At 45.8% G+C, this 140,405-nt stretch overlaps 6 protein-coding genes and 1 long non-coding RNA gene across 7 annotated transcripts; all 7 read right to left on the bottom strand.

Annotated features, from left to right (window-relative positions):
* Positions 1 to 37,279: 37,279 nt before the first annotated feature.
* LOC138246596 (uncharacterized) lies at positions 37,280 to 40,688 on the bottom strand. Its single transcript, XM_069201292.1, has 2 exons — positions 38,157 to 40,688; positions 37,280 to 37,630 (listed from the first exon to the last, which is right to left on the bottom strand). The coding sequence occupies exons 1-2, from the start codon at positions 39,281 to 39,283 to the stop codon at positions 37,519 to 37,521; spliced, it is 1,239 nt and encodes a 412-aa protein (XP_069057393.1). The 5' UTR covers positions 39,284 to 40,688; the 3' UTR covers positions 37,280 to 37,518.
* Positions 40,689 to 43,041: 2,353 nt separating this feature from the next.
* On the bottom strand, positions 43,042 to 47,787 carry LOC138246597 (uncharacterized). The gene is made up of 2 exons (XR_011194323.1): positions 46,743 to 47,787; positions 43,042 to 44,700 (listed from the first exon to the last, which is right to left on the bottom strand). It is a non-coding gene; the product is annotated as an uncharacterized lncRNA (long non-coding RNA).
* A 2,310-nt stretch (positions 47,788 to 50,097) lies between these two features.
* On the bottom strand, positions 50,098 to 54,734 carry LOC138246598 (uncharacterized). The gene is made up of 2 exons (XM_069201293.1): positions 52,291 to 54,734; positions 50,098 to 51,764 (listed from the first exon to the last, which is right to left on the bottom strand). Exons 1-2 carry the CDS (start codon positions 53,415 to 53,417, stop codon positions 51,653 to 51,655), a joined length of 1,239 nt encoding a protein of 412 aa, XP_069057394.1. The 5' UTR covers positions 53,418 to 54,734; the 3' UTR covers positions 50,098 to 51,652.
* Positions 54,735 to 57,945: 3,211 nt separating this feature from the next.
* LOC138246599 (uncharacterized) lies at positions 57,946 to 62,669 on the bottom strand. Its single transcript, XM_069201296.1, has 2 exons — positions 60,139 to 62,669; positions 57,946 to 59,612 (listed from the first exon to the last, which is right to left on the bottom strand). Exons 1-2 carry the CDS (start codon positions 61,263 to 61,265, stop codon positions 59,501 to 59,503), a joined length of 1,239 nt encoding a protein of 412 aa, XP_069057397.1. The 5' UTR covers positions 61,266 to 62,669; the 3' UTR covers positions 57,946 to 59,500.
* A 2,354-nt stretch (positions 62,670 to 65,023) lies between these two features.
* Positions 65,024 to 69,748, bottom strand: LOC138246600 (uncharacterized). The gene is made up of 2 exons (XM_069201297.1): positions 67,218 to 69,748; positions 65,024 to 66,691 (listed from the first exon to the last, which is right to left on the bottom strand). The coding sequence occupies exons 1-2, from the start codon at positions 68,342 to 68,344 to the stop codon at positions 66,580 to 66,582; spliced, it is 1,239 nt and encodes a 412-aa protein (XP_069057398.1). The 5' UTR covers positions 68,345 to 69,748; the 3' UTR covers positions 65,024 to 66,579.
* A 2,354-nt stretch (positions 69,749 to 72,102) lies between these two features.
* LOC138246601 (uncharacterized) lies at positions 72,103 to 76,827 on the bottom strand. The gene is made up of 2 exons (XM_069201298.1): positions 74,297 to 76,827; positions 72,103 to 73,770 (listed from the first exon to the last, which is right to left on the bottom strand). Exons 1-2 carry the CDS (start codon positions 75,421 to 75,423, stop codon positions 73,659 to 73,661), a joined length of 1,239 nt encoding a protein of 412 aa, XP_069057399.1. The 5' UTR covers positions 75,424 to 76,827; the 3' UTR covers positions 72,103 to 73,658.
* A 2,354-nt stretch (positions 76,828 to 79,181) lies between these two features.
* On the bottom strand, positions 79,182 to 83,913 carry LOC138246602 (uncharacterized). Its single transcript, XM_069201299.1, has 2 exons — positions 81,375 to 83,913; positions 79,182 to 80,848 (listed from the first exon to the last, which is right to left on the bottom strand). The coding sequence occupies exons 1-2, from the start codon at positions 82,499 to 82,501 to the stop codon at positions 80,737 to 80,739; spliced, it is 1,239 nt and encodes a 412-aa protein (XP_069057400.1). The 5' UTR covers positions 82,502 to 83,913; the 3' UTR covers positions 79,182 to 80,736.
* Between the last annotated feature and the right edge of the window lie 56,492 nt (positions 83,914 to 140,405).

Below are 140,405 nucleotides of genomic sequence, written 5' to 3' on the forward strand. Positions count from 1 at the left end.
GGTCTCTAGTTTTCAGAAATGCACAGGTTTGGTAGGTTTCCCTAGGTTCCGGCTGAGCTAGAGGCCAAAATCTACAGGTAGGCACTTTGCAAAAAACACCTCTGTTTTCTTTCAAACATTTGGATGTGTCCACGTTGCGCTTTGGGGTGTTTCCTGTCATGGGCGCTAGGCCTACCCACACAAGTGAGGTATATTTTTTATCGGGAGACTTGGGGGAACGCTGGGTGGAAGGAAATTTGTGGCTCCTCTCAGATTCCAGAACTTTCTGTCAAGGAAATGTGAGGAACATGTGTTTTTTTAGCAAAATTTTGAGGTTTGCAAAGGATTCTGGGTAACAGAACCTGGTCCGAGCCACACAAGTCACCCCATCTTGGATTCCCCTAGGTCTCTAGTTTTCAGAAATGCACAGGTTTGGTAGGTTTCCCTAGGTGCCGGCTGAGCTAGAGGCCAAAATGTACAGGTAGGCACTTTGCAAAAAACACCTCTGTTTTCTTTAAAAAATTTGGATGTGTCCACGTTGCGCTTTGGGGTGTTTCCTGTCGCGGGCGCTAGGCCTACCCACACAAGTGAGGTATCATTTTTATCGGGAGACTTGGGGGAACGCTGGGTGGAAGGAAATTTGTGGCTCCTCTCAGATTCCAGAACTTTCTGCCACAGAAATGTGAGGAACATGTGTTTTTTTAGCCAAATTTTGAGGTTTGCAAAGGATTCTGGGTAACAGAACCTGGTCCGAGCCACACAAGTCACCCCATCTTGGATTCCCCTTGGTCTCTAGTTTTCAGAAATGCACAGGTTTGGTAAGTTTCCCCCCTAGGTGCCGGCTGAGCTAGAAGCCAAAATCTACAGGTAGGCACTTTGCAAAAAACACCTCTGTTTTCTTTCAAAAAATGGGATGTGTCCACGTTGCGTTTTGGGGCGTCTCCTGTTGCGGCCGCTAGGCCTACCCAGACAAGTGAGGTATCATTTTTATCGGGAGACTTGGGGGAACGCTGGGTGGAAGGAAATTTGTGGCTCCTCTCAGATTCCAGAACTTTCTGCCACAGAAATGTGAGGAACATGTGTTTTTTTAGCCAAATTCTGAGGTTTGCAAAGGATTCTGGGTAACAGAACCTGGTCCGAGCCACACAAGTCACCCCATCTTGGATTCCCCTAGGTCTCTAGTTTTCAGAAATGCACAGGTTTGGTAAGTTTCCCTAGGTGCCGGCTGAGCTAGAGGCCAAAATCTACAGGTAGGCACTTTGCAAAAAACATCTCTGTTTTCTTTAAAAAAATGGGATGTGTCCACGTTGCGTTTTGGGGCGTCCTCTGTTGCGGCCGCTAGGCCTACCCAGACAAGTGAGGTATCATTTTTATCGGGAGACTTGGGGGAACGCTGGGTGGAAGGAAATTTGTGGCTCCTCTCAGATTCCAGAACTTTCTGCCACAGAAATGTGAGGAACATGTGTTTATTTTAGCCAAATTTTGAGGTTTGCAAAGGATTCTGGGTAACAGAACCTGGTCCGAGCCACACAAGTCACCCCATCTTGGATTCCCCTAGGTCTCTAGTTTTCAGAAATGCACAGGTTTGGTAGGTTTCCCTAGGTTCCGGCTGAGCTAGAGGTCAAAATCTACAGGTAGGCACTTTGCAAAAAACACCTCTGTTTTCTTTCAAAAATTTGTATGTGTCCACGTTGCGCTTTGGGGCGTTTCCTGTCACGGGCGCAAGGCGTACCCACACAAGTGAGGTATCATTTTTATCGGGAGACTTGGGGGAACGCTGGGTGGAAGGAATTTTGTGGCTCCTCTCAGATTCCAGAACTTTCTGTCACAGAAATGTGAGGAACATGTGTTTTTTTAGCAAAATTTTGAGGTTTGCAAAGGATTCTGGGTAACAGAACCTGGTCCGAGCCACACAAGTCACCCCATCTTGGATTCCCCTAGGTCTCTAGTTTTCAGAAATGCACAGGTTTGGTAGGTTTCCCTAGGTGCCGGCTGAGCTAGAGGCAAAAATCTACAGGTAGGCACTTTGCAAAAAACACCTCTGTTTTCTTTCAAAAATTTGGATGTGTCCACGTTGCGCTTTGGGGCGTTTCCTGTCGCGGGCGCTAGGCCTACCCACACAAGTGAGGTATCATTGTTATCGGGAGACTTGGGGTAACGCTGGGTGGAAGGAAATTTGTGGCTCCTCTCAGATTCCAGAACTTTCTGTCAAGGAAATGTGAGGAACATGTGTTTTTTTAGCAAACTTTTGAGGTTTGCAAAGGATTCTGGGTAACAGAACCTCGTCCGAGCCACACAAGTCACCCCATCTTGGATTCCACTAGGTCTCTAGTTTTCAGAAATGCACAGGTTTGGTAAGTTTCCCTAGGTGGCGGCTGAGCTAGAAGCCAAAATCTACAGGTAGGCACTTTGCAAAAAACACCTCTGTTTTCTTTAAAAAATTTGGATGTGTCCACGTTGCGCTTTGGGGCGTTTCCTGTCGCGGGCGCTAGGCCTACCCACACAAGTGAGGTATCATTGTTATCGGGAGACTTGGGGGAACGCTGGGTGGAAGGAAATTTGTGGCTCCTCTCAGATTCCAGAACTTTCTGCCACAGAAATGTGAGGAACATGTGTTTTTTTAGCCACATTTTGAGGTTTGCAAAGGATTCTGGGTAACAGAACCTGGTCCGAGCCACACAAGTCACCCCATCTTGGATTCCCCTAGGTCTCTAGTTTTCAGAAATGCACAGGTTTGGTAAGTTTCCCTAGGTGCCGGCTGAGCTAGAGGCCAAAATCTACAGGTAGGCACTTTGCAAAAAACATCTCTGTTTTCTTTCAAAAAATGGGATGTGTCCACGTTGCGTTTTGGGGCGTCCTCTGTTGCGGCCGCTAGGCCTACCCAGACAAGTGAGGTATCATTTTTATCGGGAGACTTGGGGGAACGCTGGGTGGAAGGAAATTTGTGGCTCCTCTCAGATTCCAGAACTTTCTGCCACAGAAATGTGAGGAACATGTGTTTTTTTTAGCCAAATTTTGAGGTTTGCAAAGGATTCTGGGTAACAGAACCTGGTCCGAGCCACACAAGTCACCCCATCTTGGATTCCCCTAGGTCTCTAGTTTTCAGAAATGCACAGGTTTGGTAGGTTTCACTAGGTTCCGGCTGAGCTAGAGGTCAAAATCTACAGGTAGGCACTTTGCAAAAAACACCTCTGTTTTCTTTAAAAAATTTGGATGTTTCCACGTTGCGCTTTGGGGCGTTTCCTGTCGCGGGCGCTAGGCCTACCCACACAAGTGAGGTATCATTTTTATCGGGAGACTTGGGGGAACGCTGGGTGGAAGGAAATTTGTGGCTCCTCTCAGATTCCAGAACTTTCTGTCACAGAAATGTGAGGAACATGTGTTTTTTAGCAAAATTTTGATGTTTGCAAAGGATTCTGGGTAACAGAACCTGGTCCGAGCCACACAAGTCACCCCATCTTGGATTCCCCTAGGTCTCTAGTTTTCAGAAATGCACAGGTTTGGTAGGTTTCCCTAGGTTCCGGCTGAGCTAGAGGCCAAAATCTACAGGTAGGCACTTTGCAAAAAACACCTCTGTTTTCTTTCAAAAATTTGGATGTGTCCACGTTGCGCTTTGGGGCGTTTCCTGTCACGGGTGCTAGGCCTACCCACACAAGTGAGGTATCATTTTTATCGGGAGACTTGGGGGAACGCTGGGTGTAAGGAAATTTGTGGCTCCTCTCAGATTCCAGAACTTTCTGTCAAGGAAATGTGAGGAACATGTGTTTTTTTAGCAAAATTTTGAGGTTTGCAAAGGATTCTGGGTAACAGAACCTGGTCCGAGCCACACAAGTCACTCCATCTTGGATTCCCCTAGGTCTCTAGTTTTCAGAAATGCACAGGTTTGGTAAGTTTCCCTAGGTGCCGGCTGAGCTAGAAGCCAAAATCTACAGGTAGGCACTTTGCAAAAAACACCTCTGTTTTCTTTCAAAAAATGGGATGTGTCCACGTTGCGTTTCGGGGTGTTTCCTGTTGCGGCCGCTAGGCCTACCCAGACAAGTGAGGTATCATTTTTATCGGGAGACTTGGGGGAACGCTGGGTGGAAGGAAATTTGTGGCTCCTCTCAGATTCCAGAACTTTCTGCCACATAAATGTGAGGAACATGTGTTTTTTTAGCCAAATTCTGAGGTTTGCAAAGGATTCTGGGTAAAAGAACCTGGTCCGAGCCACACAAGTCACCCCATCTTGGATTCCCCTAGGTCTCTAGTTTTCAGAAATGCACAGGTTTGGTAGGTGTCCCCAGGTGCCGGCTGAGCTAGAGGCCAAAATCTACAGGTAGGCACTTTGCAAAAAACACCTCTGTTTTCTTTCAAACATTTGGATGTGTCCACGTTGCGCTTTGGGGCGTTTCCTGTCGCGGGCGCTAGGCCTACCCACACAAGTGAGGTATAATTTTTATCGGGAGACTTGGGGGAACGCTGGGTGGAAGGAAATTTGTGGCTCCTCTCAGATTCCAGAACTTTCTGCCACAGAAATGTGAGGAACATGTGTTTTTTTTAGCCAAATTTTGAGGTTTGCAAAGGATTCTGGGTAACAGAACCTGGTCCGAGCCACACAAGTCACCCCATCTTGGATTCCCCTAGGTCTCTAGTTTTCAGAAATGCACAGGTTTGGTAGGTTTCACTAGGTTCCGGCTGAGCTAGAGGTCAAAATCTACAGGTAGGCACTTTGCAAAAAACACCTCTGTTTTCTTTAAAAAATTTGGATGTTTCCACGTTGCGCTTTGGGGCGTTTCCTGTCGCGGGCGCTAGGCCTACCCACACAAGTGAGGTATCATTTTTATCGGGAGACTTGGGGGAACGCTGGGTGGAAGGAAATTTGTGGCTCCTCTCAGATTCCAGAACTTTCTGTCACAGAAATGTGAGGAACATGTGTTTTTTAGCAAAATTTTGATGTTTGCAAAGGATTCTGGGTAACAGAACCTGGTCCGAGCCACACAAGTCACCCCATCTTGGATTCCCCTAGGTCTCTAGTTTTCAGAAATGCACAGGTTTGGTAGGTTTCCCTAGGTTCCGGCTGAGCTAGAGGCCAAAATCTACAGGTAGGCACTTTGCAAAAAACACCTCTGTTTTCTTTCAAAAATTTGGATGTGTCCACGTTGCGCTTTGGGGCGTTTCCTGTCACGGGTGCTAGGCCTACCCACACAAGTGAGGTATCATTTTTATCGGGAGACTTGGGGGAACGCTGGGTGTAAGGAAATTTGTGGCTCCTCTCAGATTCCAGAACTTTCTGTCAAGGAAATGTGAGGAACATGTGTTTTTTTAGCAAAATTTTGAGGTTTGCAAAGGATTCTGGGTAACAGAACCTGGTCCGAGCCACACAAGTCACCCCATCTTGGATTCCCCTAGGTCTCTAGTTTTCAGAAATGCACAGGTTTGGTAAGTTTCCCTAGGTGCCGGCTGAGCTAGAAGCCAAAATCTACAGGTAGGCACTTTGCAAAAAACACCTCTGTTTTCTTTCAAAAAATGGGATGTGTCCACGTTGCGTTTTGGGGTGTGTCCTGTTGCGGCCGCTAGGCCCACCCAGACAAGTGAGGTATCATTTTTATCGGGAGACTTGGGGGAACGCTGGGTGGAAGGAAATTTGTGGCTCCTCTCAGATTCCAGAACTTTCTGCCACAGAAATGTGAGGAACATGTGTTTTTTTAGCCAAATTCTGAGGTTTGCAAAGGATTCTGGGTAACAGAACCTGGTCCGAGCCACACAAGTCACCCCATCTTGGATTCCCCTAGGTCTCTAGTTTTCAGAAATGCACAGGTTTGGTAGGTGTCCCCAGGTGCCGGCTGAGCTAGAGGCCAAAATCTACAGGTAGGCACTTTGCAAAAAACACCTCTGTTTTCTTTCAAACATTTGGATGTGTCCACGTTGCGCTTTGGGGCGTTTCCTGTCGCGGGCGCTAGGCCTACCCACACAAGTGAGGTATAATTTTTATCGGGAGACTTGGGGGAACGCTGGGTGGAAGGAAATTTGTGGCTCCTCTCAGATTCCAGAACTTTCTGCCACAGAAATGTGAGGAACATGTGTTTTTTTTAGCCAAATTTTGAGGTTTGCAAAGGATTCTGGGTAACAGAACCTGGTCCGAGCCACACAAGTCACCCCATCTTGGATTCCCCTAGGTCTCTAGTTTTCAGAAATGCACAGGTTTGGTAGGTTTCACTAGGTTCCGGCTGAGCTAGAGGTCAAAATCTACAGGTAGGCACTTTGCAAAAAACACCTCTGTTTTCTTTAAAAAATTTGGATGTTTCCACGTTGCGCTTTGGGGCGTTTCCTGTCGCGGGCGCTAGGCCTACCCACACAAGTGAGGTATCATTTTTATCGGGAGACTTGGGGGAACGCTGGGTGGAAGGAAATTTGTGGCTCCTCTCAGATTCCAGAACTTTCTGTCACAGAAATGTGAGGAACATGTGTTTTTTAGCAAAATTTTGAGGTTTGCAAAGGATTCTGGGTAACAGAACCTGGTCCGAGCCACACAAGTCACCCCATCTTGGATTCCCCTAGGTCTCTAGTTTTCAGAAATGCACAGGTTTGATAGGTGTCCCCAGGTGCCGGCTGAGCTAGAGGCCAAAATCTACAGGTAGGCACTTTGCAAAAAACACCTCTGTTTTCTTTCAAACATTTGGATGTGTCCACGTTGTGCTTTGGGGCGTTTCCTGTCGCGGGCGCTAGGCCTACCCACACAAGTGAGGTATAATTTTTATCGGGAGACTTGGGGGAACGCTGGGTGGAAGGAAATTTGTGGCTCCTCTCAGATTCCAGAACTTTCTGCCACAGAAATGTGAGGAACATGTGTTTTTTTTAGCCAAATTTTGAGGTTTGCAAAGGATTCTGGGTAACAGAACCTGGTCCGAGCCACACAAGTCACCCCATCTTGGATTCCCCTAGGTCTCTAGTTTTCAGAAATGCACAGGTTTGGTAGGTTTCACTAGGTTCCGGCTGAGCTAGAGGTCAAAATCTACAGGTAGGCACTTTGCAAAAAACACCTCTGTTTTCTTTAAAAAATTTGGATGTTTCCACGTTGCGCTTTGGGGCGTTTCCTGTCGCGGGCGCCAGGCCTACCCACACAAGTGAGGTATCATTTTTATCGGGAGACTTGGGGGAACGCTGGGTGGATGGAAATTTGTGGCTCCTCTCAGATTCCAGAACTTTCTGCCACAGAAATGTGAGGAACATGTGTTTTTTTGCCAAATTTTGAGGTTTGCAAAGGATTCTGGGTAACAGAACCTGGTCCGAGCCACACAAGTCACCCCATCTTGGATTCCCCTAGGTCTCTAGTTTTCAGAAATGCACAGGTTTGGTAGGTTTCCCTAGGTTCCGGCTGAGCTAGAGGCCAAAATCTACAGGTAGGCACTTTGCAAAAAACACCTCTGTTTTCTTTCAAACATTTGGATGTGTCCACGTTGCGCTTTGGGGTGTTTCCTGTCACGGGCGCTAGGCCTACCCACACAAGTGAGGTATCATTTTTATCGGGAGACTTGGGGGAACGCTGGGTGGAAGGAAATTTGTGGCTCCTCTCAGATTCCAGAACTTTCTGTCAAGGAAATGTGAGGAACATGTGTTTTTTTAGCAAAATTTTGAGGTTTGCAAAGGATTCTGGGTAACAGAACCTGGTCCGAGCCACACAAGTCACCCCATCTTGGATTCCCCTAGGTCTCTAGTTTTCAGAAATGCACAGGTTTGGTAGGTTTCCCTAGGTGCCGGCTGAGCTAGAGGCCAAAATGTACAGGTAGGCACTTTGCAAAAAACACCTCTGTTTTCTTTAAAAAATTTGGATGTGTCCACGTTGCGCTTTGGGGCGTTTCCTGTCGCGGGCGCTAGGCCTACCCACACAAGTGAAGTATCATTTTTATCGGGAGACTTGGGGGAACGCTGGGTGGAAGGAAATTTGTGGCTCCTCTCAGATTCCAGAACTTTCTGCCACAGAAATGTGAGGAACATGTGTTTTTTTAGCCAAATTTTGAGGTTTCCAAAGGATTCTGGGTAACAGAACCTGGTCCGAGCCACACAAGTCACCCCATCTTGGATTCCCCTAGGTCTCTAGTTTTCAGAAATGCACAGGTTTGGTAGGTTTCCCTAGGTTCCAGCTGAGCTAGAGGCCAAAATGTACAGGTAGGCACTTTGCAAAAAACACCTCTGTTTTCTTTAAAAAAATTTGATGTGTCCACGTTGCGCTTTGGGGCGATTCCTGTTGCGGGCGCCAGGCCTACCCACACAAGTGAGGTATCATTTTTATCGGGAGACTTGGGGGAACGCTGGGTGGAAGGAAATTTGTGGCTCCTCTCAGATTCCAGAACTTTCTGCCACAGAAATGTGAGGAACATGTGTTTTTTTAGCCAAATTTTGAGGTTTGCAAAGGATTCTGGGTAACAGAACCTGGTCCGAGCCACACAAGTCACCCCATCTCGGATTCCCCTAGGTCTCTAGTTTTCAGAAATGCACAGGTTTGGTAGGTTTCCCGAGGTTCCGGCTGAGCTAGAGGTCAAAATCTACAGGTAGGCACTTTGCAAAAAACACCTCTGTTTACTTTAAAAAATTTGGATGTTTCCACGTTGCGCTTTGGGGCGTTTCCTGTCGCGGGCGCTAGGCCTACCCACACAAGTGAGGTATCATTTTTATCGGGAGACTTGGGGGAACGCTGGGTGGAAGGAAATTTGTGGCTCCTCTCAGATTCCAGAACTTTCTGCCACAGAAATGTGAGGAACATGTGTTTTTTTGCCAAATTTTGAGGTTTGCAAAGGATTCTGGGTAACAGAACCTGGTCCGAGCCACACAAGTCACCCCATCTTGGATTCCCCTAGGTCTCTAGTTTTCAGAAATGCACAGGTTTGGTAGGTTTCCCTAGGTTCCGGCTGAGCTAGAGGCCAAAATCTACAGGTAGGCACTTTGCAAAAAACACCTCTGTTTTCTTTCAAACATTTGGATGTGTCCACGTTGCGCTTTGGGGTGTTTCCTGTCGCGGGCGCTAGGCCTACCCACACAAGTGAGGTATAATTTTTATCGGGAGACTTGGGGGAACGCTGGGTGGAAGGAAATTTGTGGCTCCTCTCAGATTCCAGAACTTTCTGCCACAGAAATGTGAGGAACATGTGTTTTTTTGCCAAATTTTGAGGTTTGCAAAGGATTCTGGGTAACAGAACCTGGTCCGAGCCACACAAGTCACCCCATCTTGGATTCCCCTAGGTCTCTAGTTTTCAGAAATGCACAGGTTTGGTAGGTTTCCCTAGGTTCCGGCTGAGCTAGAGGCCAAAATCTACAGGTAGGCACTTTGCAAAAAACACCTCTGTTTTCTTTCAAACATTTGGATGTGTCCACGTTGCGCTTTGGGGTGTTTCCTGTCGCGGGCGCTAGGCCTACCCACACAAGTGAGGTATAATTTTTATCGGGAGACTTGGGGGAACGCTGGGTGGAAGGAAATTTGTGGCTCCTCTCAGATTCCAGAACTTTCTGTCAAGGAAATGTGAGGAACATGTGTTTTTTTAGCAAAATTTTGAGGTTTGCAAAGGATTTTGGGTAACAGAACCTGGTCCGAGCCACACAAGTCACCCCATCTTGGATTCCCCTAGGTCTCTAGTTTTCAGAAATGCACAGGTTTGGTAGGTTTCCCTAGGTGCCGGCTGAGCTAGAGGCCAAAATGTACAGGTAGGCACTTTGCAAAAAACACCTCTGTTTTCTTTAAAAAATTTGGATGTGTCCACGTTGCGCTTTGGGGCGTTTCCTGTCGCGGGCGCTAGGCCTACCCACACAAGTGAAGTATCATTTTTATCGGGAGACTTGGGGGAACGCTGGGTGGAAGGAAATTTGTGGCTCCTCTCAGATTCCAGAACTTTCTGCCACAGAAATGTGAGGAACATGTGTTTTTTTAGCCAAATTTTGAGGTTTCCAAAGGATTCTGGGTAACAGAACCTGGTCCGAGCCACACAAGTCACCCCATCTTGGATTCCCCTAGGTCTCTAGTTTTCAGAAATGCACAGGTTTGGTAGGTTTCCCTAGGTTCCAGCTGAGCTAGAGGCCAAAATGTACAGGTAGGCACTTTGCAAAAAACACCTCTGTTTTCTTTAAAAAAATTTGATGTGTCCACGTTGCGCTTTGGGGCGATTCCTGTTGCGGGCGCCAGGCCTACCCACACAAGTGAGGTATCATTTTTATCGGGAGACTTGGGGGAACGCTGGGTGGAAGGAAATTTGTGGCTCCTCTCAGATTCCAGAACTTTCTGCCACAGAAATGTGAGGAACATGTGTTTTTTTAGCCAAATTTTGAGGTTTGCAAAGGATTCTGGGTAACAGAACCTGGTCCGAGCCACACAAGTCACCCCATCTTGGATTCCCCTAGGTCTCTAGTTTTCAGAAATGCACAGGTTTGGTAAGTTTCCCCCCTAGGTGCCGGCTGAGCTAGAAGCCAAAATCTACAGGTAGGCACTTTGCAAAAAACACCTCTGTTTTCTTTCAAAAAATGGGATGTGTCCACGTTGCGTTTTGGGGCGTCTCCTGTTGCGGCCGCTAGGCCTACCCAGACAAGTGAGGTATCATTTTTATCGGGAGACTTGGGGGAACGCTGGGTGGAAGGAAATTTGTGGCTCCTCGCAGATTCCAGAACTTTCTGCCACAGAAATGTGAGGAACATGTGTTTTTTTAGCCAAATTCTGAGGTTTGCAAAGGATTCTGGGTAACAGAACCTGGTCCGAGCCACACAAGTCACCCCATCTTGGATTCCCCTAGGTCTCTAGTTTTCAGAAATGCACAGGTTTGGTAGGTTTCCCTAGGTTCCGGCTGAGCTAGAGGCCAAAATCTACAGGTAGGCACTTTGCAAAAAACACCTCTGTTTTCTTTCAAACATTTGGATGTGTCCACGTTGCGCTTTGGGGTGTTTCCTGTCGCGGGCGCTAGGCCTACCCACACAAGTGAGGTATCATTTTTATCGGGAGACTTGGGGGAACGCTGGGTGGAAGGAAATTTGTGGCTCCTCTCAGATTCCAGAACTTTCTGTCAAGGAAATGTGAGGAACATGTGTTTTTTTAGCAAAATTTTGAGGTTTGCAAAGGATTCTGGGTAACAGAACCTGGTCCGAGCCACACAAGTCACCCCATCTTGGATTCCCCTAGGTCTCTAGTTTTCAGAAATGCACAGGTTTGGTAGGTTTCCCTAGGTGCCGGCTGAGCTAGAGGCCAAAATGTACAGGTAGGCACTTTGCAAAAAACACCTCTGTTTTCTTTAAAAAATTTGGATGTGTCCACGTTGCGCTTTGGGGCGTTTCCTGTCGCGGGCGCTAGGCCTACCCACACAAGTGAGGTATCATTTTTATCGGGAGACTTGGGGGAACGCTGGGTGGAAGGAAATTTGTGGCTCCTCTCAGATTCCAGAACTTTCTGCCACAGAAATGTGAGGAACATGTGTTTTTTTAGCCAAATTTTGAGGTTTGCAAAGGATTCTGGGTAACAGAACCTGGTCCGAGCCACACAAGTCACCCCATCTTGGATTCCCCTAGGTCTCTAGTTTTCAGAAATGCACAGGTTTGGTAAGTTTCCCCCCTAGGTGCCGGCTGAGCTAGAAGCCAAAATCTACAGGTAGGCACTTTGCAAAAAACACCTCTGTTTTCTTTCAAAAAATGGGATGTGTCCACGTTGCGTTTTGGGGCGTCTCCTGTTGCGGCCGCTAGGCCTACCCAGACAAGTGAGGTATCATTTTTATCGGGAGACTTGGGGGAACGCTGGGTGGAAGGAAATTTGTGGCTCCTCGCAGATTCCAGAACTTTCTGCCACAGAAATGTGAGGAACATGTGTTTTTTTAGCCAAATTCTGAGGTTTGCAAAGGATTCTGGGTAACAGAACCTGGTCCGAGCCACACAAGTCACCCCATCTTGGATTCCCCTAGGTCTCTAGTTTTCAGAAATGCACAGGTTTGGTAGGTTTCCCGAGGTTCCGGCTGAGCTAGAGGTCAAAATCTACAGGTAGGCACTTTGCAAAAAACACCTCTGTTTTCTTTCAAAAATTTGTATGTGTCCACGTTGCGCTTTGGGGCGTTTCCTGTCACGGGCGCAAGGCGTACCCACACAAGTGAGGTATCATTTTTATCGGGAGACTTGGGGGAACGCTGGGTGGAAGGAAATTTGTGGCTCCTCTCAGATTCCAGAACTTTCTGTCACAGAAATGTGAGGAACATGTGTTTTTTTAGCAAAATTTTGAGGTTTGCAAAGGATTCTGGGTAACAGAACCTGGTCCGAGCCACACAAGTCACCCCATCTTGGATTCCCCTAGGTCTCTAGTTTTCAGAAATGCACAGGTTTGGTAAGTTTCCCTAGGTGGCGGCTGAGCTAGAAGCCAAAATCTACAGGTAGGCACTTTGCAAAAAACACCTCTGTTTTCTTTAAAAAATTTGGATGTGTCCACGTTGCGCTTTGGGGCGTTTCCTGTCGCGGGCGCTAGGCCTACCCACACAAGTGAGGTATCATTGTTATCGGGAGACTTGGGGTAACGCTGGGTGGAAGGAAATTTGTGGCTCCTCTCAGATTCCAGAACTTTCTGTCACAGAAATGTGAGGAACATGTGTTTTTTTAGCAAAATTTTGAGGTTTGCAAAGGATTCTGGGTAACAGAACCTGGTCCGAGCCACACAAGTCACCCCATCTTGGATTCCCCTAGGTCTCTAGTTTTCAGAAATGCACAGGTTTGGTAGGTTTCCCTAGGTTCCGGCTGAGCTAGAGGCCAAAATCTACAGGTAGGCACTTTGCAAAAAACACCTCTGTTTTCTTTCAAAAATTTGGATGTGTCCACGTTGCGCTTTGGGGCGTTTCCTGTCACGGGCGCTAGGCCTACCCACACAAGTGAGGTATCATTTTTATCGGGAGACTTGGGGGAACGCTGGGTGGAAGGAAATTTGTGGCTCCTCTCAGATTCCAGAACTTTCTGCCACAGAAATGTGAGGAACATGTGTTTTTTTGCCAAATTTTGAGGTTTGCCAAGGATTCTGGGTAACAGAACCTGGTCCGAGCCACACAAGTCACCCCATCTTGGATTCCCCTAGGTCTCTAGTTTTCAGAAATGCACAGGTTTGGTAGGTTTCCCTAGGTTCCGGCTGAGCTAGAGGCCAAAATCTACAGGTAGGCACTTTGCAAAAAACACCTCTGTTTTCTTTCAAACATTTGGATGTGTCCACGTTGCGCTTTGGGGTGTTTCCTGTCGCGGGCGCTAGGCCTACCCACACAAGTGAGGTATAATTTTTATCGGGAGACTTGGGGGAACGCTGGGTGGAAGGAAATTTGTGGCTCCTCTCAGATTCCAGAACTTTCTGTCAAGGAAATGTGAGGAACATGTGTTTTTTTAGCAAAATTTTGAGGTTTGCAAAGGATTCTGGGTAACAGAACCTGGTCCGAGCCACACAAGTCACCCCATCTTGGATTCCCCTAGGTCTCTAGTTTTCAGAAATGCACAGGTTTGGTAGGTTTCCCTAGGTTCCGGCTGAGCTAGAGGCCAAAATCTACAGGTAGGCACTTTGCAAAAAACACCTCTGTTTTCTTTAAAAAATTTGGATGTGTCCACGTTGCGCTTTGGGGCGTTTCCTGTCGCGGGCGCTAGGCCTACCCACACAAGTGAGGTATCATTGTTATCGGGAGACTTGGGGTAACGCTGGGTGGAAGGAAATTTGTGGCTCCTCTCAGATTCCAGAACTTTCTGTCACAGAAATGTGAGGAACATGTGTTTTTTTAGCAAAATTTTGAGGTTTGCAAAGGATTCTGGGTAACAGAACCTGGTCCGAGCCACACAAGTCACCCCATCTTGGATTCCCCTAGGTCTCTAGTTTTCAGAAATGCACAGGTTTGGTAGGTTTCCCTAGGTTCCGGCTGAGCTAGAGGCCAAAATCTACAGGTAGGCACTTTGCAAAAAACACCTCTGTTTTCTTTCAAAAATTTGGATGTGTCCACGTTGCGCTTTGGGGCGTTTCCTGTCACGGGCGCTAGGCCTACCCACACAAGTGAGGTATCATTTTTATCGGGAGACTTGGGGGAACGCTGGGTGGAAGGAAATTTGTGGCTCCTCTCAGATTCCAGAACTTTCTGCCACAGAAATGTGAGGAACATGTGTTTTTTTGCCAAATTTTGAGGTTTGCCAAGGATTCTGGGTAACAGAACCTGGTCCGAGCCACACAAGTCACCCCATCTTGGATTCCCCTAGGTCTCTAGTTTTCAGAAATGCACAGGTTTGGTAGGTTTCCCTAGGTTCCGGCTGAGCTAGAGGCCAAAATCTACAGGTAGGCACTTTGCAAAAAACACCTCTGTTTTCTTTAAAAAATTTGGATGTGTCCACGTTGCGCTTTGGGGCGTTTCCTGTCGCGGGCGCTAGGCCTACCCACACAAGTGAGGTATCATTGTTATCGGGAGACTTGGGGTAACGCTGGGTGGAAGGAAATTTGTGGCTCCTCTCAGATTCCAGAACTTTCTGTCACAGAAATGTGAGGAACATGTGTTTTTTTAGCCAAATTTTGAGGTTTGCAAAGGATTCTGGGTAACAGAACCTGGTCCGAGCCACACAAGTCACCCCATCTTGGATTCCCCTAGGTCTCTAGTTTTCAGAAATGCACAGGTTTGGTAGGTTTCCCTAGGTTCCGGCTGAGCTAGAGGCCAAAATGTACAGGTAGGCACTTTGCAAAAAACACCTCTGTTTTCTTTCAAAAATTTGGATGTGTCCACGTTGCGCTTTGGGGCGTTTCCTGTCACGGGCGCTAGGCCTACCCACACAAGTGAGGTATCATTTTTATCGGGAGACTTGGGGGAACGCTGGGTGGAAGGAAATTTGTGGCTCCTCTCAGATTCCAGAACTTTCTGCCACAGAAATGTGAGGAACATGTGTTTTTTTAGCCAAATTTTGAGGTTTGCAAAGGATTCTGGGTAACAGAACCTGGTCCGAGCCACACAAGTCACCCCATCTTGGATTCCCCTAGGTCTCTAGTTTTCAGAAATGCACAGGTTTGGTAAGTTTCCCCCCTAGGTGCCGGCTGAGCTAGAAGCCAAAATCTACAGGTAGGCACTTTGCAAAAAACACCTCTGTTTTCTTTCAAAAAATGGGATGTGTCCACGTTGCGTTTTGGGGCGTCTCCTGTTGCGGCCGCTAGGCCTACCCAGACAAGTGAGGTATCATTTTTATCGGGAGACTTGGGGGAACGCTGGGTGGAAGGAAATTTGTGGCTCCTCTCAGATTCCAGAACTTTCTGCCACAGAAATGTGAGGAACATGTGTTTTTTTAGCCAAATTCTGAGGTTTGCAAAGGATTCTGGGTAACAGAACCTGGTCCGAGCCACACAAGTCACCCCATCTTGGATTCCCCTAGGTCTCTAGTTTTCAGAAATGCACAGGTTTGGTAGGTTTCCCTAGGTTCCGGCTGAGCTAGAGGTCAAAATCTACAGGTAGGCACTTTGCAAAAAACACCTCTGTTTTCTTTCAAAAATTTGGATGTGTCCACGTTGCGCTTTGGGGCGTTTCCTGTCGCGGGCTCTAGGCCTACCCACACAAGTGAGGTATCATTGTTATCGGGAGACTTGGGGTAACGCTGGGTGGAAGGAAATTTGTGGCTCCTCTCAGATTCCAGAACTTTCTGTCACAGAAATGTGAGGAACATGTGTTTTTTTAGCAAAATTTTGAGGTTTGCAAAGGATTCTGGGTAACAGAACCTGGTCCGAGCCACACAAGTCACCCCATCTTGGATTCCCCTAGGTCTCTAGTTTTCAGAAATGCACAGGTTTGGTAGGTTTCCCTAGGTTCCGGCTGAGCTAGAGGCCAAAATCTACAGGTAGGCACTTTGCAAAAAACACCTCTGTTTTCTTTAAAAAATTTGGATGTGTCCACGTTGCGCTTTGGGGCGTTTCCTGTCACGGGCGCTAGGCCTACCCACACAAGTGAGGTATCATTTTTATCGGGAGACTTGGGGGAACGCTGGGTGGAAGGAAATTTGTGGCTCCTCTCAGATTCCAGAACTTTCTGCCACAGAAATGTGAGGAACATGTGTTTTTTTGCCAAATTTTGAGGTTTGCAAAGGATTCTGGGTAACAGAACCTGGTCCGAGCCACACAAGTCACCCCATCTTGGATTCCCCTAGGTCTCTAGTTTTCAGAAATGCACAGGTTTGGTAGGTTTCCCTAGGTTCCGGCTGAGCTAGAGGCCAAAATCTACAGGTAGGCACTTTGCAAAAAACACCTCTGTTTTCTTTCAAACATTTGGATGTGTCCACGTTGCGCTTTGGGGTGTTTCCTGTCGCGGGCGCTAGGCCTACCCACACAAGTGAGGTATAATTTTTATCGGGAGACTTGGGGGAACGCTGGGTGGAAGGAAATTTGTGGCTCCTCTCAGATTCCAGAACTTTCTGTCAAGGAAATGTGAGGAACATGTGTTTTTTTAGCAAAATTTTGAGGTTTGCAAAGGATTCTGGGTAACAGAACCTGGTCCGAGCCACACAAGTCACCCCATCTTGGATTCCCCTAGGTCTCTAGTTTTCAGAAATGCACAGGTTTGGTAGGTTTCCCTAGGTGCCGGCTGAGCTAGAGGCCAAAATGTACAGGTAGGCACTTTGCAAAAAACACCTCTGTTTTCTTTAAAAAATTTGGATGTGTCCACGTTGCGCTTTGGGGCGTTTCCTGTCGCGGGCGCTAGGCCTACCCACACAAGTGAGGTATCATTTTTATCGGGAGACTTGGGGGAACGCTGGGTGGAAGGAAATTTGTGGCTCCTCTCAGATTCCAGAACTTTCTGCCACAGAAATGTGAGGAACATGTGTTTTTTTAGCCAAATTTTGAGGTTTGCAAAGGATTCTGGGTAACAGAACCTGGTCCGAGCCACACAAGTCACCCCATCTTGGATTCCCCTAGGTCTCTAGTTTTCAGAAATGCACAGGTTTGGTAAGTTTCCCCCCTAGGTGCCGGCTGAGCTAGAAGCCAAAATCTACAGGTAGGCACTTTGCAAAAAACACCTCTGTTTTCTTTAAAAAAATGGGATGTGTCCACGTTGCGTTTTGGGGTGTCTCCTGTTGCGGCCGCTAGGCCTACCCAGACAAGTGAGGTATCATTTTTATCGGGAGACTTGGGGGAACGCTGGGTGGAAGGAAATTTGTGGCTCCTCTCAGATTCCAGAACTTTCTGCCACAGAAATGTGAGGAACATGTGTTTTTTTAGCCAAATTCTGAGGTTTGCAAAGGATTCTGGGTAACAGAACCTGGTCCGAGCCACACAAGTCACCCCATCTTGGATTCCCCTAGGTCTCTAGTTTTCAGAAATGCACAGGTTTGGTAGGTTTCCCTAGGTTCCGGCTGAGCTAGAAGTCAAAATCTACAGGTAGGCACTTTGCAAAAAACACCTCTGTTTTCTTTCAAAAATTTGTATGTGTCCACGTTGCGCTTTGGGGCGTTTCCTGTCACGGGCGCAAGGCGTACCCACACAAGTGAGGTATCATTTTTATCGGGAGACTTGGGGGAACGCTGGGTGGAAGGAAATTTGTGGCTCCTCTCAGATTCCAGAACTTTCTGTCACAGAAATGTGAGGAACATGTGTTTTTTTAGCAACATTTTGAGGTTTGCAAAGGATTCTGGGTAACAGAACCTGGTCCGAGCCACACAAGTCACCCCATCTTGGATTCCCCTAGGTCTCTAGTTTTCAGAAATGCACAGGTTTGGTAAGTTTCCCTAGGTGGCGGCTGAGCTAGAAGCCAAAATCTACAGGTAGGCACTTTGCAAAAAACACCTCTGTTTTCTTTAAAAAAATTGGATGTGTCCACGTTGCGCTTTGGGGCGTTTCCTGTCGCGGGCGCTAGACCTACCCACACAAGTGAGGTATCATTGTTATCGGGAGACTTGGGGTAACGCTGGGTGGAAGGAAATTTGTGGCTCCTCTCAGATTCCAGAACTTTCTGTCAAGGAAATGTGAGGAACATGTGTTTTTTTAGCAAAATTTTGAGGTTTGCAAAGGATTCTGGGTAACAGAACCTGGTCCGAGCCACACAAGTCACCCCATCTTGGATTCCCCTAGGTCTCTAGTTTTCAGAAATGCACAGGTTTGGTAAGTTTCCCTAGGTGGCGGCTGAGCTAGAAGCCAAAATCTACAGGTAGGCACTTTGCAAAAAACACCTCTGTTTTCTTTAAAAAATTTGGATGTGTCCACGTTGCGCTTTGGGGCGTTTCCTGTCGCGGGCGCTAGGCCTATCCACACAAGTGAGGTATCATTGTTATCGGGAGACTTGGGGGAACGCTGGGTGGAAGGAAATTTGTGGCTCCTCTCAGATTCCAGAACTTTCTGCCACAGAAATGTGAGGAACATGTGTTTTTTTAGCCAAATTTTGAGGTTTGCAAAGGATTCTGGGTAACAGAACCTGGTCCGAGCCACACAAGTCACCCCATCTTGGATTCCCCTAGGTCTCTAGTTTTCAGAAATGCACAGGTTTGGTAAGTTTCCCTAGGTGCCGGCTGAGCTAGAGGCCAAAATCTACAGGTAGGCACTTTGCAAAAAACATCTCTGTTTTCTTTCAAAAAATGGGATGTGTCCACGTTGCGTTTTGGGGCGTCTCCTGTTGCGGCCGCTAGGCCTACCCAGACAAGTGAGGTATCATTTTTATCGGGAGACTTGGGGGAACGCTGGGTGGAAGGAAATTTGTGGCTCCTCTCAGATTCCAGAACTTTCTGCCACAGAAATGTGAGGAACATGTGTTTTTTTAGCCAAATTCTGAGGTTTGCAAAGGATTCTGGGTAACAGAACCTGGTCCGAGCCACACAAGTCACCCCATCTTGTATTCCCCTAGGTCTCTAGTTTTCAGAAATGCACAGGTTTGGTAGGTTTCCCTAGGTGCCGGCTGAGCTAGAGGCCAAAATCTACAGGTAGGCACTTTGCAAAAAACACCTCTGTTTTCTTTCAAAAATTTGGATGTGTCCACGTTGCGGTTTGGGGCGTTTCCTGTCGCGGGCGCTAGGCCTACCCACACAAGTGAGGTATCATTTTTATCGGGAGACTTGGGGGAACGCTGGGTGGAGGGAAATTTGTGGCTCCTCTCAGATTCCTGAACTTTCTGCCACAGAAATGTGAGGAACATGTGTTTTTTTTAGCCAAATTTTGAGGTTTGCAAAGGATTCTGGGTAACAGAACCTGGTCCGAGCCACACAAGTCACCCCATCTTGGATTCCCCTAGGTCTCTAGTTTTCAGAAATGCACAGGTTTGGTAGGTTTCCCTAGGTGCCGGCTGAGCTAGAGGCCAAAATGTACAGGTAGGCACTTTGCAAAAAACACCTCTGTTTTCTTTAAAAAATTTGGATGTGTCCACGTTGCGCTTTGGGGCGTTTCCTGTCGCGGGCGCTAGGCCTACCCACACAAGTGAGGTATCATTTTTATCGGGAGACTTGGGGGAACGCTGGGTGGAAGGAAATTTGTGGCTCCTCTCAGATTCCAGAACTTTCTGCCACAGAAATGTGAGGAACATGTGTTTTTTTAGCCAAATTTTGAGGTTTGCAAAGGATTCTGGGTAACAGAACCTGGTCCGAGCCACACAAGTCACCCCATCTTGGATTCCCCTAGGTCTCTAGTTTTCAGAAATGCACAGGTTTGGTAAGTTTCCCCCCTAGGTGCCGGCTGAGCTAGAAGCCAAAATCTACAGGTAGGCACTTTGCAAAAAACACCTCTGTTTTCTTTCAAAAAATGGGATGTGTCCACGTTGCGTTTTGGGGCGTCTCCTGTTGCGGCCGCTAGGCCTACCCAGACAAGTGAGGTATCATTTTTATCGGGAGACTTGGGGGAACGCTGGGTGGAAGGAAATTTGTGGCTCCTCTCAGATTCCAGAACTTTCTGCCACAGAAATGTGAGGAACATGTGTTTTTTTAGCCAAATTCTGAGGTTTGCAAAGGATTCTGGGTAACAGAACCTGGTCCGAGCCACACAAGTCACCCCATCTTGGATTCCCCTAGGTCTCTAGTTTTCAGAAATGCACAGGTTTGGTAGGTTTCCCTAGGTTCCGGCTGAGCTAGAGGTCAAAATCTACAGGTAGGCACTTTGCAAAAAACACCTCTGTTTTCTTTCAAAAATTTGGATGTGTCCACGTTGCGCTTTGGGGCGTTTCCTGTCGCGGGCTCTAGGCCTACCCACACAAGTGAGGTATCATTGTTATCGGGAGACTTGGGGTAACGCTGGGTGGAAGGAAATTTGTGGCTCCTCTCAGATTCCAGAACTTTCTGTCACAGAAATGTGAGGAACATGTGTTTTTTTAGCAAAATTTTGAGGTTTGCAAAGGATTCTGGGTAACAGAACCTGGTCCGAGCCACACAAGTCACCCCATCTTGGATTCCCCTAGGTCTCTAGTTTTCAGAAATGCACAGGTTTGGTAGGTTTCCCTAGGTTCCGGCTGAGCTAGAGGCCAAAATCTACAGGTAGGCACTTTGCAAAAAACACCTCTGTTTTCTTTAAAAAATTTGGATGTGTCCACGTTGCGCTTTGGGGCGTTTCCTGTCACGGGCGCTAGGCCTACCCACACAAGTGAGGTATCATTTTTATCGGGAGACTTGGGGGAACGCTGGGTGGAAGGAAATTTGTGGCTCCTCTCAGATTCCAGAACTTTCTGCCACAGAAATGTGAGGAACATGTGTTTTTTTGCCAAATTTTGAGGTTTGCAAAGGATTCTGGGTAACAGAACCTGGTCCGAGCCACACAAGTCACCCCATCTTGGATTCCCCTAGGTCTCTAGTTTTCAGAAATGCACAGGTTTGGTAGGTTTCCCTAGGTTCCGGCTGAGCTAGAGGCCAAAATCTACAGGTAGGCACTTTGCAAAAAACACCTCTGTTTTCTTTCAAACATTTGGATGTGTCCACGTTGCGCTTTGGGGTGTTTCCTGTCGCGGGCGCTAGGCCTACCCACACAAGTGAGGTATAATTTTTATCGGGAGACTTGGGGGAACGCTGGGTGGAAGGAAATTTGTGGCTCCTCTCAGATTCCAGAACTTTCTGTCAAGGAAATGTGAGGAACATGTGTTTTTTTAGCAAAATTTTGAGGTTTGCAAAGGATTCTGGGTAACAGAACCTGGTCCGAGCCACACAAGTCACCCCATCTTGGATTCCCCTAGGTCTCTAGTTTTCAGAAATGCACAGGTTTGGTAGGTTTCCCTAGGTGCCGGCTGAGCTAGAGGCCAAAATGTACAGGTAGGCACTTTGCAAAAAACACCTCTGTTTTCTTAAAAAAATTTGGATGTGTCCACGTTGCGCTTTGGGGCGTTTCCTGTCGCGGGCGCTAGGCCTACCCACACAAGTGAGGTATCATTTTTATCGGGAGACTTGGGGGAACGCTGGGTGGAAGGAAATTTGTGGCTCCTCTCAGATTCCAGAACTTTCTGCCACAGAAATGTGAGGAACATGTGTTTTTTTAGCCAAATTTTGAGGTTTGCAAAGGATTCTGGGTAACAGAACCTGGTCCGAGCCACACAAGTCACCCCATCTTGGATTCCCCTAGGTCTCTAGTTTTCAGAAATGCACAGGTTTGGTAAGTTTCCCCCCTAGGTGCCGGCTGAGCTAGAAGCCAAAATCTACAGGTAGGCACTTTGCAAAAAACACCTCTGTTTTCTTTAAAAAAATGGGATGTGTCCACGTTGCGTTTTGGGGTGTCTCCTGTTGCGGCCGCTAGGCCTACCCAGACAAGTGAGGTATCATTTTTATCGGGAGACTTGGGGGAACGCTGGGTGGAAGGAAATTTGTGGCTCCTCTCAGATTCCAGAACTTTCTGCCACAGAAATGTGAGGAACATGTGTTTTTTTAGCCAAATTCTGAGGTTTGCAAAGGATTCTGGGTAACAGAACCTGGTCCGAGCCACACAAGTCACCCCATCTTGGATTCCCCTAGGTCTCTAGTTTTCAGAAATGCACAGGTTTGGTAGGTTTCCCTAGGTTCCGGCTGAGCTAGAAGTCAAAATCTACAGGTAGGCACTTTGCAAAAAACACCTCTGTTTTCTTTCAAAAATTTGTATGTGTCCACGTTGCGCTTTGGGGCGTTTCCTGTCACGGGCGCAAGGCGTACCCACACAAGTGAGGTATCATTTTTATCGGGAGACTTGGGGGAACGCTGGGTGGAAGGAAATTTGTGGCTCCTCTCAGATTCCAGAAATTTCTGTCACAGAAATGTGAGGAACATGTGTTTTTTTAGCAAAATTTTGAGGTTTGCAAAGGATTCTGGGTAACAGAACCTGGTCCGAGCCACACAAGTCACCCCATCTTGGATTCCCCTAGGTCTCTAGTTTTCAGAAATGCACAGGTTTGGTAAGTTTCCCTAGGTGGCGGCTGAGCTAGAAGCCAAAATCTACAGGTAGGCACTTTGCAAAAAACACCTCTGTTTTCTTTAAAAAAATTGGATGTGTCCACGTTGCGCTTTGGGGCGTTTCCTGTCGCGGGCGCTAGACCTACCCACACAAGTGAGGTATCATTGTTATCGGGAGACTTGGGGTAACGCTGGGTGGAAGGAAATTTGTGGCTCCTCTCAGATTCCAGAACTTTCTGTCAAGGAAATGTGAGGAACATGTGTTTTTTTAGCAAAATTTTGAGGTTTGCAAAGGATTCTGGGTAACAGAACCTGGTCCGAGCCACACAAGTCACCCCATCTTGGATTCCCCTAGGTCTCTAGTTTTCAGAAATGCACAGGTTTGGTAAGTTTCCCTAGGTGGCGGCTGAGCTAGAAGCCAAAATCTACAGGTAGGCACTTTGCAAAAAACACCTCTGTTTTCTTTAAAAAATTTGGATGTGTCCACGTTGCGCTTTGGGGCGTTTCCTGTCGCGGGCGCTAGGCCTACCCACACAAGTGAGGTATCATTGTTATCGGGAGACTTGGGGGAACGCTGGGTGGAAGGAAATTTGTGGCTCCTCTCAGATTCCAGAACTTTCTGCCACAGAAATGTGAGGAACATGTGTTTTTTTAGCCAAATTTTGAGGTTTGCAAAGGATTCTGGGTAACAGAACCTGGTCCGAGCCACACAAGTCACCCCATCTTGGATTCCCCTAGGTCTCTAGTTTTCAGAAATGCACAGGTTTGGTAAGTTTCCCTAGGTGCCGGCTGAGCTAGAGGCCAAAATCTACAGGTAGGCACTTTGCAAAAAACATCTCTGTTTTCTTTCAAAAAATGGGATGTGTCCACGTTGCGTTTTGGGGCGTCTCCTGTTGCGGCCGCTAGGCCTACCCAGACAAGTGAGGTATCATTTTTATCGGGAGACTTGGGGGAACGCTGGGTGGAAGGAAATTTGTGGCTCCTCTCAGATTCCAGAACTTTCTGCCACAGAAATGTGAGGAACATGTGTTTTTTTAGCCAAATTCTGAGGTTTGCAAAGGATTCTGGGTAACAGAACCTGGTCCGAGCCACACAAGTCACCCCATCTTGTATTCCCCTAGGTCTCTAGTTTAAAGAAATGCACAGGTTTGGTAGGTTTCCCTAGGTGCCGGCTGAGCTAGAGGCCAAAATCTACAGGTAGGCACTTTGCAAAAAACACCTCTGTTTTCTTTCAAAAATTTGGATGTGTCCACGTTGCGGTTTGGGGCGTTTCCTGTCGCGGGCGCTAGGCCTACCCACACAAGTGAGGTATCATTTTTATCGGGAGACTTGGGGGAACGCTGGGTGGAGGGAAATTTGTGGCTCCTCTCAGATTCCTGAACTTTCTGCCACAGAAATGTGAGGAACATGTGTTTTTTTTAGCCAAATTTTGAGGTTTGCAAAGGATTCTGGGTAACAGAACCTGGTCCGAGCCACACAAGTCACCCCATCTTGGATTCCCCTAGGTCTCTAGTTTTCAGAAATGCACAGGTTTGGTAGGTTTCCCTAGGTTCCGGCTGAGCTAGAGGTCAAAATCTACAGGTAGGCACTTTGCAAAAAACACCTCTGTTTTCTTTCAAAAATTTGGATGTTTCCACGTTGCGCTTTGGGGCGTTTCCTGTCGCGGGCGCTAGGCCTACCCACACAAGTGAGGTATCATTTTTATCGGGAGACTTGGGGGAACGCTGGGTGGAAGGAAATTTGTGGCTCCTCTCAGATTCCAGAACTTTCTGTCAAGGAAATGTGAGGAACATGTGTTTTTTTAGCAAAATTTTGAGGTTTGCAAAGGATTCTGGGTAACAGAACCTGGTCCGAGCCACACAAGTCACCCCATCTTGGATTCCCCTAGGTCTCTAGTTTTCAGAAATGCACAGGTTTGGTAAGTTTCCCTAGGTGCCGGCTGAGCTAGAAGCCAAAATCTACAGGTAGGCACTTTGCAAAAAACACCTCTGTTTTCTTTCAAAAAATGGGATGTGTCCACGTTGCGTTTTGGGGTGTTTCCTGTTGCGGCCGCTAGGCCTACCCAGACAAGTGAGGTATCATTTTTATCGGGAGACTTGGGGGAACGCTGGGTGGAAGGAAATTTGTGGCTCCTCTCAGATTCCAGAACTTTCTGCCACAGAAATGTGAGGAACATGTGTTTTTTTAGCCAAATTCTGAGGTTTGCAAAGGATTCTGGGTAACAGAACCTGGTCCGAGCCACACAAGTCACCCCATCTTGGATTCCCCTAGGTCTCTAGTTTTCAGAAATGCACAGGTTTGGTAGGTGTCCCCAGGTGCCGGCTGAGCTAGAGGCCAAAATCTACAGGTAGGCACTTTGCAAAAAACACCTCTGTTTTCTTTCAAACATTTGGATGTGTCCACGTTGCGCTTTGGGGCGTTTCCTGTCGCGGGCGCTAGGCCTACCCACACAAGTGAGGTATAATTTTTATCGGGAGACTTGGGGGAACGCTGGGTGGAAGGAAATTTGTGGCTCCTCTCAGATTCCAGAACTTTCTGCCACAGAAATGTGAGGAACATGTGTTTTTTTAGCCAAATTCTGAGGTTTGCAAAGGATTCTGGGTAACAGAACCTGGTCCGAGCCACACAAGTCACCCCATCTTGGATTCCCCTAGGTCTCTAGTTTTCAGAAATGCACAGGTTTGGTAAGTTTCCCTAGGTGGCGGCTGAGCTAGAAGCCAAAATCTACAGGTAGGCACTTTGCAAAAAACACCTCTGTTTTCTTTAAAAAATTTGGATGTGTCCACGTTGCGCTTTGGGGCGTTTCCTGTCGCGGGCGCTAGGCCTACCCACACAAGTGAGGTATCATTGTTATCGGGAGACTTGGGGGAACGCTGGGTGGAAGGAAATTTGTGGCTCCTCTCAGATTCCAGAACTTTCTGCCACAGAAATGTGAGGAACATGTGTTTTTTTAGCCAAATTTTGAGGTTTGCAAAGGATTCTGGGTAACAGAACCTGGTCCGAGCCACACAAGTCACCCCATCTTGGATTCCCCTAGGTCTCTAGTTTTCAGAAATGCACAGGTTTGGTAAGTTTCCCTAGGTGCCGGCTGAGCTAGAGGCCAAAATCTACAGGTAGGCACTTTGCAAAAAACATCTCTGTTTTCTTTCAAAAAATGGGATGTGTCCACGTTGCGTTTTGGGGCGTCTCCTGTTGCGGCCGCTAGGCCTACCCAGACAAGTGAGGTATCATTTTTATCGGGAGACTTGGGGGAACGCTGGGTGGAAGGAAATTTGTGGCTCCTCTCAGATTCCAGAACTTTCTGCCACAGAAATGTGAGGAACATGTGTTTTTTTAGCCAAATTCTGAGGTTTGCAAAGGATTCTGGGTAACAGAACGTGGTCCGAGCCACACAAGTCACCCCATCTTGTATTCCCCTAGGTCTCTAGTTTTCAGAAATGCACAGGTTTGGTAGGTTTCCCTAGGTGCCGGCTGAGCTAGAGGCCAAAATCTACAGGTAGACACTTTGCAAAAAACACCTCTGTTTTCTTTCAAAAATTTGGATGTGTCCACGTTGCGGTTTGGGGCGTTTCCTGTCGCGGGCGCTAGGCCTACCCACACAAGTGAGGTATCATTTTTATCGGGAGACTTGGGGGAACGCTGGGTGGAGGGAAATTTGTGGCTCCTCTCAGATTCCTGAACTTTCTGCCACAGAAATGTGAGGAACATGTGTTTTTTTTAGCCAAATTTTGAGGTTTGCAAAGGATTCTGGGTAACAGAACCTGGTCCGAGCCACACAAGTCACCCCATCTTGGATTCCCCTAGGTCTCTAGTTTTCATAAATGCACAGGTTTGGTAGGTTTCCCTAGGTTCCGGCTGAGCTAGAGGTCAAAATCTACAGGTAGGCACTTTGCAAAAAACACCTCTGTTTTCTTTCAAAAATTTGGATGTTACCACGTTGCGCTTTGGGGCGTTTCCTGTCGCGGGCGCTAGGCCTACCCACACAAGTGAGGTATCATTTTTATCGGGAGACTTGGGGGAACGCTGGGTGGAAGGAAATTTGTGGCTCCTCTCAGATTCCAGAACTTTCTGTCAAGGAAATGTGAGGAACATGTGTTTTTTTAGCAAAATTTTGAGGTTTGCAAAGGATTCTGGGTAACAGAACCTGGTCCGAGCCACACAAGTCACCCCATCTTGGATTCCCCTAGGTCTCTAGTTTTCAGAAATGCACAGGTTTGGTAAGTTTCCCTAGGTGCCGGCTGAGCTAGAAGCCAAAATCTACAGGTAGGCACTTTGCAAAAAACACCTCTGTTTTCTTTCAAAAAATGGGATGTGTCCACGTTGCGTTTCGGGGTGTTTCCTGTTGCGGCCGCTAGGCCTACCCAGACAAGTGAGGTATCATTTTTATCGGGAGACTTGGGGGAACGCTGGGTGGAAGGAAATTTGTGGCTCCACTCAGATTCCAGAACTTTCTGCCACAGAAATGTGAGGAACATGTGTTTTTTTAGCCAAATTCTGAGGTTTGCAAAGGATTCTGGGTAACAGAACCTGGTCCGAGCCACACAAGTCACCCCATCTTGTATTCCCCTAGGTCTCTAGTTTTCAGAAATGCACAGGTTTGGTAGGTGTCCCCAGGTGCCGGCTGAGCTAGAGGCCAAAATCTACAGGTAGGCACTTTGCAAAAAACACCTCTGTTTTCTTTCAAACATTTGGATGTGTCCACGTTGCGCTTTGGGGCGTTTCCTGTCGCGGGCGCTAGGCCTACCCACACAAGTGAGGTATCATTTTTATCGGGAGACTTGGGGGAACGCTGGGTGGAGGGAAATTTGTGGCTCCTCTCAGATTCCTGAACTTTCTGCCACAGAAATGTGAGGAACATGTGTTTTTTTTAGCCAAATTTTGAGGTTTGCAAAGGATTCTGGGTAACAGAACCTGGTCCGAGCCACACAAGTCACCCCATCTTGGATTCCCCTAGGTCTCTAGTTTTCATAAATGCACAGGTTTGGTAGGTTTCCCTAGGTTCCGGCTGAGCTAGAGGTCAAAATCTACAGGTAGGCACTTTGCAAAAAACACCTCTGTTTTCTTTCAAAAATTTGGATGTTACCACGTTGCGCTTTGGGGCGTTTCCTGTCGCGGGCGCTAGGCCTACCCACACAAGTGAGGTATCATTTTTATCGGGAGACTTGGGGGAACGCTGGGTGGAAGGAAATTTGTGGCTCCTCTCAGATTCCAGAACTTTCTGTCAAGGAAATGTGAGGAACATGTGTTTTTTTAGCAAAATTTTGAGGTTTGCAAAGGATTCTGGGTAACAGAACCTGGTCCGAGCCACACAAGTCACCCCATCTTGGATTCCCCTAGGTCTCTAGTTTTCAGAAATGCACAGGTTTGGTAAGTTTCCCTAGGTGCCGGCTGAGCTAGAAGCCAAAATCTACAGGTAGGCACTTTGCAAAAAACACCTCTGTTTTCTTTCAAAAAATGGGATGTGTCCACGTTGCGTTTCGGGGTGTTTCCTGTTGCGGCCGCTAGGCCTACCCAGACAAGTGAGGTATCATTTTTATCGGGAGACTTGGGGGAACGCTGGGTGGAAGGAAATTTGTGGCTCCACTCAGATTCCAGAACTTTCTGCCACAGAAATGTGAGGAACATGTGTTTTTTTAGCCAAATTCTGAGGTTTGCAAAGGATTCTGGGTAACAGAACCTGGTCCGAGCCACACAAGTCACCCCATCTTGTATTCCCCTAGGTCTCTAGTTTTCAGAAATGCACAGGTTTGGTAGGTGTCCCCAGGTGCCGGCTGAGCTAGAGGCCAAAATCTACAGGTAGGCACTTTGCAAAAAACACCTCTGTTTTCTTTCAAACATTTGGATGTGTCCACGTTGCGCTTTGGGGCGTTTCCTGTCGCGGGCGCTAGGCCTACCCACACAAGTGAGGTATAATTTTTATCGGGAGACTTGGGGGAACGCTGGGTGGAAGGAAATTTGTGGCTCCTCTCAGATTCCAGAACTTTCTGCCACAGAAATGTGAGGAACATGTGTTTTTTTAGCCAAATTCTGAGGTTTGCAAAGGATTCTGGGTAACAGAACCTGGTCCGAGCCACACAAGTCACCCCATCTTGGATTCCCCTAGGTCTCTAGTTTTCAGAAATGCACAGGTTTGGTAAGTTTCCCTAGGTGGCGGCTGAGCTAGAAGCCAAAATCTACAGGTAGGCACTTTACAAAAAACACCTCTGTTTTCTTTAAAAAATTTGGATGTGTCCACGTTGCGCTTTGGGGCGTTTCCTGTCGCGGGCGCTAGGCCTACCCACACAAGTGAGGTATCATTGTTATCGGGAGACTTGGGGGAACGCTGGGTGGAATTAAATTTGTGGCTCCTCTCAGATTCCAGAACTTTCTGTCACAGAAATGTGAGGAACATGTGTTTTTTAGCAAAATTTTGAGGTTTGCAAAGGATTCTGGGTAACAGAACCTGGTCCGAGCCACACAAGTCACCCCATCTTGGATTCCCCTAGGTCTCTAGTTTTCAGAAATGCACAGGTTTGGTAGGGTTTCCTAGGTTCCGGCTGAGCTAGAGGCCAAAATCTACAGGTAGGCACTTTGCAAAAAACACCTCTGTTTTCTTTCAAAAATTTGGATGTGTCCACGTTGCGCTTTGGGGCGTTTCCTGTCACGGGCGCTAGGCCTACCCACACAAGTGAGGTATCATTTTTATCGGGAGACTTGGGGGAACGCTGGGTGGAAGGAAATTTGTGGCTCCTCTCAGATTCCAGAACTTTCTGCCACAGAAATGTGAGGAACATGTGTTTTTTTGCCAAATTTTGAGGTTTGCAAAGGATTCTGGGTAACAGAACCTGGTCCGAGCCACACAAGTCACCCCATCTTGGATTCCCCTAGGTCTCTAGTTTTCAGAAATGCACAGGTTTGGTAGGTTTCCCTAGGTTCCGGCTGAGCTAGAGGCCAAAATCTACAGGTAGGCACTTTGCAAAAAACACCTCTGTTTTCTTTCAAACATTTGGATGTGTCCACGTTGCGCTTTGGGGTGTTTCCTGTCGCGGGCGCTAGGCCTACCCACACAAGTGAGGTATCATTTTTATCGGGAGACTTGGGGGAACGCTGGGTGGAAGGAAATTTGTGGCTCCTCTCAGATTCCAGAACTTTCTGTCAAGGAAATGTGAGGAACATGTGTTTTTTTAGCAAAATTTTGAGGTTTGCAAAGGATTCTGGGTAACAGAACCTGGTCCGAGCCACACAAGTCACCCCATCTTGGATTCCCCTAGGTCTCTAGTTTTCAGAAATGCACAGGTTTGGTAGGTTTCCCTAGGTGCCGGCTGAGCTAGAGGCCAAAATGTACAGGTAGGCACTTTGCAAAAAACACCTCTGTTTTCTTTAAAAAATTTGGATGTGTCCACGTTGCGCTTTGGGGCGTTTCCTGTCGCGGGCGCTAGGCCTACCCACACAAGTGAAGTATCATTTTTATCGGGAGACTTGGGGGAACGCTGGGTGGAAGGAAATTTGTGGCTCCTCTCAGATTCTAGAACTTTCTGCCACAGAAATGTGAGGAACATGTGTTTTTTTAGCCAAATTTTGAGGTTTGCAAAGGATTCTGGGTAACAGAACCTGGTCCGAGCCACACAAGTCACCCCATCTTGGATTCCCCTAGGTCTCTAGTTTTCAGAAATGCACAGGTTTGGTAAGTTTCCCTAGGTGCCGGCTGAGCTAGAAGCCAAAATCTACAGGTAGGCACTTTGCAAAAAACACCTCTGTTTTCTTTCAAAAAATGGGATGTGTCCACGTTGCGTTTTGGGGCGTCTCCTGTTGCGGCCGCTAGGCCTACCCAGACAAGTGAGGTATCATTTTTATCGGGAGACTTGGGGGAACGCTGGGTGGGAAGGAAATTTGTGGCTCCTCTCAGATTCCAGAACTTTCTGCCACAGAAATGTGAGGAACATGTGTTTTTTTAGCCAAATTCTGAGGTTCGCAAAGGATTCTGGGTGACAGAACCTGGTCCGAGCCACACAAGTCACCCCAACTTGGATTCCCCTAGGTCTCTAGTTTTCAGAAATGCACAGGTTTGGTAGGTTTCCCTAGGTGCCGGCTGAGCTAGAGGCCAAAATCTACAGGTAGGCACTTTGCAAAAAACACCTCTGTTTTCTTTCAAACATTTGGATGTGTCCACGTTGCGCTTTGGGGCGTTTCCTGTCGCGGGCGCTAGGCCTACCCACACAAGTGAGGTATAATTTTTATCTGGAGACTTGGGGGAACGCTGGGTGGAAGGAAATTTGTGGCTCCTCTCAGATTCCAGAACTTTCTGCCACAGAAATGTGAGGAACATGTGTTTTTTTTAGCCAAATTTTGAGGTTTGCAAAGGATTCTGGGTAACAGAACCTGGTCCGAGCCACACAAGTCACCCCATCTTGGATTCCCCTAGGTCTCTAGTTTTCAGAAATGCACAGGTTTGGTAGGTTTCCCTAGGTTCCGGCTGAGCTAGAGGTCAAAATCTACAGGTAGGCACTTTGCAAAAAACACCTCTGTTTTCTTTCAAAAATTTGGATGTTTCCACGTTGCGCTTTGGGGCGTTTCCTGTCGCGGGCGCTAGGCCTACCCACACAAGTGAGGTATCATTTTTATCGGGAGACTTGGGGGAACGCTGGGTGGAAGGAAATTTGTGGCTCCTCTCAGATTCCAGAACTTTCTGTCAAGGAAATGTGAGGAACATGTGTTTTTTTAGCAAAATTTTGAGGTTTGCAAAGGATTCTGGGTAACAGAACCTGGTCCGAGCCACACAAGTCACCCCATCTTGGATTCCCCTAGGTCTCTAGTTTTCAGAAATGCACAGGTTTGGTAAGTTTCCCTAGGTGCCGGCTGAGCTAGAAGCCAAAATCTACAGGTAGGCACTTTGCAAAAAACACCTCTGTTTTCTTTCAAAAAATGGGATGTGTCCACGTTGCGTTTTGGGGTGTTTCCTGTTGCGGCCGCTAGGCCTACACAGACAAGTGAGGTATCATTTTTATCGGGAGACTTGGGGGAACGCTGGGTGGAAGGAAATTTGTGGCTCCTCTCAGATTCCAGAACTTTCTGCCACAGAAATGTGAGGAACATGTGTTTTTTTAGCCAAATTCTGAGGTTTGCAAAGGATTCTGGGTAACAGAACCTGGTCCGAGCCACACAAGTCACCCCATCTTGGATTCCCCTAGGTCTCTAGTTTTCAGAAATGCACAGGTTTGGTAGGTTTCCCTAGGTTCCGGCTGAGCTAGAGGTCAAAATCTACAGGTAGGCACCTTGCAAAAAACACCTCAGTTTTCCTTCAAAAATTTGTATGTGTCCACGTTGCGCTTTGGGGCGTTTCCTGTCACGGGCGCTAGGCCTACCCACACAAGTGAGGTATCATTTTTATCGGGAGACTTGGGGGAACGCTGGGTGGAAGGAAATTTGTGGCTCCTCTCAGATTCCAGAACTTTCTGCCACAGAAATGTGAGGAACATGTGTTTTTTTTAGCCAAATTTTGAGGTTTGCAAAGGATTCTGGGTAACAGAACCTGGTCCGAGCCACACAAGTCACCCCATCTTGGATTCCCCTAGGTCTCTAGTTTTCAGAAATGCACAGGTTTGGTAAGTTTCCCCCCTAGGTGCCGGCTGAGCTAGAAGCCAAAATTTACAGGTAGGCACTTTGCAAAAAACACCTCTGTTTTCTTTCAAAAAATTTGGATGTGTCCACGTTGCGCTTTGGGGCGTTTCCTGTCGCGGGCGCTAGGCCTACCCACACAAGTGAGGTATCATTTTTATCGGGAGACTTGGGGGAACGCTGGGTGGAAGGAAATTTGTGGCTCCTCTCAGATTCCAGAACTTTCTGCCACAGAAATGTGAGGAACATGTGTTTTTTTAGCCAAATTTTGAGGTTTGCAAAGGATTCTGGGTAACAGAACCTGGTCCGAGCCACACAAGTCACCCCATCTTGGATTCCCCTAGGTCTCTAGTTTTCAGAAATGCACAGGTTTGGTAAGTTTCCCTAGGTGCCGGCTGAGCTAGAGGCCAAAATCTACAGGTAGGCACTTTGCAAAAAACACCTCTGTTTTCTTTCAAAAAATGGGATGTGTCCACGTTGCGTTTTGGGGCGTCTCCTGTTGCGGCCGCTAGGCCTACCCAGACAAGTGAGGTATCATTTTTATCGGGAGACTTGGGGGAACGCTGGGTGGAAGGAAATTTGTGGCTCCTCTCAGATTCCAGAACTTTCTGCCACAGAAATGTGAGGAACATGTGTTTTTTTAGCCAAATTCTGAGGTTTGCAAAGGATTCTGGGTAACAGAACCTGGTCCGAGCCACACAAGTCACCCCATCTTGTATTCCCCTAGGTCTCTAGTTTTCAGAAATGCACAGGTTTGGTAGGTTTCCCTAGGTGCCGGCTGAGCTAGAGGCCAAAATCTACAGGTAGGCACTTTGCAAAAAACACCTCTGTTTTCTTTCAAAAATTTGGATGTGTCCACGTTGCGGTTTGGGGCGTTTCCTGTCGCGGGCGCTAGGCCTACCCACACAAGTGAGGTATCATTTTTATCGGGAGACTTGGGGGAACGCTGGGTGGAGGGAAATTTGTGGCTCCTCTCAGATTCCAGAACTTTCTGCCACAGAAATGTGAAGAACATGTGTTTTTTTGCCAAATTTTTGAGGTTTGCAAAGGATTCTGGGTAACAGAACCTGGTCCGAGCCACACAAGTCACCCCATCTTGGATTCCCCTAGGTCTCTAGTTTTCAGAAATGCACAGGTTTGGTAGGTTTCCCTAGGTTCCGGCTGAGCTAGAGGCCAAAATCTACAGGTAGGCACTTTGCAAAAAACACCTCTGTTTTCTTTCAAACATTTGGATGTGTCCACGTTGCGCTTTGGGGTGTTTCCTGTCGCGGGCGCTAGGCCTACCCACACAAGTGAGGTATAATTTTTATCGGGAGACTTGGGGGAACGCTGGGTGGAAGGAAATTTGTGGCTCCTCTCAGATTCCAGAACTTTCTGTCAAGGAAATGTGAGGAACATGTGTTTTTTTAGCAAACTTTTGAGGTTTGCAAAGGATTCTGGGTAACAGAACCTGGTCCGAGCCACACAAGTCACCCCATCTTGGATTCCCCTAGGTCTCTAGTTTTCAGAAATGCACAGGTTTGGTAGGTTTCCCTAGGTGCCGGCTGAGCTAGAGGCCAAAATGTACAGGTAGGCACTTTGCAAAAAACACCTCTGTTTTCTTTAAAAAATTTGGATGTGTCCACGTTGCGCTTTGGGGCGTTTCCTGTCGCGGGCGCTAGGCCTACCCACACAAGTGAGGTATCATTTTTATCGGGAGACTTGGGGGAACGCTGGGTGGAAGGAAATTTGTGGCTCCTCTCAGATTCCAGAACTTTCTGCCACAGAAATGTGAGGAACATGTGTTTTTTTTAGCCAAATTTTGAGGTTTGCAAAGGATTCTGGGTAACAGAACCTGGTCCGAGCCACACAAGTCACCCCATCTTGGATTCCCCTAGGTCTCTAGTTTTCAGAAATGCACAGGTTTGGTAAGTTTCCCCCCTAGGTGCCGGCTGAGCTAGAAGCCAAAATTTACAGGTAGGCACTTTGCAAAAAACACCTCTGTTTTCTTTCAAAAAATTTGGATGTGTCCACGTTGCGCTTTGGGGCGTTTCCTGTCGCGGGCGCTAGGCCTACCCACACAAGTGAGGTATCATTTTTATCGGGAGACTTGGGGGAACGCTGGGTGGAAGGAAATTTGTGGCTCCTCTCAGATTCCAGAACTTTCTGCCACAGAAATGTGAGGAACATGTGTTTTTTTAGCCAAATTTTGAGGTTTGCAAAGGATTCTGGGTAACAGAACCTGGTCCGAGCCACACAAGTCACCCCATCTTGGATTCCCCTAGGTCTCTAGTTTTCAGAAATGCACAGGTTTGGTAAGTTTCCCCAGGTGCCGGCTGAGCTAGAGGCCAAAATCTACAGGTAGGCACTTTGCAAAAAACACCTCTGTTTTCTTTCAAAAAATGGGATGTGTCCACGTTGCGTTTTGGGGCGTCTCCTGTTGCGGCCGCTAGGCCTACCCAGACAAGTGAGGTATCATTTTTATCGGGAGACTTGGGGGAACGCTGGGTGGAAGGAAATTTGTTGCTCCTCTCAGATTCCAGAACTTTCTGCCACAGAAATGTGAGGAACATGTGTTTTTTTAGCCAAATTCTGAGGTTTGCAAAGGATTCTGGGTAACAGAACCTGGTCCGAGCCACACAAGTCACCCCATCTTGTATTCCCCTAGGTCTCTAGTTTTCAGAAATGCACAGGTTTGGTAGGTTTCCCTAGGTGCCGGCTGAGCTAGAGGCCAAAATCTACAGGTAGGCACTTTGCAAAAAACACCTCTGTTTTCTTTCAAAAATTTGGATGTGTCCACGTTGCGGTTTGGGGCGTTTCCTGTCGCGGGCGCTAGGCCTACCCACACAAGTGAGGTATCATTTTTATCGGGAGACTTGGGGGAACGCTGGGTGGAGGGAAATTTGTGGCTCCTCTCAGATTCCAGAACTTTCTGCCACAGAAATGTGAAGAACATGTGTTTTTTTGCCAAATTTTTGAGGTTTGCAAAGGATTCTGGGTAACAGAACCTGGTCCGAGCCACACAAGTCACCCCATCTTGGATTCCCCTAGGTCTCTAGTTTTCAGAAATGCACAGGTTTGGTAGGTTTCCCTAGGTTCCGGCTGAGCTAGAGGCCAAAATCTACAGGTAGGCACTTTGCAAAAAACACCTCTGTTTTCTTTCAAACATTTGGATGTGTCCACGTTGCGCTTTGGGGTGTTTCCTGTCGCGGGCGCTAGGCCTACCCACACAAGTGAGGTATAATTTTTATCGGGAGACTTGGGGGAACGCTGGGTGGAAGGAAATTTGTGGCTCCTCTCAGATTCCAGAACTTTCTGTCAAGGAAATGTGAGGAACATGTGTTTTTTTAGCAAACTTTTGAGGTTTGCAAAGGATTCTGGGTAACAGAACCTGGTCCGAGCCACACAAGTCACCCCATCTTGGATTCCCCTAGGTCTCTAGTTTTCAGAAATGCACAGGTTTGGTAGGTTTCCCTAGGTGCCGGCTGAGCTAGAGGCCAAAATGTACAGGTAGGCACTTTGCAAAAAACACCTCTGTTTTCTTTAAAAAATTTGGATGTGTCCACGTTGCGCTTTGGGGCGTTTCCTGTCGCGGGCGCTAGGCCTACCCACACAAGTGAGGTATCATTTTTATCGGGAGACTTGGGGGAACGCTGGGTGGAAGGAAATTTGTGGCTCCTCTCAGATTCCAGAACTTTCTGCCACAGAAATGTGAGGAACATGTGTTTTTTTAGCCAAATTTTGAGGTTTGCAAAGGATTCTGGGTAACAGAACCTGGTCCGAGCCACACAAGTCACCCCATCTTGGATTCCCCTAGGTCTCTAGTTTTCAGAAATGCACAGGTTTGGTAAGTTTCCCCCCTAGGTGCCGGCTGAGCTAGAAGCCAAAATCTACAGGTAGGCACTTTGCAAAAAACACCTCTGTTTTCTTTCAAAAAATGGGATGTGTCCACGTTGCGTTTTGGGGCGTCTCCTGTTGCGGCCGCTAGGCCTACCCAGACAAGTGAGGTATCATTTTTATCGGGAGACTTGGGGGAACGCTGGGTGGAAGGAAATTTGTGGCTCCTCTCAGATTCCAGAACTTTCTGTCAAGGAAATGTGAGGAACATGTGTTTTTTTAGCAAACTTTTGAGGTTTGCAAAGGATTCTGGGTAACAGAACCTGGTCCGAGCCACACAAGTCACCCCATCTTGGATTCCCCTAGGTCTCTAGTTTTCAGAAATGCACAGGTTTGGTAAGTTTCCCTAGGTGGCGGCTGAGCTAGAAGCCAAAATCTACAGGTAGGCACTTTGCAAAAAACACCTCTGTTTTCTTTAAAAAATTTGGATGTGTCCACGTTGCGCTTTGGGGCGTTTCCTGTCGCGGGCGCTAGGCCTACCCACACAAGTGAGGTATCATTGTTATCGGGAGACTTGGGGGAACGCTGGGTGGAAGGAAATTTGTGGCTCCTCTCAGATTCCAGAACTTTCTGCCACAGAAATGTGAGGAACATGTGTTTTTTTAGCCAAATTTTGAGGTTTGCAAAGGATTCTGGGTAACAGAACCTGGTCCGAGCCACACAAGTCACCCCATCTTGGATTCCCCTAGGTCTCTAGTTTTCAGAAATGCACAGGTTTGGTAAGTTTCCCCCCTAGGTGCCGGCTGAGCTAGAAGCCAAAATCTACAGGTAGGCACTTTGCAAAAAACACCTCTGTTTTCTTTCAAAAAATGGGATGTGTCCACGTTGCGTTTTGGGGCGTCTCCTGTTGCGGCCGCTAGGCCTACCCAGACAAGTGAGGTATCATTTTTATCGGGAGACTTGGGGGAACGCTGGGGAATGTCTTATATCATGTCAAAGCCCATAGGCAGCTGAGCTGAATACAAAATGCAATGTATAATATCATGTCAAAGCCAATAGGCAGCGGAGCTGAATACAAAATGTAATATATGATATCATGTCAAAGTCAATAGGCATGCAATGTCAAAGCCAATAGGCGGCTAGACTGGATACAGCATATCAAAGCCAATAGGCAGAATACAGAATGTAATGGCTAATGCAATGTCAAAGCCCATAGACGGCTAAACTGAATACAGAAAGCAATGGCTAATGCCATGTCAAAGCCAATAGGCACAATACAGAATGTAATGACTAATGCAATGTCAAAGCCCATAGGCGGCTAAACTGAACAAAACATACCATATGCTACTGGTGAACATTGAGCAACTAATATGCGCAGTGGTGAAACACAAAGTCATTGGTCAAAACAAAACTTTATCAAATGGCAGGACATTCCGCCCTTTGACCAATGAATTTTTGTTTCACATATCTCATATTTCAAACAAACATAAAAAAAACATCAGCACAAAAAAAAACATTATGATCAAAGCAATCCCTGTAAAGCAATAGAAGTGAATTAACACATTGATTTCATAACCTTTCACATCAGATACATCTATACAGAAAAGACTGGGCAATTTTTTTTTTTTTTTTTTTTTCTGAATGAGTCTCTAATTCAACAGTGTTAGCAATTTGATGTGGCATGAGTTCTGCTCATGTAAAGGTGCACGGTCCACCTGAAAGGTTTTCTGGAAGGTAAGCAAAAGTCAGAGTTCCATACGAGAGGGGAAAAAAAAAAAAACACAGCAAACAAGTTGAACTTGAACTGAAGGCGCAGTTTGCGCAAAATGGATCCATGGTGCTGGCACTTTACTCAGCCAGGTTCAGGTTGGGGATTCGGTCCCTTCCCCGACCCCACACGCACACACCGGAAGGGGGACCACACAGCGCACTCAGGGACAGTGGCGAAACGTGGTAGGATCTGCAAAAGAAACAAGTATGACTTTTCTTGCAAATAACATTTTTCATTTAAACTGCACCCTTCCTCTTTCTTTCCCTGTTTTATAATCAGCAGGACGTTTTTGGGGCCCTTTGTTATATTTTCTGCAGGTTCTGGAGGGTCACTTGGGGCGTCAGCCCACACATCAGCACTGAGGTTTTTATCTGCTGCGCCACAGCTCCCCTTTTCTTGCACTGTCAGAAGGGCTGGGGCAGACTCCTTCTTTACCAAACCTCCATTCACTGCATTTTCGCCAATTTGGGCCATTCTGTCTCCAATTTGTATGAATAAATCAGATTCTTTTCTAGGTATCAGCATAATTTCGATTTTTCCTTGGTAATTTGCAGCAATCACTCTCCCTAAAACCTGATCAATTTGCCATTTCTGTTCTGGTAACTTTCCTCTCCCCAACTGCTCTGTGACTGCTTGCATGACAGATTGCTTTTGTGCGTGCTGCACAGTTTTTATCAAATCTAGGGGAATGGGCATCTCTCTCATCTCTGCCCACCTGTAAGTGGCCTTTTCACATTTCTGGGGCACCCACATAGCCATCCCCACTAAGGCAGAATTCTGGGTGAACACTTCTCTCTCTGCATTTTTCTCATTAACATCTGCAAGGTAATTGAACCAGTTAGGTGCTAAAACATTATCAAAGAACCAAAAATCAGCATAAAAATGACACATCTCACGTAGCTCTTGCTTTAAAATCTGACACACATTATACAACGCTGTTTCTTCTACTGTGCCAGAAAGCAACATTTCAGTCAATGAATCATTAGTAAAACAAACATGCTTTTTATCTTCAGTAGACACGAATTCAAATGGTGCACACAATTTCATTGATAATTCTTTTACCTGTGGTACTCTAGCCCTGTCTTGCAAGTACCAGATCCATTGTATGATTCTAGCTAGGGGCACTATTTTCTTTCCTTGTTCTTGATTTACATGTACATCAGTATTTCCTTCTTGCACTGCGCAGAAACCTGAAGTCTGCATTATTTCATTTGCCAAATCACAAGCGCGCAGCTGCATATTATTTTTCACAGTGACCATATACAAAAGTGTTAGGATTTCTCTCAAATGAGGGCTATTATTTTTCCAAAAATCAAACAAGCTAATGAAACTCGGGGTGTCTTGCTCTAAAATCTTTCCTTTTACTTGTGCATTTTGCAACGGTAACTCGTAAATCACATTCTGGTCTCTCTCCTCCTTGTTATCAGTTAAGGAATGCATTTTGGCTGCCAAAAACCCTGGCTCACACGGAAACTCAGTGCAGCTCGGAGCTGTCTTAACCCCCTCATTACTGGAATGGGACAAGAAAGATTCTTCAAAAACAGCAGTTTTATAACTTTCAGTCGGGCTAATTTGCTCACGTAAATTCCTATTTTCATGTTCCAACTGCCTACATTTCTCCTGCATTTCTCTGTAAGCAGATAAAGGTATCCAGACCTTTCTGTCATCATTACTTCCAAAACACACTTTTTCTACATATATACAACGGGAATTATTTCTCAAAACCTTATCAGGCCTTTTAGCTACACATGCATTTTCTTCTGTAATTCCCCAAACAGAAAACAATTCACAGTTTTTCTTAGCACCATCAGGCAGTTCATCAACACATGTATTCTCAGACATGGTCTGCCGTGCTACTGTGATTCTCCAAACAGAAAACAATTTCTGTAATTCTCCAAACAACAAAAAACAATTACACTTTTAAAGTGTGCACTTAGAAATCTACTAACTCGTCAAACCCCTTTAATCACCTCTTAATGACCGACCCCACGACTCCAGGTACCAATTGTAGTGCTTTCCTCTTATTTAGTTTCTAAGCACTAACATAACACAACAGAAATGCACTTCTGAGGTCAAAGAAGACTTTTATTGTTATTTTATTCTTCCCCAACCACAATGTTTATGAATGAATGATGAATTAGTAGCTTTCAAGTCCGCGTTAATCAAACAAAATATATCAGTTTGCAATATACACAGCAGGTTATATTTATAAGATATTGAATGCAAAGCAAAACAAATACTTCACCGTGTAGGAACTATTTACAGCTACATCTTTCTAAGGTCTGCAAGCTGAGGACCCCTGTCAGCCGCGAGAAAGAGTGTCATCTACCCACACGGGATGCTGGCAGCTGGCGGCAAGCTCCAGCACGAGGTCCGGCAGATTCGAATCTGACTCTCTGCAGCCTGTTACATTCGTTACAAAGGTGTGCCCCCTCCTCTCAGACCTGGGAAACTGAGCAAGCCTTTTGGAGACTGGCCAGGTCTCCAAGACTACTCCTGTTCCCAAGCTCAAGGGAAGAGAAACGACGCCCATGTACTCTCTCTTATCAGGTCTAGTCTACTGTGAGAGCAAAACATCTTGGTTCTCTGGTGCAAAAACACAGCTTGGAAAAATACAGAACTCCACGTTAAAGGCAATGGGCAGCTAACCTAAATATCAAATGCAATGTCATGTTAAAGGCAATAGGCAGCTAACCTAAATATCAAATGCAATGTCTAGTGTCATGTCAAAGCCAATAGGCATCTAAGCTGAATACAAAATACAATGTCTTATATCATGTCAAAGCCCATAGGCAGCTGAGCTGAATACAAAATGCAATGTATAATATCATGTCAAAGCCAATAGGCAGCGGAGCTGAATACAAAATGTAATATATGATATCATGTCAAAGTCAATAGGCATGCAATGTCAAAGCCAATAGGCGGCTAGACTGGATACAGCATATCAAAGCCAATAGGCAGAATACAGAATGTAATGGCTAATGCAATGTCAAAGCCCATAGACGGCTAAACTGAATACAGAAAGCAATGGCTAATGCCATGTCAAAGCCAATAGGCACAATACAGAATGTAATGACTAATGCAATGTCAAAGCCCATAGGCGGCTAAACTGAACAAAACATACCATATGCTACTGGTGAACATTGAGCAACTAATATGCGCAGTGGTGAAACACAAAGTCATTGGTCAAAACAAAACTTTATCAAATGGCAGGACACCGAGCCACACAAGTCACCCCATCTTGTATTCCCCTAGGTCTCTAGTTTTCAGAAATGCACAGGTTTGGTAGGTTTCCCTAGGTGCCGGCTGAGCTAGAGGCCAAAATCTACAGGTAGGCACTTTGCAAAAAACACCTCTGTTTTCTTTCAAAAATTTGGATGTGTCCACGTTGCGGTTTGGGGCGTTTCCTGTCGCGGGCGCTAGGCCTACCCACACAAGTGAGGTATCATTTTTATCGGGAGACTTGGGGGAACGCTGGGTGGAGGGAAATTTGTGGCTCCTCTCAGATTCCTGAACTTTCTGCCACAGAAATGTGAGGAACATGTGTTTTTTTTAGCCAAATTTTGAGGTTTGCAAAGGATTCTGGGTAACAGAACCTGGTCCGAGCCACACAAGTCACCCCATCTTGGATTCCCCTAGGTCTCTAGTTTTCAGAAATGCACAGGTTTGGTAGGTTTCCCTAGGTTCCGGCTGAGCTAGAGGCCAAAATCTACAGGTAGGCACTTTGCAAAAAACACCTCTGTTTTCTTTCAAACATTTGGATGTGTCCACGTTGCGCTTTGGGGTGTTTCCTGTCGCGGGCGCTAGGCCTACCCACACAAGTGAGGTATAATTTTTATCGGGAGACTTGGGGGAACGCTGGGTGGAAGGAAATTTGTGGCTCCTCTCAGATTCCAGAACTTTCTGTCAAGGAAATGTGAGGAACATGTGTTTTTTTAGCAAACTTTTGAGGTTTGCAAAGGATTCTGGGTAACAGAACCTGGTCCGAGCCACACAAGTCACCCCATCTTGGATTCCCCTAGGTCTCTAGTTTTCAGAAATGCACAGGTTTGGTAGGTTTCCCTAGGTGCCGGCTGAGCTAGAGGCCAAAATGTACAGGTAGGCACTTTGCAAAAAACACCTCTGTTTTCTTTAAAAAATTTGGATGTGTCCACGTTGCGCTTTGGGGCGTTTCCTGTCGCGGGCGCTAGGCCTACCCACACAAGTGAGGTATCATTTTTATCGGGAGACTTGGGGGAACGCTGGGTGGAAGGAAATTTGTGGCTCCTCTCAGATTCCAGAACTTTCTGCCACAGAAATGTGAGGAACATGTGTTTTTTTAGCCAAATTTTGAGGTTTGCAAAGGATTCTGGGTAACAGAACCTGGTCCGAGCCACACAAGTCACCCCATCTTGGATTCCCCTAGGTCTCTAGTTTTCAGAAATGCACAGGTTTGGTAAGTTTCCCCCCTAGGTGCCGGCTGAGCTAGAAGCCAAAATCTACAGGTAGGCACTTTGCAAAAAACACCTCTGTTTTCTTTCAAAAAATGGGATGTGTCCACGTTGCGTTTTGGGGCGTCTCCTGTTGCGGCCGCTAGGCCTACCCAGACAAGTGAGGTATCATTTTTATCGGGAGACTTGGGGGAACGCTGGGTGGAAGGAAATTTGTGGCTCCTCTCAGATTCCAGAACTTTCTGTCAAGGAAATGTGAGGAACATGTGTTTTTTTAGCAAACTTTTGAGGTTTGCAAAGGATTCTGGGTAACAGAACCTGGTCCGAGCCACACAAGTCACCCCATCTTGGATTCCCCTAGGTCTCTAGTTTTCAGAAATGCACAGGTTTGGTAAGTTTCCCTAGGTGGCGGCTGAGCTAGAAGCCAAAATCTACAGGTAGGCACTTTGCAAAAAACACCTCTGTTTTCTTTAAAAAATTTGGATGTGTCCACGTTGCGCTTTGGGGCGTTTCCTGTCGCGGGCGCTAGGCCTACCCACACAAGTGAGGTATCATTGTTATCGGGAGACTTGGGGGAACGCTGGGTGGAAGGAAATTTGTGGCTCCTCTCAGATTCCAGAACTTTCTGCCACAGAAATGTGAGGAACATGTGTTTTTTTAGCCAAATTTTGAGGTTTGCAAAGGATTCTGGGTAACAGAACCTGGTCCGAGCCACACAAGTCACCCCATCTTGGATTCCCCTAGGTCTCTAGTTTTCAGAAATGCACAGGTTTGGTAAGTTTCCCCCCTAGGTGCCGGCTGAGCTAGAAGCCAAAATCTACAGGTAGGCACTTTGCAAAAAACACCTCTGTTTTCTTTCAAAAAATGGGATGTGTCCACGTTGCGTTTTGGGGCGTCTCCTGTTGCGGCCGCTAGGCCTACCCAGACAAGTGAGGTATCATTTTTATCGGGAGACTTGGGGGAACGCTGGGTGGAAGGAAATTTGTGGCTCCTCTCAGATTCCAGAACTTTCTGCCACAGAAATGTGAGGAACATGTGTTTTTTTAGCCAAATTCTGAGGTTTGCAAAGGATTCTGGGTAACAGAACCTGGTCCGAGTGTAGTGCTTTCCTCTTATTTAGTTTCTAAGCACTAACATAACACAACAGAAATGCACTTCTGAGGTCAAAGAAGACTTTTATTGTTATTTTATTCTTCCCCAACCACAATGTTTATGAATGAATGACGAATTAGTAGCTTTCAAGTCCGCGTTAATCAAACAAAATATATCAGTTTGCAATATACACAGCAGGTTATATTTATAAGATATTGAATGCAAAGCAAAACAAATACTTCACCGTGTAGGAACTATTTACAGCTACATCTTTCTAAGGTCTGCAAGCTGAGGACCCCTGTCAGCCGCGAGAAAGAGTGTCATCTACCCACACGGGATGCTGGCAGCTGGCGCCAAGCTCCAGCACGAGGTCCGGCAGATTCGAATCTGACTCTCTGCAGCCTGTTACATTCGTTACAAAGGTGTGCCCCCTCCTCTCAGACCTGGGAAACTGAGCAAGCCTTTTGGAGACTGGCCAGGTCTCCAAGACTACTCCTGTTCCCAAGCTCAAGGGAAGAGAAACGACGCCCATGTACTCTCTCTTATCAGGTCTAGTCTACTGTGAGAGCAAAACATCTTGGTTCTCTGGTGCAAAAACACAGCTTGGAAAAATACAGAACTCCACGTTAAAGGCAATGGGCAGCTAACCTAAATATCAAATGCAATGTCATGTTAAAGGCAATAGGCAGCTAACCTAAATATCAAATGCAATGTCTAGTGTCATGTCAAAGCCAATAGGCATCTAAGCTGAATACAAAATACAATGTCTTATATCATGTCAAAGCCCATAGGCAGCTGAGCTGAATACAAAATGCAATGTATAATATCATGTCAAAGCCAATAGGCAGCGGAGCTGAATACAAAATGTAATATATGATATCATGTCAAAGTCAATAGGCATGCAATGTCAAAGCCAATAGGCGGCTAGACTGGATACAGCATATCAAAGCCAATAGGCAGAATACAGAATGTAATGGCTAATGCAATGTCAAAGCCCATAGACGGCTAAACTGAATACAGAAAGCAATGGCTAATGCCATGTCAAAGCCAATAGGCACAATACAGAATGTAATGACTAATGCAATGTCAAAGCCCATAGGCGGCTAAACTGAACAAAACATACCATATGCTACTGGTGAACATTGAGCAACTAATATGCGCAGTGGTGAAACACAAAGTCATTGGTCAAAACAAAACTTTATCAAATGGCAGGACATTCCGCCCTTTGACCAATGAATTTTTGTTTCACATATCTCATATTTCAAACAAACATAAAAAAAACATCAGCACAAAAAAAAACATTATGATCAAAGCAATCCCTGTAAAGCAATAGAAGTGAATTAACACATTGATTTCATAACCTTTCACATCAGATACATCTATACAGAAAAGACTGGGCAATTTTTTTTTTTTTCTGAATGAGTCTCTAATTCAACAGTGTTAGCAATTTGATGTGGCATGAGTTCTGCTCATGTAAAGGTGCACGGTCCACCTGAAAGGTTTTCTGGAAGGTAAGCAAAAGTCAGAGTTCCATACGAGAGGGGAAAAAAAAAAAAACACAGCAAACAAGTTGAACTTGAACTGAAGGCGCAGTTTGCGCAAAATGGATCCATGGTGCTGGCACTTTACTCAGCCAGGTTCAGGTTGGGGATTCGGTCCCTTCCCCGACCCCACACGCACACACCGGAAGGGGGACCACACAGCGCACTCAGGGACAGTGGCGAAACGTGGTAGGATCTGCAAAAGAAACAAGTATGACTTTTCTTGCAAATAACATTTTTCATTTAAACTGCACCCTTCCTCTTTCTTTCCCTGTTTTATAATCAGCAGGACGTTTTTGGGGCCCTTTGTTATATTTTCTGCAGGTTCTGGAGGGTCACTTGGGGCGTCAGCCCACACATCAGCACTGAGGTTTTTATCTGCTGCGCCACAGCTCCCCTTTTCTTGCACTGTCAGAAGGGCTGGGGCAGACTCCTTCTTTACCAAACCTCCATTCACTGCATTTTCGCCAATTTGGGCCATTCTGTCTCCAATTTGTATGAATAAATCAGATTCTTTTCTAGGTATCAGCATAATTTCGATTTTTCCTTGGTAATTTGCAGCAATCACTCTCCCTAAAACCTGATCAATTTGCCATTTCTGTTCTGGTAACTTTCCTCTCCCCAACTGCTCTGTGACTGCTTGCATGACAGATTGCTTTTGTGCGTGCTGCACAGTTTTTATCAAATCTAGGGGAATGGGCATCTCTCTCATCTCTGCCCACCTGTAAGTGGCCTTTTCACATTTCTGGGGCACCCACATAGCCATCCCCACTAAGGCAGAATTCTGGGTGAACACTTCTCTCTCTGCATTTTTCTCATTAACATCTGCAAGGTAATTGAACCAGTTAGGTGCTAAAACATTATCAAAGAACCAAAAATCAGCATAAAAATGACACATCTCACGTAGCTCTTGCTTTAAAATCTGACACACATTATACAACGCTGTTTCTTCTACTGTGCCAGAAAGCAACATTTCAGTCAATGAATCATTAGTAAAACAAACATGCTTTTTATCTTCAGTAGACACGAATTCAAATGGTGCACACAATTTCATTGATAATTCTTTTACCTGTGGTACTCTAGCCCTGTCTTGCAAGTACCAGATCCATTGTATGATTCTAGCTAGGGGCACTATTTTCTTTCCTTGTTCTTGATTTACATGTACATCAGTATTTCCTTCTTGCACTGCGCAGAAACCTGAAGTCTGCATTATTTCATTTGCCAAATCACAAGCGCGCAGCTGCATATTATTTTTCACAGTGACCATATACAAAAGTGTTAGGATTTCTCTCAAATGAGGGCTATTATTTTTCCAAAAATCAAACAAGCTAATGAAACTCGGGGTGTCTTGCTCTAAAATCTTTCCTTTTACTTGTGCATTTTGCAACGGTAACTCGTAAATCACATTCTGGTCTCTCTCCTCCTTGTTATCAGTTAAGGAATGCATTTTGGCTGCCAAAAACCCTGGCTCACACGGAAACTCAGTGCAGCTCGGAGCTGTCTTAACCCCCTCATTACTGGAATGGGACAAGAAAGATTCTTCAAAAACAGCAGTTTTATAACTTTCAGTCGCGTAAATTCCTATTTTCATGTTCCAACTGCCTACATTTCTCCTGCATTTCTCTGTAAGCAGATAAAGGTATCCAGACCTTTCTGTCATCATTACTTCCAAAACACACTTTTTCTACATATATACAACGGGAATTATTTCTCAAAACCTTATCAGGCCTTTTAGCTACACATGCATTTTCTTCTGTAATTCCCCAAACAGAAAACAATTCACAGTTTTTCTTAGCACCATCAGGCAGTTCATCAACACATGTATTCTCAGACATGGTCTGCCGTGCTACTGTGATTCTCCAAACAGAAAACAATTTCTGTAATTCTCCAAACAACAAAAAACAATTACACTTTTAAAGTGTGCACTTAGAAATCTACTAACTCGTCAAACCCCTTTAATCACCTCTTAATGACCGACCCCACGACTCCAGGTACCAATTGTAGTGCTTTCCTCTTATTTAGTTTCTAAGCACTAACATAACACAACAGAAATGCACTTCTGAGGTCAAAGAAGACTTTTATTGTTATTTTATTCTTCCCCAACCACAATGTTTATGAATGAATGACGAATTAGTAGCTTTCAAGTCCGCGTTAATCAAACAAAATATATCAGTTTGCAATATACACAGCAGGTTATATTTATAAGATATTGAATGCAAAGCAAAACAAATACTTCACCGTGTAGGAACTATTTACAGCTACATCTTTCTAAGGTCTGCAAGCTGAGGACCCCTGTCAGCCGCGAGAAAGAGTGTCATCTACCCACACGGGATGCTGGCAGCTGGCGGCAAGCTCCAGCACGAGGTCCGGCAGATTCGAATCTGACTCTCTGCAGCCTGTTACATTCGTTACAAAGGTGTGCCCCCTCCTCTCAGACCTGGGAAACTGAGCAAGCCTTTTGGAGACTGGCCAGGTCTCCAAGACTACTCCTGTTCCCAAGCTCAAGGGAAGAGAAACGACGCCCATGTACTCTCTCTTATCAGGTCTAGTCTACTGTGAGAGCAAAACATCTTGGTTCTCTGGTGCAAAAACACAGCTTGGAAAAATACAGAACTCCACGTTAAAGGCAATGGGCAGCTAACCTAAATATCAAATGCAATGTCATGTTAAAGGCAATAGGCAGCTAACCTAAATATCAAATGCAATGTCTAGTGTCATGTCAAAGCCAATAGGCATCTAAGCTGAATACAAAATACAATGTCTTATATCATGTCAAAGCCCATAGGCAGCTGAGCTGAATACAAAATGCAATGTATAATATCATGTCAAAGCCAATAGGCAGCGGAGCTGAATACAAAATGTAATATATGATATCATGTCAAAGTCAATAGGCATGCAATGTCAAAGCCAATAGGCGGCTAGACTGGATACAGCATATCAAAGCCAATAGGCAGAATACAGAATGTAATGGCTAATGCAATGTCAAAGCCCATAGACGGCTAAACTGAATACAGAAAGCAATGGCTAATGCCATGTCAAAGCCAATAGGCACAATACAGAATGTAATGACTAATGCAATGTCAAAGCCCATAGGCGGCTAAACTGAACAAAACATACCATATGCTACTGGTGAACATTGAGCAACTAATATGCGCAGTGGTGAAACACAAAGTCATTGGTCAAAACAAAACTTTATCAAATGGCAGGACACCGAGCCACACAAGTCACCCCATCTTGTATTCCCCTAGGTCTCTAGTTTTCAGAAATGCACAGGTTTGGTAGGTTTCCCTAGGTGCCGGCTGAGCTAGAGGCCAAAATCTACAGGTAGGCACTTTGCAAAAAACACCTCTGTTTTCTTTCAAAAATTTGGATGTGTCCACGTTGCGGTTTGGGGCATTTCCTGTCGCGGGCGCTAGGCCTACCCACACAAGTGAGGTATCATTTTTATCGGGAGACTTGGGGGAACGCTGGGTGGAGGGAAATTTGTGGCTCCTCTCAGATTCCTGAACTTTCTGCCACAGAAATGTGAGGAACATGTGTTTTTTTTAGCCAAATTTTGAGGTTTGCAAAGGATTCTGGGTAACAGAACCTGGTCCGAGCCACACAAGTCACCCCATCTTGGATTCCCCTAGGTCTCTAGTTTTCAGAAATGCACAGGTTTGGTAGGTTTCCCTAGGTTCCGGCTGAGCTAGAGGCCAAAATCTACAGGTAGGCACTTTGCAAAAAACACCTCTGTTTTCTTTCAAACATTTGGATGTGTCCACGTTGCGCTTTGGGGTGTTTCCTGTCGCGGGCGCTAGGCCTACCCACACAAGTGAGGTATAATTTTTATCGGGAGACTTGGGGGAACGCTGGGTGGAAGGAAATTTGTGGCTCCTCTCAGATTCCAGAACTTTCTGTCAAGGAAATGTGAGGAACATGTGTTTTTTTAGCAAACTTTTGAGGTTTGCAAAGGATTCTGGGTAACAGAACCTGGTCCGAGCCACACAAGTCACCCCATCTTGGATTCCCCTAGGTCTCTAGTTTTCAGAAATGCACAGGTTTGGTAGGTTTCCCTTGGTGCCGGCTGAGCTAGAGGCCAAAATGTACAGGTAGGCACTTTGCAAAAAACACCTCTGTTTTCTTTAAAAAATTTGGATGTGTCCACGTTGCGCTTTGGGGCGTTTCCTGTCGCGGGCGCTAGGCCTACCCACACAAGTGAGGTATCATTTTTATCGGGAGACTTGGGGGAACGCTGGGTGGAAGGAAATTTGTGGCTCCTCTCAGATTCCAGAACTTTCTGCCACAGAAATGTGAGGAACATGTGTTTTTTTAGCCAAATTTTGAGGTTTGCAAAGGATTCTGGGTAACAGAACCTGGTCCGAGCCACACAAGTCACCCCATCTTGGATTCCCCTAGGTCTCTAGTTTTCAGAAATGCACAGGTTTGGTAAGTTTCCCCCCTAGGTGCCGGCTGAGCTAGAAGCCAAAATCTACAGGTAGGCACTTTGCAAAAAACACCTCTGTTTTCTTTCAAAAAATGGGATGTGTCCACGTTGCGTTTTGGGGTGTCTCCTGTTGCGGCCGCTAGGCCTACCCAGACAAGTGAGGTATCATTTTTATCGGGAGACTTGGGGGAACGCTGGGTGGAAGGAAATTTGTGGCTCCTCTCAGATTCCAGAACTTTCTGTCAAGGAAATGTGAGGAACATGTGTTTTTTTAGCAAACTTTTGAGGTTTGCAAAGGATTCTGGGTAACAGAACCTGGTCCGAGCCACACAAGTCACCCCATCTTGGATTCCCCTAGGTCTCTAGTTTTCAGAAATGCACAGGTTTGGTAAGTTTCCCTAGGTGGCGGCTGAGCTAGAAGCCAAAATCTACAGGTAGGCACTTTGCAAAAAACACCTCTGTTTTCTTTAAAAAATTTGGATGTGTCCACGTTGCGCTTTGGGGCGTTTCCTGTCGCGGGCGCTAGGCCTACCCACACAAGTGAGGTATCATTGTTATCGGGAGACTTGGGGGAACGCTGGGTGGAAGGAAATTTGTGGCTCCTCTCAGATTCCAGAACTTTCTGCCACAGAAATGTGAGGAACATGTGTTTTTTTAGCCAAATTTTGAGGTTTGCAAAGGATTCTGGGTAACAGAACCTGGTCCGAGCCACACAAGTCACCCCATCTTGGATTCCCCTAGGTCTCTAGTTTTCAGAAATGCACAGGTTTGGTAAGTTTCCCCCCTAGGTGCCGGCTGAGCTAGAAGCCAAAATCTACAGGTAGGCACTTTGCAAAAAACACCTCTGTTTTCTTTCAAAAAATGGGATGTGTCCACGTTGCGTTTTGGGGCGTCTCCTGTTGCGGCCGCTAGGCCTACCCAGACAAGTGAGGTATCATTTTTATCGGGAGACTTGGGGGAACGCTGGGTGGAAGGAAATTTGTGGCTCCTCTCAGATTCCAGAACTTTCTGCCACAGAAATGTGAGGAACATGTGTTTTTTTAGCCAAATTCTGAGGTTTGCAAAGGATTCTGGGTAACAGAACCTGGTCCGAGTGTAGTGCTTTCCTCTTATTTAGTTTCTAAGCACTAACATAACACAACAGAAATGCACTTCTGAGGTCAAAGAAGACTTTTATTGTTATTTTATTCTTCCCCAACCACAATGTTTATGAATGAATGACGAATTAGTAGCTTTCAAGTCCGCGTTAATCAAACAAAATATATCAGTTTGCAATATACACAGCAGGTTATATTTATAAGATATTGAATGCAAAGCAAAACAAATACTTCACCGTGTAGGAACTATTTACAGCTACATCTTTCTAAGGTCTGCAAGCTGAGGACCCCTGTCAGCCGCGAGAAAGAGTGTCATCTACCCACACGGGATGCTGGCAGCTGGCGCCAAGCTCCAGCACGAGGTCCGGCAGATTCGAATCTGACTCTCTGCAGCCTGTTACATTCGTTACAAAGGTGTGCCCCCTCCTCTCAGACCTGGGAAACTGAGCAAGCCTTTTGGAGACTGGCCAGGTCTCCAAGACTACTCCTGTTCCCAAGCTCAAGGGAAGAGAAACGACGCCCATGTACTCTCTCTTATCAGGTCTAGTCTACTGTGAGAGCAAAACATCTTGGTTCTCTGGTGCAAAAACACAGCTTGGAAAAATACAGAACTCCACGTTAAAGGCAATGGGCAGCTAACCTAAATATCAAATGCAATGTCATGTTAAAGGCAATAGGCAGCTAACCTAAATATCAAATGCAATGTCTAGTGTCATGTCAAAGCCAATAGGCATCTAAGCTGAATACAAAATACAATGTCTTATATCATGTCAAAGCCCATAGGCAGCTGAGCTGAATACAAAATGCAATGTATAATATCATGTCAAAGCCAATAGGCAGCGGAGCTGAATACAAAATGTAATATATGATATCATGTCAAAGTCAATAGGCATGCAATGTCAAAGCCAATAGGCGGCTAGACTGGATACAGCATATCAAAGCCAATAGGCAGAATACAGAATGTAATGGCTAATGCAATGTCAAAGCCCATAGACGGCTAAACTGAATACAGAAAGCAATGGCTAATGCCATGTCAAAGCCAATAGGCACAATACAGAATGTAATGACTAATGCAATGTCAAAGCCCATAGGCGGCTAAACTGAACAAAACATACCATATGCTACTGGTGAACATTGAGCAACTAATATGCGCAGTGGTGAAACACAAAGTCATTGGTCAAAACAAAACTTTATCAAATGGCAGGACATTCCGCCCTTTGACCAATGAATTTTTGTTTCACATATCTCATATTTCAAACAAACATAAAAAAAACATCAGCACAAAAAAAAACATTATGATCAAAGCAATCCCTGTAAAGCAATAGAAGTGAATTAACACATTGATTTCATAACCTTTCACATCAGATACATCTATACAGAAAAGACTGGGCAATTTTTTTTTTTTTTTTTTTTTCTGAATGAGTCTCTAATTCAACAGTGTTAGCAATTTGATGTGGCATGAGTTCTGCTCATGTAAAGGTGCACGGTCCACCTGAAAGGTTTTCTGGAAGGTAAGCAAAAGTCAGAGTTCCATACGAGAGGGGAAAAAAAAAAAAACACAGCAAACAAGTTGAACTTGAACTGAAGGCGCAGTTTGCGCAAAATGGATCCATGGTGCTGGCACTTTACTCAGCCAGGTTCAGGTTGGGGATTCGGTCCCTTCCCCGACCCCACACGCACACACCGGAAGGGGGACCACACAGCGCACTCAGGGACAGTGGCGAAACGTGGTAGGATCTGCAAAAGAAACAAGTATGACTTTTCTTGCAAATAACATTTTTCATTTAAACTGCACCCTTCCTCTTTCTTTCCCTGTTTTATAATCAGCAGGACGTTTTTGGGGCCCTTTGTTATATTTTCTGCAGGTTCTGGAGGGTCACTTGGGGCGTCAGCCCACACATCAGCACTGAGGTTTTTATCTGCTGCGCCACAGCTCCCCTTTTCTTGCACTGTCAGAAGGGCTGGGGCAGACTCCTTCTTTACCAAACCTCCATTCACTGCATTTTCGCCAATTTGGGCCATTCTGTCTCCAATTTGTATGAATAAATCAGATTCTTTTCTAGGTATCAGCATAATTTCGATTTTTCCTTGGTAATTTGCAGCAATCACTCTCCCTAAAACCTGATCAATTTGCCATTTCTGTTCTGGTAACTTTCCTCTCCCCAACTGCTCTGTGACTGCTTGCATGACAGATTGCTTTTGTGCGTGCTGCACAGTTTTTATCAAATCTAGGGGAATGGGCATCTCTCTCATCTCTGCCCACCTGTAAGTGGCCTTTTCACATTTCTGGGGCACCCACATAGCCATCCCCACTAAGGCAGAATTCTGGGTGAACACTTCTCTCTCTGCATTTTTCTCATTAACATCTGCAAGGTAATTGAACCAGTTAGGTGCTAAAACATTATCAAAGAACCAAAAATCAGCATAAAAATGACACATCTCACGTAGCTCTTGCTTTAAAATCTGACACACATTATACAACGCTGTTTCTTCTACTGTGCCAGAAAGCAACATTTCAGTCAATGAATCATTAGTAAAACAAACATGCTTTTTATCTTCAGTAGACACGAATTCAAATGGTGCACACAATTTCATTGATAATTCTTTTACCTGTGGTACTCTAGCCCTGTCTTGCAAGTACCAGATCCATTGTATGATTCTAGCTAGGGGCACTATTTTCTTTCCTTGTTCTTGATTTACATGTACATCAGTATTTCCTTCTTGCACTGCGCAGAAACCTGAAGTCTGCATTATTTCATTTGCCAAATCACAAGCGCGCAGCTGCATATTATTTTTCACAGTGACCATATACAAAAGTGTTAGGATTTCTCTCAAATGAGGGCTATTATTTTTCCAAAAATCAAACAAGCTAATGAAACTCGGGGTGTCTTGCTCTAAAATCTTTCCTTTTACTTGTGCATTTTGCAACGGTAACTCGTAAATCACATTCTGGTCTCTCTCCTCCTTGTTATCAGTTAAGGAATGCATTTTGGCTGCCAAAAACCCTGGCTCACACGGAAACTCAGTGCAGCTCGGAGCTGTCTTAACCCCCTCATTACTGGAATGGGACAAGAAAGATTCTTCAAAAACAGCAGTTTTATAACTTTCAGTCGGGCTAATTTGCTCACGTAAATTCCTATTTTCATGTTCCAACTGCCTACATTTCTCCTGCATTTCTCTGTAAGCAGATAAAGGTATCCAGACCTTTCTGTCATCATTACTTCCAAAACACACTTTTTCTACATATATACAACGGGAATTATTTCTCAAAACCTTATCAGGCCTTTTAGCTACACATGCATTTTCTTCTGTAATTCCCCAAACAGAAAACAATTCACAGTTTTTCTTAGCACCATCAGGCAGTTCATCAACACATGTATTCTCAGACATGGTCTGCCGTGCTACTGTGATTCTCCAAACAGAAAACAATTTCTGTAATTCTCCAAACAACAAAAAACAATTACACTTTTAAAGTGTGCACTTAGAAATCTACTAACTCGTCAAACCCCTTTAATCACCTCTTAATGACCGACCCCACGACTCCAGGTACCAATTGTAGTGCTTTCCTCTTATTTAGTTTCTAAGCACTAACATAACACAACAGAAATGCACTTCTGAGGTCAAAGAAGACTTTTATTGTTATTTTATTCTTCCCCAACCACAATGTTTATGAATGAATGACGAATTAGTAGCTTTCAAGTCCGCGTTAATCAAACAAAATATATCAGTTTGCAATATACACAGCAGGTTATATTTATAAGATATTGAATGCAAAGCAAAACAAATACTTCACCGTGTAGGAACTATTTACAGCTACATCTTTCTAAGGTCTGCAAGCTGAGGACCCCTGTCAGCCGCGAGAAAGAGTGTCATCTACCCACACGGGATGCTGGCAGCTGGCGGCAAGCTCCAGCACGAGGTCCGGCAGATTCGAATCTGACTCTCTGCAGCCTGTTACATTCGTTACAAAGGTGTGCCCCCTCCTCTCAGACCTGGGAAACTGAGCAAGCCTTTTGGAGACTGGCCAGGTCTCCAAGACTACTCCTGTTCCCAAGCTCAAGGGAAGAGAAACGACGCCCATGTACTCTCTCTTATCAGGTCTAGTCTACTGTGAGAGCAAAACATCTTGGTTCTCTGGTGCAAAAACACAGCTTGGAAAAATACAGAACTCCACGTTAAAGGCAATGGGCAGCTAACCTAAATATCAAATGCAATGTCATGTTAAAGGCAATAGGCAGCTAACCTAAATATCAAATGCAATGTCTAGTGTCATGTCAAAGCCAATAGGCATCTAAGCTGAATACAAAATACAATGTCTTATATCATGTCAAAGCCCATAGGCAGCTGAGCTGAATACAAAATGCAATGTATAATATCATGTCAAAGCCAATAGGCAGCGGAGCTGAATACAAAATGTAATATATGATATCATGTCAAAGTCAATAGGCATGCAATGTCAAAGCCAATAGGCGGCTAGACTGGATACAGCATATCAAAGCCAATAGGCAGAATACAGAATGTAATGGCTAATGCAATGTCAAAGCCCATAGACGGCTAAACTGAATACAGAAAGCAATGGCTAATGCCATGTCAAAGCCAATAGGCACAATACAGAATGTAATGACTAATGCAATGTCAAAGCCCATAGGCGGCTAAACTGAACAAAACATACCATATGCTACTGGTGAACATTGGGCAACTAATATGCGCAGTGGTGAAACACAAAGTCATTGGTCAAAACAAAACTTTATCAAATGGCAGGACACCGAGCCACACAAGTCACCCCATCTTGTATTCCCCTAGGTCTCTAGTTTTCAGAAATGCACAGGTTTGGTAGGTTTCCCTAGGTGCCGGCTGAGCTAGAGGCCAAAATCTACAGGTAGGCACTTTGCAAAAAACACCTCTGTTTTCTTTAAAAAATTTGGATGTGTCCACGTTGCGGTTTGGGGCGTTTCCTGTCGCGGGCGCTAGGCCTACCCACACAAGTGAGGTATCATTTTTATCGGGAGACTTGGGGGAACGCTGGGTGGAGGGAAATTTGTGGCTCCTCTCAGATTCCTGAACTTTCTGCCACAGAAATGTGAGGAACATGTGTTTTTTTTAGCCAAATTTTGAGGTTTGCAAAGGATTCTGGGTAACAGAACCTGGTCCGAGCCACACAAGTCACCCCATCTTGGATTCCCCTAGGTCTCTAGTTTTCAGAAATGCACAGGTTTGGTAGGTTTCCCTAGGTTCCGGCTGAGCTAGAGGCCAAAATCTACAGGTAGGCACTTTGCAAAAAACACCTCTGTTTTCTTTCAAACATTTGGATGTGTCCACGTTGCGCTTTGGGGTGTTTCCTGTCGCGGGCGCTAGGCCTACCCACACAAGTGAGGTATAATTTTTATCGGGAGACTTGGGGGAACGCTGGGTGGAAGGAAATTTGTGGCTCCTCTCAGATTCCAGAACTTTCTGTAAAGGAAATGTGAGGAACATGTGTTTTTTTAGCAAACTTTTGAGGTTTGCAAAGGATTCTGGGTAACAGAACCTGGTCCGAGCCACACAAGTCACCCCATCTTGGATTCCCCTAGGTCTCTAGTTTTCAGAAATGCACAGGTTTGGTAGGTTTCCCTAGGTGCCGGCTGAGCTAGAGGCCAAAATGTACAGGTAGGCACTTTGCAAAAAACACCTCTGTTTTCTTTAAAAAATTTGGATGTGTCCACGTTGCGCTTTGGGGCGTTTCCTGTCGCGGGCGCTAGGCCTACCCACACAAGTGAGGTATCATTTTTATCGGGAGACTTGGGGGAACGCTGGGTGGAAGGAAATTTGTGGCTCCTCTCAGATTCCAGAACTTTCTGCCACAGAAATGTGAGGAACATGTGTTTTTTTAGCCAAATTTTGAGGTTTGCAAAGGATTCTGGGTAACAGAACCTGGTCCGAGCCACACAAGTCACCCCATCTTGGATTCCCCTAGGTCTCTAGTTTTCAGAAATGCACAGGTTTGGTAAGTTTCCCCCCTAGGTGCCGGCTGAGCTAGAAGCCAAAATCTACAGGTAGGCACTTTGCAAAAAACACCTCTGTTTTCTTTCAAAAAATGGGATGTGTCCACGTTGCGTTTTGGGGCGTCTCCTGTTGCGGCCGCTAGGCCTACCCAGACAAGTGAGGTATCATTTTTATCGGGAGACTTGGGGGAACGCTGGGTGGAAGGAAATTTGTGGCTCCTCTCAGATTCCAGAACTTTCTGTCAAGGAAATGTGAGGAACATGTGTTTTTTTAGCAAACTTTTGAGGTTTGCAAAGGATTCTGGGTAACAGAACCTGGTCCGAGCCACACAAGTCACCCCATCTTGGATTCCCCTAGGTCTCTAGTTTTCAGAAATGCACAGGTTTGGTAAGTTTCCCTAGGTGGCGGCTGAGCTAGAAGCCAAAATCTACAGGTAGGCACTTTGCAAAAAACACCTCTGTTTTCTTTAAAAAATTTGGATGTGTCCACGTTGCGCTTTGGGGCGTTTCCTGTCGCGGGCGCTAGGCCTACCCACACAAGTGAGGTATCATTGTTATCGGGAGACTTGGGGGAACGCTGGGTGGAAGGAAATTTGTGGCTCCTCTCAGATTCCAGAACTTTCTGCCACAGAAATGTGAGGAACATGTGTTTTTTTAGCCAAATTTTGAGGTTTGCAAAGGATTCTGGGTAACAGAACCTGGTCCGAGCCACACAAGTCACCCCATCTTGGATTCCCCTAGGTCTCTAGTTTTCAGAAATGCACAGGTTTGGTAAGTTTCCCCCCTAGGTGCCGGCTGAGCTAGAAGCCAAAATCTACAGGTAGGCACTTTGCAAAAAACACCTCTGTTTTCTTTCAAAAAATGGGATGTGTCCACGTTGCGTTTTGGGGCGTCTCCTGTTGCGGCCGCTAGGCCTACCCAGACAAGTGAGGTATCATTTTTATCGGGAGACTTGGGGGAACGCTGGGTGGAAGGAAATTTGTGGCTCCTCTCAGATTCCAGAACTTTCTGCCACAGAAATGTGAGGAACATGTGTTTTTTTTAGCCAAATTTTGAGGTTTGCAAAGGATTCTGGGTAACAGAACCTGGTCCGAGCCACACAAGTCACCCCATCTTGGATTCCCCTAGGTCTCTAGTTTTCAGAAATGCACAGGTTTGGTAGGTTTCCCTAGGTTCCGGCTGAGCTAGAGGTCAAAATCTACAGGTAGGCACTTTGCAAAAAACACCTCTGTTTTCTTTCAAAAATTTGGATGTTTCCACGTTGCGCTTTGGGGCGTTTCCTGTCGCGGGCGCTAGGCCTACCCACACAAGTGAGGTATCATTTTTATCGGGAGACTTGGGGGAACGCTGGGTGGAAGGAAATTTGTGGCTCCTCTCAGATTCCAGAACTATCTGTCACAGAAATGTGAGGAACATGTGTTTTTTTAGCAAAATTTTGAGGTTTGCAAAGGATTCTGGGTAACAGAACCTGGTCCGAGCCACACAAGTCACCCCATCTTGGATTCCCCTAGGTCTCTAGTTTTCAGAAATGCACAGGTTTGGTAAGTTTCCCCCCTAGGTGCCGGCTGAGCTAGAAGCCAAAATGTTCAGGTAGGCACTTTGCAAAAAACACCTCTGTTTTCTTTCAAAAAATGGGATGTGTCCACGTTGCGTTTTGGGGCGTCTCCTGTTGCGGCCGCTAGGCCTACCCAGACAAGTGAGGTATCATTTTTATCGGGAGACTTGGGGGAACGCTGGGTGGAAGGAAATTTGTGGCTCCTCTCAGATTCCAGAACTTTCTGCCACAGAAATGTGAGGAACATGTGTTTTTTTAGCCAAATTCTGAGGTTTGCAAAGGATTCTGGGTAACAGAACCTGGTCCGAGTGTAGTGCTTTCCTCTTATTTAGTTTCTAAGCACTAACATAACACAACAGAAATGCACTTCTGAGGTCAAAGAAGACTTTTATTGTTATTTTATTCTTCCCCAACCACAATGTTTATGAATGAATGACGAATTAGTAGCTTTCAAGTCCGCGTTAATCAAACAAAATATATCAGTTTGCAATATACACAGCAGGTTATATTTATAAGATATTGAATGCAAAGCAAAACAAATACTTCACCGTGTAGGAACTATTTACAGCTACATCTTTCTAAGGTCTGCAAGCTGAGGACCCCTGTCAGCCGCGAGAAAGAGTGTCATCTACCCACACGGGATGCTGGCAGCTGGCGCCAAGCTCCAGCACGAGGTCCGGCAGATTCGAATCTGACTCTCTGCAGCCTGTTACATTCGTTACAAAGGTGTGCCCCCTCCTCTCAGACCTGGGAAACTGAGCAAGCCTTTTGGAGACTGGCCAGGTCTCCAAGACTACTCCTGTTCCCAAGCTCAAGGGAAGAGAAACGACGCCCATGTACTCTCTCTTATCAGGTCTAGTCTACTGTGAGAGCAAAACATCTTGGTTCTCTGGTGCAAAAACACAGCTTGGAAAAATACAGAACTCCACGTTAAAGGCAATGGGCAGCTAACCTAAATATCAAATGCAATGTCATGTTAAAGGCAATAGGCAGCTAACCTAAATATCAAATGCAATGTCTAGTGTCATGTCAAAGCCAATAGGCATCTAAGCTGAATACAAAATACAATGTCTTATATCATGTCAAAGCCCATAGGCAGCTGAGCTGAATACAAAATGCAATGTATAATATCATGTCAAAGCCAATAGGCAGCGGAGCTGAATACAAAATGTAATATATGATATCATGTCAAAGTCAATAGGCATGCAATGTCAAAGCCAATAGGCGGCTAGACTGGATACAGCATATCAAAGCCAATAGGCAGAATACAGAATGTAATGGCTAATGCAATGTCAAAGCCCATAGACGGCTAAACTGAATACAGAAAGCAATGGCTAATGCCATGTCAAAGCCAATAGGCACAATACAGAATGTAATGACTAATGCAATGTCAAAGCCCATAGGCGGCTAAACTGAACAAAACATACCATATGCTACTGGTGAACATTGAGCAACTAATATGCGCAGTGGTGAAACACAAAGTCATTGGTCAAAACAAAACTTTATCAAATGGCAGGACATTCCGCCCTTTGACCAATGAATTTTTGTTTCACATATCTCATATTTCAAACAAACATAAAAAAAACATCAGCACAAAAAAAAACATTATGATCAAAGCAATCCCTGTAAAGCAATAGAAGTGAATTAACACATTGATTTCATAACCTTTCACATCAGATACATCTATACAGAAAAGACTGGGCAATTTTTTTTTTTTTTTTTTTTTCTGAATGAGTCTCTAATTCAACAGTGTTAGCAATTTGATGTGGCATGAGTTCTGCTCATGTAAAGGTGCACGGTCCACCTGAAAGGTTTTCTGGAAGGTAAGCAAAAGTCAGAGTTCCATACGAGAGGGGAAAAAAAAAAAAACACAGCAAACAAGTTGAACTTGAACTGAAGGCGCAGTTTGCGCAAAATGGATCCATGGTGCTGGCACTTTACTCAGCCAGGTTCAGGTTGGGGATTCGGTCCCTTCCCCGACCCCACACGCACACACCGGAAGGGGGACCACACAGCGCACTCAGGGACAGTGGCGAAACGTGGTAGGATCTGCAAAAGAAACAAGTATGACTTTTCTTGCAAATAACATTTTTCATTTAAACTGCACCCTTCCTCTTTCTTTCCCTGTTTTATAATCAGCAGGACGTTTTTGGGGCCCTTTGTTATATTTTCTGCAGGTTCTGGAGGGTCACTTGGGGCGTCAGCCCACACATCAGCACTGAGGTTTTTATCTGCTGCGCCACAGCTCCCCTTTTCTTGCACTGTCAGAAGGGCTGGGGCAGACTCCTTCTTTACCAAACCTCCATTCACTGCATTTTCGCCAATTTGGGCCATTCTGTCTCCAATTTGTATGAATAAATCAGATTCTTTTCTAGGTATCAGCATAATTTCGATTTTTCCTTGGTAATTTGCAGCAATCACTCTCCCTAAAACCTGATCAATTTGCCATTTCTGTTCTGGTAACTTTCCTCTCCCCAACTGCTCTGTGACTGCTTGCATGACAGATTGCTTTTGTGCGTGCTGCACAGTTTTTATCAAATCTAGGGGAATGGGCATCTCTCTCATCTCTGCCCACCTGTAAGTGGCCTTTTCACATTTCTGGGGCACCCACATAGCCATCCCCACTAAGGCAGAATTCTGGGTGAACACTTCTCTCTCTGCATTTTTCTCATTAACATCTGCAAGGTAATTGAACCAGTTAGGTGCTAAAACATTATCAAAGAACCAAAAATCAGCATAAAAATGACACATCTCACGTAGCTCTTGCTTTAAAATCTGACACACATTATACAACGCTGTTTCTTCTACTGTGCCAGAAAGCAACATTTCAGTCAATGAATCATTAGTAAAACAAACATGCTTTTTATCTTCAGTAGACACGAATTCAAATGGTGCACACAATTTCATTGATAATTCTTTTACCTGTGGTACTCTAGCCCTGTCTTGCAAGTACCAGATCCATTGTATGATTCTAGCTAGGGGCACTATTTTCTTTCCTTGTTCTTGATTTACATGTACATCAGTATTTCCTTCTTGCACTGCGCAGAAACCTGAAGTCTGCATTATTTCATTTGCCAAATCACAAGCGCGCAGCTGCATATTATTTTTCACAGTGACCATATACAAAAGTGTTAGGATTTCTCTCAAATGAGGGCTATTATTTTTCCAAAAATCAAACAAGCTAATGAAACTCGGGGTGTCTTGCTCTAAAATCTTTCCTTTTACTTGTGCATTTTGCAACGGTAACTCGTAAATCACATTCTGGTCTCTCTCCTCCTTGTTATCAGTTAAGGAATGCATTTTGGCTGCCAAAAACCCTGGCTCACACGGAAACTCAGTGCAGCTCGGAGCTGTCTTAACCCCCTCATTACTGGAATGGGACAAGAAAGATTCTTCAAAAACAGCAGTTTTATAACTTTCAGTCGGGCTAATTTGCTCACGTAAATTCCTATTTTCATGTTCCAACTGCCTACATTTCTCCTGCATTTCTCTGTAAGCAGATAAAGGTATCCAGACCTTTCTGTCATCATTACTTCCAAAACACACTTTTTCTACATATATACAACGGGAATTATTTCTCAAAACCTTATCAGGCCTTTTAGCTACACATGCATTTTCTTCTGTAATTCCCCAAACAGAAAACAATTCACAGTTTTTCTTAGCACCATCAGGCAGTTCATCAACACATGTATTCTCAGACATGGTCTGCCGTGCTACTGTGATTCTCCAAACAGAAAACAATTTCTGTAATTCTCCAAACAACAAAAAACAATTACACTTTTAAAGTGTGCACTTAGAAATCTACTAACTCGTCAAACCCCTTTAATCACCTCTTAATGACCGACCCCACGACTCCAGGTACCAATTGTAGTGCTTTCCTCTTATTTAGTTTCTAAGCACTAACATAACACAACAGAAATGCACTTCTGAGGTCAAAGAAGACTTTTATTGTTATTTTATTCTTCCCCAACCACAATGTTTATGAATGAATGACGAATTAGTAGCTTTCAAGTCCGCGTTAATCAAACAAAATATATCAGTTTGCAATATACACAGCAGGTTATATTTATAAGATATTGAATGCAAAGCAAAACAAATACTTCACCGTGTAGGAACTATTTACAGCTACATCTTTCTAAGGTCTGCAAGCTGAGGACCCCTGTCAGCCGCGAGAAAGAGTGTCATCTACCCACACGGGATGCTGGCAGCTGGCGGCAAGCTCCAGCACGAGGTCCGGCAGATTCGAATCTGACTCTCTGCAGCCTGTTACATTCGTTACAAAGGTGTGCCCCCTCCTCTCAGACCTGGGAAACTGAGCAAGCCTTTTGGAGACTGGCCAGGTCTCCAAGACTACTCCTGTTCCCAAGCTCAAGGGAAGAGAAACGACGCCCATGTACTCTCTCTTATCAGGTCTAGTCTACTGTGAGAGCAAAACATCTTGGTTCTCTGGTGCAAAAACACAGCTTGGAAAAATACAGAACTCCACGTTAAAGGCAATGGGCAGCTAACCTAAATATCAAATGCAATGTCATGTTAAAGGCAATAGGCAGCTAACCTAAATATCAAATGCAATGTCTAGTGTCATGTCAAAGCCAATAGGCATCTAAGCTGAATACAAAATACAATGTCTTATATCATGTCAAAGCCCATAGGCAGCTGAGCTGAATACAAAATGCAATGTATAATATCATGTCAAAGCCAATAGGCAGCGGAGCTGAATACAAAATGTAATATATGATATCATGTCAAAGTCAATAGGCATGCAATGTCAAAGCCAATAGGCGGCTAGACTGGATACAGCATATCAAAGCCAATAGGCAGAATACAGAATGTAATGGCTAATGCAATGTCAAAGCCCATAGACGGCTAAACTGAATACAGAAAGCAATGGCTAATGCCATGTCAAAGCCAATAGGCACAATACAGAATGTAATGACTAATGCAATGTCAAAGCCCATAGGCGGCTAAACTGAACAAAACATACCATATGCTACTGGTGAACATTGAGCAACTAATATGCGCAGTGGTGAAACACAAAGTCATTGGTCAAAACAAAACTTTATCAAATGGCAGGACACCGAGCCACACAAGTCACCCCATCTTGTATTCCCCTAGGTCTCTAGTTTTCAGAAATGCACAGGTTTGGTAGGTTTCCCTAGGTGCCGGCTGAGCTAGAGGCCAAAATCTACAGGTAGGCACTTTGCAAAAAACACCTCTGTTTTCTTTCAAAAATTTGGATGTGTCCACGTTGCGGTTTGGGGCGTTTCCTGTCGCGGGCGCTAGGCCTACCCACACAAGTGAGGTATCATTTTTATCGGGAGACTTGGGGGAACGCTGGGTGGAGGGAAATTTGTGGCTCCTCTCAGATTCCTGAACTTTCTGCCACAGAAATGTGAGGAACATGTGTTTTTTTTAGCCAAATTTTGAGGTTTGCAAAGGATTCTGGGTAACAGAACCTGGTCCGAGCCACACAAGTCACCCCATCTTGGATTCCCCTAGGTCTCTAGTTTTCAGAAATGCACAGGTTTGGTAGGTTTCCCTAGGTTCCGGCTGAGCTAGAGGCCAAAATCTACAGGTAGGCACTTTGCAAAAAACACCTCTGTTTTCTTTCAAACATTTGGATGTGTCCACGTTGCGCTTTGGGGTGTTTCCTGTCGCGGGCGCTAGGCCTACCCACACAAGTGAGGTATAATTTTTATCGGGAGACTTGGGGGAACGCTGGGTGGAAGGAAATTTGTGGCTCCTCTCAGATTCCAGAACTTTCTGTAAAGGAAATGTGAGGAACATGTGTTTTTTTAGCAAACTTTTGAGGTTTGCAAAGGATTCTGGGTAACAGAACCTGGTCCGAGCCACACAAGTCACCCCATCTTGGATTCCCCTAGGTCTCTAGTTTTCAGAAATGCACAGGTTTGGTAGGTTTCCCTAGGTGCCGGCTGAGCTAGAGGCCAAAATGTACAGGTAGGCACTTTGCAAAAAACACCTCTGTTTTCTTTAAAAAATTTGGATGTGTCCACGTTGCGCTTTGGGGCGTTTCCTGTCGCGGGCGCTAGGCCTACCCACACAAGTGAGGTATCATTTTTATCGGGAGACTTGGGGGAACGCTGGGTGGAAGGAAATTTGTGGCTCCTCTCAGATTCCAGAACTTTCTGCCACAGAAATGTGAGGAACATGTGTTTTTTTAGCCAAATTTTGAGGTTTGCAAAGGATTCTGGGTAACAGAACCTGGTCCGAGCCACACAAGTCACCCCATCTTGGATTCCCCTAGGTCTCTAGTTTTCAGAAATGCACAGGTTTGGTAAGTTTCCCCCCTAGGTGCCGGCTGAGCTAGAAGCCAAAATCTACAGGTAGGCACTTTGCAAAAAACACCTCTGTTTTCTTTCAAAAAATGGGATGTGTCCACGTTGCGTTTTGGGGCGTCTCCTGTTGCGGCCGCTAGGCCTACCCAGACAAGTGAGGTATCATTTTTATCGGGAGACTTGGGGGAACGCTGGGTGGAAGGAAATTTGTGGCTCCTCTCAGATTCCAGAACTTTCTGTCAAGGAAATGTGAGGAACATGTGTTTTTTTAGCAAACTTTTGAGGTTTGCAAAGGATTCTGGGTAACAGAACCTGGTCCGAGCCACACAAGTCACCCCATCTTGGATTCCCCTAGGTCTCTAGTTTTCAGAAATGCACAGGTTTGGTAAGTTTCCCTAGGTGGCGGCTGAGCTAGAAGCCAAAATCTACAGGTAGGCACTTTGCAAAAAACACCTCTGTTTTCTTTAAAAAATTTGGATGTGTCCACGTTGCGCTTTGGGGCGTTTCCTGTCGCGGGCGCTAGGCCTACCCACACAAGTGAGGTATCATTGTTATCGGGAGACTTGGGGGAACGCTGGGTGGAAGGAAATTTGTGGCTCCTCTCAGATTCCAGAACTTTCTGCCACAGAAATGTGAGGAACATGTGTTTTTTTAGCCAAATTTTGAGGTTTGCAAAGGATTCTGGGTAACAGAACCTGGTCCGAGCCACACAAGTCACCCCATCTTGGATTCCCCTAGGTCTCTAGTTTTCAGAAATGCACAGGTTTGGTAAGTTTCCCCCCTAGGTGCCGGCTGAGCTAGAAGCCAAAATCTACAGGTAGGCACTTTGCAAAAAACACCTCTGTTTTCTTTCAAAAAATGGGATGTGTCCACGTTGCGTTTTGGGGCGTCTCCTGTTGCGGCCGCTAGGCCTACCCAGACAAGTGAGGTATCATTTTTATCGGGAGACTTGGGGGAACGCTGGGTGGAAGGAAATTTGTGGCTCCTCTCAGATTCCAGAACTTTCTGCCACAGAAATGTGAGGAACATGTGTTTTTTTAGCCAAATTCTGAGGTTTGCAAAGGATTCTGGGTAACAGAACCTGGTCCGAGTGTAGTGCTTTCCTCTTATTTAGTTTCTAAGCACTAACATAACACAACAGAAATGCACTTCTGAGGTCAAAGAAGACTTTTATTGTTATTTTATTCTTCCCCAACCACAATGTTTATGAATGAATGACGAATTAGTAGCTTTCAAGTCCGCGTTAATCAAACAAAATATATCAGTTTGCAATATACACAGCAGGTTATATTTATAAGATATTGAATGCAAAGCAAAACAAATACTTCACCGTGTAGGAACTATTTACAGCTACATCTTTCTAAGGTCTGCAAGCTGAGGACCCCTGTCAGCCGCGAGAAAGAGTGTCATCTACCCACACGGGATGCTGGCAGCTGGCGCCAAGCTCCAGCACGAGGTCCGGCAGATTCGAATCTGACTCTCTGCAGCCTGTTACATTCGTTACAAAGGTGTGCCCCCTCCTCTCAGACCTGGGAAACTGAGCAAGCCTTTTGGAGACTGGCCAGGTCTCCAAGACTACTCCTGTTCCCAAGCTCAAGGGAAGAGAAACGACGCCCATGTACTCTCTCTTATCAGGTCTAGTCTACTGTGAGAGCAAAACATCTTGGTTCTCTGGTGCAAAAACACAGCTTGGAAAAATACAGAACTCCACGTTAAAGGCAATGGGCAGCTAACCTAAATATCAAATGCAATGTCATGTTAAAGGCAATAGGCAGCTAACCTAAATATCAAATGCAATGTCTAGTGTCATGTCAAAGCCAATAGGCATCTAAGCTGAATACAAAATACAATGTCTTATATCATGTCAAAGCCCATAGGCAGCTGAGCTGAATACAAAATGCAATGTATAATATCATGTCAAAGCCAATAGGCAGCGGAGCTGAATACAAAATGTAATATATGATATCATGTCAAAGTCAATAGGCATGCAATGTCAAAGCCAATAGGCGGCTAGACTGGATACAGCATATCAAAGCCAATAGGCAGAATACAGAATGTAATGGCTAATGCAATGTCAAAGCCCATAGACGGCTAAACTGAATACAGAAAGCAATGGCTAATGCCATGTCAAAGCCAATAGGCACAATACAGAATGTAATGACTAATGCAATGTCAAAGCCCATAGGCGGCTAAACTGAACAAAACATACCATATGCTACTGGTGAACATTGAGCAACTAATATGCGCAGTGGTGAAACACAAAGTCATTGGTCAAAACAAAACTTTATCAAATGGCAGGACATTCCGCCCTTTGACCAATGAATTTTTGTTTCACATATCTCATATTTCAAACAAACATAAAAAAAACATCAGCACAAAAAAAAACATTATGATCAAAGCAATCCCTGTAAAGCAATAGAAGTGAATTAACACATTGATTTCATAACCTTTCACATCAGATACATCTATACAGAAAAGACTGGGCAATTTTTTTTTTTTTTTTTTTTTTCTGAATGAGTCTCTAATTCAACAGTGTTAGCAATTTGATGTGGCATGAGTTCTGCTCATGTAAAGGTGCACGGTCCACCTGAAAGGTTTTCTGGAAGGTAAGCAAAAGTCAGAGTTCCATACGAGAGGGGAAAAAAAAAAAAACACAGCAAACAAGTTGAACTTGAACTGAAGGCGCAGTTTGCGCAAAATGGATCCATGGTGCTGGCACTTTACTCAGCCAGGTTCAGGTTGGGGATTCGGTCCCTTCCCCGACCCCACACGCACACACCGGAAGGGGGACCACACAGCGCACTCAGGGACAGTGGCGAAACGTGGTAGGATCTGCAAAAGAAACAAGTATGACTTTTCTTGCAAATAACATTTTTCATTTAAACTGCACCCTTCCTCTTTCTTTCCCTGTTTTATAATCAGCAGGACGTTTTTGGGGCCCTTTGTTATATTTTCTGCAGGTTCTGGAGGGTCACTTGGGGCGTCAGCCCACACATCAGCACTGAGGTTTTTATCTGCTGCGCCACAGCTCCCCTTTTCTTGCACTGTCAGAAGGGCTGGGGCAGACTCCTTCTTTACCAAACCTCCATTCACTGCATTTTCGCCAATTTGGGCCATTCTGTCTCCAATTTGTATGAATAAATCAGATTCTTTTCTAGGTATCAGCATAATTTCGATTTTTCCTTGGTAATTTGCAGCAATCACTCTCCCTAAAACCTGATCAATTTGCCATTTCTGTTCTGGTAACTTTCCTCTCCCCAACTGCTCTGTGACTGCTTGCATGACAGATTGCTTTTGTGCGTGCTGCACAGTTTTTATCAAATCTAGGGGAATGGGCATCTCTCTCATCTCTGCCCACCTGTAAGTGGCCTTTTCACATTTCTGGGGCACCCACATAGCCATCCCCACTAAGGCAGAATTCTGGGTGAACACTTCTCTCTCTGCATTTTTCTCATTAACATCTGCAAGGTAATTGAACCAGTTAGGTGCTAAAACATTATCAAAGAACCAAAAATCAGCATAAAAATGACACATCTCACGTAGCTCTTGCTTTAAAATCTGACACACATTATACAACGCTGTTTCTTCTACTGTGCCAGAAAGCAACATTTCAGTCAATGAATCATTAGTAAAACAAACATGCTTTTTATCTTCAGTAGACACGAATTCAAATGGTGCACACAATTTCATTGATAATTCTTTTACCTGTGGTACTCTAGCCCTGTCTTGCAAGTACCAGATCCATTGTATGATTCTAGCTAGGGGCACTATTTTCTTTCCTTGTTCTTGATTTACATGTACATCAGTATTTCCTTCTTGCACTGCGCAGAAACCTGAAGTCTGCATTATTTCATTTGCCAAATCACAAGCGCGCAGCTGCATATTATTTTTCACAGTGACCATATACAAAAGTGTTAGGATTTCTCTCAAATGAGGGCTATTATTTTTCCAAAAATCAAACAAGCTAATGAAACTCGGGGTGTCTTGCTCTAAAATCTTTCCTTTTACTTGTGCATTTTGCAACGGTAACTCGTAAATCACATTCTGGTCTCTCTCCTCCTTGTTATCAGTTAAGGAATGCATTTTGGCTGCCAAAAACCCTGGCTCACACGGAAACTCAGTGCAGCTCGGAGCTGTCTTAACCCCCTCATTACTGGAATGGGACAAGAAAGATTCTTCAAAAACAGCAGTTTTATAACTTTCAGTCGGGCTAATTTGCTCACGTAAATTCCTATTTTCATGTTCCAACTGCCTACATTTCTCCTGCATTTCTCTGTAAGCAGATAAAGGTATCCAGACCTTTCTGTCATCATTACTTCCAAAACACACTTTTTCTACATATATACAACGGGAATTATTTCTCAAAACCTTATCAGGCCTTTTAGCTACACATGCATTTTCTTCTGTAATTCCCCAAACAGAAAACAATTCACAGTTTTTCTTAGCACCATCAGGCAGTTCATCAACACATGTATTCTCAGACATGGTCTGCCGTGCTACTGTGATTCTCCAAACAGAAAACAATTTCTGTAATTCTCCAAACAACAAAAAACAATTACACTTTTAAAGTGTGCACTTAGAAATCTACTAACTCGTCAAACCCCTTTAATCACCTCTTAATGACCGACCCCACGACTCCAGGTACCAATTGTAGTGCTTTCCTCTTATTTAGTTTCTAAGCACTAACATAACACAACAGAAATGCACTTCTGAGGTCAAAGAAGACTTTTATTGTTATTTTATTCTTCCCCAACCACAATGTTTATGAATGAATGACGAATTAGTAGCTTTCAAGTCCGCGTTAATCAAACAAAATATATCAGTTTGCAATATACACAGCAGGTTATATTTATAAGATATTGAATGCAAAGCAAAACAAATACTTCACCGTGTAGGAACTATTTACAGCTACATCTTTCTAAGGTCTGCAAGCTGAGGACCCCTGTCAGCCGCGAGAAAGAGTGTCATCTACCCACACGGGATGCTGGCAGCTGGCGGCAAGCTCCAGCACGAGGTCCGGCAGATTCGAATCTGACTCTCTGCAGCCTGTTACATTCGTTACAAAGGTGTGCCCCCTCCTCTCAGACCTGGGAAACTGAGCAAGCCTTTTGGAGACTGGCCAGGTCTCCAAGACTACTCCTGTTCCCAAGCTCAAGGGAAGAGAAACGACGCCCATGTACTCTCTCTTATCAGGTCTAGTCTACTGTGAGAGCAAAACATCTTGGTTCTCTGGTGCAAAAACACAGCTTGGAAAAATACAGAACTCCACGTTAAAGGCAATGGGCAGCTAACCTAAATATCAAATGCAATGTCATGTTAAAGGCAATAGGCAGCTAACCTAAATATCAAATGCAATGTCTAGTGTCATGTCAAAGCCAATAGGCATCTAAGCTGAATACAAAATACAATGTCTTATATCATGTCAAAGCCCATAGGCAGCTGAGCTGAATACAAAATGCAATGTATAATATCATGTCAAAGCCAATAGGCAGCGGAGCTGAATACAAAATGTAATATATGATATCATGTCAAAGTCAATAGGCATGCAATGTCAAAGCCAATAGGCGGCTAGACTGGATACAGCATATCAAAGCCAATAGGCAGAATACAGAATGTAATGGCTAATGCAATGTCAAAGCCCATAGACGGCTAAACTGAATACAGAAAGCAATGGCTAATGCCATGTCAAAGCCAATAGGCACAATACAGAATGTAATGACTAATGCAATGTCAAAGCCCATAGGCGGCTAAACTGAACAAAACATACCATATGCTACTGGTGAACATTGAGCAACTAATATGCGCAGTGGTGAAACACAAAGTCATTGGTCAAAACAAAACTTTATCAAATGGCAGGACACCGAGCCACACAAGTCACCCCATCTTGTATTCCCCTAGGTCTCTAGTTTTCAGAAATGCACAGGTTTGGTAGGTTTCCCTAGGTGCCGGCTGAGCTAGAGGCCAAAATCTACAGGTAGGCACTTTGCAAAAAACACCTCTGTTTTCTTTCAAAAATTTGGATGTGTCCACGTTGCGGTTTGGGGCGTTTCCTGTCGCGGGCGCTAGGCCTACCCACACAAGTGAGGTATCATTTTTATCGGGAGACTTGGGGGAACGCTGGGTGGAGGGAAATTTGTGGCTCCTCTCAGATTCCTGAACTTTCTGCCACAGAAATGTGAGGAACATGTGTTTTTTTTAGCCAAATTTTGAGGTTTGCAAAGGATTCTGGGTAACAGAACCTGGTCCGAGCCACACAAGTCACCCCATCTTGGATTCCCCTAGGTCTCTAGTTTTCAGAAATGCACAGGTTTGGTAGGTTTCCCTAGGTTCCGGCTGAGCTAGAGGCCAAAATCTACAGGTAGGCACTTTGCAAAAAACACCTCTGTTTTCTTTCAAACATTTGGATGTGTCCACGTTGCGCTTTGGGGTGTTTCCTGTCGCGGGCGCTAGGCCTACCCACACAAGTGAGGTATAATTTTTATCGGGAGACTTGGGGGAACGCTGGGTGGAAGGAAATTTGTGGCTCCTCTCAGATTCCAGAACTTTCTGTCAAGGAAATGTGAGGAACATGTGTTTTTTTAGCAAACTTTTGAGGTTTGCAAAGGATTCTGGGTAACAGAACCTGGTCCGAGCCACACAAGTCACCCCATCTTGGATTCCCCTAGGTCTCTAGTTTTCAGAAATGCACAGGTTTGGTAGGTTTCCCTTGGTGCCGGCTGAGCTAGAGGCCAAAATGTACAGGTAGGCACTTTGCAAAAAACACCTCTGTTTTCTTTAAAAAATTTGGATGTGTCCACGTTGCGCTTTGGGGCGTTTCCTGTCGCGGGCGCTAGGCCTACCCACACAAGTGAGGTATCATTTTTATCGGGAGACTTGGGGGAACGCTGGGTGGAAGGAAATTTGTGGCTCCTCTCAGATTCCAGAACTTTCTGCCACAGAAATGTGAGGAACATGTGTTTTTTTAGCCAAATTTTGAGGTTTGCAAAGGATTCTGGGTAACAGAACCTGGTCCGAGCCACACAAGTCACCCCATCTTGGATTCCCCTAGGTCTCTAGTTTTCAGAAATGCACAGGTTTGGTAAGTTTCCCCCCTAGGTGCCGGCTGAGCTAGAAGCCAAAATCTACAGGTAGGCACTTTGCAAAAAACACCTCTGTTTTCTTTCAAAAAATGGGATGTGTCCACGTTGCGTTTTGGGGTGTCTCCTGTTGCGGCCGCTAGGCCTACCCAGACAAGTGAGGTATCATTTTTATCGGGAGACTTGGGGGAACGCTGGGTGGAAGGAAATTTGTGGCTCCTCTCAGATTCCAGAACTTTCTGTCAAGGAAATGTGAGGAACATGTGTTTTTTTAGCAAACTTTTGAGGTTTGCAAAGGATTCTGGGTAACAGAACCTGGTCCGAGCCACACAAGTCACCCCATCTTGGATTCCCCTAGGTCTCTAGTTTTCAGAAATGCACAGGTTTGGTAAGTTTCCCTAGGTGGCGGCTGAGCTAGAAGCCAAAATCTACAGGTAGGCACTTTGCAAAAAACACCTCTGTTTTCTTTAAAAAATTTGGATGTGTCCACGTTGCGCTTTGGGGCGTTTCCTGTCGCGGGCGCTAGGCCTACCCACACAAGTGAGGTATCATTGTTATCGGGAGACTTGGGGGAACGCTGGGTGGAAGGAAATTTGTGGCTCCTCTCAGATTCCAGAACTTTCTGCCACAGAAATGTGAGGAACATGTGTTTTTTTAGCCAAATTTTGAGGTTTGCAAAGGATTCTGGGTAACAGAACCTGGTCCGAGCCACACAAGTCACCCCATCTTGGATTCCCCTAGGTCTCTAGTTTTCAGAAATGCACAGGTTTGGTAAGTTTCCCCCCTAGGTGCCGGCTGAGCTAGAAGCCAAAATCTACAGGTAGGCACTTTGCAAAAAACACCTCTGTTTTCTTTCAAAAAATGGGATGTGTCCACGTTGCGTTTTGGGGCGTCTCCTGTTGCGGCCGCTAGGCCTACCCAGACAAGTGAGGTATCATTTTTATCGGGAGACTTGGGGGAACGTTGGGTGGAAGGAAATTTGTGGCTCCTCTCAGATTCCAGAACTTTCTGCCACAGAAATGTGAGGAACATGTGTTTTTTTAGCCAAATTCTGAGGTTTGCAAAGGATTCTGGGTAACAGAACCTGGTCCGAGTGTAGTGCTTTCCTCTTATTTAGTTTCTAAGCACTAACATAACACAACAGAAATGCACTTCTGAGGTCAAAGAAGACTTTTATTGTTATTTTATTCTTCCCCAACCACAATGTTTATGAATGAATGACGAATTAGTAGCTTTCAAGTCCGCGTTAATCAAACAAAATATATCAGTTTGCAATATACACAGCAGGTTATATTTATAAGATATTGAATGCAAAGCAAAACAAATACTTCACCGTGTAGGAACTATTTACAGCTACATCTTTCTAAGGTCTGCAAGCTGAGGACCCCTGTCAGCCGCGAGAAAGAGTGTCATCTACCCACACGGGATGCTGGCAGCTGGCGCCAAGCTCCAGCACGAGGTCCGGCAGATTCGAATCTGACTCTCTGCAGCCTGTTACATTCGTTACAAAGGTGTGCCCCCTCCTCTCAGACCTGGGAAACTGAGCAAGCCTTTTGGAGACTGGCCAGGTCTCCAAGACTACTCCTGTTCCCAAGCTCAAGGGAAGAGAAACGACGCCCATGTACTCTCTCTTATCAGGTCTAGTCTACTGTGAGAGCAAAACATCTTGGTTCTCTGGTGCAAAAACACAGCTTGGAAAAATACAGAACTCCACGTTAAAGGCAATGGGCAGCTAACCTAAATATCAAATGCAATGTCATGTTAAAGGCAATAGGCAGCTAACCTAAATATCAAATGCAATGTCTAGTGTCATGTCAAAGCCAATAGGCATCTAAGCTGAATACAAAATACAATGTCTTATATCATGTCAAAGCCCATAGGCAGCTGAGCTGAATACAAAATGCAATGTATAATATCATGTCAAAGCCAATAGGCAGCGGAGCTGAATACAAAATGTAATATATGATATCATGTCAAAGTCAATAGGCATGCAATGTCAAAGCCAATAGGCGGCTAGACTGGATACAGCATATCAAAGCCAATAGGCAGAATACAGAATGTAATGGCTAATGCAATGTCAAAGCCCATAGACGGCTAAACTGAATACAGAAAGCAATGGCTAATGCCATGTCAAAGCCAATAGGCACAATACAGAATGTAATGACTAATGCAATGTCAAAGCCCATAGGCGGCTAAACTGAACAAAACATACCATATGCTACTGGTGAACATTGAGCAACTAATATGCGCAGTGGTGAAACACAAAGTCATTGGTCAAAACAAAACTTTATCAAATGGCAGGACATTCCGCCCTTTGACCAATGAATTTTTGTTTCACATATCTCATATTTCAAACAAACATAAAAAAAACATCAGCACAAAAAAAAACATTATGATCAAAGCAATCCCTGTAAAGCAATAGAAGTGAATTAACACATTGATTTCATAACCTTTCACATCAGATACATCTATACAGAAAAGACTGGGCAATTATTTTTTTTTTTTTTTTTTTCTGAATGAGTCTCTAATTCAACAGTGTTAGCAATTTGATGTGGCATGAGTTCTGCTCATGTAAAGGTGCACGGTCCACCTGAAAGGTTTTCTGGAAGGTAAGCAAAAGTCAGAGTTCCATACGAGAGGGGAAAAAAAAAAAAACACAGCAAACAAGTTGAACTTGAACTGAAGGCGCAGTTTGCGCAAAATGGATCCATGGTGCTGGCACTTTACTCAGCCAGGTTCAGGTTGGGGATTCGGTCCCTTCCCCGACCCCACACGCACACACCGGAAGGGGGACCACACAGCGCACTCAGGGACAGTGGCGAAACGTGGTAGGATCTGCAAAAGAAACAAGTATGACTTTTCTTGCAAATAACATTTTTCATTTAAACTGCACCCTTCCTCTTTCTTTCCCTGTTTTATAATCAGCAGGACGTTTTTGGGGCCCTTTGTTATATTTTCTGCAGGTTCTGGAGGGTCACTTGGGGCGTCAGCCCACACATCAGCACTGAGGTTTTTATCTGCTGCGCCACAGCTCCCCTTTTCTTGCACTGTCAGAAGGGCTGGGGCAGACTCCTTCTTTACCAAACCTCCATTCACTGCATTTTCGCCAATTTGGGCCATTCTGTCTCCAATTTGTATGAATAAATCAGATTCTTTTCTAGGTATCAGCATAATTTCGATTTTTCCTTGGTAATTTGCAGCAATCACTCTCCCTAAAACCTGATCAATTTGCCATTTCTGTTCTGGTAACTTTCCTCTCCCCAACTGCTCTGTGACTGCTTGCATGACAGATTGCTTTTGTGCGTGCTGCACAGTTTTTATCAAATCTAGGGGAATGGGCATCTCTCTCATCTCTGCCCACCTGTAAGTGGCCTTTTCACATTTCTGGGGCACCCACATAGCCATCCCCACTAAGGCAGAATTCTGGGTGAACACTTCTCTCTCTGCATTTTTCTCATTAACATCTGCAAGGTAATTGAACCAGTTAGGTGCTAAAACATTATCAAAGAACCAAAAATCAGCATAAAAATGACACATCTCACGTAGCTCTTGCTTTAAAATCTGACACACATTATACAACGCTGTTTCTTCTACTGTGCCAGAAAGCAACATTTCAGTCAATGAATCATTAGTAAAACAAACATGCTTTTTATCTTCAGTAGACACGAATTCAAATGGTGCACACAATTTCATTGATAATTCTTTTACCTGTGGTACTCTAGCCCTGTCTTGCAAGTACCAGATCCATTGTATGATTCTAGCTAGGGGCACTATTTTCTTTCCTTGTTCTTGATTTACATGTACATCAGTATTTCCTTCTTGCACTGCGCAGAAACCTGAAGTCTGCATTATTTCATTTGCCAAATCACAAGCGCGCAGCTGCATATTATTTTTCACAGTGACCATATACAAAAGTGTTAGGATTTCTCTCAAATGAGGGCTATTATTTTTCCAAAAATCAAACAAGCTAATGAAACTCGGGGTGTCTTGCTCTAAAATCTTTCCTTTTACTTGTGCATTTTGCAACGGTAACTCGTAAATCACATTCTGGTCTCTCTCCTCCTTGTTATCAGTTAAGGAATGCATTTTGGCTGCCAAAAACCCTGGCTCACACGGAAACTCAGTGCAGCTCGGAGCTGTCTTAACCCCCTCATTACTGGAATGGGACAAGAAAGATTCTTCAAAAACAGCAGTTTTATAACTTTCAGTCGGGCTAATTTGCTCACGTAAATTCCTATTTTCATGTTCCAACTGCCTACATTTCTCCTGCATTTCTCTGTAAGCAGATAAAGGTATCCAGACCTTTCTGTCATCATTACTTCCAAAACACACTTTTTCTACATATATACAACGGGAATTATTTCTCAAAACCTTATCAGGCCTTTTAGCTACACATGCATTTTCTTCTGTAATTCCCCAAACAGAAAACAATTCACAGTTTTTCTTAGCACCATCAGGCAGTTCATCAACACATGTATTCTCAGACATGGTCTGCCGTGCTACTGTGATTCTCCAAACAGAAAACAATTTCTGTAATTCTCCAAACAACAAAAAACAATTACACTTTTAAAGTGTGCACTTAGAAATCTACTAACTCGTCAAACCCCTTTAATCACCTCTTAATGACCGACCCCACGACTCCAGGTACCAATTGTAGTGCTTTCCTCTTATTTAGTTTCTAAGCACTAACATAACACAACAGAAATGCACTTCTGAGGTCAAAGAAGACTTTTATTGTTATTTTATTCTTCCCCAACCACAATGTTTATGAATGAATGACGAATTAGTAGCTTTCAAGTCCGCGTTAATCAAACAAAATATATCAGTTTGCAATATACACAGCAGGTTATATTTATAAGATATTGAATGCAAAGCAAAACAAATACTTCACCGTGTAGGAACTATTTACAGCTACATCTTTCTAAGGTCTGCAAGCTGAGGACCCCTGTCAGCCGCGAGAAAGAGTGTCATCTACCCACACGGGATGCTGGCAGCTGGCGGCAAGCTCCAGCACGAGGTCCGGCAGATTCGAATCTGACTCTCTGCAGCCTGTTACATTCGTTACAAAGGTGTGCCCCCTCCTCTCAGACCTGGGAAACTGAGCAAGCCTTTTGGAGACTGGCCAGGTCTCCAAGACTACTCCTGTTCCCAAGCTCAAGGGAAGAGAAACGACGCCCATGTACTCTCTCTTATCAGGTCTAGTCTACTGTGAGAGCAAAACATCTTGGTTCTCTGGTGCAAAAACACAGCTTGGAAAAATACAGAACTCCACGTTAAAGGCAATGGGCAGCTAACCTAAATATCAAATGCAATGTCATGTTAAAGGCAATAGGCAGCTAACCTAAATATCAAATGCAATGTCTAGTGTCATGTCAAAGCCAATAGGCATCTAAGCTGAATACAAAATACAATGTCTTATATCATGTCAAAGCCCATAGGCAGCTGAGCTGAATACAAAATGCAATGTATAATATCATGTCAAAGCCAATAGGCAGCGGAGCTGAATACAAAATGTAATATATGATATCATGTCAAAGTCAATAGGCATGCAATGTCAAAGCCAATAGGCGGCTAGACTGGATACAGCATATCAAAGCCAATAGGCAGAATACAGAATGTAATGGCTAATGCAATGTCAAAGCCCATAGACGGCTAAACTGAATACAGAAAGCAATGGCTAATGCCATGTCAAAGCCAATAGGCACAATACAGAATGTAATGACTAATGCAATGTCAAAGCCCATAGGCGGCTAAACTGAACAAAACATACCATATGCTACTGGTGAACATTGAGCAACTAATATGCGCAGTGGTGAAACACAAAGTCATTGGTCAAAACAAAACTTTATCAAATGGCAGGACACCGAGCCACACAAGTCACCCCATCTTGTATTCCCCTAGGTCTCTAGTTTTCAGAAATGCACAGGTTTGGTAGGTTTCCCTAGGTGCCGGCTGAGCTAGAGGCCAAAATCTACAGGTAGGCACTTTGCAAAAAACACCTCTGTTTTCTTTCAAAAATTTGGATGTGTCCACGTTGCGGTTTGGGGCGTTTCCTGTCGCGGGCGCTAGGCCTACCCACACAAGTGAGGTATCATTTTTATCTGGAGACTTGGGGGAACGCTGGGTGGAGGGAAATTTGTGGCTCCTCTCAGATTCCTGAACTTTCTGCCACAGAAATGTGAGGAACATGTGTTTTTTTTAGCCAAATTTTGAGGTTTGCAAAGGATTCTGGGTAACAGAACCTGGTCCGAGCCACACAAGTCACCCCATCTTGGATTCCCCTAGGTCTCTAGTTTTCAGAAATGCACAGGTTTGGTAGGTTTCCCTAGGTTCCGGCTGAGCTAGAGGCCAAAATCTACAGGTAGGCACTTTGCAAAAAACACCTCTGTTTTCTTTCAAACATTTGGATGTGTCCACGTTGCGCTTTGGGGTGTTTCCTGTCGCGGGCGCTAGGCCTACCCACACAAGTGAGGTATAATTTTTATCGGGAGACTTGGGGGAACGCTGGGTGGAAGGAAATTTGTGGCTCCTCTCAGATTCCAGAACTTTCTGTCAAGGAAATGTGAGGAACATGTGTTTTTTTAGCAAACTTTTGAGGTTTGCAAAGGATTCTGGGTAACAGAACCTGGTCCGAGCCACACAAGTCACCCCATCTTGGATTCCCCTAGGTCTCTAGTTTTCAGAAATGCACAGGTTTGGTAGGTTTCCCTTGGTGCCGGCTGAGCTAGAGGCCAAAATGTACAGGTAGGCACTTTGCAAAAAACACCTCTGTTTTCTTTAAAAAATTTGGATGTGTCCACGTTGCGCTTTGGGGCGTTTCCTGTCGCGGGCGCTAGGCCTACCCACACAAGTGAGGTATCATTTTTATCGGGAGACTTGGGGGAACGCTGGGTGGAAGGAAATTTGTGGCTCCTCTCAGATTCCAGAACTTTCTGCCACAGAAATGTGAGGAACATGTGTTTTTTTAGCCAAATTTTGAGGTTTGCAAAGGATTCTGGGTAACAGAACCTGGTCCGAGCCACACAAGTCACCCCATCTTGGATTCCCCTAGGTCTCTAGTTTTCAGAAATGCACAGGTTTGGTAAGTTTCCCCCCTAGGTGCCGGCTGAGCTAGAAGCCAAAATCTACAGGTAGGCACTTTGCAAAAAACACCTCTGTTTTCTTTCAAAAAATGGGATGTGTCCACGTTGCGTTTTGGGGTGTCTCCTGTTGCGGCCGCTAGGCCTACCCAGACAAGTGAGGTATCATTTTTATCGGGAGACTTGGGGGAACGCTGGGTGGAAGGAAATTTGTGGCTCCTCTCAGATTCCAGAACTTTCTGTCAAGGAAATGTGAGGAACATGTGTTTTTTTAGCAAACTTTTGAGGTTTGCAAAGGATTCTGGGTAACAGAACCTGGTCCGAGCCACACAAGTCACCCCATCTTGGATTCCCCTAGGTCTCTAGTTTTCAGAAATGCACAGGTTTGGTAAGTTTCCCTAGGTGGCGGCTGAGCTAGAAGCCAAAATCTACAGGTAGGCACTTTGCAAAAAACACCTCTGTTTTCTTTAAAAAATTTGGATGTGTCCACGTTGCGCTTTGGGGCGTTTCCTGTCGCGGGCGCTAGGCCTACCCACACAAGTGAGGTATCATTGTTATCGGGAGACTTGGGGGAACGCTGGGTGGAAGGAAATTTGTGGCTCCTCTCAGATTCCAGAACTTTCTGCCACAGAAATGTGAGGAACATGTGTTTTTTTAGCCAAATTTTGAGGTTTGCAAAGGATTCTGGGTAACAGAACCTGGTCCGAGCCACACAAGTCACCCCATCTTGGATTCCCCTAGGTCTCTAGTTTTCAGAAATGCACAGGTTTGGTAAGTTTCCCCCCTAGGTGCCGGCTGAGCTAGAAGCCAAAATCTACAGGTAGGCACTTTGCAAAAAACACCTCTGTTTTCTTTCAAAAAATGGGATGTGTCCACGTTGCGTTTTGGGGCGTCTCCTGTTGCGGCCGCTAGGCCTACCCAGACAAGTGAGGTATCATTTTTATCGGGAGACTTGGGGGAACGCTGGGTGGAAGGAAATTTGTGGCTCCTCTCAGATTCCAGAACTTTCTGCCACAGAAATGTGAGGAACATGTGTTTTTTTAGCCAAATTCTGAGGTTTGCAAAGGATTCTGGGTAACAGAACCTGGTCCGAGTGTAGTGCTTTCCTCTTATTTAGTTTCTAAGCACTAACATAACACAACAGAAATGCACTTCTGAGGTCAAAGAAGACTTTTATTGTTATTTTATTCTTCCCCAACCACAATGTTTATGAATGAATGACGAATTAGTAGCTTTCAAGTCCGCGTTAATCAAACAAAATATATCAGTTTGCAATATACACAGCAGGTTATATTTATAAGATATTGAATGCAAAGCAAAACAAATACTTCACCGTGTAGGAACTATTTACAGCTACATCTTTCTAAGGTCTGCAAGCTGAGGACCCCTGTCAGCCGCGAGAAAGAGTGTCATCTACCCACACGGGATGCTGGCAGCTGGCGCCAAGCTCCAGCACGAGGTCCGGCAGATTCGAATCTGACTCTCTGCAGCCTGTTACATTCGTTACAAAGGTGTGCCCCCTCCTCTCAGACCTGGGAAACTGAGCAAGCCTTTTGGAGACTGGCCAGGTCTCCAAGACTACTCCTGTTCCCAAGCTCAAGGGAAGAGAAACGACGCCCATGTACTCTCTCTTATCAGGTCTAGTCTACTGTGAGAGCAAAACATCTTGGTTCTCTGGTGCAAAAACACAGCTTGGAAAAATACAGAACTCCACGTTAAAGGCAATGGGCAGCTAACCTAAATATCAAATGCAATGTCATGTTAAAGGCAATAGGCAGCTAACCTAAATATCAAATGCAATGTCTAGTGTCATGTCAAAGCCAATAGGCATCTAAGCTGAATACAAAATACAATGTCTTATATCATGTCAAAGCCCATAGGCAGCTGAGCTGAATACAAAATGCAATGTATAATATCATGTCAAAGCCAATAGGCAGCGGAGCTGAATACAAAATGTAATATATGATATCATGTCAAAGTCAATAGGCATGCAATGTCAAAGCCAATAGGCGGCTAGACTGGATACAGCATATCAAAGCCAATAGGCAGAATACAGAATGTAATGGCTAATGCAATGTCAAAGCCCATAGACGGCTAAACTGAATACAGAAAGCAATGGCTAATGCCATGTCAAAGCCAATAGGCACAATACAGAATGTAATGACTAATGCAATGTCAAAGCCCATAGGCGGCTAAACTGAACAAAACATACCATATGCTACTGGTGAACATTGAGCAACTAATATGCGCAGTGGTGAAACACAAAGTCATTGGTCAAAACAAAACTTTATCAAATGGCAGGACATTCCGCCCTTTGACCAATGAATTTTTGTTTCACATATCTCATATTTCAAACAAACATAAAAAAAACATCAGCACAAAAAAAAACATTATGATCAAAGCAATCCCTGTAAAGCAATAGAAGTGAATTAACACATTGATTTCATAACCTTTCACATCAGATACATCTATACAGAAAAGACTGGGCAATTTTTTTTTTTTTTTTTTTTTCTGAATGAGTCTCTAATTCAACAGTGTTAGCAATTTGATGTGGCATGAGTTCTGCTCATGTAAAGGTGCACGGTCCACCTGAAAGGTTTTCTGGAAGGTAAGCAAAAGTCAGAGTTCCATACGAGAGGGGAAAAAAAAAAAAACACAGCAAACAAGTTGAACTTGAACTGAAGGCGCAGTTTGCGCAAAATGGATCCATGGTGCTGGCACTTTACTCAGCCAGGTTCAGGTTGGGGATTCGGTCCCTTCCCCGACCCCACACGCACACACCGGAAGGGGGACCACACAGCGCACTCAGGGACAGTGGCGAAACGTGGTAGGATCTGCAAAAGAAACAAGTATGACTTTTCTTGCAAATAACATTTTTCATTTAAACTGCACCCTTCCTCTTTCTTTCCCTGTTTTATAATCAGCAGGACGTTTTTGGGGCCCTTTGTTATATTTTCTGCAGGTTCTGGAGGGTCACTTGGGGCGTCAGCCCACACATCAGCACTGAGGTTTTTATCTGCTGCGCCACAGCTCCCCTTTTCTTGCACTGTCAGAAGGGCTGGGGCAGACTCCTTCTTTACCAAACCTCCATTCACTGCATTTTCGCCAATTTGGGCCATTCTGTCTCCAATTTGTATGAATAAATCAGATTCTTTTCTAGGTATCAGCATAATTTCGATTTTTCCTTGGTAATTTGCAGCAATCACTCTCCCTAAAACCTGATCAATTTGCCATTTCTGTTCTGGTAACTTTCCTCTCCCCAACTGCTCTGTGACTGCTTGCATGACAGATTGCTTTTGTGCGTGCTGCACAGTTTTTATCAAATCTAGGGGAATGGGCATCTCTCTCATCTCTGCCCACCTGTAAGTGGCCTTTTCACATTTCTGGGGCACCCACATAGCCATCCCCACTAAGGCAGAATTCTGGGTGAACACTTCTCTCTCTGCATTTTTCTCATTAACATCTGCAAGGTAATTGAACCAGTTAGGTGCTAAAACATTATCAAAGAACCAAAAATCAGCATAAAAATGACACATCTCACGTAGCTCTTGCTTTAAAATCTGACACACATTATACAACGCTGTTTCTTCTACTGTGCCAGAAAGCAACATTTCAGTCAATGAATCATTAGTAAAACAAACATGCTTTTTATCTTCAGTAGACACGAATTCAAATGGTGCACACAATTTCATTGATAATTCTTTTACCTGTGGTACTCTAGCCCTGTCTTGCAAGTACCAGATCCATTGTATGATTCTAGCTAGGGGCACTATTTTCTTTCCTTGTTCTTGATTTACATGTACATCAGTATTTCCTTCTTGCACTGCGCAGAAACCTGAAGTCTGCATTATTTCATTTGCCAAATCACAAGCGCGCAGCTGCATATTATTTTTCACAGTGACCATATACAAAAGTGTTAGGATTTCTCTCAAATGAGGGCTATTATTTTTCCAAAAATCAAACAAGCTAATGAAACTCGGGGTGTCTTGCTCTAAAATCTTTCCTTTTACTTGTGCATTTTGCAACGGTAACTCGTAAATCACATTCTGGTCTCTCTCCTCCTTGTTATCAGTTAAGGAATGCATTTTGGCTGCCAAAAACCCTGGCTCACACGGAAACTCAGTGCAGCTCGGAGCTGTCTTAACCCCCTCATTACTGGAATGGGACAAGAAAGATTCTTCAAAAACAGCAGTTTTATAACTTTCAGTCGGGCTAATTTGCTCACGTAAATTCCTATTTTCATGTTCCAACTGCCTACATTTCTCCTGCATTTCTCTGTAAGCAGATAAAGGTATCCAGACCTTTCTGTCATCATTACTTCCAAAACACACTTTTTCTACATATATACAACGGGAATTATTTCTCAAAACCTTATCAGGCCTTTTAGCTACACATGCATTTTCTTCTGTAATTCCCCAAACAGAAAACAATTCACAGTTTTTCTTAGCACCATCAGGCAGTTCATCAACACATGTATTCTCAGACATGGTCTGCCGTGCTACTGTGATTCTCCAAACAGAAAACAATTTCTGTAATTCTCCAAACAACAAAAAACAATTACACTTTTAAAGTGTGCACTTAGAAATCTACTAACTCGTCAAACCCCTTTAATCACCTCTTAATGACCGACCCCACGACTCCAGGTACCAATTGTAGTGCTTTCCTCTTATTTAGTTTCTAAGCACTAACATAACACAACAGAAATGCACTTCTGAGGTCAAAGAAGACTTTTATTGTTATTTTATTCTTCCCCAACCACAATGTTTATGAATGAATGACGAATTAGTAGCTTTCAAGTCCGCGTTAATCAAACAAAATATATCAGTTTGCAATATACACAGCAGGTTATATTTATAAGATATTGAATGCAAAGCAAAACAAATACTTCACCGTGTAGGAACTATTTACAGCTACATCTTTCTAAGGTCTGCAAGCTGAGGACCCCTGTCAGCCGCGAGAAAGAGTGTCATCTACCCACACGGGATGCTGGCAGCTGGCGGCAAGCTCCAGCACGAGGTCCGGCAGATTCGAATCTGACTCTCTGCAGCCTGTTACATTCGTTACAAAGGTGTGCCCCCTCCTCTCAGACCTGGGAAACTGAGCAAGCCTTTTGGAGACTGGCCAGGTCTCCAAGACTACTCCTGTTCCCAAGCTCAAGGGAAGAGAAACGACGCCCATGTACTCTCTCTTATCAGGTCTAGTCTACTGTGAGAGCAAAACATCTTGGTTCTCTGGTGCAAAAACACAGCTTGGAAAAATACAGAACTCCACGTTAAAGGCAATGGGCAGCTAACCTAAATATCAAATGCAATGTCATGTTAAAGGCAATAGGCAGCTAACCTAAATATCAAATGCAATGTCTAGTGTCATGTCAAAGCCAATAGGCATCTAAGCTGAATACAAAATACAATGTCTTATATCATGTCAAAGCCCATAGGCAGCTGAGCTGAATACAAAATGCAATGTATAATATCATGTCAAAGCCAATAGGCAGCGGAGCTGAATACAAAATGTAATATATGATATCATGTCAAAGTCAATAGGCATGCAATGTCAAAGCCAATAGGCGGCTAGACTGGATACAGCATATCAAAGCCAATAGGCAGAATACAGAATGTAATGGCTAATGCAATGTCAAAGCCCATAGACGGCTAAACTGAATACAGAAAGCAATGGCTAATGCCATGTCAAAGCCAATAGGCACAATACAGAATGTAATGACTAATGCAATGTCAAAGCCCATAGGCGGCTAAACTGAACAAAACATACCATATGCTACTGGTGAACATTGAGCAACTAATATGCGCAGTGGTGAAACACAAAGTCATTGGTCAAAACAAAACTTTATCAAATGGCAGGACACCGAGCCACACAAGTCACCCCATCTTGTATTCCCCTAGGTCTCTAGTTTTCAGAAATGCACAGGTTTGGTAGGTTTCCCTAGGTGCCGGCTGAGCTAGATGCCAAAATCTACAGGTAGGCACTTTGCAAAAAACACCTCTGTTTTCTTTCAAAAATTTGGATGTGTCCACGTTGCGGTTTGGGGCGTTTCCTGTCGCGGGCGCTAGGCCTACCCACACAAGTGAGGTATCATTTTTATCGGGAGACTTGGGGGAACGCTGGGTGGAGGGAAATTTGTGGCTCCTCTCAGATTCCTGAACTTTCTGCCACAGAAATGTGAGGAACATGTGTTTTTTTTAGCCAAATTTTGAGGTTTGCAAAGGATTCTGGGTAACAGAACCTGGTCCGAGCCACACAAGTCACCCCATCTTGGATTCCCCTAGGTCTCTAGTTTTCAGAAATGCACAGGTTTGGTAGGTTTCCCTAGGTTCCGGCTGAGCTAGAGGTCAAAATCTACAGGTAGGCACTTTGCAAAAAACACCTCTGTTTTCTTTCAAAAATTTGGATGTTTCCACGTTGCGCTTTGGGGCGTTTCCTGTCGCGGGCGCTAGGCCTACCCACACAAGTGAGGTATCATTTTTATCGGGAGACTTGGGGGAACGCTGGGTGGAAGGAAATTTGTGGCTCCTCTCAGATTCCAGAACTTTCTGTCAAGGAAATGTGAGGAACATGTGTTTTTTTAGCAAAATTTTGAGGTTTGCAAAGGATTCTGGGTAACAGAACCTGGTCCGAGCCACACAAGTCACCCCATCTTGGATTCCCCTAGGTCTCTAGTTTTCAGAAATGCACAGGTTTGGTAAGTTTCCCTAGGTGGCGGCTGAGCTAGAAGCCAAAATCTACAGGTAGGCACTTTGCAAAAAACACCTCTGTTTTCTTTAAAAAATTTGGATGTGTCCACGTTGCGCTTTGGGGCGTTTCCTGTCGCGGGCGCTAGGCCTACCCACACAAGTGAGGTATCATTGTTATCGGGAGACTTGGGGGAACGCTGGGTGGAAGGAAATTTGTGGCTCCTCTCAGATTCCAGAACTTTCTGCCACAGAAATGTGAGGAACATGTGTTTTTTTAGCCAAATTTTGAGGTTTGCAAAGGATTCTGGGTAACAGAACCTGGTCCGAGCCACACAAGTCACCCCATCTTGGATTCCCCTAGGTCTCTAGTTTTCAGAAATGCACAGGTTTGGTAAGTTTCCCCCCTAGGTGCCGGCTGAGCTAGAAGCCAAAATCTACAGGTAGGCACTTTGCAAAAAACACCTCTGTTTTCTTTCAAAAAATGGGATGTGTCCACGTTGCGTTTTGGGGCGTCTCCTGTTGCGGCCGCTAGGCCTACCCAGACAAGTGAGGTATCATTTTTATCGGGAGACTTGGGGGAACGCTGGGTGGAAGGAAATTTGTGGCTCCTCTCAGATTCCAGAACTTTCTGCCACAGAAATGTGAGGAACATGTGTTTTTTTAGCCAAATTCTGAGGTTTGCAAAGGATTCTGGGTAACAGAACCTGGTCCTAGCCACACAAGTCACCCCATCTTGTATTCCCCTAGGTCTCTAGTTTTCAGAAATGCACAGGTTTGGTAGGTTTCCCTAGGTGCCGGCTGAGCTAGAGGCCAAAATCTACAGGTAGGCACTTTGCAAAAAACACCTCTGTTTTCTTTCAAAAATTTGGATGTGTCCACGTTGCGGTTTGGGGCGTTTCCTGTCGCGGGCGCTAGGCCTACCCACACAAGTGAGGTATCATTTTTATCGGGAGACTTGGGGGAACGCTGGGTGGAGGGAAATTTGTGGCTCCTCTCAGATTCCTGAACTTTCTGCCACAGAAATGTGAGGAACATGTGTTTTTTTTAGCCAAATTTTGAGGTTTGCAAAGGATTCTGGGTAACAGAACCTGGTCCGAGCCACACAAGTCACCCCATCTTGGATTCCCCTAGGTCTCTAGTTTTCAGAAATGCACAGGTTTGGTAGGATTCCCTAGGTTCTGGCTGAGCTAGAGGTCAAAATCTACAGGTAGGCACTTTGCAAAAAACACCTCTGTTTTCTTTCAAAAATTTGGATGTTTCCACGTTGCGCTTTGGGGCGTTTCCTGTCGCGGGCGCTAGGCCTACCCACACAAGTGAGGTATCATTTTTATCGGGAGACTTGGGGGAACGCTGGGTGGAAGGAAATTTGTGGCTCCTCTCAGATTCCAGAACTTTCTGTCAAGGAAATGTGAGGAACATGTGTTTTTTTAGCAAAATTTTGAGGTTTGCAAAGGATTCTGGGTAACAGAACCTGGTCCGAGCCACACAAGTCACCCCATCTTGGATTCCCCTAGGTCTCTAGTTTTCAGAAATGCACAGGTTTGGTAAGTTTCCCTAGGTGCCGGCTGAGCTAGAAGCCAAAATCTACAGGTAGGCACTTTGCAAAAAACACCTCTGTTTTCTTTCAAAAAATGGGATGTGTCCACGTTGCGTTTCGGGGTGTTTCCTGTTGCGGCCGCTAGGCCTACCCAGACAAGTGAGGTATCATTTTTATCGGGAGACTTGGGGGAACGCTGGGTGGAAGGAAATTTGTGGCTCCTCTCAGATTCCAGAACTTTCTGCCACAGAAATGTGAGGAACATGTGTTTTTTTAGCCAAATTCTGAGGTTTGCAAAGGATTCTGGGTAACAGAACCTGGTCCGAGCCACACAAGTCACCCCATCTTGGATTCCCCTAGGTCTCTAGTTTTCAGAAATGCACAGGTTTGGTAGGTGTCCCCAGGTGCCGGCTGAGCTAGAGGCCAAAATCTACAGGTAGGCACTTTGCAAAAAACACCTCTGTTTTCTTTCAAACATTTGGATGTGTCCACGTTGCGCTTTGGGGCGTTTCCTGTCGCGGGCGCTAGGCCTACCCACACAAGTGAGGTATAATTTTTATCGGGAGACTTGGGGGAACGCTGGGTGGAAGGAAATTTGTGGCTCCTCTCAGATTCCAGAACTTTCTGCCACAGAAATGTGAGGAACATGTGTTTTTTTTAGCCAAATTTTGAGGTTTGCAAAGGATTCTGGGTAACAGAACCTGGTCCGAGCCACACAAGTCACCCCATCTTGGATTCCCCTAGGTCTCTAGCTTTCAGAAATGCACAGGTTTGGTAGGTTTCCCTAGGTGCCGGCTGAGCTAGAGGCCAAAATGTACAGGTAGGCACTTTGCAAAAAAAACCTCTGTTTTCTTTAAAAAATTTGGATGTGTCCACGTTGCGCTTTGGGGCGTTTCCTGTCGCGGGCGCTAGGCCTACCCACACAAGTGAGGTATCATTTTTATCGGGAGACTTGGGGGAACGCTGGGTGGAAGGAAATTTGTGGCTCCTCTCAGATTCCAGAACTTTCTGCCACAGAAATGTGAGGAACATGTGTTTTTTTAGCCAAATTTTGAGGTTTGCAAAGGATTCTGGGTAACAGAACCTGGTCCGAGCCACACAAGTCACCCCATCTTGGATTCCCCTAGGTCTCTAGTTTTCAGAAATGCACAGGTTTGGTAAGTTTCCCCCCTAGGTGCCGGCTGAGCTAGAAGCCAAAATCTACAGGTAGACACTTTGCAAAAAACACCTCTGTTTTCTTTAAAAAAATGGGATGTGTCCACGTTGCGTTTCGGGGCGTCTCCTGTTGCGGCCGCTAGGCCTACCCAGACAAGTGAGGTATCATTTTTATCGGGAGACTTGGGGGAACGCTGGGTGGAAGGAAATTTGTGGCTCCTCGCAGATTCCAGAACTTTCTGCCACAGAAATGTGAGGAACATGTGTTTTTTTAGCCAAATTCTGAGGTTTGCAAAGGATTCTGGGTAACAGAACCTGGTCCGAGCCACACAAGTCACCCCATCTTGGATTCCCCTAGGTCTCTAGTTTTCAGAAATGCACAGGTTTGGTAGGTTTCCCTAGGTTCCGGCTGAGCTAGAGGTCAAAATCTACAGGTAGGCACTTTGCAAAAAACACCTCTGTTTTCTTTCAAAAATTTGTATGTGTCCACGTTGCGCTTTGGGGCGTTTCCTGTCACGGGCGCAAGGCGTACCCACACAAGTGAGGTATCATTTTTATCGGGAGACTTGGGGGAACGCTGGGTGGAAGGAAATTTGTGGCTCCTCTCAGATTCCAGAACTTTCTGTCACAGAAATGTGAGGAACATGTGTTTTTTTAGCAAAATTTTGAGGTTTGCAAAGGATTCTGGGTAACAGAACCTGGTCCGAGCCACACAAGTCACCCCATCTTGGATTCCCCTAGGTCTCTAGTTTTCAGAAATGCACAGGTTTGGTAAGTTTCCCTAGGTGGCGGCTGAGCTAGAAGCCAAAATCTACAGGTAGGCACTTTGCAAAAAACACCTCTGTTTTCTTTAAAAAATTTGGATGTGTCCACGTTGCGCTTTGGGGCGTTTCCTGTCGCGGGCTCTAGGCCTACCCACACAAGTGAGGTATCATTGTTATCGGGAGACTTGGGGTAACGCTGGGTGGAAGGAAATTTGTGGTTCCTCTCAGATTCCAGAACTTTCTGTCACAGAAATGTGAGGAACATGTGTTTTTTTAGCAAAATTTTGAGGTTTGCAAAGGATTCTGGGTAACAGAACCTGGTCCGAGCCACACAAGTCACCCCATCTTGGATTCCCCTAGGTCTCTAGTTTTCAGAAATGCACAGGTTTGGTAGGTTTCCCTAGATTCCGGCTGAGCTAGAGGCCAAAATCTACAGGTAGGCACTTTGCAAAAAACACCTCTGTTTTCTTTCAAAAATTTGGATGTGTCCACGTTGCGCTTTGGGGCGTTTCCTGTCACGGGCGCTAGGCCTACCCACACAAGTGAGGTATCATTTTTATCGGGAGACTTGGGGGAACGCTGGGTGGAAGGAAATTTGTGGCTCCTCTCAGATTCCAGAACTTTCTGCCACAGAAATGTGAGGAACATGTGTTTTTTTGCCAAATTTTGAGGTTTGCAAAGGATTCTGGGTAACAGAACCTGGTCCGAGCCACACAAGTCACCCCATCTTGGATTCCCCTAGGTCTCTAGTTTTCAGAAATGCACAGGTTTGGTAGGTTTCCCTAGGTTCCGGCTGAGCTAGAGGCCAAAATCTACAGGTAGGCACTTTGCAAAAAACACCTCTGTTTTCTTTCAAACATTTGGATGTGTCCACGTTGCGCTTTGGGGTGTTTCCTGTCGCGGGCGCTAGGCCTACCCACACAAGTGAGGTATAATTTTTATCGGGAGACTTGGGGGAACGCTGGGTGGAAGGAAATTTGTGGCTCCTCTCAGATTCCAGAACTTTCTGTCAAGGAAATGTGAGGAACATGTGTTTTTTTAGCAAAATTTTGAGGTTTGCAAAGGATTCTGGGTAACAGAACCTGGTCCGAGCCACACAAGTCACCCCATCTTGGATTCCCCTAGGTCTCTAGTTTTCAGAAATGCACAGGTTTGGTAGGTTTCCCTAGGTGCCGGCTGAGCTAGAGGCCAAAATGTACAGGTAGGCACTTTGCAAAAAACACCTCTGTTTTCTTTAAAAAATTTGGATGTGTCCACGTTGCGCTTTGGGGCGTTTCCTGTCGCGGGCGCTAGGCCTACCCACACAAGTGAGGTATCATTTTTATCGGGAGACTTGGGGGAACGCTGGGTGGAAGGAAATTTGTGGCTCCTCTCAGATTCCAGAACTTTCTGCCACAGAAATGTGAGGAACATGTGTTTTTTTAGCCAAATTTTGAGGTTTGCAAAGGATTCTGGGTAACAGAACCTGGTCCGAGCCACACAAGTCACCCCATCTTGGATTCCCCTAGGTCTCTAGTTTTCAGAAATGCACAGGTTTGGTAAGTTTCCCCCCTAGGTGCCGGCTGAGCTAGAAGCCAAAATCTACAGGTAGGCACTTTGCAAAAAACACCTCTGTTTTCTTTCAAAAAATGGGATGTGTCCACGTTGCGTTTTGGGGTGTCTCCTGTTGCGGCCGCTAGGCCTACCCAGACAAGTGAGGTATCATTTTTATCGGGAGACTTGGGGGAACGCTGGGTGGAAGGAAATTTGTGGCTCCTCTCAGATTCCAGAACTTTCTGCCACAGAAATGTGAGGAACATGTGTTTTTTTAGCCAAATTCTGAGGTTTGCAAAGGATTCTGGGTAACAGAACCTGGTCCGAGCCACACAAGTCACCCCATCTTGGATTCCCCTAGGTCTCTAGTTTTCAGAAATGCACAGGTTTGGTAGGTTTCCCTAGGTTCCGGCTGAGCTAGAAGTCAAAATCTACAGGTAGGCACTTTGCAAAAAACACCTCTGTTTTCTTTCAAAAATTTGTATGTGTCCACGTTGCGCTTTGGGGCGTTTCCTGTCACGGGCGCTAGACCTACCCACACAAGTGAGGTATCATTTTTATCGGGAGACTTGGGGGAACGCTGGGTGGAAGGAAATTTGTGGCTCCTCTCAGATTCCAGAACTTTCTGTCACAGAAATGTGAGGAACATGTGTTTTTTTAGCAAAATTTTGAGGTTTGCAAAGGATTCTGGGTAACAGAACCTGGTCCGAGCCACACAAGTCACCCCATCTTGGATTCCCCTAGGTCTCTAGTTTTCAGAAATGCACAGGTTTGGTAAGTTTCCCTAGGTGGCGGCTGAGCTAGAAGCCAAAATCTACAGGTAGGCACTTTGCAAAAAACACCTCTGTTTTCTTTAAAAAATTTGGATGTGTCCACGTTGCGCTTTGGGGCGTTTCCTGTCGCGGGCGCTAGACCTACCCACACAAGTGAGGTATCATTGTTATCGGGAGACTTGGGGTAACGCTGGGTGGAAGGAAATTTGTGGCTCCTCTCAGATTCCAGAACTTTCTGTCAAGGAAATGTGAGGAACATGTGTTTTTTTAGCAAAATTTTGAGGTTTGCAAAGGATTCTGGGTAACAGAACCTGGTCCGAGCCACACAAGTCACCCCATCTTGGATTCCCCTAGGTCTCTAGTTTTCAGAAATGCACAGGTTTGGTAAGTTTCCCTAGGTGGCGGCTGAGCTAGAAGCCAAAATCTACAGGTAGGCACTTTGCAAAAAACACCTCTGTTTTCTTTAAAAAATTTGGATGTGTCCACGTTGCGCTTTGGGGCGTTTCCTGTCGCGGGCGCTAGGCCTACCCACACAAGTGAGGTATCATTGTTATCGGGAGACTTGGGGGAACGCTGGGTGGAAGGAAATTTGTGGCTCCTCTCAGATTCCAGAACTTTCTGCCACAGAAATGTGAGGAACATGTGTTTTTTTAGCCAAATTTTGAGGTTTGCAAAGGATTCTGGGTAACAGAACCTGGTCCGAGCCACACAAGTCACCCCATCTTGGATTCCCCTAGGTCTCTAGTTTTCAGAAATGCACAGGTTTGGTTAGTTTCCCTAGGTGCCGGCTGAGCTAGAGGCCAAAATCTACAGGTAGGCACTTTGCAAAAAACATCTCTGTTTTCTTTCAAAAAATGGGATGTGTCCACGTTGCGTTTTGGGGCGTCTCCTGTTGCGGCCGCTAGGCCTACCCAGACAAGTGAGGTATCATTTTTATCGGGAGACTTGGGGGAACGCTGGGTGGAAGGAAATTTGTGGCTCCTCTCAGATTCCAGAACTTTCTGCCACAGAAATGTGAGGAACATGTGTTTTTTTAGCCAAATTCTGAGGTTTGCAAAGGATTCTGGGTAACAGAACCTGGTCCGAGCCACACAAGTCACCCCATCTTGTATTCCCCTAGGTCTCTAGTTTTCAGAAATGCACAGGTTTGGTAGGTTTCCCTAGGTGCCGGCTGAGCTAGAGGCCAAAATCTACAGGTAGGCACTTTGCAAAAAACACCTCTGTTTTCTTTCAAAAATTTGGATGTGTCCACGTTGCGGTTTGGGGCGTTTCCTGTCGCGGGCGCTAGGCCTACCCACACAAGTGAGGTATCATTTTTATCGGGAGACTTGGGGGAACGCTGGGTGGAAGGAAATTTGTGGCTCCTCTCAGATTCCAGAACTTTCTGCCACAGAAATGTGAGGAACATGTGTTTTTTTAGCCAAATTTTGAGGTTTGCAAAGGATTCTGGGTAACAGAACCTGGTCCGAGCCACACAAGTCACCCCATCTTGGATTCCCCTAGGTCTCTAGTTTTCAGAAATGCACAGGTTTGGTAAGTTTCCCCCCTAGGTGCCGGCTGAGCTAGAAGCCAAAATCTACAGGTAGGCACTTTGCAAAAAACACCTCTGTTTTCTTTCAAAAAATGGGATGTGTCCACGTTGCGTTTTGGGGCGTCTCCTGTTGCGGCCGCTAGGCCTACCCAGACAAGTGAGGTATCATTTTTATCGGGAGACTTGGGGGAACGCTGGGTGGAAGGAAATTTGTGGCTCCTCTCAGATTCCAGAACTTTCTGCCACAGAAATGTGAGGAACATGTGTTTTTTTAGCCAAATTCTGAGGTTTGCAAAGGATTCTGGGTAACAGAACCTGGTCCGAGCCACACAAGTCACCCCATCTTGGATTCCCCTAGGTCTCTAGTTTTCAGAAATGCACAGGTTTGGTAGGTTTCCCTAGGTTCCGGCTGAGCTAGAGGTCAAAATCTACAGGTAGGCACTTTGCAAAAAACACCTCTGTTTTCTTTCAAAAATTTGTATGTGTCCACGTTGCGCTTTGGGGCGTTTCCTGTCACGGGCGCAAGGCGTACCCACACAAGTGAGGTATCATTTTTATCGGGAGACTTGGGGGAACGCTGGGTGGAAGGAAATTTGTGGCTCCTCTCAGATTCCAGAACTTTCTGTCACAGAAATGTGAGGAACATGTGTTTTTTTAGCAAAATTTTGAGGTTTGCAAAGGATTCTGGGTAACAGAACCTAGTCCGAGCCACACAAGTCACCCCATCTTGGATTCCCCTAGGTCTCTAGTTTTCAGAAATGCACAGGTTTGGTAAGTTTCCCTAGGTGGCGGCTGAGCTAGAGGTCAAAATCTACAGGTAGGCACTTTGCAAAAAACACCTCTGTTTTCTTTAAAAAATTTGGATGTGTCCACGTTGCGCTTTGGGGCGTTTCCTGTCGCGGGCGCTAGACCTACCCACACAAGTGAGGTATCATTGTTATCGGGAGACTTGGGGGAACGCTGGGTGGAAGGAAATTTGTGGCTCCTCTCAGATTCCAGAACTTTCTGTCAAGGAAATGTGAGGAACATGTGTTTTTTTAGCAAAATTTTGAGGTTTGCAAAGGATTCTCGGTAACAGAACCTGGTCCGAGCCACACAATCACACCATCTTGGATTCCCCTAGGTCTCTAGTTTTCAGAAATGCACAGGTTTGGTAGGTTTCCCTAGGTTCCGGCTGAGCTAGAGGCCAAAATCTACAGGTAGGCACTTTGCAAAAAACACCTCTGTTTTCTTTCAAAAATTTGGATGTGTCCACGTTGCTCTTTGGGGCGTTTCCTGTCGCGGGCGCTAGGCCTACCCACACAAGTGAGGTATCATTGTTATCGGGAGACTTGGGGTAACGCTGGGTGGAAGGAAATTTGTGGCTCCTCTCAGATTCCAGAACTTTCTGTCAAGGAAATGTGAGGAACATGTGTTTTTTTAGCAAAATTTTGAGGTTTGCAAAGGATTCTGGGTAACAGAACCTGGTCCGAGCCACACAAGTCACCCCATCTTGGATTCCCCTAGGTCTCTAGTTTTCAGAAATGCACAGGTTTGGTAAGTTTCCCTAGGTGGCGGCTGAGCTAGAAGCCAAAATCTACAGGTAGGCACTTTGCAAAAAACATCTCTGTTTTCTTTCAAAAAATGGGATGTGTCCACGTTGCGTTTTGGGGCGTCTCCTGTTGCGGCCGCTAGGCCTACCCAGACAAGTGAGGTATCATTTTTATCGGGAGACTTGGGGGAACGCTGGGTGGAAGGAAATTTGTGGCTCCTCTCAGATTCCAGAACTTTCTGCCACAGAAATGTGAGGAACATGTGTTTTTTTAGCCAAATTCTGAGGTTTGCAAAGGATTCTGGGTAACAGAACCTGGTCCTAGCCACACAAGTCACCCCATCTTGTATTCCCCTAGGTCTCTAGTTTTCAGAAATGCACAGGTTTGGTAGGTTTCCCTAGGTGCCGGCTGAGCTAGAGGCCAAAATCTACAGGTAGGCACTTTGCAAAAAACACCTCTGTTTTCTTTCAAAAATTTGGATGTGTCCACGTTGCGGTTTGGGGCGTTTCCTGTCGCGGGCGCTAGGCCTACCCACACAAGTGAGGTATCATTTTTATCGGGAGACTTGGGGAAACGCTGGGTGGAGGGAAATTTGTGGCTCCTCTCAGATTCCTGAACTTTCTGCCACAGAAATGTGAGGAACATGTGTTTTTTTTAGCCAAATTTTGAGGTTTGCAAAGGATTCTGGGTAACAGAACCTGGTCCGAGCCACACAAGTCACCCCATCTTGGATTCCCCTAGGTCTCTAGTTTTCAGAAATGCACAGGTTTGGTAGGATTCCCTAGGTTCCGGCTGAGCTAGAGGTCAAAATCTACAGGTAGGCACTTTGCAAAAAACACCTCTGTTTTCTTTCAAAAATTTGGATGTTTCCACGTTGCGCTTTGGGGCGTTTCCTGTCGCGGGCGCTAGGCCTACCCACACAAGTGAGGTATCATTTTTATCGGGAGACTTGGGGGAACGCTGGGTGGAAGGAAATTTGTGGCTCCTCTCAGATTCCAGAACTTTCTGTCAAGGAAATGTGAGGAACATGTGTTTTTTTAGCAAAATTTTGAGGTTTGCAAAGGATTCTGGGTAACAGAACCTGGTCCGAGCCACACAAGTCACCCCATCTTGGATTCCCCTAGGTCTCTAGTTTTCAGAAGTGCACAGGTTTGGTAAGTTTCCCTAGGTGCCGGCTGAGCTAGAAGCCAAAATCTACAGGTAGGCACTTTGCAAAAAACACCTCTGTTTTCTTTCAAAAAATGGGATGTGTCCACGTTGCGTTTCGGGGTGTTTGCTGTTGCGGCCGCTAGGCCTACCCAGACAAGTGAGGTATCATTTTTATCGGGAGACTTGGGGGAACGCTGGGTGGAAGGAAATTTGTGGCTCCTCTCAGATTCCAGAACTTTCTGCCACAGAAATGTGAGGAACATGTGTTTTTTTAGCCAAATTCTGAGGTTTGCAAAGGATTCTGGGTAACAGAACCTGGTCCGAGCCACACAAGTCACCCCATCTTGGATTCCCCTAGGTCTCTAGTTTTCAGAAATGCACAGGTTTGGTAGGTGTCCCCAGGTGCCGGCTGAGCTAGAGGCCAAAATCTACAGGTAGGCACTTTGCAAAAAACACCTCTGTTTTCTTTCAAACATTTGGATGTGTCCACGTTGCGCTTTGGGGCGTTTCCTGTCGCGGGCGCTAGGCCTACCCACACAAGTGAGGTATAATTTTTATCGGGAGACTTGGGGGAACGCTGGGTGGAAGGAAATTTGTGGCTCCTCTCAGATTCCAGAACTTTCTGCCACAGAAATGTGAGGAACATGTGTTTTTTTTAGCCAAATTTTGAGGTTTGCAAAGGATTCTGGGTAACAGAACCTGGTCCGAGCCACACAAGTCACCCCATCTTGGATTCCCCTAGGTCTCTAGCTTTCAGAAATGCACAGGTTTGGTAGGTTTCCCTAGGTGCCGGCTGAGCTAGAGGCCAAAATGTACAGGTAGGCACTTTGCAAAAAACACCTCTGTTTTCTTTAAAAAATTTGGATGTGTCCACGTTGCGCTTTGGGGCGTTTCCTGTCGCGGGCGCTAGGCCTACCCACACAAGTGAGGTATCATTTTTATCGGGAGACTTGGGGGAACGCTGGGTGGAAGGAAATTTGTGGCTCCTCTCAGATTCCAGAACTTTCTGCCACAGAAATGTGAGGAACATGTGTTTTTTTAGCCAAATTTTGAGGTTTGCAAAGGATTCTGGGTAACAGAACCTGGTCCGAGCCACACAAGTCACCCCATCTTGGATTCCCCTAGGTCTCTAGTTTTCAGAAATGCACAGGTTTGGTAAGTTTCCCCCCTAGGTGCCGGCTGAGCTAGAAGCCAAAATCTACAGGTAGACACTTTGCAAAAAACACCTCTGTTTTCTTTAAAAAAATGGGATGTGTCCACGTTGCGTTTTGGGGCGTCTCCTGTTGCGGCCGCTAGGCCTACCCAGACAAGTGAGGTATCATTTTTATCGGGAGACTTGGGGGAACGCTGGGTGGAAGGAAATTTGTGGCTCCTCGCAGATTCCAGAACTTTCTGCCACAGAAATGTGAGGAACATGTGTTTTTTTAGCCAAATTCTGAGGTTTGCAAAGGATTCTGGGTAACAGAACCTGGTCCGAGCCACACAAGTCACCCCATCTTGGATTCCCCTAGGTCTCTAGTTTTCAGAAATGCACAGGTTTGGTAGGTTTCCCTAGGTTCCGGCTGAGCTAGAGGTCAAAATCTACAGGTAGGCACTTTGCAAAAAACACCTCTGTTTTCTTTCAAAAATTTGTATGTGTCCACGTTGCGCTTTGGGGCGTTTCCTGTCACGGGCGCAAGGCGTACCCACACAAGTGAGGTATCATTTTTATCGGGAGACTTGGGGGAACGCTGGGTGGAAGGAAATTTGTGGCTCCTCTCAGATTCCAGAACTTTCTGTCACAGAAATGTGAGGAACATGTGTTTTTTTAGCAAAATTTTGAGGTTTGCAAAGGATTCTGGGTAACAGAACCTGGTCCGAGCCACACAAGTCACCCCATCTTGGATTCCCCTAGGTCTCTAGTTTTCAGAAATGCACAGGTTTGGTAAGTTTCCCTAGGTGGCGGCTGAGCTAGAAGCCAAAATCTACAGGTAGGCACTTTGCAAAAAACACCTCTGTTTTCTTTAAAAAATTTGGATGTGTCCACGTTGCGCTTTGGGGCGTTTCCTGTCGCGGGCTCTAGGCCTACCCACACAAGTGAGGTATCATTGTTATCGGGAGACTTGGGGTAACGCTGGGTGGAAGGAAATTTGTGGCTCCTCTCAGATTCCAGAACTTTCTGTCACAGAAATGTGAGGAACATGTGTTTTTTTAGCAAAATTTTGAGGTTTGCAAAGGATTCTGGGTAACAGAACCTGGTCCGAGCCACACAAGTCACACCATCTTGGATTCCCCTAGGTCTCTAGTTTTCAGAAATGCACAGGTTTGGTAGGTTTCCCTAGATTCCGGCTGAGCTAGAGGCCAAAATCTACAGGTAGGCACTTTGCAAAAAACACCTCTGTTTTCTTTCAAAAATTTGGATGTGTCCACGTTGCGCTTTGGGGCGTTTCCTGTCACGGGCGCTAGGCCTACCCACACAAGTGAGGTATCATTTTTATCGGGAGACTTGGGGGAACGCTGGGTGGAAGGAAATTTGTGGCTCCTCTCAGATTCCAGAACTTTCTGCCACAGAAATGTGAGGAACATGTGTTTTTTTGCCAAATTTTGAGGTTTGCAAAGGATTCTGGGTAACAGAACCTGGTCCGAGCCACACAAGTCACCCCATCTTGGATTCCCCTAGGTCTCTAGTTTTCAGAAATGCACAGGTTTGGTAGGTTTCCCTAGGTTCCGGCTGAGCTAGAGGCCAAAATCTACAGGTAGGCACTTTGCAAAAAACACCTCTGTTTTCTTTCAAACATTTGGATGTGTCCACGTTGCGCTTTGGGGTGTTTCCTGTCGCGGGCGCTAGGCCTACCCACACAAGTGAGGTATAATTTTTATCGGGAGACTTGGGGGAACGCTGGGTGGAAGGAAATTTGTGGCTCCTCTCAGATTCCAGAACTTTCTGTCAAGGAAATGTGAGGAACATGTGTTTTTTTAGCAAAATTTTGAGGTTTGCAAAGGATTCTGGGTAACAGAACCTGGTCCGAGCCACACAAGTCACCCCATCTTGGATTCCCCTAGGTCTCTAGTTTTCAGAAATGCACAGGTTTGGTAGGTTTCCCTAGGTGCCGGCTGAGCTAGAGGCCAAAATGTACAGGTAGTTACTTTGCAAAAAACACCTCTGTTTTCTTTAAAAAATTTGGATGTGTCCACGTTGCGCTTTGGGGCGTTTCCTGTCGCGGGCGCTAGGCCTACCCACACAAGTGAGGTATCATTTTTATCGGGAGACTTGGGGGAACGCTGGGTGGAAGGAAATTTGTTGCTCCTCTCAGATTCCAGAACTTTCTGCCACAGAAATGTGAGGAACATGTGTTTTTTTAGCCAAATTTTGAGGTTTGCAAAGGATTCTGGGTAACAGAACCTGGTCCGAGCCACACAAGTCACCCCATCTTGGATTCCCCTAGGTCTCTAGTTTTCAGAAATGCACAGGTTTGGTAAGTTTCCCCCCTAGGTGCCGGCTGAGCTAGAAGCCAAAATCTACAGGTAGGCACTTTGCAAAAAACACCTCTGATTTCTTTCAAAAAATGGGATGTGTCCACGTTGCGTTTTGGGGTGTCTCCTGTTGCGGCCGCTAGGCCTACCCAGACAAGTGAGGTATCATTTTTATCGGGAGACTTGGGGGAACGCTGGGTGGAAGGAAATTTGTGGCTCCTCTCAGATTCCAGAACTTTCTGCCACAGAAATGTGAGGAACATGTGTTTTTTTAGCCAAATTCTGAGGTTTGCAAAGGATTCTGGGTAACAGAACCTGGTCCGAGCCACACAAGTCACCCCATCTTGGATTCCCCTAGGTCTCTAGTTTTCAGAAATGCACAGGTTTGGTAGGTTTCCCTAGGTTCCGGCTGAGCTAGAAGTCAAAATCTACAGGTAGGCACTTTGCAAAAAACACCTCTGTTTTCTTTCAAAAATTTGTATGTGTCCACGTTGCGCTTTGGGGCGTTTCCTGTCACGGGCGCAAGGCGTACCCACACAAGTGAGGTATCATTTTTATCGGGAGACTTGGGGGAACGCTGGGTGGAAGGAAATTTGTGGCTCCTCTCAGATTCCAGAACTTTCTGTCACAGAAATGTGAGGAACATGTGTTTTTTTAGCAAAATTTTGAGGTTTGCAAAGGATTCTGGGTAACAGAACCTGGTCCGAGCCACACAAGTCACCCCATCTTGGATTCCCCTAGGTCTCTAGTTTTCAGAAATGCACAGGTTTGGTAAGTTTCCCTAGGTGGCGGCTGAGCTAGAAGCCAAAATCTACAGGTAGGCACTTTGCAAAAAACACCTCTGTTTTCTTTAAAAAATTTGGATGTGTCCACGTTGCGCTTTGGGGCGTTTCCTGTCGCGGGCGCTAGACCTACCCACACAAGTGAGGTATCATTGTTATCGGGAGACTTGGGGTAACGCTGGGTGGAAGGAAATTTGTGGCTCCTCTCAGATTCCAGAACTTTCTGTCAAGGAAATGTGAGGAACATGTGTTTTTTTAGCAAAATTTTGAGGTTTGCAAAGGATTCTGGGTAACAGAACCTGGTCCGAGCCACACAAGTCACCCCATCTTGGATTCCCCTAGGTCTCTAGTTTTCAGAAATGCACAGGTTTGGTAAGTTTCCCTAGGTGGCGGCTGAGCTAGAAGCCAAAATCTACAGGTAGGCACTTTGCAAAAAACACCTCTGTTTTCTTTAAAAAATTTGGATGTGTCCACGTTGCGCTTTGGGGCGTTTCCTGTCGCGGGCGCTAGGCCTACCCACACAAGTGAGGTATCATTGTTATCGGGAGACTTGGGGGAACGCTGGGTGGAAGGAAATTTGTGGCTCCTCTCAGATTCCAGAACTTTCTGCCACAGAAATGTGAGGAACATGTGTTTTTTTAGCCAAATTTTGAGGTTTGCAAAGGATTCTGGGTAACAGAACCTGGTCCGAGCCACACAAGTCACCCCATCTTGGATTCCCCTAGGTCTCTAGTTTTCAGAAATGCACAGGTTTGGTAAGTTTCCCTAGGTGCCGGCTGAGCTAGAGGCCAAAATCTACAGGTAGGCACTTTGCAAAAAACATCTCTGTTTTCTTTCAAAAAATGGGATGTGTCCACGTTGCGTTTTGGGGCGTCTCCTGTTGCGGCCGCTAGGCCTACCCAGACAAGTGAGGTATCATTTTTATCGGGAGACTTGGGGGAACGCTGGGTGGAAGGAAATTTGTGGCTCCTCTCAGATTCCAGAACTTTCTGCCACAGAAATGTGAGGAACATGTGTTTTTTTAGCCAAATTCTGAGGTTTGCAAAGGATTCTGGGTAACAGAACCTGGTCCGAGCCACACAAGTCACCCCATCTTGTATTCCCCTAGGTCTCTAGTTTTCAGAAATGCACAGGTTTGGTAGGTTTCCCTAGGTGCCGGCTGAGCTAGAGGCCAAAATCTACAGGTAGGCACTTTGCAAAAAACACCTCTGTTTTCTTTCAAAAATTTGGATGTGTCCACGTTGCGGTTTGGGGCGTTTCCTGTCGCGGGCGCTAGGCCTACCCACACAAGTGAGGTATCATTTTTATCGGGAGACTTGGGGGAACGCTGGGTGGAAGGAAATTTGTGGCTCCTCTCAGATTCCAGAACTTTCTGCCACAGAAATGTGAGGAACATGTGTTTTTTTAGCCAAATTTTGAGGTTTGCAAAGGATTCTGGGTAACAGAACCTGGTCCGAGCCACACAAGTCACCCCATCTTGGATTCCCCTAGGTCTCTAGTTTTCAGAAATGCACAGGTTTGGTAAGTTTCCCCCCTAGGTGCCGGCTGAGCTAGAAGCCAAAATCTACAGGTAGGCACTTTGCAAAAAACACCTCTGTTTTCTTTCAAAAAATGGGATGTGTCCACGTTGCGTTTTGGGGCGTCTCCTGTTGCGGCCGCTAGGCCTACCCAGACAAGTGAGGTATCATTTTTATCGGGAGACTTGGGGGAACGCTGGGTGGAAGGAAATTTGTGGCTCCTCTCAGATTCCAGAACTTTCTGCCACAGAAATGTGAGGAACATGTGTTTTTTTAGCCAAATTCTGAGGTTTGCAAAGGATTCTGGGTAACAGAACCTGGTCCGAGCCACACAAGTCACCCCATCTTGGATTCCCCTAGGTCTCTAGTTTTCAGAAATGCACAGGTTTGGTAGGTTTCCCTAGGTTCCGGCTGAGCTAGAGGTCAAAATCTACAGGTAGGCACTTTGCAAAAAACACCTCTGTTTTCTTTCAAAAATTTGTATGTGTCCACGTTGCGCTTTGGGGCGTTTCCTGTCACGGGCGCAAGGCGTACCCACACAAGTGAGGTATCATTTTTATCGGGAGACTTGGGGGAACGCTGGGTGGAAGGAAATTTGTGGCTCCTCTCAGATTCCAGAACTTTCTGTCACAGAAATGTGAGGAACATGTGTTTTTTTAGCAAAATTTTGAGGTTTGCAAAGGATTCTGGGTAACAGAACCTGGTCCGAGCCACACAAGTCACCCCATCTTGGATTCCCCTAGGTCTCTAGTTTTCAGAAATGCACAGGTTTGGTAAGTTTCCCTAGGTGGCGGCTGAGCTAGAGGTCAAAATCTACAGGTAGGCACTTTGCAAAAAACACCTCTGTTTTCTTTAAAAAATTTGGATGTGTCCACGTTGCGCTTTGGGGCGTTTCCTGTCGCGGGCGCTAGACCTACCCACACAAGTGAGGTATCATTGTTATCGGGAGACTTGGGGGAACGCTGGGTGGAAGGAAATTTGTGGCTCCTCTCAGATTCCAGAACTTTCTGTCAAGGAAATGTGAGGAACATGTGTTTTTTTAGCAAAATTTTGAGGTTTGCAAAGGATTCTCGGTAACAGAACCTGGTCCGAGCCACACAATCACACCATCTTGGATTCCCCTAGGTCTCTAGTTTTCAGAAATGCACAGGTTTGGTAGGTTTCCCTAGGTTCCGGCTGAGCTAGAGGCCAAAATCTACAGGTAGGCACTTTGCAAAAAACACCTCTGTTTTCTTTCAAAAATTTGGATGTGTCCACGTTGCGCTTTGGGGCGTTTCCTGTCACGGGCGCTAGGCCTACCCACACAAGTGAGGTATCATTGTTATCGGGAGACTTGGGGTAACGCTGGGTGGAAGGAAATTTGTGGCTCCTCTCAGATTCCAGAACTTTCTGTCAAGGAAATGTGAGGAACATGTGTTTTTTTAGCAAAATTTTGAGGTTTGCAAAGGATTCTGGGTAACAGAACCTGGTCCGAGCCACACAAGTCACCCCATCTTGGATTCCCCTAGGTCTCTAGTTTTCAGAAATGCACAGGTTTGGTAAGTTTCCCTAGGTGGCGGCTGAGCTAGAAGCCAAAATCTACAGGTAGGCACTTTGCAAAAAACATCTCTGTTTTCTTTCAAAAAATGGGATGTGTCCACGTTGCGTTTTGGGGCGTCTCCTGTTGCGGCCGCTAGGCCTACCCAGACAAGTGAGGTATCATTTTTATCGGGAGACTTGGGGGAACGCTGGGTGGAAGGAAATTTGTGGCTCCTCTCAGATTCCAGAACTTTCTGCCACAGAAATGTGAGGAACATGTGTTTTTTTAGCCAAATTCTGAGGTTTGCAAAGGATTCTGGGTAACAGAACCTGGTCCGAGCCACACAAGTCACCCCATCTTGTATTCCCCTAGGTCTCTAGTTTTCAGAAATGCACAGGTTTGGTAGGTTTCCCTAGGTGCCGGCTGAGCTAGAGGCCAAAATCTACAGGTAGGCACTTTGCAAAAAACACCTCTGTTTTCTTTCAAAAATTTGGATGTGTCCACGTTGCGGTTTGGGGCGTTTCCTGTCGCGGGCGCTAGGCCTACCCACACAAATGAGGTATCATTTTTATCGGGAGACTTGGGGGAACGCTGGGTGGAGGGAAATTTGTGGCTCCTCTCAGATTCCTGAACTTTCTGCCACAGAAATGTGAGGAACATGTGTTTTTTTTAGCCAAATTTTGAGGTTTGCAAAGGATTCTGGGTAACAGAACCTGGTCCGAGCCACACAAGTCACCCCATCTTGGATTCCCCTAGGTCTCTAGTTTTCAGAAATGCACAGGTTTGGTAGGTTTCCCTAGGTTCCGGCTGAGCTAGAGGTCAAAATCTACAGGTAGGCACTTTGCAAAAAACACCTCTGTTTTCTTTCAAAAATTTGGATGTTTCCACGTTGCGCTTTGGGGCGTTTCCTGTCGCGGGCGCTAGGCATACCCACACAAGTGAGGTATCATTTTTATCGGAAGACTTTGGGGAACGCTGGGTGGAAGGAAATTTGTGGCTCCTCTCAGATTCCAGAACTTTCTGTCAAGGAAATGTGAGGAACATGTGTTTTTTTTAGCAAAATTTTGAGGTTTGCAAAGGATTCTGGGTAACAGAACCTGGTCCGAGCCACACAAGTCACCCCATCTTAGATTCCCCTAGGTCTCTAGTTTTCAGAAATGCACAGGTTTGGTAAGTTTCCCTAGGTGCCGGCTGAGCTAGAAGCCAAAATCTACAGGTAGGCACTTTGCAAAAAACACCTCTGTTTTCTTTCAAAAAATTTGGATGTGTCCACGTTGCGCTTTGGGGCGTTTCCTGTCGCGGGCGCTAGGCCTACCCACACAAGTGAGGTATAATTTTTATCGGGAGACTTGGGGGAACGCTGGGTGGAAGGAAATTTGTGGCTCCTCTCAGATTCCAGAACTTTCTGTCACAGAAATGTGAGGAACATGTGTTTTTTTAGCAAAATTTTGAGGTTTGCAAAGGATTCTGGGTAACAGAACCTGGTCCGAGCCACACAAGTCACCCCATCTTGGATTCCCCTAGGTCTCTAGTTTTCAGAAATGCACAGGTTTGGTAAGTTTCCCTAGGTGGCGGCTGAGCTAGAAGCCAAAATCTACAGGTAGGCACTTTGCAAAAAACACCTCTGTTTTCTTTAAAAAATTTGGATGAGTCCACGTTGCGCTTTGGGGCGTTTCCTGTCGCGGGCGCTAGACCTACCCACACAAGTGAGGTATCATTGTTATCGGGAGACTTGGGGTAACGCTGGGTGGAAGGAAATTTGTGGCTCCTCTCAGATTCCAGAACTTTCTGTCAAGGAAATGTGAGGAACATGTGTTTTTTTAGCAAAATTTTGAGGTTTGCAAAGGATTCTGGGTAACAGAACCTGGTCCGAGCCACACAAGTCACCCCATCTTGGATTCCCCTAGGTCTCTAGTTTTCAGAAATGCACAGGTTTGGTAAGTTTCCCTAGGTGGCGGCTGAGCTAGAAGCCAAAATCTACAGGTAGGCACTTTGCAAAAAACACCTCTGTTTTCTTTAAAAAATTTGGATGTGTCCACGTTGCGCTTTGGGGCGTTTCCTGTCGCGGGCGCTAGGCCTACCCACACAAGTGAGGTATCATTGTTATCGGGAGACTTGGGGGAACGCTGGGTGGAAGGAAATTTGTGGCTCCTCTCAGATTCCAGAACTTTCTGCCACAGAAATGTGAGGAACATGTGTTTTTTTAGCCAAATTTTGAGGTTTGCAAAGGATTCTGGGTAACAGAACCTGGTCCGAGCCACACAAGTCACCCCATCTTGGATTCCCCTAGGTCTCTAGTTTTCAGAAATGCACAGGTTTGGTAAGTTTCCCTAGGTGCCGGCTGAGCTAGAGGCCAAAATCTACAGGTAGGCACTTTGCAAAAAACATCTCTGTTTTCTTTCAAAAAATGGGATGTGTCCACGTTGCGTTTTGGGGCGTCTCCTGTTGCGGCCGCTAGGCCTACCCAGACAAGTGAGGTATCATTTTTATCGGGAGACTTGGGGGAACGCTGGGTGGAAGGAAATTTGTGGCTCCTCTCAGATTCCAGAACTTTCTGCCACAGAAATGTGAGGAACATGTGTTTTTTTAGCCAAATTCTGAGGTTTGCAAAGGATTCTGGGTAACAGAACCTGGTCCGAGCCACACAAGTCACCCCATCTTGTATTCCCCTAGGTCTCTAGTTTTCAGAAATGCACAGGTTTGGTAGGTTTCCCTAGGTGCCGGCTGAGCTAGAGGCCAAAATCTACAGGTAGGCACTTTGCAAAAAACACCTCTGTTTTCTTTCAAAAATTTGGATGTGTCCACGTTGCGGTTTGGGGCGTTTCCTGTCGCGGGCGCTAGGCCTACCCACACAAGTGAGGTATCATTTTTATCGGGAGACTTGGGGTAACGCTGGGTGGAAGGAAATTTGTGGCTCCTCTCAGATTCCAGAACTTTCTGTCACAGAAATGTGAGGAACATGTGTTTTTTTAGCAAAATTTTGAGGTTTGCAAAGGATTCTGGGTAACAGAACCTGGTCCGAGCCACACAAGTCACACCATCTTGGATTCCCCTAGGTCTCTAGTTTTCAGAAATGCACAGGTTTGGTAGGTTTCCCTAGATTCCGGCTGAGCTAGAGGCCAAAATCTACAGGTAGGCACTTTGCAAAAAACACCTCTGTTTTCTTTCAAAAATTTGGATGTGTCCACGTTGCGCTTTGGGGCGTTTCCTGTCACGGGCGCTAGGCCTACCCACACAAGTGAGGTATCATTTTTATCGGGAGACTTGGGGGAACGCTGGGTGGAAGGAAATTTGTGGCTCCTCTCAGATTCCAGAACTTTCTGCCACAGAAATGTGAGGAACATGTGTTTTTTTAGCCAAATTTTGAGGTTTGCAAAGGATTCTGGGTAACAGAACCTGGTCCGAGCCACACAAGTCACCCCATCTTGGATTCCCCTAGGTCTCTAGTTTTCAGAAATGCACAGGTTTGGTAGGTTTCCCTAGGTTCCGGCTGAGCTAGAGGCCAAAATCTACAGGTAGGCACTTTGCGAAAAACACCTCTGTTTTCTTTCAAACATTTGGATGTGTCCACGTTGCGCTTTGGGGTGTTTCCTGTCGCGGGCGCTAGGCCTACCCACACAAGTGAGGTATAATTTTTATCGGGAGACTTGGGGGAACGCTGGGTGGAAGGAAATTTGTGGCTCCTCTCAGATTCCAGAACTTTCTGTCAAGGAAATGTGAGGAACATGTGTTTTTTTAGCAAAATTTTGAGGTTTGCAAAGGATTCTGGGTAACAGAACCTGGTCCGAGCCACACAAGTCACCCCATCTTGGATTCCCCTAGGTCTCTAGTTTTCAGAAATGCACAGGTTTGGTAGGTTTCCCTAGGTGCCGGCTGAGCTAGAGGCCAAAATGTACAGGTAGGCACTTTGCAAAAAACACCTCTGTTTTCTTTAAAAAATTTGGATGTGTCCACGTTGCGCTTTGGGGCGTTTCCTGTCGCGGGCGCTAGGCCTACCCACACAAGTGAGGTATCATTTTTATCGGGAGACTTGGGGGAACGCTGGGTGGAAGGAAATTTGTTGCTCCTCTCAGATTCCAGAACTTTCTGCCACAGAAATGTGAGGAACATGTGTTTTTTTAGCCAAATTTTGAGGTTTGCAAAGGATTCTGGGTAACAGAACCTGGTCCGAGCCACACAAGTCACCCCATCTTGGATTCCCCTAGGTCTCTAGTTTTCAGAAATGCACAGGTTTGGTAAGTTTCCCCCCTAGGTGCCGGCTGAGCTAGAAGCCAAAATCTACAGGTAGGCACTTTGCAAAAAACACCTCTGTTTTCTTTCAAAAAATGGGATGTGTCCACGTTGCGTTTTGGGGTGTCTCCTGTTGCGGCCGCTAGGCCTACCCAGACAAGTGAGGTATCATTTTTATCGGGAGACTTGGGGGAACGCTGGGTGGAAGGAAATTTGTGGCTCCTCTCAGATTCCAGAACTTTCTGCCACAGAAATGTGAGGAACATGTGTTTTTTTAGCCAAATTCTGAGGTTTGCAAAGGATTCTGGGTAACAGAACCTGGTCCGAGCCACACAAGTCACCCCATCTTGGATTCCCCTAGGTCTCTAGTTTTCAGAAATGCACAGGTTTGGTAGGTTTCCCTAGGTTCCGGCTGAGCTAGAAGTCAAAATCTACAGGTAGGCACTTTGCAAAAAACACCTCTGTTTTCTTTCAAAAATTTGTATGTGTCCACGTTGCGCTTTGGGGCGTTTCCTGTCACGGGCGCAAGGCGTACCCACACAAGTGAGGTATCATTTTTATCGGGAGACTTGGGGGAACGCTGGGTGGAAGGAAATTTGTGGCTCCTCTCAGATTCCAGAACTTTCTGTCACAGAAATGTGAGGAACATGTGTTTTTTTAGCAAAATTTTGAGGTTTGCAAAGGATTCTGGGTAACAGAACCTGGTCCGAGCCACACAAGTCACCCCATCTTGGATTCCCCTAGGTCTCTAGTTTTCAGAAATGCACAGGTTTGGTAAGTTTCCCTAGGTGGCGGCTGAGCTAGAAGCCAAAATCTACAGGTAGGCACTTTGCAAAAAACACCTCTGTTTTCTTTAAAAAATTTGGATGTGTCCACGTTGCGCTTTGGGGCGTTTCCTGTCGCGGGCGCTAGACCTACCCACACAAGTGAGGTATCATTGTTATCGGGAGACTTGGGGTAACGCTGGGTGGAAGGAAATTTGTGGCTCCTCTCAGATTCCAGAACTTTCTGTCAAGGAAATGTGAGGAACATGTGTTTTTTTAGCAAAATTTTGAGGTTTGCAAAGGATTCTGGGTAACAGAACCTGGTCCGAGCCACACAAGTCACCCCATCTTGGATTCCCCTAGGTCTCTAGTTTTCAGAAATGCACAGGTTTGGTAAGTTTCCCTAGGTGGCGGCTGAGCTAGAAGCCAAAATCTACAGGTAGGCACTTTGCAAAAAACACCTCTGTTTTCTTTAAAAAATTTGGATGTGTCCACGTTGCGCTTTGGGGCGTTTCCTGTCGCGGGCGCTAGGCCTACCCACACAAGTGAGGTATCATTGTTATCGGGAGACTTGGGGGAACGCTGGGTGGAAGGAAATTTGTGGCTCCTCTCAGATTCCAGAACTTTCTGCCACAGAAATGTGAGGAACATGTGTTTTTTTAGCCAAATTTTGAGGTTTGCAAAGGATTCTGGGTAACAGAACCTGGTCCGAGCCACACAAGTCACCCCATCTTGGATTCCCCTAGGTCTCTAGTTTTCAGAAATGCACAGGTTTGGTAAGTTTCCCTAGGTGCCGGCTGAGCTAGAGGCCAAAATCTACAGGTAGGCACTTTGCAAAAAACATCTCTGTTTTCTTTCAAAAAATGGGATGTGTCCACGTTGCGTTTTGGGGCGTCTCCTGTTGCGGCCGCTAGGCCTACCCAGACAAGTGAGGTATCATTTTTATCGGGAGACTTGGGGGAACGCTGGGTGGAAGGAAATTTGTGGCTCCTCTCAGATTCCAGAACTTTCTGCCACAGAAATGTGAGGAACATGTGTTTTTTTAGCCAAATTCTGAGGTTTGCAAAGGATTCTGGGTAACAGAACCTGGTCCGAGCCACACAAGTCACCCCATCTTGTATTCCCCTAGGTCTCTAGTTTTCAGAAATGCACAGGTTTGGTAGGTTTCCCTAGGTGCCGGCTGAGCTAGAGGCCAAAATCTACAGGTAGGCACTTTGCAAAAAACACCTCTGTTTTCTTTCAAAAATTTGGATGTGTCCACGTTGCGGTTTGGGGCGTTTCCTGTCGCGGGCGCTAGGCCTACCCACACAAGTGAGGTATCATTTTTATCGGGAGACTTGGGGGAACGCTGGGTGGAAGGAAATTTGTGGCTCCTCTCAGATTCCAGAACTTTCTGCCACAGAAATGTGAGGAACATGTGTTTTTTTAGCCAAATTTTGAGGTTTGCAAAGGATTCTGGGTAACAGAACCTGGTCCGAGCCACACAAGTCACCCCATCTTGGATTCCCCTAGGTCTCTAGTTTTCAGAAATGCACAGGTTTGGTAAGTTTCCCCCCTAGGTGCCGGCTGAGCTAGAAGCCAAAATCTACAGGTAGGCACTTTGCAAAAAACACCTCTGTTTTCTTTCAAAAAATGGGATGTGTCCACGTTGCGTTTTGGGGCGTCTCCTGTTGCGGCCGCTAGGCCTACCCAGACAAGTGAGGTATCATTTTTATCGGGAGACTTGGGGGAACGCTGGGTGGAAGGAAATTTGTGGCTCCTCTCAGATTCCAGAACTTTCTGCCACAGAAATGTGAGGAACATGTGTTTTTTTAGCCAAATTCTGAGGTTTGCAAAGGATTCTGGGTAACAGAACCTGGTCCGAGCCACACAAGTCACCCCATCTTGGATTCCCCTAGGTCTCTAGTTTTCAGAAATGCACAGGTTTGGTAGGTTTCCCTAGGTTCCGGCTGAGCTAGAGGTCAAAATCTACAGGTAGGCACTTTGCAAAAAACACCTCTGTTTTCTTTCAAAAATTTGTATGTGTCCACGTTGCGCTTTGGGGCGTTTCCTGTCACGGGCGCAAGGCGTACCCACACAAGTGAGGTATCATTTTTATCGGGAGACTTGGGGGAACGCTGGGTGGAAGGAAATTTGTGGCTCCTCTCAGATTCCAGAACTTTCTGTCACAGAAATGTGAGGAACATGTGTTTTTTTAGCAAAATTTTGAGGTTTGCAAAGGATTCTGGGTAACAGAACCTGGTCCGAGCCACACAAGTCACCCCATCTTGGATTCCCCTAGGTCTCTAGTTTTCAGAAATGCACAGGTTTGGTAAGTTTCCCTAGGTGGCGGCTGAGCTAGAGGTCAAAATCTACAGGTAGGCACTTTGCAAAAAACACCTCTGTTTTCTTTAAAAAATTTGGATGTGTCCACGTTGCGCTTTGGGGCGTTTCCTGTCGCGGGCGCTAGACCTACCCACACAAGTGAGGTATCATTGTTATCGGGAGACTTGGGGGAACGCTGGGTGGAAGGAAATTTGTGGCTCCTCTCAGATTCCAGAACTTTCTGTCAAGGAAATGTGAGGAACATGTGTTTTTTTAGCAAAATTTTGAGGTTTGCAAAGGATTCTCGGTAACAGAACCTGGTCCGAGCCACACAATCACACCATCTTGGATTCCCCTAGGTCTCTAGTTTTCAGAAATGCACAGGTTTGGTAGGTTTCCCTAGGTTCCGGCTGAGCTAGAGGCCAAAATCTACAGGTAGGCACTTTGCAAAAAACACCTCTGTTTTCTTTCAAAAATTTGGATGTGTCCACGTTGCGCTTTGGGGCGTTTCCTGTCACGGGCGCTAGGCCTACCCACACAAGTGAGGTATCATTGTTATCGGGAGACTTGGGGTAACGCTGGGTGGAAGGAAATTTGTGGCTCCTCTCAGATTCCAGAACTTTCTGTCAAGGAAATGTGAGGAACATGTGTTTTTTTAGCAACATTTTGAGGTTTGCAAAGGATTCTGGGTAACAGAACCTGGTCCGAGCCACACAAGTCACCCCATCTTGGATTCCCCTAGGTCTCTAGTTTTCAGAAATGCACAGGTTTGGTAAGTTTCCCTAGGTGGCGGCTGAGCTAGAAGCCAAAATCTACAGGTAGGCACTTTGCAAAAAACATCTCTGTTTTCTTTCAAAAAATGGGATGTGTCCACGTTGCGTTTTGGGGCGTCTCCTGTTGCGGCCGCTAGGCCTACCCAGACAAGTGAGGTATCATTTTTATCGGGAGACTTGGGGGAACGCTGGGTGGAAGGAAATTTGTGGCTCCTCTCAGATTCCAGAACTTTCTGCCACAGAAATGTGAGGAACATGTGTTTTTTTAGCCAAATTCTGAGGTTTGCAAAGGATTCTGGGTAACAGAACCTGGTCCGAGCCACACAAGTCACCCCATCTTGTATTCCCCTAGGTCTCTAGTTTTCAGAAATGCACAGGTTTGGTAGGTTTCCCTAGGTGCCGGCTGAGCTAGAGGCCAAAATCTACAGGTAGGCACTTTGCAAAAAACACCTCTGTTTTCTTTCAAAAATTTGGATGTGTCCACGTTGCGGTTTGGGGCGTTTCCTGTCGCGGGCGCTAGGCCTACCCACACAAATGAGGTATCATTTTTATCGGGAGACTTGGGGGAACGCTGGGTGGAGGGAAATTTGTGGCTCCTCTCAGATTCCTGAACTTTCTGCCACAGAAATGTGAGGAACATGTGTTTTTTTTAGCCAAATTTTGAGGTTTGCAAAGGATTCTGGGTAACAGAACCTGGTCCGAGCCACACAAGTCACCCCATCTTGGATTCCCCTAGGTCTCTAGTTTTCAGAAATGCACAGGTTTGGTAGGTTTCCCTAGGTTCCGGCTGAGCTAGAGGTCAAAATCTACAGGTAGGCACTTTGCAAAAAACACCTCTGTTTTCTTTCAAAAATTTGGATGTTTCCACGTTGCGCTTTGGGGCGTTTCCTGTCGCGGGCGCTAGGCATACCCACACAAGTGAGGTATCATTTTTATCGGAAGACTTTGGGGAACGCTGGGTGGAAGGAAATTTGTGGCTCCTCTCAGATTCCAGAACTTTCTGTCAAGGAAATGTGAGGAACATGTGTTTTTTTAGCAAAATTTTGAGGTTTGCAAAGGATTCTGGGTAACAGAACCTGGTCCGAGCCACACAAGTCACCCCATCTTAGATTCCCCTAGGTCTCTAGTTTTCAGAAATGCACAGGTTTGGTAAGTTTCCCTAGGTGCCGGCTGAGCTAGAAGCCAAAATCTACAGGTAGGCACTTTGCAAAAAACACCTCTGTTTTCTTTCAAAAAATTTGGATGTGTCCACGTTGCGCTTTGGGGCGTTTCCTGTCGCGGGCGCTAGGCCTACCCACACAAGTGAGGTATAATTTTTATCGGGAGACTTGGGGGAACGCTGGGTGGAAGGAAATTTGTGGCTCCTCTCAGATTCCAGAACTTTCTGTCACAGAAATGTGAGGAACATGTGTTTTTTTAGCAAAATTTTGAGGTTTGCAAAGGATTCTGGGTAACAGAACCTGGTCCGAGCCACACAAGTCACCCCATCTTGGATTCCCCTAGGTCTCTAGTTTTCAGAAATGCACAGGTTTGGTAAGTTTCCCTAGGTGGCGGCTGAGCTAGAAGCCAAAATCTACAGGTAGGCACTTTGCAAAAAACACCTCTGTTTTCTTTAAAAAATTTGGATGAGTCCACGTTGCGCTTTGGGGCGTTTCCTGTCGCGGGCGCTAGACCTACCCACACAAGTGAGGTATCATTGTTATCGGGAGACTTGGGGTAACGCTGGGTGGAAGGAAATTTGTGGCTCCTCTCAGATTCCAGAACTTTCTGTCAAGGAAATGTGAGGAACATGTGTTTTTTTAGCAAAATTTTGAGGTTTGCAAAGGATTCTGGGTAACAGAACCTGGTCCGAGCCACACAAGTCACCCCATCTTGGATTCCCCTAGGTCTCTAGTTTTCAGAAATGCACAGGTTTGGTAAGTTTCCCTAGGTGGCGGCTGAGCTAGAAGCCAAAATCTACAGGTAGGCACTTTGCAAAAAACACCTCTGTTTTCTTTAAAAAATTTGGATGTGTCCACGTTGCGCTTTGGGGCGTTTCCTGTCGCGGGCGCTAGGCCTACCCACACAAGTGAGGTATCATTGTTATCGGGAGACTTGGGGGAACGCTGGGTGGAAGGAAATTTGTGGCTCCTCTCAGATTCCAGAACTTTCTGCCACAGAAATGTGAGGAACATGTGTTTTTTTAGCCAAATTTTGAGGTTTGCAAAGGATTCTGGGTAACAGAACCTGGTCCGAGCCACACAAGTCACCCCATCTTGGATTCCCCTAGGTCTCTAGTTTTCAGAAATGCACAGGTTTGGTAAGTTTCCCTAGGTGCCGGCTGAGCTAGAGGCCAAAATCTACAGGTAGGCACTTTGCAAAAAACATCTCTGTTTTCTTTCAAAAAATGGGATGTGTCCACGTTGCGTTTTGGGGCGTCTCCTGTTGCGGCCGCTAGGCCTACCCAGACAAGTGAGGTATCATTTTTATCGGGAGACTTGGGGGAACGCTGGGTGGAAGGAAATTTGTGGCTCCTCTCAGATTCCAGAACTTTCTGCCACAGAAATGTGAGGAACATGTGTTTTTTTAGCCAAATTCTGAGGTTTGCAAAGGATTCTGGGTAACAGAACCTGGTCCGAGCCACACAAGTCACCCCATCTTGTATTCCCCTAGGTCTCTAGTTTTCAGAAATGCACAGGTTTGGTAGGTTTCCCTAGGTGCCGGCTGAGCTAGAGGCCAAAATCTACAGGTAGGCACTTTGCAAAAAACACCTCTGTTTTCTTTCACAAATTTGGATGTGTCCACGTTGCGGTTTGGGGCGTTTCCTGTCGCGGGCGCTAGGCCTACCCACACAAGTGAGGTATCATTTTTATCGGGAGACTTGGGGGAACGCTGGGTGGAAGGAAATTTGTGGCTCCTCTCAGATTCCAGAACTTTCTGCCACAGAAATGTGAGGAACATGTGTTTTTTTAGCCAAATTTTGAGGTTTGCAAAGGATTCTGGGTAACAGAACCTGGTCCGAGCCACACAAGTCACCCCATCTTGGATTCCCCTAGGTCTCTAGTTTTCAGAAATGCACAGGTTTGGTAAGTTTCCCCCCTAGGTGCCGGCTGAGCTAGAAGCCAAAATCTACAGGTAGGCACTTTGCAAAAAACACCTCTGTTTTCTTTCAAAAAATGGGATGTGTCCACGTTGCGTTTTGGGGCGTCTCCTGTTGCGGCCGCTAGGCCTACCCAGACAAGTGAGGTATCATTTTTATCGGGAGACTTGGGGGAACGCTGGGTGGAAGGAAATTTGTGGCTCCTCTCAGATTCCAGAACTTTCTGCCACAGAAATGTGAGGAACATGTGTTTTTTTAGCCAAATTCTGAGGTTTGCAAAGGATTCTGGGTAACAGAACCTGGTCCGAGCCACACAAGTCACCCCATCTTGGATTCCCCTAGGTCTCTAGTTTTCAGAAATGCACAGGTTTGGTAGGTTTCCCTAGGTTCCGGCTGAGCTAGAGGTCAAAATCTACAGGTAGGCACTTTGCAAAAAACACCTCTGTTTTCTTTCAAAAATTTGTATGTGTCCACGTTGCGCTTTGGGGCGTTTCCTGTCACGGGCGCAAGGCGTACCCACACAAGTGAGGTATCATTTTTATCGGGAGACTTGGGGGAACGCTGGGTGGAAGGAAATTTGTGGCTCCTCTCAGATTCCAGAACTTTCTGTCACAGAAATGTGAGGAACATGTGTTTTTTTAGCAAAATTTTGAGGTTTGCAAAGGATTCTGGGTAACAGAACCTGGTCCGAGCCACACAAGTCACCCCATCTTGGATTCCCCTAGGTCTCTAGTTTTCAGAAATGCACAGGTTTGGTAAGTTTCCCTAGGTGGCGGCTGAGCTAGAGGTCAAAATCTACAGGTAGGCACTTTGCAAAAAACACCTCTGTTTTCTTTAAAAAATTTGGATGTGTCCACGTTGCGCTTTGGGGCGTTTCCTGTCGCGGGCGCTAGACCTACCCACACAAGTGAGGTATCATTGTTATCGGGAGACTTGGGGGAACGCTGGGTGGAAGGAAATTTGTGGCTCCTCTCAGATTCCAGAACTTTCTGTCAAGGAAATGTGAGGAACATGTGTTTTTTTAGCAAAATTTTGAGGTTTGCAAAGGATTCTCGGTAACAGAACCTGGTCCGAGCCACACAATCACACCATCTTGGATTCCCCTAGGTCTCTAGTTTTCAGAAATGCACAGGTTTGGTAGGTTTCCCTAGGTTCCGGCTGAGCTAGAGGCCAAAATCTACAGGTAGGCACTTTGCAAAAAACACCTCTGTTTTCTTTCAAAAATTTGGATGTGTCCACGTTGCGCTTTGGGGCGTTTCCTGTCGCGGGCGCTAGGCCTACCCACACAAGTGAGGTATCATTGTTATCGGGAGACTTGGGGTAACGCTGGGTGGAAGGAAATTTGTGGCTCCTCTCAGATTCCAGAACTTTCTGTCAAGGAAATGTGAGGAACATGTGTTTTTTTAGCAAAATTTTGAGGTTTGCAAAGGATTCTGGGTAACAGAACCTGGTCCGAGCCACACAAGTCACCCCATCTTGGATTCCCCTAGGTCTCTAGTTTTCAGAAATGCACAGGTTTGGTAAGTTTCCCTAGGTGGCGGCTGAGCTAGAAGCCAAAATCTACAGGTAGGCACTTTGCAAAAAACATCTCTGTTTTCTTTCAAAAAATGGGATGTGTCCACGTTGCGTTTTGGGGTGTCTCCTGTTGCGGCCGCTAGGCCTACCCAGACAAGTGAGGTATCATTTTTATCGGGAGACTTGGGGGAACGCTGGGTGGAAGGAAATTTGTGGCTCCTCTCAGATTCCAGAACTTTCTGCCACAGAAATGTGAGGAACATGTGTTTTTTTAGCCAAATTCTGAGGTTTGCAAAGGATTCTGGGTAACAGAACCTGGTCCGAGCCACACAAGTCACCCCATCTTGTATTCCCCTAGGTCTCTAGTTTTCAGAAATGCACAGGTTTGGTAGGTTTCCCTAGGTGCCGGCTGAGCTAGAGGCCAAAATCTACAGGTAGGCACTTTGCAAAAAACACCTCTGTTTTCTTTCAAAAATTTGGATGTGTCCACGTTGCGGTTTGGGGCGTTTCCTGTCGCGGGCGCTAGGCCTACCCACACAAATGAGGTATCATTTTTATCGGGAGACTTGGGGGAACGCTGGGTGGAGGGAAATTTGTGGCTCCTCTCAGATTCCTGAACTTTCTGCCACAGAAATGTGAGGAACATGTGTTTTTTTTAGCCAAATTTTGAGGTTTGCAAAGGATTCTGGGTAACAGAACCTGGTCCGAGCCACACAAGTCACCCCATCTTGGATTCCCCTAGGTCTCTAGTTTTCAGAAATGCAAAGGTTTGGTAGGTTTCCCTAGGTTCCGGCTGAGCTAGAGGTCAAAATCTACAGGTAGGCACTTTGCAAAAAACACCTCTGTTTTCTTTCAAAAATTTGGATGTTTCCACGTTGCGCTTTGGGGCGTTTCCTGTCGCGGGCGCTAGGCATACCCACACAAGTGAGGTATCATTTTTATCGGAAGACTTGGGGGAACGCTGGGTGGAAGGAAATTTGTGGCTCCTCTCAGATTCCAGAACTTTCTGTCAAGGAAATGTGAGGAACATGTGTTTTTTTAGCAAAATTTTGAGGTTTGCAAAGGATTCTGGGTAACAGAACCTGGTCCGAGCCACACAAGTCACCCCATCTTAGATTCCTCTAGGTCTCTAGTTTTCAGAAATGCACAGGTTTGGTAAGTTTCCCTAGGTGCCGGCTGAGCTAGAAGCCAAAATCTACAGGTAGGCACTTTGCAAAAAACACCTCTGTTTTCTTTCAAAAAATTTGGATGTGTCCACGTTGCGCTTTGGGGCGTTTCCTGTCGCGGGCGCTAGGCCTACCCACACAAGTGAGGTATCATTTTTATCGGGAGACTTGGGGGAACGCTGGGTGGAAGGAAATTTGTGGCTCCTCTCAGATTCCAGAACTTTCTGTCACAGAAATGTGAGGAACATGTGTTTTTTTAGCAAAATTTTGAGGTTTGCAAAGGATTCTCGGTAACAGAACCTGGTCCGAGCCACACAATCACACCATCTTGGATTCCCCTAGGTCTCTAGTTTTCAGAAATGCACAGGTTTGGTAGGTTTCCCTAGGTTCCGGCTGAGCTAGAGGCCAAAATCTACAGGTAGGCACTTTGCAAAAAACACCTCTGTTTTCTTTCAAAAATTTGGATGTGTCCACGTTGCGCTTTGGGGCGTTTCCTGTCGCGGGCGCTAGGCCTACCCACACAAGTGAGGTATCATTGTTATCGGGAGACTTGGGGTAACGCTGGGTGGAAGGAAATTTGTGGCTCCTCTCAGATTCCAGAACTTTCTGTCAAGGAAATGTGAGGAACATGTGTTTTTTTAGCAAAATTTTGAGGTTTGCAAAGGATTCTGGGTAACAGAACCTGGTCCGAGCCACACAAGTCACCCCATCTTGGATTCCCCTAGGTCTCTAGTTTTCAGAAATGCACAGGTTTGGTAAGTTTCCCTAGGTGGCGGCTGAGCTAGAAGCCAAAATCTACAGGTAGGCACTTTGCAAAAAACACCTCTGTTTTCTTTAAAAAATTTGGATGTGTCCACGTTGCGCTTTGGGGCGTTTCCTGTCGCGGGCGCTAGGTCTACCCACACAAGTGAGGTATCATTGTTATCGGGAGACTTGGGGGAACGCTGGGTGGAAGGAAATTTGTGGCTCCTCTCAGATTCCAGAACTTTCTGCCACAGAAATGTGAGGAACATGTGTTTTTTTAGCCAAATTTTGAGGTTTGCAAAGGATTCTGGGTAACAGAACCTGGTCCGAGCCACACAAGTCACCCCATCTTGGATTCCCCTGGGTCTCTAGTTTTCAGAAATGCACAGGTTTGGTAAGTTTCCCTAGGTGCCGGCTGAGCTAGAGGCCAAAATCTACAGGTAGGCACTTTGCAAAAAACATCTCTGTTTTCTTTCAAAAAATGGGATGTGTCCACGTTGCGTCTTGGGGTGTCTCCTGTTGCGGCCGCTAGGCCTACCCAGACAAGTGAGGTATCATTTTTATCGGGAGACTTGGGGGAACGCTGGGTGGAAGGAAATTTGTGGCTCCTCTCAGATTCCAGAACTTTCTGCCACAGAAATGTGAGGAACATGTGTTTTTTTAGCCAAATTCTGAGGTTTGCAAAGGATTCTGGGTAACAGAACCTGGTCCGAGCCACACAAGTCACCCCATCTTGTATTCCCCTAGGTCTCTAGTTTTCAGAAATGCACAGGTTTGGTAGGTTTCCCTAGGTGCCGGCTGAGCTAGAGGCCAAAATCTACAGGTAGGCACTTTGCAAAAAACACCTCTGTTTTCTTTCAAAAATTTGGATGTGTCCACGTTGCGGTTTGGGGCGTTTCCTGTCGCGGGCGCTAGGCCTACCCACACAAATGAGGTATCATTTTTATCGGGAGACTTGGGGGAACGCTGGGTGGAGGGAAATTTGTGGCTCCTCTCAGATTCCAGAACTTTCTGCCACAGAAATGTGAGGAACATGTGTTTTTTTTAGCCAAATTTTGAGGTTTGCAAAGGATTCTGGGTAACAGAACCTGGTCCGAGCCACACAAGTCACCCCATCTTGGATTCCCCTAGGTCTCTAGTTTTCAGAAATGCACAGGTTTGGTAGGTTTCCCTAGGTTCCGGCTGAGCTAGAGGTCAAAATCTACAGGTAGGCACTTTGCAAAAAACACCTCTGTTTTCTTTCAAAAATTTGGATGTTTCCACGTTGCGCTTTGGGGCGTTTCCTGTCGCGGGCGCTAGGCATACCCACACAAGTGAGGTATCATTTTTATCGGAAGACTTGGGGGAACGCTGGGTGGAAGGAAATTTGTGGCTCCTCTCAGATTCCAGAACTTTCTGTCAAGGAAATGTGAGGAACATGTGTTTTTTTAGCAAAATTTTGAGGTTTGCAAAGGATTCTGGGTAACAGAACCTGGTCCGAGCCACACAAGTCACCCCATCTTAGATTCCCCTAGGTCTCTAGTTTTCAGAAATGCACAGGTTTGGTAAGTTTCCCTAGGTGCCGGCTGAGCTAGAAGCCAAAATCTACAGGTAGGCACTTTGCAAAAAACACCTCTGTTTTCTTTCAAAAAATTTGGATGTGTCCACGTTGCGCTTTGGGGCGTTTCCTGTCGCGGGCGCTAGGCCTACCCACACAAGTGAGGTATCATTTTTATCGGGAGACTTGGGGGAACGCTGGGTGGAAGGAAATTTGTGGCTCCTCTCAGATTCCAGAACTTTCTGCCACAGAAATGTGAGGAACATGTGTTTTTTTAGCCAAATTTTGAGGTTTGCAAAGGATTCTGGGTAACAGAACCTGGTCCGAGCCACACTAGTCACCCCATCTTGGATTCCCCTAGGTCTCTAGTTTTCAGAAATGCACAGGTTTGGTAAGTTTCCCTAGGTGCCGGCTGAGCTAGAGGCCAAAATCTACAGGTAGGCACTTTGCAAAAAACACCTCTGTTTTCTTTCAAAAAATGGGATGTGTCCACGTTGCGTTTTGGGGCGTCTCCTGTTGCGGCCGCTAGGCCTACCCAGACAAGTGAGGTATCATTTTTATCGGGAGACTTGGGGGAACGCTGGGTGGAAGGAAATTTGTGGCTCCTCTCAGATTCCAGAACTTTCTGCCACAGAAATGTGAGGAACATGTGTTTTTTTAGCCAAATTCTGAGGTTTGCAAAGGATTCTGGGTAACAGAACCTGGTCCGAGCCACACAAGTCACCCCATCTTGTATTCCCCTAGGTCTCTAGTTTTCAGAAATGCACAGGTTTGGTAGGTTTCCCTAGGTGCCGGCTGAGCTAGAGGCCAAAATCTACAGGTAGGCACTTTGCAAAAAACACCTCTGTTTTCTTTCAAAAATTTGGATGTTTCCACGTTGCGGTTTGGGGCGTTTCCTGTCGCGGGCGCTAGGCCTACCCACACAAGTGAGGTATCATTTTTATCGGAAGACTTGGGGGAACGCTGGGTGGAAGGAAATTTGTGGCTCCTCTCAGATTCCAGAACTTTCTGTCAAGGAAATGTGAGGAACATGTGTTTTTTTAGCAAAATTTTGAGGTTTGCAAAGGATTCTGGGTAACAGAACCTGGTCCGAGACACACAAGTCACCCCATCTTGGATTCCCCTAGGTCTCTAGTTTTCAGAAATGCACAGGTTTGGTAAGTTTCCCTAGGTGCCGGCTGAGCTAGAAGCCAAAATCTACAGGTAGGCACTTTGCAAAAGACACCTCTGTTTTCTTTCAAAAAATGGGATGTGTCCACGTTGCGTTTTGGGGTGTTTCCTGTTGCGGCCGGTAGGCCTACCCAGACAAGTGAGGTATCATTTTTATCGGGAGACTTGGGGGAACGCTGGGTGGAAGGAAATTTGTGGCTCCTCTCAGATTCCAGAACTTTCTGCCACAGAAATGTGAGGAACATGTGTTTTTTTAGCCAAATTCTGAGGTTTGCAAAGGATTCTGGGTAACAGAACCTGGTCCGAGCCACACAAGTCACCCCATCTTGGATTCCCCTAGGTCTCTAGTTTTCAGAAATGCACAGGTTTGGTAGGTGTCCCCAGGTGCCGGCTGAGCTAGAGGCCAAAATCTACAGGTAGGCACTTTGCAAAAAACACCTCTGTTTTCTTTCAAACATTTGGATGTGTCCACGTTGCGCTTTGGGGCGTTTCCTGTCGCGGGCGCTAGGCCTACCCACACAAGTGAGGTATAATTTTTATCGGGAGACTTGGGGGAACGCTGGGTGGAAGGAAATTTGTGGCTCCTCTCAGATTCCAGAACTTTCTGCCACAGAAATGTGAGGAACATGTGTTTTTTTTAGCCAAATTTTGAGGTTTGCAAAGGATTCTGGGTAACAGAACCTGGTCCGAGCCACACAAGTCACCCCATCTTGGATTCCCCTAGGTCTCTAGTTTTCAGAAATGCACAGGTTTGGTAAGTTTCCCCCCTAGGTGCCGGCTGAGCTAGAAGCCAAAATCTACAGGTAGGCACTTTGCAAAAAACACCTCTGTTTTCTTTAAAAAAAATTGGATGTGTCCACGTTGCGCTTTGGGGCGTTTCCTGTCGCGGGCGCTAGGCCTACCCACACAAGTGAGGTATCATTTTTATCGGGAGACTTGGGGGAACGCTGGGTGGAAGGCAATTTGTGGCTCCTCTCAGATTCCAGAACTTTCTGCCACAGAAATGTGAGGAACATGTGTTTTTTTAGCCAAATTTTGAGGTTTGCAAAGGATTCTGGGTAACAGAACCTGGTCCGAGCCACACAAGTCACCCCATCTTGGATTCCCCTAGGTCTCTAGTTTTCAGAAATGCACAGGTTTGGTAAGTTTCCCTAGGTGCCGGCTGAGCTAGAGGCCAAAATCTACAGGTAGGCACTTTGCAAAAAACACCTCTGTTTTCTTTCAAAAAATGGGATGTGTCCACGTTGCGTTCTGGGGCGTCTCCTGTTGCGGCCGCTAGGCCTACCCAGACAAGTGAGGTATCATTTTTATCGGGAGACTTGGGGGAACGCTGGGTGGAAGGAAATTTGTGGCTCCTCTCAGATTCCAGAACTTTCTGCCACAGAAATGTGAGGAACATGTGTTTTTTTAGCCAAATTCTGAGGTTTGCAAAGGATTCTGGGTAACAGAACCTGGTCCGAGCCACACAAGTCACCCCATCTTGTATTCCCCTAGGTCTCTAGTTTTCAGAAATGCACAGGTTTGGTAGGTTTCCCTAGGTGCCGGCTGAGCTAGAGGCCAAAATCTACAGGTAGGCACTTTGCAAAAAAGACCTCTGTTTTCTTTAAAAAATTTGGATGTGTCCACGTTGCGCTTTGGGGCGTTTCCTGTCGCGGGCGCTAGGCCTACCCACACAAGTGAGGTATCATTGTTATCGGGAGACTTGGGGTAACGCTGGGTGGAAGGAAATTTGTGGCTCCTCTCAGATTCCAGAACTTTCTGTCAAGGAAATGTGAGGAACATGTGTTTTTTTAGCAAAATTTTGAGGTTTGCAAAGGATTCTGGGTAACAGAACCTGGTCCGAGCCACACAAGTCACCCCATCTTGGATTCCCCTAGGTCTCTAGTTTTCAGAAATGCACAGGTTTGGTAAGTTTCCCTAGGTGGCGGCTGAGCTAGAAGCCAAAATCTACAGGTAGGCACTTTGCAAAAAACACCTCTGTTTTCTTTAAAAAATGTGGATGTGTCCACGTTGCGCTTTGGGGCGTTTCCTGTCGCGGGCGCTAGGCCTACCCACACAAGTGAGGTATCATTGTTATCGGGAGACTTGGGGGAACGCTGGGTGGAAGGAAATTTGTGGCTCCTCTCAGATTCCAGAACTTTCTGCCACAGAAATGTGAGGAACATGTGTTTTTTTAGCCAAATTTTGAGGTTTGCAAAGGATTCTGGGTAACAGAACCTGGTCCGAGCCACACAAGTCACCCCATCTTGGATTCCCCTAGGTCTCTAGTTTTCAGAAATGCACAGGTTTGGTAAGTTTCCCTAGGTGCCGGCTGAGCTAGAGGCCAAAATCTACAGGTAGGCACTTTGCAAAAAACATCTCTGTTTTCTTTCAAAAAATGGGATGTGTCCACGTTGCGTTTTGGGGCGTCTCCTGTTGCGGCCGCTAGGCCTACCCAGACAAGTGAGGTATCATTTTTATCGGGAGACTTGGGGGAACGCTGGGTGGAAGGAAATTTGTGGCTCCTCTCAGATTCCAGAACTTTCTGCCACAGAAATGTGAGGAACATGTGTTTTTTTAGCCAAATTCTGAGGTTTGCAAAGGATTCTGGGTAACAGAACCTGGTCCGAGCCACACAAGTCACCCCATCTTGTATTCCCCTAGGTCTCTAGTTTTCAGAAATGCACAGGTTTGGTAGGTTTCCCTAGGTGCCGGCTGAGCTAGAGGCCAAAATCTACAGGTAGGCACTTTGCAAAAAACACCTCTGTTTTCTTTCAAAAATTTGGATGTGTCCACGTTGCGGTTTGGGGCGTTTCCTGTCGCGGGCGCTAGGCCTACCCACACAAATGAGGTATCATTTTTATCGGGAGACTTGGGGGAACGCTGGGTGGAGGGAAATTTGTGGCTCCTCTCAGATTCCTGAACTTTCTGCCACAGAAATGTGAGGAACATGTGTTTTTTTTAGCCAAATTTTGAGGTTTACAAAGGATTCTGGGTAACAGAACCTGGTCCGAGCCACACAAGTCACCCCATCTTGGATTCCCCTAGGTCTCTAGTTTTCAGAAATGCACAGGTTTGGTAGGTTTCCCTAGGTTCCGGCTGAGCTAGAGGTCAAAATCTACAGGTAGGCACTTTGCAAAAAACACCTCTGTTTTCTTTCAAAAATTTGGATGTTTCCACGTTGCGCTTTGGGGCGTTTCCTGTCGCGGGCGCTAGGCATACCCACACAAGTGAGGTATCATTTTTATCGGAAGACTTGGGGGAACGCTGGGTGGAAGGAAATTTGTGGCTCCTCTCAGATTCCAGAACTTTCTGTCAAGGAAATGTGAGGAACATGTGTTTTTTTAGCAAAATTTTGAGGTTTGCAAAGGATTCTGGGTAACAGAACCTGGTCCGAGCCACACAAGTCACCCCATCTTAGATTCCCCTAGGTCTCTAGTTTTCAGAAATGCACAGGTTTGGTAAGTTTCCCTAGGTGCCGGCTGAGCTAGAAGCCAAAATCTACAGGTAGGCACTTTGCAAAAAACACCTCTGTTTTCTTTCAAAAAATTTGGATGTGTCCACGTTGCGCTTTGGGGCGTTTCCTGTCGCGGGCGCTAGGCCTACCCACACAAGTGAGGTATCATTTTTATCGGGAGACTTGGGGGAACGCTGGGTGGAAGGAAATTTGTGGCTCCTCTCAGATTCCAGAACTTTCTGCCACAGAAATGTGAGGAACATGTGTTTTTTTAGCCAAATTTTGAGGTTTGCAAAGGATTCTGGGTAACAGAACCTGGTCCGAGCCACACTAGTCACCCCATCTTGGATTCCCCTAGGTCTCTAGTTTTCAGAAATGCACAGGTTTGGTAAGTTTCCCTAGGTGCCGGCTGAGCTAGAGGCCAAAATCTACAGGTAGGCACTTTGCAAAAAACACCTCTGTTTTCTTTCAAAAAATGGGATGTGTCCACGTTGCGTTTTGGGGCGTCTCCTGTTGCGGCCGCTAGGCCTACCCAGACAAGTGAGGTATCATTTTTATCGGGAGACTTGGGGGAACGCTGGGTGGAAGGAAATTTGTGGCTCCTCTCAGATTCCAGAACTTTCTGCCACAGAAATGTGAGGAACATGTGTTTTTTTAGCCAAATTCTGAGGTTTGCAAAGGATTCTGGGTAACAGAACCTGGTCCGAGCCACACAAGTCACCCCATCTTGTATTCCCCTAGGTCTCTAGTTTTCAGAAATGCACAGGTTTGGTAGGTTTCCCTAGGTGCCGGCTGAGCTAGAGGCCAAAATCTACAGGTAGGCACTTTGCAAAAAACACCTCTGTTTTCTTTCAAAAATTTGGATGTTTCCACGTTGCGGTTTGGGGCGTTTCCTGTCGCGGGCGCTAGGCCTACCCACACAAGTGAGGTATCATTTTTATCGGAAGACTTGGGGGAACGCTGGGTGGAAGGAAATTTGTGGCTCCTCTCAGATTCCAGAACTTTCTGTCAAGGAAATGTGAGGAACATGTGTTTTTTTAGCAAAATTTTGAGGTTTGCAAAGGATTCTGGGTAACAGAACCTGGTCCGAGCCACACAAGTCACCCCATCTTGGATTCCCCTAGGTCTCTAGTTTTCAGAAATGCACAGGTTTGGTAAGTTTCCCTAGGTGCCGGCTGAGCTAGAAGCCAAAATCTACAGGTAGGCACTTTGCAAAAAACACCTCTGTTTTCTTTCAAAAAATGGGATGTGTCCACGTTGCGTTTTGGGGTGTTTCCTGTTGCGGCCGGTAGGCCTACCCAGACAAGTGAGGTATCATTTTTATCGGGAGACTTGGGGGAACGCTGGGTGGAAGGAAATTTGTGGCTCCTCTCAGATTCCAGAACTTTCTGCCACAGAAATGTGAGGAACATGTGTTTTTTTAGCCAAATTCTGAGGTTTGCAAAGGATTCTGGGTAACAGAACCTGGTCCGAGCCACACAAGTCACCCCATCTTGGATTCCCCTAGGTCTCTAGTTTTCAGAAATGCACAGGTTTGGTAGGTGTCCCCAGGTGCCGGCTGAGCTAGAGGCCAAAATCTACAGGTAGGCACTTTGCAAAAAACACCTCTGTTTTCTTTCAAACATTTGGATGTGTCCACGTTGCGCTTTGGGGCGTTTCCTGTCGCGGGCGCTAGGCCTACCCACACAAGTGAGGTATAATTTTTATCGGGAGACTTGGGGGAACGCTGGGTGGAAGGAAATTTGTGGCTCCTCTCAGATTCCAGAACTTTCTGCCACAGAAATGTGAGGAACATGTGTTTTTTTTAGCCAAATTTTGAGGTTTGCAAAGGATTCTGGGTAACAGAACCTGGTCCGAGCCACACAAGTCACCCCATCTTGGATTCCCCTAGGTCTCTAGTTTTCAGAAATGCACAGGTTTGGTAAGTTTCCCCCCTAGGTGCCGGCTGAGCTAGAAGCCAAAATCTACAGGTAGGCACTTTGCAAAAAACACCTCTGTTTTCTTTAAAAAAATTTGGATGTGTCCACGTTGCGCTTTGGGGCGTTTCCTGTCGCGGGCGCTAGGCCTACCCACACAAGTGAGGTATCATTTTTATCGGGAGACTTGGGGGAACGCTGGGTGGAAGGAAATTTGTGGCTCCTCTCAGATTCCAGAACTTTCTGCCACAGAAATGTGAGGAACATGTGTTTTTTTAGCCAAATTTTGAGGTTTGCAAAGGATTCTGGGTAACAGAACCTGGTCCGAGCCACACAAGTCACCCCATCTTGGATTCCCCTAGGTCTCTAGTTTTCAGAAATGCACAGGTTTGGTAAGTTTCCCTAGGTGCCGGCTGAGCTAGAGGCCAAAATCTACAGGTAGGCACTTTGCAAAAAACACCTCTGTTTTCTTTCAAAAAATGGGATGTGTCCACGTTGCGTTTTGGGGCGTCTCCTGTTGCGGCCGCTAGGCCTACCCAGACAAGTGAGGTATCATTTTTATCGGGAGACTTGGGGGAACGCTGGGTGGAAGGAAATTTGTGGCTCCTCTCAGATTCCAGAACTTTCTGCCACAGAAATGTGAGGAACATGTGTTTTTTTAGCCAAATTTTGAGGTTTGCAAAGGATTCTGGGTAACAGAACCTGGTCCGAGCCACACAAGTCACCCCATCTTGGATTCCCCTAGGTCTCTAGTTTTCAGAAATGCACAGGTTTGGTAAGTTTCCCCCCTAGGTGCCGGCTGAGCTAGAAGCCAAAATCTACAGGTAGGCACTTTGCAAAAAACACCTCTGTTTTCTTTCAAAAAATGGGATGTGTCCACGTTGCGTTTTGGGGCGTCTCCTGTTGCGGCCGCTAGGCCTACCCAGACAAGTGAGGTATCATTTTTATCGGGAGACTTGGGGGAACGCTGGGTGGAAGGAAATTTGTGGCTCCTCTCAGATTCCAGAACTTTCTGCCACAGAAATGTGAGGAACATGTGTTTTTTTAGCCAAATTCTGAGGTTTGCAAAGGATTCTGGGTAACAGAACCTGGTCCGAGCCACACAAGTCACCCCATCTTGGATTCCCCTAGGTCTCTAGTTTTCAGAAATGCACAGGTTTGGTAGGTTTCCCTAGGTTCCGGCTGAGCTAGAGGTCAAAATCTACAGGTAGGCACTTTGCAAAAAACACCTCTGTTTTCTTTCAAAAATTTGTATGTGTCCACGTTGCGCTTTGGGGCGTTTCCTGTCACGGGCGCAAGGCGTACCCACACAAGTGAGGTATCATTTTTATCGGGAGACTTGGGGGAACGCTGGGTGGAAGGAAATTTGTGGCTCCTCTCAGATTCCAGAACTTTCTGTCACAGAAATGTGAGGAACATGTGTTTTTTTAGCAAAATTTTTAGGTTTGCAAAGGATTCTGGGTAACAGAACCTGGTCCGAGCCACACAAGTCACCCCATCTTGGATTCCCCTAGGTCTCTAGTTTTCAGAAATGCACAGGTTTGGTAAGTTTCCCTAGGTGGCGGCTGAGCTAGAGGTCAAAATCTACAGGTAGGCACTTTGCAAAAAACACCTCTGTTTTCTTTAAAAAATTTGGATGTGTCCACGTTGCGCTTTGGGGCGTTTCCTGTCGCGGGCGCTAGACCTACCCACACAAGTGAGGTATCATTGTTATCGGGAGACTTGGGGGAACGCTGGGTGGAAGGAAATTTGTGGCTCCTCTCAGATTCCAGAACTTTCTGTCAAGGAAATGTGAGGAACATGTGTTTTTTTAGCAAAATTTTGAGGTTTGCAAAGGATTCTGGGTAACAGAACCTGGTCCGAGCCACACAAGTCACCCCATCTTGGATTCCCCTAGGTCTCTAGTTTTCAGAAATGCACAGGTTTGGTAAGTTTCCCTAGGTGCCGGCTGAGCTAGAGGCCAAAATCTACAGGTAGGCACTTTGCAAAAAACACCTCTGTTTTCTTTCAAAAAATTTGGATGTGTCCACGTTGCGCTTTGGGGCGTTTCCTGTCGCGGGCGCTAGGCCTACCCACACAAGTGAGGTATCATTTTTATCGGGAGACTTGGGGGAACGCTGGGTGGAAGGAAATTTGTGGCTCCTCTCAGATTCCAGAACTTTCTGCCACAGAAATGTGAGGAACATGTGTTTTTTTAGCCAAATTTTGAGGTTTGCAAAGGATTCTGGGTAACAGAACCTGGTCCGAGCCACACAAGTCACCCCATCTTGGATTCCCCTAGGTCTCTAGTTTTCAGAAATGCACAGGTTTGGTAAGTTTCCCCCCTAGGTGCCGGCTGAGCTAGAAGCCAAAATCTACAGGTAGGCACTTTGCAAAAAACACCTCTGTTTTCTTTCAAAAAATGGGATGTGTCCACGTTGCGTTTTGGGGCGTCTCCTGTTGCGGCCGCTAGGCCTACCCAGACAAGTGAGGTATCATTTTTATCGGGAGACTTGGGGGAACGCTGGGTGGAAGGAAATTTGTGGCTCCTCGCAGATTCCAGAACTTTCTGCCACAGAAATGTGAGGCACATGTGTTTTTTTAGCCAAATTCTGAGGTTTGCAAAGGATTCTGGGTAACAGAACCTGGTCCGAGCCACACAAGTCACCCCATCTTGGATTCCCCTAGGTCTCTAGTTTTCAGAAATGCACATGTTTGGTAGGTTTCCCTAGGTTCCGGCTGAGCTAGAGGTCAAAATCTACAGGTAGGCACTTTGCAAAAAACACCTCTGTTTTCTTTCAAAAATTTGTATGTGTCCACGTTGCGCTTTGGGGCGTTTCCTGTCACGGGCGCAAGGCGTACCCACACAAGTGAGGTATCATTTTTATCGGGAGACTTGGGGGAATGCTGGGTGGAAGGAAATTTGTGGCTCCTCTCAGATTCCAGAACTTTCTGTCACAGAAATGTGAGGAACATGTGTTTTTTTAGCAAAATTTTGAGGTTTGCAAAGGATTCTGGGTAACAGAACCTGGTCCGAGCCACACAAGTCACCCCATCTTGGATTCCCCTAGGTCTCTAGTTTTCAGAAATGCACAGGTTTGGTAAGTTTCCCTATGTGGCGGCTGAGCTAGAAGCCAAAATCTACAGGTAGGCACTTTGCAAAAAACACCTCTGTTTTCTTTAAAAAATTTGTATGTGTCCACGTTGCGCTTTGGGGCGTTTCCTGTCGCGGGCTCTAGGCCTACCCACACAAGTGAGGTATCATTGTTATCGGGAGACTTGGGGTAACGCTGGGTGGAAGGAAATTTGTGGCTCCTCTCAGATTCCAGAACTTTCTGTCACAGAAATGTGAGGAACATGTGTTTTTTTAGCAAAATTTTGAGGTTTGCAAAGGATTCTGGGTAACAGAACCTGGTCCGAGCCACACAATCACACCATCTTGGATTCCCCTAGGTCTCTAGTTTTCAGAAATGCACAGGTTTGGTTGGTTTCCCTAGGTTCCGGCTGAGCTAGAGGCCAAAATCTACAGGTAGGCACTTTGCAAAAAACACCTCTGTTTTCTTTCAAAAATTTGGATGTGTCCACGTTGCGCTTTGGGGCGTTTCCTGTCACGGGCGCTAGGCCTACCCACACAAGTGAGGTATCATTTTTATCGGGAGACTTGGGGGAACGCTGGGTGGAAGGAAATTTGTGGCTCCTCTCAGATTCCAGAACTTTCTGCCACAGAAATGTGAGGAACATGTGTTTTTTTGCCAAATTTTTGAGGTTTGCAAAGGATTCTGGGTAACAGAACCTGGTCCGAGCCACACAAGTCACCCCATCTTGGATTCCCCTAGGTCTCTAGTTTTCAGAAATGCACAGGTTTGGTAGGTTTCCCTAGGTTCCGGCTGAGCTAGAGGCCAAAATCTACAGGTAGGCACTTTGCAAAAAACACCTCTGTTTTCTTTCAAACATTTGGATGTGTCCACGTTGCGGTTTGGGGTGTTTCCTGTCGCGGGCGCTAGGCCTACCCACACAAGTGAGGTATAATTTTTATCGGGAGACTTGGGGGAACGCTGGGTGGAAGGAAATTTGTGGCTCCTCTCAGATTACAGAACTTTCTGTCAAGGAAATGTGAGGAACATGTGTTTTTTTAGCAAAATTTTGAGGTTTGCAAAGGATTCTGGGTAACAGAACCTGGTCCGAGCCACACAAGTCACCCCATCTTGGATTCCCCTAGGTCTCTAGTTTTCAGAAATGCACAGGTTTGGTAGGTTTCCCTAGGTGCCGGCTGAGCTAGAGGCCAAAATGTACAGGTAGGCAGTTTGCAAAAAACACCTCTGTTTTCTTTAAAAAATTTGGATGTGTCCACGTTGCGCTTTGGGGCGTTTCCTGTCGCGGGCGCTAGGCCTACCCACACAAGTGAGGTATCATTTTTATCGGGAGACTTGGGGGAACGCTGGGTGGAAGGAAATTTGTGGCTCCTCTCAGATTCCAGAACTTTCTGCCACAGAAATGTGAGGAACATGTGTTTTTTTAGCCAAATTTTGAGGTTTGCAAAGGATTCTGGGTAACAGAACCTGGTCCGAGCCACACAAGTCACGCCATCTTGGATTCCCCTAGGTCTCTAGTTTTCAGAAATGCACAGGTTTGGTAAGTTTCCCCCCTAGGTGCCGGCTGAGCTAGAAGCCAAAATCTACAGGTAGGCACTTTGCAAAAAACACCTCTGTTTTCTTTCAAAAAATGGGATGTGTCCACGTTGCGTTTTGGGGCGTCTCCTGTTGCGGCCGCTAGGCCTACCCAGACAAGTGAGGTATCATTTTTATCGGGAGACTTGGGGGAACGCTGGGTGGAAGGAAATTTGTGGCTCCTCTCAGATTCCAGAACTTTCTGCCACAGAAATGTGAGGAACATGTGTTTTTTTAGCCAAATTCTGAGGTTTGCAAAGGATTCTGGGTAACAGAACCTGGTCCGAGCCACACAAGTCACCCCATCTTGGATTCCCCTAGGTCTCTAGTTTTCAGAAATGCACAGGTTTGGTAGGTTTCCCTAGGTTCCGGCTGAGCTAGAGGTCAAAATCTACAGGGAGGCACTTTGCAAAAAACACCTCTGTTTTCTTTCAAAAATTTGTATGTGTCCACGTTGCGCTTTGGGGCGTTTCCTGTCACGGGCGCAAGGCGTACCCACACAAGTGAGGTATCATTTTTATCGGGAGACTTGGGGGAACGCTGGGTGGAAGGAAATTTGTGGCTCCTCTCAGATTCCAGAACTTTCTGTCACAGAAATGTGAGGAACATGTGTTTTTTTAGCAAAATTTTGAGGTTTGCAAAGGATTCTGGGTAACAGAACCTGGTCCGAGCCACACAAGTCACCCCATCTTGGATTCCCCTAGGTCTCTAGTTTTCAGAAATGCACAGGTTTGGTAAGTTTCCCTAGGTGGCGGCTGAGCTAGAGGTCAAAATCTACAGGTAGGCACTTTGCAAAAAACACCTCTGTTTTCTTTAAAAAATTTGGATGTGTCCACGTTGCGCTTTGGGGCGTTTCCTGTCGCGGGCGCTAGACCTACCCACACAAGTGAGGTATCATTGTTATCGGGAGACTTGGGGGAACGCTGGGTGGAAGGAAATTTGTGGCTCCTCTCAGATTCCAGAACTTTCTGTCAAGGAAATGTGAGGAACATGTGTTTTTTTAGCAAAATTTTGAGGTTTGCAAAGGATTCTGGGTAACAGAACCTGGTCCGAGCCACACAAGTCACCCCATCTTGGATTCCCCTAGGTCTCTAGTTTTCAGAAATGCACAGGTTTGGTAAGTTTTCCTAGGTGGCGGCTGAGCTAGAAGCCAAAATCTACAGGTAGGCACTTTGCAAAAAACACCTCTGTTTTCTTAAAAAAATTTGGATGTGTCCACGTTGCGCTTTGGGGCGTTTCCTGTCGCGGGCGCTAGGCCTACCCACACAAGTGAGGTATCATTGTTATCGGGAGACTTGGGGGAACGCTGGGTGGAAGGAAATTTGTGGCTCCTCTCAGATTCCAGAACTTTCTGCCACAGAAATGTGAGGAACATGTGTTTTTTTAGCCAAATTTTGAGGTTTGCAAAGGATTCTGGGTAACAGAACCTGGTCCGAGCCACACAAGTCACCCCATCTTGGATTCCCCTAGGTCTCTAGTTTTCAGAAATGCACAGGTTTGGTAAGTTTCCCCCCTAGGTGCCGGCTGAGCTAGAAGCCAAAATCTACAGGTAGGCACTTTGCAAAAAACACCTCTGTTTTCTTTCAAAAAATGGGATGTGTCCACGTTGCGTTTTGGAGCGTCTCCTGTTGCGGCCGCTAGGCCTACCCAGACAAGTGAGGTATCATTTTTATCGGGAGACTTGGGGGAACGCTGGGTGGAAGGAAATTTGTGGCTCCTCTCAGATTCCAGAACTTTCTGCCACAGAAATGTGAGGAACATGTGTTTTTTTAGCCAAATTCTGAGGTTTGCAAAGGATTCTGGGTAACAGAACCTGGTCCGAGCCACACAAGTCACCCCATCTTGGATTCCCCTAGGTCTCTAGTTTTCAGAAATGCACAGGTTTGGTAGGTTTCCCTAGGTTCCGGCTGAGCTAGAGGTCAAAATCTACAGGTAGGCACTTTGCAAAAAACACCTCTGTTTTCTTTCAAAAATTTGTATGTGTCCACGTTGCGCTTTGGGGCGTTTCCTGTCACGGGCGCAAGGCGTACCCACACAAGTGAGGTATCATTTTTATCGGGAGACTTGGGGGAACGCTGGGTGGAAGGAAATTTGTGGCTCCTCTCAGATTCCAGAACTTTCTGTCACAGAAATGTGAGGAACATGTGTTTTTTTAGCAAAATTTTGAGGTTTGCAAAGGATTCTGGGTAACAGAACCTGGTCCGAGCCACACAAGTCACCCCATCTTGGATTCCCCTAGGTCTCTAGTTTTCAGAAATGCACAGGTTTGGTAAGTTTCCCTAGGTGGCGGCTGAGCTAGAGGTCAAAATCTACAGGTAGGCACTTTGCAAAAAACACCTCTGTTTTCTTTAAAAAATTTGGATGTGTCCACGTTGCGCTTTGGGGCGTTTCCTGTCGCGGGCGCTAGACCTACCCACACAAGTGAGGTATCATTGTTATCGGGAGACTTGGGGGAACGCTGGGTGGAAGGAAATTTGTGGCTCCTCTCAGATTCCAGAACTTTCTGTCAAGGAAATGTGAGGAACATGTGTTTTTTTAGCAAAATTTTGAGGTTTGCAAAGGATTCTGGGTAACAGAACCTGGTCCGAGCCACACAAGTCACCCCATCTTGGATTCCCCTAGGTCTCTAGTTTTCAGAAATGCACAGGTTTGGTAAGTTTCCCTAGGTGCCGGCTGAGCTAGAGGCCAAAATCTACAGGTAGGCACTTTGCAAAAAACACCTCTGTTTTCTTTCAAAAAATTTGGATGTGTCCACGTTGCGCTTTGGGGCGTTTCCTGTCGCGGGCGCTAGGCCTACCCACACAAGTGAGGTATCATTTTTATCGGGAGACTTGGGGGAACGCTGGGTGGAAGGAAATTTGTGGCTCCTCTCAGATTCCAGAACTTTCTGCCACAGAAATGTGAGGAACATGTGTTTTTTTAGCCAAATTTTGAGGTTTGCAAAGGATTCTGGGTAACAGAACCTGGTCCGAGCCACACAAGTCACCCCATCTTGGATTCCCCTAGGTCTCTAGTTTTCAGAAATGCACAGGTTTGGTAAGTTTCCCCCCTAGGTGCCGGCTGAGCTAGAAGCCAAAATCTACAGGTAGGCACTTTGCAAAAAACACCTCTGTTTTCTTTCAAAAAATGGGATGTGTCCACGTTGCGTTTTGGGGCGTCCCCTGTTGCGGCCGCTAGGCCTACCCAGACAAGTGAGGTATCATTTTTATCGGGAGACTTGGGGGAACGCTGGGTGGAAGGAAATTTGTGGCTCCTCGCAGATTCCAGAACTTTCTGCCACAGAAATGTGAGGCACATGTGTTTTTTTAGCCAAATTCTGAGGTTTGCAAAGGATTCTGGGTAACAGAACCTGGTCCGAGCCACACAAGTCACCCCATCTTGGATTCCCCTAGGTCTCTAGTTTTCAGAAATGCACATGTTTGGTAGGTTTCCCTAGGTTCCGGCTGAGCTAGAGGTCAAAATCTACAGGTAGGCACTTTGCAAAAAACACCTCTGTTTTCTTTCAAAAATTTGTATGTGTCCACGTTGCGCTTTGGGGCGTTTCCTGTCACGGGCGCAAGGCGTACCCACACAAGTGAGGTATCATTTTTATCGGGAGACTTGGGGGAATGCTGGGTGGAAGGAAATTTGTGGCTCCTCTCAGATTCCAGAACTTTCTGTCACAGAAATGTGAGGAACATGTGTTTTTTTAGCAAAATTTTGAGGTTTGCAAAGGATTCTGGGTAACAGAACCTGGTCCGAGCCACACAAGTCACCCCATCTTGGATTCCCCTAGGTCTCTAGTTTTCAGAAATGCACAGGTTTGGTAAGTTTCCCTATGTGGCGGCTGAGCTAGAAGCCAAAATCTACAGGTAGGCACTTTGCAAAAAACACCTCTGTTTTCTTAAAAAAAATTGTATGTGTCCACGTTGCGCTTTGGGGCGTTTCCTGTCGCGGGCTCTAGGCCTACCCACACAAGTGAGGTATCATTGTTATCGGGAGACTTGGGGTAACGCTGGGTGGAAGGAAATTTGTGGCTCCTCTCAGATTCCAGAACTTTCTGTCACAGAAATGTGAGGAACATGTGTTTTTTTAGCAAAATTTTGAGGTTTGCAAAGGATTCTGGGTAACAGAACCTGGTCCGAGCCACACAACCACACCATCTTGGATTCCCCTAGGTCTCTAGTTTTCAGAAATGCACAGGTTTGGTAGGTTTCCCTAGGTTCCGGCTGAGCTAGAGGCCAAAATCTACAGGTAGGCACTTTGCAAAAAACACCTCTGTTTTCTTTCAAAAATTTGGATGTGTCCACGTTGCGCTTTGGGGCGTTTCCTGTCACGGGCGCTAGGCCTACCCACACAAGTGAGGTATCATTTTTATCGGGAGACTTGGGGGAACGCTGGGTGGAAGGAAATTTGTGGCTCCTCTCAGATTCCAGAACTTTCTGCCACAGAAATGTGAGGAACATGTGTTTTTTTGCCAAATTTTTGAGGTTTGCAAAGGATTCTGGGTAACAGAACCTGGTCCGAGCCACACAAGTCACCCCATCTTGGATTCCCCTAGGTCTCTAGTTTTCAGAAATGCACAGGTTTGGTAGGTTTCCCTAGGTTCCGGCTGAGCTAGAGGCCAAAATCTACAGGTAGGCACTTTGCAAAAAACACCTCTGTTTTCTTTCAAACATTTGGATGTGTCCACGTTGCGGTTTGGGGTGTTTCCTGTCGCGGGCGCTAGGCCTACCCACACAAGTGAGGTATAATTTTTATCGGGAGACTTGGGGGAACGCTGGGTGGAAGGAAATTTGTGGCTCCTCTCAGATTACAGAACTTTCTGTCAAGGAAATGTGAGGAACATGTGTTTTTTTAGCAAAATTTTGAGGTTTGCAAAGGATTCTGGGTAACAGAACCTGGTCCGAGCCACACAAGTCACCCCATCTTGGATTCCCCTAGGTCTCTAGTTTTCAGAAATGCACAGGTTTGGTAGGTTTCCCTAGGTGCCGGCTGAGCTAGAGGCCAAAATGTACAGGTAGGCAGTTTGCAAAAAACACCTCTGTTTTCTTTAAAAAATTTGGATGTGTCCACGTTGCGCTGTGGGGCGTTTCCTGTCGCGGGCGCTAGGCCTACCCACACAAGTGAGGTATCATTTTTATCGGGAGACTTGGGGGAACGCTGGGTGGAAGGAAATTTGTGGCTCCTCTCAGATTCCAGAACTTTCTGCCACAGAAATGTGAGGAACATGTGTTTTTTTAGCCAAATTTTGAGGTTTGCAAAGGATTCTGGGTAACAGAACCTGGTCCGAGCCACACAAGTCACGCCATCTTGGATTCCCCTAGGTCTCTAGTTTTCAGAAATGCACAGGTTTGGTAAGTTTCCCCCCTAGGTGCCGGCTGAGCTAGAAGCCAAAATCTACAGGTAGGCACTTTGCAAAAAACACCTCTGTTTTCTTTCAAAAAATGGGATGTGTCCACGTTGCGTTTTGGGGCGTCTCCTGTTGCGGCCGCTAGGCCTACCCAGACAAGTGAGGTATCATTTTTATCGGGAGACTTGGGGGAACGCTGGGTGGAAGGAAATTTGTGGCTCCTCTCAGATTCCAGAACTTTCTGCCACAGAAATGTGAGGAACATGTGTTTTTTTAGCCAAATTCTGAGGTTTGCAAAGGATTCTGGGTAACAGAACCTGGTCCGAGCCACACAAGTCACCCCATCTTGGATTCCCCTAGGTCTCTAGTTTTCAGAAATGCACAGGTTTGGTAGGTTTCCCTAGGTGCCAGCTGAGCTAGAGGCCAAAATCTACAGGTAGGCACTTTGCAAAAAACACCTCTGTTTTCTTTCAAAAATTTGGATGTGTCCACGTTGCGGTTTGGGGCGTTTCCTGTCGCGGGCGCTAGGCCTACCCACACAAATGAGGTATCATTTTTATCGGGAGACTTGGGGGAACGCTGGGTGGAGGGAAATTTGTGGCTCCTCTCAGATTCCTGAACTTTCTGCCACAGAAATGTGAGGAACATGTGTTTTTTTTAGCCAAATTTTGAGGTTTACAAAGGATTCTGGGTAACAGAACCTGGTCCGAGCCACACAAGTCACCCCATCTTGGATTCCCTTAGGTCTCTAGTTTTCAGAAATGCACAGGTTTGGTAGGTTTCCCTAGGTTCCGGCTGAGCTAGAGGTCAAAATCTACAGGTAGGCACTTTGCAAAAAACACCTCTGTTTTCTTTCAAAAATTTGGATGTTTCCACGTTGCGCTTTGGGGCGTTTCCTGTCGCGGGCGCTAGGCATACCCACACAAGTGAGGTATCATTTTTATCGGAAGACTTGGGGGAACGCTGGGTGGAAGGAAATTTGTGGCTCCTCTCAGATTCCAGAACTTTCTGTCAAGGAAATGTGAGGAACATGTGTTTTTTTAGCAAAATTTTGAGGTTTGCAAAGGATTCTGGGTAACAGAACCTGGTCCGAGCCACACAAGTCACCCCATCTTAGATTCCCCTAGGTCTCTAGTTTTCAGAAATGCAGGGGTTTGGTAAGTTTCCCTAGGTGCCGGCTGAGCTAGAAGCCAAAATCTACAGGTAGGCACTTTGCAAAAAACACCTCTGTTTTCTTTCAAAAAATTTGGATGTGTCCACGTTGCGCTTTGGGGCGTTTCCTGTCGCGGGCGCTAGGCCTACCCACACAAGTGAGGTATCATTTTTATCGGGAGACTTGGGGGAACGCTGAGTGGAAGGAAATTTGTGGCTCCTCTCAGATTCCAGAACTTTCTGCCACAGAAATGTGAGGAACATGTGTTTTTTTAGCCAAATTTTGAGGTTTGCAAAGGATTCTGGGTAACAGAACCTGGTCCGAGCCACACTAGTCACCCCATCTTGGATTCCCCTAGGTCTCTAGTTTTCAGAAATGCACAGGTTTGGTAAGTTTCCCTAGGTGCCGGCTGAGCTAGAGGCCAAAATCTACAGGTAGGCACTTTGCAAAAAACACCTCTGTTTTCTTTCAAAAAATGGGATGTGTCCACGTTGCGTTTTGGGGCGTCTCCTGTTGCGGCCGCTAGGCCTACCCAGACAAGTGAGGTATCATTTTTATCGGGAGACTTGGGGGAACGCTGGGTGGAAGGAAATTTGTGGCTCCTCTCAGATTCCAGAACTTTCTGCCACAGAAATGTGAGGAACATGTGTTTTTTTAGCCAAATTCTGAGGTTTGCAAAGGATTCTGGGTAACAGAACCTGGTCCGAGCCACACAAGTCACCCCATCTTGTATTCCCCTAGGTCTCTAGTTTTCAGAAATGCACAGGTTTGGTAGGTTTCCCTAGGTGCCGGCTGAGCTAGAGGCCAAAATCTACAGGTAGGCACTTTGCAAAAAACACCTCTGTTTTCTTTCAAAAATTTGGATGTTTCCACGTTGCGGTTTGGGGCGTTTCCTGTCGCGGGCGCTAGGCCTACCCACACAAGTGAGGTATCATTTTTATCGGAAGACTTGGGGGAACGCTGGGTGGAAGGAAATTTGTGGCTCCTCTCAGATTCCAGAACTTTCTGTCAAGGAAATGTGAGGAACATGTGTTTTTTTAGCAAAATGTTGAGGTTTGCAAAGGATTCTGGGTAACAGAACCTGGTCCGAGCCACACAAGTCACCCCATCTTGGATTCCCCTAGGTCTCTAGTTTTCAGAAATGCACAGGTTTGGTAAGTTTCCCTAGGTGCCGGCTGAGCTAGAAGCCAAAATCTACAGGTAGGCACTTTGCAAAAAACACCTCTGTTTTCTTTCAAAAAATGGGATGTGTCCACGTTGCGTTTTGGGGTGTTTCCTGTTGCGGCCGGTAGGCCTACCCAGACAAGTGAGGTATCATTTTTATCGGGAGACTTGGGGGAACGCTGGGTGGAAGGAAATTTGTGGCTTCTCTCAGATTCCAGAACTTTCTGCCACAGAAATGTGAGGAACATGTGTTTTTTTAGCCAAATTCTGAGGTTTGCAAAGGATTCTGGGTAACAGAACCTGGTCCGAGCCACACAAGTCACCCCATCTTGGATTCCCCTAGGTCTCTAGTTTTCAGAAATGCACAGGTTTGGTAGGTGTCCCCAGGTGCCGGCTGAGCTAGAGGCCAAAATCTACAGGTAGGCACTTTGCAAAAAACACCTCTGTTTTCTTTCAAACATTTGGATGTGTCCACGTTGCGCTTTGGGGCGTTTCCTGTCGCGGGCGCTAGGCCTACCCACACAAGTGAGGTATAATTTTTATCGGGAGACTTGGGGGAACGCTGGGTGGAAGGAAATTTGTGGCTCCTCTCAGATTCCAGAACTTTCTGCCACAGAAATGTGAGGAACATGTGTTTTTTTAGCCAAATTTTGAGGTTTGCAAAGGATTCTGGGTAACAGAACCTGGTCCGAGCCACACAAGTCACCCCATCTTGGATTCCCCTATGTCTCTAGTTTTCAGAAATGCACAGATTTGGTAAGTTTCCCTAGGTTCCGGCTGAGCTAGAGGCCAAAATCTACAGGTAGGCACTTTGCAAAAAACACCTCTGTTTTCTTTCAAAAATTTGGATGTGTCCACGTTGCGCTTTGGGGCGTTTCCTGTCACGGGCGCTAGGCCTACCCACACAAGTGAGGTATCATTTTTATCGGGAGACTTGGGGGAACGCTGGGTGGAAGGAAATTTGTGGCTCCTCTCAGATTCCAGAACTTTCTGCCACAGAAATGTGAGGAACATGTGTTTTTTTGCCAAATTTTTGAGGTTTGCAAAGGATTCTGGGTAACAGAACCTGGTCCGAGCCACACAAGTCACCCCATCTTGGATTCCCCTAGGTCTCTAGTTTTCAGAAATGCACAGGTTTGGTAGGTTTCCCTAGGTTCCGGCTGAGCTAGAGGCCAAAATCTACAGGTAGGCACTTTGCAAAAAACACCTCTGTTTTCTTTCAAACATTTGGATGTGTCCACGTTGCGGTTTGGGGTGTTTCCTGTCGCGGGCGCTAGGCCTACCCACACAAGTGAGGTATAATTTTTATCGGGAGACTTGGGGGAACGCTGGGTGGAAGGAAATTTGTGGCTCCTCTCAGATTACAGAACTTTCTGTCAAGGAAATGTGAGGAACATGTGTTTTTTTAGCAAAATTTTGAGGTTTGCAAAGGATTCTGGGTAACAGAACCTGGTCCGAGCCACACAAGTCACCCCATCTTGGATTCCCCTAGGTCTCTAGTTTTCAGAAATGCACAGGTTTGGTAGGTTTCCCTAGGTGCCGGCTGAGCTAGAGGCCAAAATGTACAGGTAGGCAGTTTGCAAAAAACACCTCTGTTTTCTTTAAAAAATTTGGATGTGTCCACGTTGCGCTTTGGGGCGTTTCCTGTCGCGGGCGCTAGGCCTACCCACACAAGTGAGGTATCATTTTTATCGGGAGACTTGGGGGAACGCTGGGTGGAAGGAAATTTGTGGCTCCTCTCAGATTCCAGAACTTTCTGCCACAGAAATGTGAGGAACATGTGTTTTTTTAGCCAAATTTTGAGGTTTGCAAAGGATTCTGGGTAACAGAACCTGGTCCGAGCCACACAAGTCACGCCATCTTGGATTCCCCTAGGTCTCTAGTTTTCAGAAATGCACAGGTTTGGTAAGTTTCCCCCCTAGGTGCCGGCTGAGCTAGAAGCCAAAATCTACAGGTAGGCACTTTGCAAAAAACACCTCTGTTTTCTTTCAAAAAATGGGATGTGTCCACGTTGCGTTTTGGGGCGTCTCCTGTTGCGGCCGCTAGGCCTACCCAGACAAGTGAGGTATCATTTTTATCGGGAGACTTGGGGGAACGCTGGGTGGAAGGAAATTTGTGGCTCCTCTCAGATTCCAGAACTTTCTGCCACAGAAATGTGAGGAACATGTGTTTTTTTAGCCAAATTCTGAGGTTTGCAAAGGATTCTGGGTAACAGAACCTGGTCCGAGCCACACAAGTCACCCCATCTTGGATTCCCCTAGGTCTCTAGTTTTCAGAAATGCACAGGTTTGGTAGGTTTCCCTAGGTGCCGGCTGAGCTAGAGGCCAAAATCTACAGGTAGGCACTTTGCAAAAAACACCTCTGTTTTCTTTCAAAAATTTGGATGTGTCCACGTTGCGGTTTGGGGCGTTTCCTGTCGCGGGCGCTAGGCCTACCCACACAAATGAGGTATCATTTTTATCGGGAGACTTGGGGGAACGCTGGGTGGAGGGAAATTTGTGGCTCCTCTCAGATTCCTGAACTTTCTGCCACAGAAATGTGAGGAACATGTGTTTTTTTTAGCCAAATTTTGAGGTTTACAAAGGATTCTGGGTAACAGAACCTGGTCCGAGCCACACAAGTCACCCCATCTTGGATTCCCCTAGGTCTCTAGTTTTCAGAAATGCACAGGTTTGGTAGGTTTCCCTAGGTTCCGGCTGAGCTAGAGGTCAAAATCTACAGGTAGGCACTTTGCAAAAAACACCTCTGTTTTCTTTCAAAAATTTGGATGTTTCCACGTTGCGCTTTGGGGCGTTTCCTGTCGCGGGCGCTAGACCTACCCACACAAGTGAGGTATCATTTTTATCGGAAGACTTGGGGGAACGCTGGGTGGAAGGAAATTTGTGGCTCCTCTCAGATTCCAGAACTTTCTGCCACAGAAATGTGAGGAACATGTGTTTTTTTAGCCAAATTTTGAGGTTTGCAAAGGATTCTGGGTAACAGAACCTGGTCCGAGCCACACAAGTCACGCCATCTTGGATTCCCCTAGGTCTCTAGTTTTCAGAAATGCACAGGTTTGGTAAGTTTCCCCCCTAGGTGCCGGCTGAGCTAGAAGCCAAAATCTACAGGTAGGCACTTTGCAAAAAACACCTCTGTTTTCTTTCAAAAAATGGGATGTGTCCACGTTGCGTTTTGGGGCGTCTCCTGTTGCGGCCGCTAGGCCTACCCAGACAAGTGAGGTATCATTTTTATCGGGAGACTTGGGGGAACGCTGGGTGGAAGGAAATTTGTGGCTCCTCTCAGATTCCAGAACTTTCTGCCACAGAAATGTGAGGAACATGTGTTTTTTTAGCCAAATTCTGAGGTTTGCAAAGGATTCTGGGTAACAGAACCTGGTCCGAGCCACACAAGTCACCCCATCTTGGATTCCCCTAGGTCTCTAGTTTTCAGAAATGCACAGGTTTGGTAGGTTTCCCTAGGTGCCGGCTGAGCTAGAGGCCAAAATCTACAGGTAGGCACTTTGCAAAAAACACCTCTGTTTTCTTTCAA

This window comes from Pleurodeles waltl, chromosome 7 (genome assembly GCF_031143425.1).
Source record: "Pleurodeles waltl isolate 20211129_DDA chromosome 7, aPleWal1.hap1.20221129, whole genome shotgun sequence".
Taxonomy (NCBI): domain Eukaryota; kingdom Metazoa; phylum Chordata; class Amphibia; order Caudata; family Salamandridae; genus Pleurodeles; species Pleurodeles waltl.

What these genes read in the sequence shown, in the direction of transcription:
- LOC138246598 (XM_069201293.1), bottom strand. Translation starts at nt 53,417, where the DNA reads ATGTCTGAGAATACATGTGTTGATGAACTGCCTGATGGTGCTAAGAAA. An exon ending in TGTGAAAAGGCCACTTACAG is followed by an intron (nt 51,765 to 52,290) that starts GTGGGCAGAGAT and finishes TTTCTTTTGCAG; the next exon opens with ATCCTACCACGTTTCGCCAC.
- LOC138246599 (XM_069201296.1), bottom strand. Translation starts at nt 61,265, where the DNA reads ATGTCTGAGAATACATGTGTTGATGAACTGCCTGATGGTGCTAAGAAA. An exon ending in TGTGAAAAGGCCACTTACAG is followed by an intron (nt 59,613 to 60,138) that starts GTGGGCAGAGAT and finishes TTTCTTTTGCAG; the next exon opens with ATCCTACCACGTTTCGCCAC.
- LOC138246601 (XM_069201298.1), bottom strand. Translation starts at nt 75,423, where the DNA reads ATGTCTGAGAATACATGTGTTGATGAACTGCCTGATGGTGCTAAGAAA. An exon ending in TGTGAAAAGGCCACTTACAG is followed by an intron (nt 73,771 to 74,296) that starts GTGGGCAGAGAT and finishes TTTCTTTTGCAG; the next exon opens with ATCCTACCACGTTTCGCCAC.
- LOC138246602 (XM_069201299.1), bottom strand. Translation starts at nt 82,501, where the DNA reads ATGTCTGAGAATACATGTGTTGATGAACTGCCTGATGGTGCTAAGAAA. An exon ending in TGTGAAAAGGCCACTTACAG is followed by an intron (nt 80,849 to 81,374) that starts GTGGGCAGAGAT and finishes TTTCTTTTGCAG; the next exon opens with ATCCTACCACGTTTCGCCAC.
- LOC138246596 (XM_069201292.1), bottom strand. Translation starts at nt 39,283, where the DNA reads ATGTCTGAGAATACATGTGTTGATGAACTGCCTGATGGTGCTAAGAAA. An exon ending in TGTGAAAAGGCCACTTACAG is followed by an intron (nt 37,631 to 38,156) that starts GTGGGCAGAGAT and finishes TTTCTTTTGCAG; the next exon opens with ATCCTACCACGTTTCGCCAC.
- LOC138246600 (XM_069201297.1), bottom strand. Translation starts at nt 68,344, where the DNA reads ATGTCTGAGAATACATGTGTTGATGAACTGCCTGATGGTGCTAAGAAA. An exon ending in TGTGAAAAGGCCACTTACAG is followed by an intron (nt 66,692 to 67,217) that starts GTGGGCAGAGAT and finishes TTTCTTTTGCAG; the next exon opens with ATCCTACCACGTTTCGCCAC.